This window comes from Paramisgurnus dabryanus, chromosome 2 (assembly GCF_030506205.2).
Source record: "Paramisgurnus dabryanus chromosome 2, PD_genome_1.1, whole genome shotgun sequence".
Classification (NCBI taxonomy): Eukaryota; Metazoa; Chordata; class Actinopteri; order Cypriniformes; family Cobitidae; genus Paramisgurnus; species Paramisgurnus dabryanus.
In genome coordinates, this window is record NC_133338.1 from 2,280,260 (window position 1) to 2,402,524 (window position 122,265).

The 122,265-nt window shown below is 38.9% G+C and overlaps 2 protein-coding genes, 2 long non-coding RNA genes and 1 pseudogene across 11 annotated transcripts; 2 read left to right on the forward strand and 3 right to left on the reverse strand.

Annotated features, from left to right (window-relative positions):
• Window positions 1–28,327: 28,327 nt before the first annotated feature.
• On the reverse strand, window positions 28,328–90,348 carry LOC135783441 (sodium/potassium/calcium exchanger 2). 7 transcript variants are annotated; one of them, XR_010545630.1, is made up of 13 exons: window positions 90,136–90,348; window positions 87,953–88,957; window positions 72,138–72,176; window positions 71,306–71,414; window positions 67,789–67,803; window positions 63,679–63,729; window positions 39,973–40,053; window positions 39,111–39,193; window positions 34,749–34,883; window positions 34,583–34,672; window positions 34,219–34,385; window positions 30,510–33,009; window positions 28,328–30,248 (listed from the first exon to the last, which is right to left on the reverse strand). XR_010545630.1 is itself a non-coding variant. In XM_065294169.1 (12 exons), exons 2-12 carry the CDS (start codon window positions 88,814–88,816, stop codon window positions 32,760–32,762), a joined length of 1,884 nt encoding a protein of 627 aa, XP_065150241.1. In that variant the 5' UTR covers window positions 88,817–88,957; window positions 90,136–90,348; the 3' UTR covers window positions 28,328–32,759. The 7 variants fall into 7 exon arrangements, 1 of the variants encoding a protein (XP_065150241.1); XR_010545631.1 differs by lacking the exon at window positions 72,138–72,176; XR_010545632.1 differs by lacking the exon at window positions 63,679–63,729.
• On the forward strand, window positions 43,618–43,734 carry LOC135784722 (5S ribosomal RNA; annotated as a pseudogene).
• On the reverse strand, window positions 47,890–53,486 carry LOC135783443 (uncharacterized). Its single transcript, XR_010545638.1, has 3 exons — window positions 53,358–53,486; window positions 53,017–53,052; window positions 47,890–48,020 (listed from the first exon to the last, which is right to left on the reverse strand). It is a non-coding gene; the product is annotated as an uncharacterized lncRNA (long non-coding RNA).
• Window positions 48,434–55,228, forward strand: LOC135783442 (uncharacterized). 2 transcript variants are annotated; one of them, XR_010545636.2, is made up of 6 exons: window positions 48,434–48,685; window positions 49,193–49,263; window positions 49,420–49,479; window positions 51,237–51,275; window positions 53,288–53,480; window positions 55,073–55,228. It is a non-coding gene; the product is annotated as an uncharacterized lncRNA (long non-coding RNA). The 2 variants fall into 2 exon arrangements; XR_010545637.2 differs by lacking the exon at window positions 48,434–48,685 and adding an exon at window positions 48,919–48,933.
• Window positions 90,349–91,986: 1,638 nt separating the features above from the next.
• Window positions 91,987–109,285, reverse strand: dok7a (docking protein 7a). The gene is made up of 13 exons (XM_065294070.1): window positions 109,232–109,285; window positions 109,086–109,131; window positions 107,581–107,799; window positions 106,144–106,344; window positions 105,267–105,386; window positions 103,066–103,158; window positions 97,829–98,607; window positions 97,548–97,590; window positions 96,800–97,252; window positions 94,946–95,016; window positions 94,493–94,544; window positions 93,747–93,890; window positions 91,987–93,182 (listed from the first exon to the last, which is right to left on the reverse strand). Exons 1-13 carry the CDS (start codon window positions 109,283–109,285, stop codon window positions 93,055–93,057), a joined length of 2,403 nt encoding a protein of 800 aa, XP_065150142.1. The 3' UTR covers window positions 91,987–93,054.
• Between the last annotated feature and the right edge of the window lie 12,980 nt (window positions 109,286–122,265).

Below are 122,265 nucleotides of genomic sequence, written 5' to 3' on the forward strand. Positions count from 1 at the left end.
TAGCCCAGACAAACTGCTTTATAGAGCGCGTTTCACTATGTTGTCCTTACTATAGCTTTACTATGTGTTTTGAAAAGAACAGACTGAGCCATTAGTTGCAATTCACAGTCTAACCGCTAGATGCCCCTAATACACCCTGAATGGACCTTTAAAACATGGACCTGTGAATAAAACAATAAGACAGTCTGAATCATAAATACACTTATTTTGTGTAATGTTTACTTTGAAAGTTTTTTTTAGTCATATTGTGTAAACATACTAACCATCATTAACCAGTTTTGTCTTCAGTCCGACCGGGAGTTTTGTCCAGGTCATTGTGAAAGCTGAGCGTCTTTTAGAAGTCAGAGCGGTCTTAATCTAAAATTAAAACAGTACTGTTAAAATGTATATACACTGTTTACTGAGTGTTAATAATGATCAGTTTCATCTTCAGTACTGCTGTTAAAGGGCACCTATTATGCCCATTTTTACAAGATGTAATATAAGTCTCAGGTGTGCCCAGAATGTTTCTGTGAAGTTTACCCCACAGATCATTTATTATAGCATGCTCAAAATGCATTTTTTAGGTGGAAGCAAAATGTGCTGTTTTAATGTCTGCACCTTTAAGGACTGTAGGAGGGTGGGGCTTTATCAATGTGACATCACAAAAGCATGCCTTAAATCATTTTGTGCTTGAAATGGCTGCAATTGTTGCTGATAAAAGGAGGCATTGCAGAGATCAGAGAGCGTATGGTACAAGAGAGAGGATTGTTTTAACATGTAACAGTTTATTTGGAATGCCGAAGGAAAATATTACTAAAAATATTGTTTGCCAAGCTATGTTATTTTTTATTTGCTGGAGGAAATATAAGCGAAGTCACTAGGAAAAGTCACACAATACCAGCCGTTTCAAAACTTCTTGTGAACCTTCATTCTCTCACTAGATTGCGTTGGTCTTTATGGAAATCAGCGTTTGCGCCTGTGTTAATTATTTTGCGCTGTTTTTAGTAAATAACCCACAGATATTACTGGCACATAATATGTTAAATAGCATAACACATAAAATGTGTAAAAAATGAACACATTTCTTTTTCGAGAGTAGGGTCTTTGCAAGGAACTAAGAGAGTGTTAAAAGCACTAAGTTAACTCATTGTTAAAAGTCTTTTAAAAGTCTCTTAAAATGTCTTTCTAACCTGGGTAAGAACTTTGTTGCTCTCTGCTGGATCTGACAGATTGAAAATGGAGGTAAATTTCATCCTTATAACTGCTTTATAAACTGGAAAACAAACAAACAAACAAACACATACAGTAGGTCAAACATACAAAATTAAAGGTGTATTGTAAAGTTTATAAATAAAAAAATGTTCCCAAGAGGGTTCAGTTGTCAAAATAAAGCAATGTTTGCCATACATACATTTATTTGACACAAAATCGAAATTGTGTTGTGGAAATGAAGGACTCAAATGCAGGAAATAGCAGATAAATGTTCTCAGTTTAATGAAGCTGGCCACAGGCAAAATAACGGCATCAACACAAACTCAGAAAAACAGAAAAATCTCCAGATGGCTGGCAAAGGGTCAACTTAAAGGTCCTCTGTGGCAGAGCAAAAACAGAAGTGGCAGCAAGGGTTCACAGGGCAGCCGGTCAAGGTGAAGGCGAGGAAGGAGGCAGACGAACACCCCTCACAGGTACCTCTTAAGCACCACACTCGCCAGAGTTCTGAAATAGCACACGATAAAGGATGCAGGGTAATTCCAGTGAAATAGCAGACAGTACTGATGACAAGATACTTAGACAGGACACGACACGACACGACAGGACAGAGAACGGTATCTTTGGCGTAACAGCTCAGCTTGTGCAACACGTACACACAGAATTAACAATCTGACAATAAGACAAAGGCAGAGCAGGGTAGATAAAGCCAAAGCTAATGAGAGGAGATGAGACACAGGTGGAGAGAGGAGAGAGTGGAAACAGCTGCGGCTGTGGGTAATGAGAGCGGCTAATGCGTGGGTGAATGTGTGTGTATGTGTAAAAGAATGTAGAGAAAGAGAGAGAAAGAAGCTAGGTCATAACAGTGCCCCCCCACTAAGGAGCGCCCCCTGGCGCTCCCAAGGAGGAAGCCCGGCGAGACCGGAGGAAATCATCAATGAGCGAAGGATCCAGGACGTCCCGGGGGGAAACCCAACTCCTCTCCTCAGGACCATATCCCTCCCAATCGACCAAGTACTGATGCCCACGCCCCCGACGACGCATGTCCAAAATCTTGCGGACTCTGTAAACGGGTGACCCCTCGATACGAATAGCGGAAAGCGCGGAGCGAGGGGACGAGCGGGTGGCAGGCTTAATACACGAGACATGAAAAACGGGATGTACCCGGCGAAGATTAGACGGGAGACGGAGCTTGACAGCGACAGGATTAATAATCTTAGTGATGGGAAAAGGTCCAATAAATCGAGGAGCCAACTTACGAGATTCAAACTGGAGAGGTAAATTAGCTGTGGATAACCACACTCTCTGACCCGGCAAATAACGGGGGCTTTTAATCCGACGTTTATTGGCTGTAATGCACATGCGTCTACGTGAGCGACAAAGAGCGGATCTTACCCTTCTCCAGGTTCGTTTACACCGAGAAATAAATGTCTGAACGCTCGGGCATCTAGAATCAACCTCTTGTGATGAGAATAAAGGAGGCTGGTACCCGAGACAGCACTGAAACGGAGACAGTCCCGTGGCAGAGGATGGGAGCGAGTTATGGGCATACTCTGCCCACGGGAGCTGCTCAGACCAAGATGATGGGTTACGGAATGCGAGACTGCGTAAGAGCCGGCCAATGATCTGGTTGGCTCGTTCAGCTTGGCCACAAGTTTGGGGGTGAAAGCCCGACGAGAGATTGGCAGTGGCACCAATGAGGCGACAAAACTCTCTCCAGAATAGGGAGGAAAATTGTGGTCCTCTGTCAGAAACTACTTCAGAGGGTAGACCATGTAATTTGAATACGTGATTAACAACTATCTGGGCGGTCTCCTTGGCAGAGGGGAGTTTAGTGAGCGGTATAAAGTGTGCAGACTTTGAAAACCGATCAACCACCGTCAAAATGACCGTGTTACCATCTGACGGGGGAAGACCGGTGATAAAGTCGAGCGCGATGTGAGACCATGGGCGAGTGGGTACGGGTAACGGACGAAGCAGACCTGCTGGCGGGGCATTACCAGCCTTAGTCTGAGCACAAACGGCACACGAAGCAATAAAACGGCGAGCATCGCGATCTAAGGTAGACCACCAAAAACGCTGGCGGATCGCCGCAAGTGTGCCCCGAACACCGGGATGAGCAGATAATTTAGAAGCGTGTCCCCATTGGAGGACAGCCAAGCGTGTGGGCACCGGAACAAAGAGTAAGCCATTAGGGCAATTTCGTGGCACAGCAACACGAGATAATGAGCGCTTAACCTGTCCCTCGATTCCCCACCCCGCGGCCCCCACCACGACACCCGGAGAAATAATTTCCTTCTGTGACGTGGAGGGAGTCGCGAAATCAAAGAGCCGAGACAATGCATCCGGTTTTACGTTCTTAGAACCGGGGCGGTAAGAGATTGAAAAATCAAAGCGCGTGAAAAATAATGCCCAACGAGCCTGACGCGCATTCAATCTCTTAGCGGAGCGGATATATTCTAAATTACGATGGTCAGTCCAGACAATAAAGGGAATTGAAGAGCCCTCCAACCAATGTCGCCACTCGCCGAGCGCTAAGCGTATGGCGAGCAGCTCCCGGTTGCCGACATCGTAATTACGTTCCGCAGGCGAAAGACGATGGGAATAATAGGCGCACGGGTGGATCTTTCCATCAGCGGCCGATCGCTGTGAAAGAACAGCACCCACCCCTACCTCAGACGCATCAACCTCGACGATGAACTGTCTAGTGACATCAGGCGTAATAAGAATAGGTGCGGTAGTGAAAAGAGACTTTAAATGATCAAAAGCCCTTTGAGCGGATTCCGACCATTCAAAGCGTGTCTTGACAGATGTTAGAGCGGTGAGAGGGGCGGCTACCTGACTAAAGTTTCGGATAAAGCGGCGATAAAAATTTGCAAAACCAATGAAGCGTTGTAACGAGACGCGAGAGTTGAGAGCCGGCCAATCTGCCACCGCTTGAACCTTAGAAGGATCCATACTAATCCCCTCTGCCGAGATTACTGAACCCAGAAACGTGACCGAAGGTGCGTGAAACGAACACTTTTCTGCTTTGACAAATAGTCGGTTCTCACGTAAACGTTGAAGCACACGGCGTACATGCTGGACATGAACCTGGAGAGACGGGGAGAAAATTAGTATGTCGTCAATATAGACAAACACAAAAATGTTAAGCATGTCACGGAGAACATCATTGACTAGAGCTTGAAACACGGAGGGGGCGTTGACTAGACCGAAAGGGAGGACCCGATATTCAAAATGACCGAGGGGCGTGTTAAAGGCGGTCTTCCACTCGTCTCCCTCCTTGATACGCACCAGATGGTATGCGTTGCGGAGGTCGAGCTTGGTAAAAATCTTAGCTCCCTGCAAGATCTCGAAGGCTGAAGACATCAATGGCAAAGGATAGCGATTCTTAATAGTGATGTCATTCAGCCCTCTATAATCTATGCAGGGACGGAGCGATCCGTCCTTCTTCTTAACGAAGAAGAACCCCGCACCAGCGGGAGAAGACGACGGAACAATGGTACCCGCACTAAGTGAATCAGAAAGATAATTCTCTAGCTCCTCCCGTTCAGGAGCCGACAGAGAATAGAGTCTACCCCTAGGGGGCGTGGTCCCCGGTAAGAGATCGATAGCGCAGTCATATGGACGATGAGGAGGAAGAGAGGTGGCCCGTGAACGACTGAAAACCTCCCGCAGATCGTGATATTCCTCCGGGACTCCAGACAAATCACCAGGCTCTTCCTGAAACACAGAAACAGAAGAGACAGGAGGAACAGCCGATACTAAACACTCAACATGACAAGACAATCCCCAAGACACAACTGAACCCTTAGACCAATCAATATGAGGACTATGGCGTTTAAGCCAAGGATGACCCAGGACAATGGGGGTAAAAGGAGAACGAAAAATCAAAAAAGAAATTGTCTCTCTATGGTTACCAGAAACGGTGAGAGTCAATGGAACAGTCTCTTTCTGAACCCTGGGCAGGGAACTGCCGTCTAAGGCAAATAAAGGAGTACTGTCACTTAAATGCATGAGGGGAATACCTTGTTGTAGAGACCAATCCTCATCAATAAAATTTCCCTCTGCCCCAGAGTCGATTAAGGCAGAACTGGCAACCGATGAGGCGGACCAATGTAGCATGACTGGGAGTGACGTGCAAGATCTGGAAGGGGTTCTCCGTGTGATGGCGCTCGCCAGTAACCCTCCGCCTACCGACGAGCGCTGGCTTTTACTGGGCACGTAGAAACAAAGTGATTAGCAGCGGCACAGTACATGCACAACCGGTTCGCGATCCTTCTCTCTCGCTCCTTAGGAGAGATGCGTAGACCTCCCAACTGCATGGGCTCGGGCTCAGCGCCAGCAGTTACAGGAACAGCCACGACAGAGGAAGTGGAGGGGAAAGACGTATCCAAGCGACGGGCTCTGCGTCGCAACTCAAATCGCTTCTCGACCCGAATAGCAAGGGCAATGAGGTCATCAAGCGAAGCGGGGACCTCCCTAATGAAAATCTCCTCCCTGATCTCCGGATTTAGACCCTCCAGGAAACGGGCGATGAGAGCTGGCTCATTCCAGCCACAGGTAGTAGAGAGAGTGCGAAACTCTATGGAGAAATCCGGAACCGAGCTCCTGCCCTGACGAAGGACGGATAACTGACGCGAAGCCTCGGCGCCGTGAGCAGAACGGTCAAAGACCCGGATCATCTCCTCCTTGAACTGTGCGAAGCTGAGGACGCAATCCGAATCCGCCTGCCAGTTGGCCGTACCCCATTCATGAGCGCGGCCAGCGAGGAGAGAGATGACATAAGCGACCCTCGCCTGTTCTCTGGCATAAGTCACCGGCTGAAGGGAGAAAACCACCTCACACTGGGTCAGGAAGGCACGGCACTGAGTGGGCTCACCCGAATAGACCGGAGGGTTGTTAATCCGCGGCTCCGGCGGAACATGAGCGTCTGGAGAAGAGACCCGCGGCTGGCGGATATGATGGACCTGCTGCGAGAGGTCAGACATCTGGGCAGCGAGCATCTCAACCGCATGTCTGGCAGCGGTGATGTCCTCCTCGTGTCGTCCTAGAAGGACGCCCTGCTGCTCGACGGCTGCCTGGAACGGACCGGCTGCTTGGAAAGGGCTGCTACCCGCTGAGTCCATAACTGGTTAGATTGTTCTGTTGTGGAAATGAAGGACTCAAATGCAGGAAATAGCAGATAAATGTTCTCAGTTTAATGAAGCTGGCCACAGGCAAAATAACGGCATCAACACAAACTCAGAAAAACAGAAAAATCTCCAGATGGCTGGCAAAGGGTCAACTTAAAGGTCCTCTGTGGCAGAGCAAAAACAGAAGTGGCAGCAAGGGTTCACAGGGCAGCCGGTCAAGGTGAAGGCGAGGAAGGAGGCAGACGAACACCCCTCACAGGTTCCCTCTTAAGCACCACACTCGCCAGAGTTCTGAAATAGCACACGATAAAGGATGCAGGGTAATTCCAGTGAAATAGCAGACAGTACTGATGACAAGATACTTAGACAGGACACGACACGACACGACAGGACAGAGAACGGTATCTTTGGCGTAACAGCTCAGCTTGTGCAACACGTACACACAGAATTAACAATCTGACAATAAGACAAAGGCAGAGCAGGGTAGATAAAGCCAAAGCTAATGAGAGGAGATGAGACACAGGTGGAGAGAGGAGAGAGTGGAAACAGCTGCGGCTGTGGGTAATGAGAGCGGCTAATGCGTGGGTGAATGTGTGTGTATGTGTAAAAGAATGTAGAGAAAGAGAGAGAAAGAAGCTAGGTCATAACAAATTGACTGCCACAAATAGATTTTTTTGTTACCAAATAACAGACACAATAATATAATAACAGAAATACAAATATCATATAGAGCGTATTTAATGATAAATGTTAAAATGTTGCATATTGTTGATTAAAAATTAAAGATAGTTAAAGCTGGCTAATCTTGCATAAGGACTGGAGTTTGAACTTGGGCTAGCATGACTGCCTTAAGACAACCCCGCCATTTACATCCCACCCACGGACTTGAACGACAAGGCTGCAAGTGTGTAAGTAAATGAGTACACATGTGGTACCTACACTCTAAGAAACTTCTTGTTATTTGTTTTACCCAACATCTGGGTTAAACACATTGGGTCATTCTGTTGGGTAATCCCTAGCGTGTATTTGGTTATTTATATAACAACCCAGCCAGTTGGGTTAAAATTGGTCTCACGTAGTCACGTCACAAGGCATTTTATATTTCAACGATCGACACCTGTGCCACTGCTGACAGAAGAGAGGTACGTTAATATTAAAATATTTATCTCTCTGTAATGTTTTTGTTACAAAGTGCTCTTACACATAGTAACAATTTCGTGTACAAAAATGCTGTTGTCTGTTACATCTGTTCTCTTGATTACCGATGCCGCAATAATAAAAAATAATAATAAGGTTAAAGCAGCATGACAAAAATAACCCAACTAATTGGTTATTTCATAATCCAACTGATTGGGTAGAACTTGCTTAAATAACCCAACAAAGGGTCGGTTCTATAGTAATCCACCATTGGGTTGTTGACTGTTTTAGGTATATATTGTTTAACTTTTAAGAAATACCATAGTAAATATTTGTAAGGGATGGTTGATGTGCATCTCCTTGTGCCAGTGGCGTCTGGTGACTGATCTTCTGAGGGGCGGAAATTCAAAATATGTGTTCGGAGTGTCATGTGTGTTGCTCATGTTTTTAAAATATGTGTTTGTTGCATCATGTGAACCATGTGCATCACGTGTTTTGTCAAAATAAGTGCCTGCTGCACACGCATTAAAACCGTTTATGATAAAAGAGACGCTCACGTTCACAAAATACACGCAAGACACTCCCTTAACAGTAAACTCTGATTAGGCATGAGATTATGCGTGTATCTGGCAAATGCAAGCGTCTCTTTTATCATAAACCCTTTAGACGCGTCTGCAGCAGACACTTATTTTGACAAAACAAGTGATGCACATAGGATCACTCAATGCGCAGAACACATATTTTGAAATTATGAACCACACACATGACGGACTACATACACATTGTGAGAGCTTCTAATAGTGCACCCTTGAAAAAGAAGTAACCGGCCGCCACTGCCTTGTGCAGTTTGGGTTGCAAATGGACCAGGTTTCATGTTTACCTTTAAAAGCCGACTATGCAAGTATTACCTTGACTATACACCTGCACATCACACACAGTGAGAATTTTCAATGTTCCAGGTACAATGAAGTTCACATATCGTCCCTTCATGTTATCACAGGACACAGATACGGACTGACCCAATCCCACACCATACAGCACAGCACATCTGAGAGAGAAAAACATTATCATTATTCACACTTTTATATCCATATGCATTTTAAGAAGGGTCTCCAACTATTTTGACCTTTCTCCCTATACTTTTCATGAAGTATCAAAAACACAACAGTTGGGTTGCACCAACACATATTAGACTTAAACTCAGATTAATACAATAATCATTTTTTACTTTCTCGAAAAAAACTATCAAGATTATACAACTTTAGCCCTAAACTCTGCTTGGCTTAATTTCCCCAAAAAATGTAAATTCAGTGCAAACATTCTCTGTACATGAACTATTGCATGTTCGTCCAATTGTCAGCATGTGAGATCACCAATAAACAATAGTTTATTGGGAAGGGGTTGGGCAATACTTTAATTATTTGTTCATTTATGACAATCAACTGAATTGGTGGACAAAAAATGTCTTAGTTTAATTTTTTTTAAGAAAAACTCAGAAGCAAAGGTTCCAGGTGCCAAAAAAATTACTTTATTCGCTCAAGCCAACAAAGTTCAGACAATTAAAAAATACAACAGCATACAGTATATTCAAAGATCATCCCCAGCCTTTCTGCCCCTTTCCGATCTGACTCCATTTTTTATACATTAACATCAGACACTTCTTATCCAAGATGATGTACAGTAATAATAATAATAATAATAATACATTTTATTTAAAGGCGCCTTTCAGAGCACTCAAGGACACCATACAGTAAAATGACAATCATAAAACAACTCAAGACAATACAACAGAACATCAACAGTAAAAAATACAATGTTTAAAACTGATCAGAAAAAGCTAATTTAAATAGGTACGTTTTAAGACGTGATTTAAAAGTAACCAGACAATCACTTTCTTGTAAAGATTTTAGGAGAGAGTTACAGAGATTGGGGGCTGCAAAGCTGAAAGCCCTGGACCCCATAGTGACTAAGCAAAACCGGTGGTACTACAAGGGAGAGAGAAGAGGAAGATCGAAGTGTACGCTTCGGGGTGTAGATGTGAAGCAGTTCAGAGAGATATAAGGGTGCTAGATTATAAAGAGCTTTGAAAGTGATAAACAGAATCTTATATTGTACCCGGTATTTAACTGGAAGCCAATGTAAGTGATAGAGAACGGGAGATAAATGCTCAATGGAAGAGGTTCTAGTAATTATACGGGCAGCTGAGTTCTGGACCAGTTGAAGTTTGTTAAAGGACAAGTTCGGTATTTTAGACTTAAAGCCCTGTTTTCAGATTGTTTATGGTGAAAAAGAATGGTTTTGACTGAAATTTCGACATTTTCGGCTGCCCTGAGAATTTTCGCGTGTTTGTGTTTCACCTCAGACCTCTACAATGGGTTTAATGGTGCACTGGAACAATCCTTCCTAAAATGCATTAAACTTTCGTTTACAAAGACGTGAAACTCACCGAGTGGTCAGGGGTGTTCACTGGTATGCTCACACAAAAATCGCTCCAAAAGACGCATTCCAACAGGTTTTATCGTAGTTTTTACCAACTCCATTGACTTGTATTAGATGTCCTGTGAGGTACGGTATTACTCCGCGCCGGGAACTTTGTTTCTATTCTTGCAATTGGCAAAGGCGGATTAGCGCCACCACCTGGGCTGGAGTGTTTATTATTCAAGCTCTAAGCGGAAGAATGTACGGGTGTGAGGCGTTTGGGAAAATAGGTCCACAAGTTAACAACGAATGCTAAAACAGCTGTTGGAAAGCATCTTTTGCAGCGATTTTTGTGTGAGCATATCAGTGAACACCCCTGACCACTCGGTGAGTTTCACGTCTTTGTAAACGAAAGTTTAATGCATTTTAGGAAGGATTGTTCCAGTGCACCATTAATCCCATTGTAGAGGTCTGAGCTGAAACACAAACACGCAAAAATTCTCAGGACAGCCGCAAATGTCGAAATTTCAGTCAAAACCATTCTATTTCACCATAAACAATCTGAAAACAGGGCTTTAAGTCTAAAATACCGAACTTGTCCTTTAAGGAGTTTGTGAGGTAAGCCAAATAGAAGAGAATTACAGTAATCAATGTGTGAAGTGACTAAAGCGTGAACAAGAATGGCTGCTGAATTGGGGCTGAGAAATGGACGAAGGCGGCTGATGTTCCGTAGGTGAAAGTATGCAGAGCAAGTAATGTTATTTACATGTTTTTCAAAAGACAAAGTGCTATCGAGGACAACACCCAGACTCTTAACCTAAGGGGATGGAGATATTGTAGAGTTATCAATGGAAATTGTGAAGCTATTAGATTTTGACAAATTGGATTTTGTGCCAACTAGAAGAACTTCTGTTTAATCAGTATTTAATTTGAGAAAATTGTGTGAAAACCAGGATTTAATCTCTTCTAGACAATCTGAGAAAGAGGTTGACAGAAGAGTAGAATTTAGTTTGGATGATAAGTAGAGCTGGGTGTCGTCCGCATAGCAATGAAAACTAATGCCATATTTCCTGAAGATGTTACCAAGGGGTAGTAAGTAAATGATAAATAAAAGAGGGCCCAGAACAGAACCTTGAGGGACACCAGCAGTGACAGATGACGAGTATGACCGGAAATTTTTGAGCTGAACAAATTGTGTGCGTCCAGAGAGATAGGATCTGAACCAGGTAAGAGGAATGCCAGTGACACCTATAGAAAGTAATCTATCTAAGAGAACATGATGGGAAATTGTATCAAAGGCTGCACTTAGATCGAGTAAGATGAGTATTGTTAAGAGTCCAGAATCAGCTGCTATCAGTAGATCATTAACGACTTTTACCATGGCGGTCTCTGTACTATGCAATGGTCGAAAACCAGACTGGAATTTTTCGAACAGACTATTCTTTGAGAGGTGGGCGTGGACCTGAGATGCAACAACCTTTTCCAAGACTTTTGAGAGGAAATGTAGATTGGAGATTGGGCGAAAATGTGAAAAATTATTAGGATCAGCACCCGGTTTCTTAAGTCTTGGAGTTATAACAGCGACTTTAAAAGATGAAGGAACAACCCCAGAAGTCAAAGAATAATGAATAATATCAGTTACTATACCAGATAGAGTGGATAAGCAGGCTTTAACTAAGTGAGTAGGGAGTGGGTCTAACTGACAAGTGGAAGACTTAGATTGTCAGATGAAACGTGATATTTCTTCAACAGTCGGGAGTTCAAAGCTACAAAATAAAGAGAGAGGTGAATCATGGTTTAGCAGAAACGGGAGATCGCATACCAGGCTATTTTGGGGAGCCAATTGTTGATGGATATTGTCAATTTTAGTTATAAAAAAAGTCATACATTTATTACATAAGTCATTAGAGTAAAGGTGGGAAGGAAGGCTATCAGGAGGCCGTAGAATATTATTTACTGTTGTAAACAGGGATCTAGTATTCCCTTCATCTGATCTAATTATAACAGAATAATAATCAGATTTAGCTGTCAGGAGAGCATTCTTGTAGGATAACATGTGATCTGCATACATCTTTTTTTGAACAGTAAGACCATTTTTAATGCAAAGACGTTCCAGGCGACGTCCTTTAGTTTTAAGTTGTCTCAGTTCAGGTGTAAACCAAGGTGCAGAATGACAGAAATATACAGTCCGAGTTTTTAGAGGTGCAAGCTTATCAAACACATTATGTAGTCCCTCGTTATAGTAGGAAACTAAGTCATCTGCAGTAAAAAAATACATCTCTCATGATAGAATTGTCAAGTTCATTAGAAAGCGCTGATAAATCGATGTTCTTGACGTTCCGAAAAGAGATGGAACGACCCATATTGTTTTTTTCTACCATTAAGTTAACATTGAATGATATTAACTTGTGATCTGATATGGGCAAGTCCAATGCAAGACAGTTAGAAGGGGTTACACCAGGACAGCAGATAAGGTCGAGAGTGTGTCCTTTACAGGGGTCGGAAAATCAACAAATTGTTGTATTCCAAAACTGTCAAGGCATGATATGAAATCTCTGGTAAGAGTGTCATTCACATTATCTGTGTGTATATTAAAATCGCCCAATATAATAACATTTTGAGATGCAGAACAAAGCAGTGTTAAAAATACAGAAAAATTGTTTAAAAAATTTGAGTTGCTCCTGGGCGGACGATAGACGTTAGCTATAATAGTGGGAATGGGTCCATTATTTTTTAAAACAGTGGATTCAAATGATTCATACAGAGGCAAAGTTATGGGAGAGACTTTCCACTTCTCATTATAAAGTATCGCGAGCCCTCCACCTCGGCCAGAGGTATGGGGTTGACAGGTGTAAACAAAACCCGGAGGAACCGTTTGATTTAACTGCAAGAAGTCATAAGGTTGCTGCCATGTTTCAGTCAAACAGAGGAAATCAAACTTGTTATCATTCAGGTCTGCTTATAGCTTCTCTTAGCCTTGGCCTACCACAATGAACTTATTGTTCAGTAAAGCAAAGCACAGCTGGACTCTTTGTTAGTAAAACGAAACCTAACCAAGAAATGAAACTTTAAGTGCTTTGTGAGACAGAATATATTTGTGTAAACAATAAGTGCATTATCATTAATAAAACCAATGAAACCCACCAAACAATACCTACAATAGAAGCTGCTTTACTCTAAGGTCCAATTTATACTTTTGGGTCGATAGTACGCGAACCCTACGGTGTAGCCTACAGCATAGACTGACGTTCACCTCTCCCAAATTGTAACAACATATCAGTTCTCTGCAGACTTTAAGCACTCTGATTGGTAGAACCCATCCCATCAGATTAAAAAATATGCATAGCATTTCCTCACAGACATATTTTTGCTTGCGACAGTAAAAACAAAGATGATCTGTCGCAGGTTGGAGCCATGCGTTGAGCGTAATACACATGGCTCGGTTCCGACTTCAGAGTCAAGCGGCTGACTAACTGGGTAACTGTCAGGCGGCATAGTCACATACGGCACCCAAATCACGGTCCTGTTTTAATATCAAACAGATTTTCTCCACTCAGCAATACACCGGCTGAGACGTCTGTTAAAAGTGTCCTGGTTATTGGAGATTCTCTTAACACTCTTCCAGACCTGTCTCAAATAAAACATGTAGCAGATAACTTTTAAAATTTGGATATTATAATAGAAAACCTGAACAATGTTTGCTCTAGCACGTTGTCTTGACACTGTAACATGCCCAGGAGATTGCAGACTAGAAATTTGCATTTGTAATTGCATGTCAGTGCGAACAATGACACAAAGTATAAATGAAAACTGCAGCGTAGCCTACGGTGTACAGGCTACAATATTATTGTCTATCGCAGTGTTAATTTTGGCAGCAAATTCTGATTTAGTCTTAGTCTTAGTCTTTTGAATAACACACCATTTAGTTTTAGTCTTATTTTAGTCTTCTGAAATCTTTTAGTCTTAGTCTAGTTTTAGTCGACGAAATATCATAAGAGTTTTAGTCTTAGTCCAGTCTTAAGTTTTTTAGTCTGTTATGGAATGGTATTAAGGTTTGAATATGCAATACAGAAACAGATTTAATGGTTGTTATAGAAAACACGCATTTTATTTTATTCTTAATGCCAAAAAAACTGACCGTGGCTTTTTCACAAAAGATAATATCACATAAAACAAGCACAAGGCCCGCTCTACCTAAAAAATATACATGGTCCCTGAAAAAGATATGCCTTCTCCCTAAATGACATGCACACACAGACACACGCGCGCGCAGACACACAGACAGAGACACACACACGCACTTACGCACGCACTTTTTCCAGTCATGTAAAACCACAACATCTACGACGTTACACATTTCATTCAATTTGAGGACACTGAATATTTATACTCAGTATTAATTCAGACAAACCAATACAATCAATACAGTTCAGAGGTGTATTCCTTTCGTTTCAATGTTTTCCAAATTTAACGAAAACACAGTGGTTTATCTGATAGCGTGTATGCTTACCTTCGCATGTATTTCTGGATGAGTCGTCTTTACAGGCTGTCGTCTTGTCATATTTGAAGTGTGACCAGATTAGACGCTAGCTCTGACATTTTTGTTGTTAATGAGACATGTCTTCGGACCAGGTGCACCGCAAAACATTAGCGTGTTGCTAACGAGCGAAGTCAACTAAAATCAGCCAAAGCTGGGCAACTAAGACTGTAGCTACAACTAAATATAATGTAAACAACCTGTTGTGAAAACGAACTTTGCCGCGGGTTTTTAAAATGGCTCTGCCGACTGCTGCCTGCGTAGATCAACCTACCCTCACAGATTCGCTCTGATTGGATTTCTTCCCAACTTGTCCCACAAAATGAGTAGCTTTGATTGGATCTCTTGTCCATTCGTCCCTCCCTAACATTTTCGTCTTATTTTTATTCGTTGACTTAAGTGTCAGTTATATTTCGTTACAGTCTTCGTCATCATATCTGACTTTTATTTAGTTTTTATTTAGTTTTCGTCCATGAAAAAAGGTTCGTTGACGAATATTTTTCGTCATCGTCTTCGTTAACGAAATTAACACTGGTCTATCGGAACATCTCTAGTGGCTACCGTAGCTTCTCTATGCGTTTCGAAAGAGAAGAGTGAGTGGTGGACTGAGCCGTTGGTTGCAATTCGCAACCTCACCGCTAGATGCTGCTAAAATCTACACACAGCACCTTTATGAACATCTAAGTGTATTTGCTATGTTGAGACACCATTTATTCACAATCCACTAAAATTCTATTTAAATATTACTGGTATTTAGTATACGTACAATATATTTAGTGTATTTAGTAAGTTAGGATATTTGTAGTGCATACCTTGTAGACACAAAAATAACATACTACAAATGTACTTGCTGGTATTAAAGTATATTTTTAGTACATTCAAGAACACTTTATTTTTTACATGAGAAACACTATGGGATCATTTTGAGGTGAATTAACTCTTTAATCCTTGTTGGTGCAACATAGCCTGTAAAATTAGTAGTAAAATTTATACCGATACACAATTACATAAATCACTTAACCTGGGATTGTCGTTGCCATTGTTCACCAAAGAGTTTCCAATGCGAATTTCTGCTCCATCGAGTCGATCCGCACAGCAATCTGGTCTGTTAGTGATGAGAATTGTAGTGATGATGTAAGAATCCAGAAGATCCACTCTCCACCAGGGGTTATCAGTTATGTTAGTATGGGTGCAGGTTAAATTTGAAGTGTCAATGGCCTTTCCTGCTACCCAATTATAAAATGTGGATGACTGTACAGCCGGTCCTTTTAAGGACAGATTCCCTAGAATGAGTTTTAGAAAAGAGAAAGTCAGTCTGAATTGATGAAAGCATACTGTACAGACGCTTCATATAATTCTTCCTTCTGCTTCACAATTCACAGAGTAAATCTGAACTAAACAGCAATGTTTTAAGCATGAAACATTTATGAGGAATCTTCACTGAAATGTAATGATTTGTCTCAGTAGTTAAGGAGGTTTGTATTTGTTACCTTCCTCCTGGGCAGTGCTGGCATGGGTTGTAGTGAGAAGTGCACCTAAAAAAGCAAAAGGCAAATAATAAACTGGCATGTAAACACTTAATCTAGGAGGGAAATAACTGTCACGTGGTGAAGTTGTCACAAAATGGTTGAAGTTATTTTGTGGTTCTGAGTCATAAATGTTGCTGTTCTCTAGCGTTGGGGTTTTTAAACTGTGGGTCAGGACTATAGACTGTAAAAAAATATGAAAGTAGTGTCTGTGATGTCACCCATAGGTTTGTGAAGACCATTTTTGAAGCCAATAGTTGGCGGAACCTGCCGTCCTCATCTTGGCCGCGCTTCACTGCGCATCACTTGCGGATAATCAAACAAGGATAAAGAGACCCATCACTCAAGTGGCCACACCCTTAATTATTCAGAACTTTAAGGCTAAATATAATTGAAATGGATGAGTTACAAAAAATTCACCCCTCTCACAGTTGTCAAAATTAGCTATATAGACCAAAATCACTTTTTGTAACATATTTATTTAGTTCTACTGTAAAGTTGGGCAGAATAACATGGGGGATCTATAGAATTGACTCCCTTTTGGAGCCAGTGTCTAGTGGCCAGTCGATTAATGTAGACATTTATCTTTTGTATGACAAGTAATCGTTTAGTTACAGTTAATTTTTCTGACGTGTTTCTGAAAGGAGGAGGAGAGAACAGAACGCGCGCATGTTTGTTTTTTTAATTTTGGGAAAAGCACAACATTCAGTTTTTATTTGAAGTGAACACAAAGAAACTAGACACTTTAAGGTTTTAAATGATGCATAAATTCTGTATTTCCAAAATCCGTTTTTTTTTTTTTTGACAAATGTGCTGCGCTGCCGCATGTCGAAAAATAAACACGGCAGTTAACAGAAAGTGAAAGTAGCGCATAAATTTGGGGTGGCACCCGGGGTGGCCAGTTACATGTCAGGGGTGTCCAGTGCCACCCTGGACACCCCTCTGGCTCCGTCACTGTGTATGCCGCCTACAAATCAACCTCGGGAGGCTTCAGCTTCAGTTGAGAAGCGTGAGTGTAGTCTGAAAGCACGAAAGGCGGAGCTTGAATTTCAGGAATGTCCCAAGAATTAACTAAAAAAACTACACAGTGTAGCTTTAAAATATGTTTGCAGTGACATATTAACAGGCCATAGTCATGTATATTTACTAAAAACAAGTGTAACACAAAAATCTATCTTGTTCTGTTGTGTTACTTTTGACCCACTTGTGTGTTACTTTTATCCCAATGCACTACTTATGTTCAAAGTGAAATTATACTTTAGTTGTTTTACATTTGTTCAAAATCCACCTGGTATTGTTAGACCACACCTTTGAGTTATTGAATATATCTCTGTCTAAAACATTATCTTTTAAAATAACGTGTTTCTAAAAAAAGGTACTTTCACTCCTGCTCTCCCCCAATACAGACAAAAGTATGTGCGAAGTATGACTTGTGAAGTATAATTGAGCAATGTATCCGGTGTCAAATAACATTATAACATCTTATACCATGGGTCTGTTGAATGCTGTATTCTGGCTGAGAAATGTTTCATGGATGTTGATTATTTTTCTGTAAACCGCACACCTAACCAATTAAATGTCATAAAATAGGCACCAGAGCGATGTTTGTGGTAACGTGGTATAAGAGGAATAATTGACGGTCCTTTGAACTATTTGAAAATAATGCACTCCGGCGGTGCGTCGTGCCACATTACCACCTTGGGTGTGCATTATTTTCAAATAATTCAACTTCGAATTATTTCATAAATGATTCCTTACATAACGTGATTAAGATCATATCATCTTAACATGTAAATAAGTCAAATGGAAATTGGGATTTTTTAAAGCGTAACTAAACCCCTGGTCAGAGCCTTACTCCACCCACTGCAATATTTGAAAAATGCAAGAAAAGTGGGCAGATCCCAACGGAGATAGAGGGGACGAACTAAGTGTGTGGTGAGATCGTAACAAGGGTGTGGTGAGCTTGAACCTGCTTACGTCACGAGTCATTTCTTGGACCCAACATCCAATAGGAAAATTCAACTGCAGTAGCCAACCTCAAGAGGGCAGCACTCAGACGTTTTTACACCATATATTGTAGTATTGAAACACTTTATATCCAAATGTCAAAAAACTTACTAAAATCAATGAACAGCACTAATAAAGCATCATTCTTACAGATCATTAACTAAAAAAAGTTGGTTTGGGGTTTAGTTACTCTTTAAACAAAATAAATCAGCATAACTTACCAAACAGTACATATAGACAACTCAACATCCACATCTTACTGTTCAGATCACGATCTCACACAGATGCTTTCTTCTTACATGTAAGACACATATGAGTTAAACATAATATATATTACATCATCGGTATTAAAACATAAATGATCAAATACTTGGCATTATTATTATTGAAGTGGGTTAAGAAAAATATATACAATTCAGGTTGGAGTCTTTACTTTGATTTCTTTATTTTACAGGAATAAAGAGGAAAACGGATGAACAGTTTATTAACAGTTTTGTATCCATTCCTTTACCCACAAGTATGCACCCCCCCCCCAAAAAAAACCACTTACCTTTGTTTTTGTTGTTCCCCTCTTCCCTATGCCCTATACTCTTCTCTGTGTCTTTTTCTCAGCTACTGTCCGTGACCAAATGGAAATGTCCATGTTGTCTTGATGGATCATTTCAAGTTTATGCAAAGAAGCAGTCGTTCCAGTTCATTTGTAAGGCAAATTACTTATAGGAATCAATGAAGGCAGACCTTCCTTCATTGAAACATTATTGCAGTGATAGATTTAAACAATCAATGAAGAATTTACATGTCTGTGAAGAACCCTTTACAGGGCTCTTTGTATTCAAATAAATGCTTTAGAAATAACCTTTCAGAGATTCCAAAATGGGATCGCAAATGTGTGTAAATATGTGAGACAAATCTGTATAGACCTATGTTACATCTGAAGATGTCCTCGTTAATACATGGACATGTCCGAATCTAATTTAACAACAAATAAAAATGGTTGACACAAAGGCAGGGCACAAACTAACAAAGCTACTTTACATATTAATACAGGGCTGAACAATCTGTGCTTTTGGCCTTTTTCTCTTACTGTCAGAAGATCTCCTCTGAATTTGTAAAAGTTTTGACGTGTTTTGGTAAAGATATCGAACAAAGAGTGTTTTGGAGGCATGGAAGTCTTCATCTTCATCGATTTCTGAGTTAGGTGTGTAAGTCACCAAATCCAACCTTATATTATTTTAATCACTGTCTTGTGACCTAAAAAATAACAGCATTTTGAAACATGTCAGCAACTCCTTGTAACTGATAGCTTGGATTAAAAACATTTTTACACAGTGGGGTTAGTTGTCACACAATTAAAGGCGTTCTAAGCGAATCTGCGAGACGTTAGTTTTTGTTGACGTTTGAATTGTTTTCAAACAGACGGAGCGTAGCTAACTCCTCCTCCCCCCCCCTTCCGTGCTTTCATGAACGCGCCCAACCCCCACCCCCAAATCCTTCTTGTCGTTTATTGGCTGGAACACTTTGTTATGGTTTCTGTTTGTAGGTTTGGCCACTGTGTTGTTATTGCCGTTTGTGAAGCCTATTACAGTCTCATCTCCCATTCCCTTTAAAAGCCGGTTGTGCTCAAACTATGGTGGATTTGATATTTCCTGATACATGCAATGACTATCCATTATGTCATGTAGGAATTTTTTTCTTTATGTACCCAATACTAATCTTTTACATTGTAATCATGTAATAAGTAGAGTTTGGCTGAAACAAGAAACACTTGTGTCGCGCCTGGCATTGGCTTGCGCTGAGTGTAAGATAAGGGCCAGAAAAGATAAAAAGCAAATTTTTGTGTTGATTGTGCTGGCATATACACTGCAAAAATGACTTTCTTACTTATTTTTGTCTTGTTTTCAGTAGAAATATCTAAGTAAGCAATAAGGTACGGGAGGCTGTGCTGTGCCACCCCTTCAGCCATTATTCATCAGTGTTGGGAACGTTACTTTAAAAAAGTAATTAGTTATAGTTACTAATTACTTCTCAAAAATAGTAACTGAGTTAGTAACTGCGTTACATTATTATAAAAGTAATTAATTACCAGGAAAAGTAATTATTGCGTTACTTAAAAAAATCTAATATTTCAAATAACTTGAATACCCCTTACAAATTAAATATGTTAAATGACTAAAATGAATACTAAAGAGAAATCACTAATTTTTTGGCAGCATGTGACGATTTGAGGTGCTTTATTAGATCAGAATTACTTGCCACAGACGTGGAGAGACTTTTTCTTCATGGGCATAAGTTGCACATTACACAAACATTCTTGCGTTTCACATCAAAAATGGAAAAGTAGTGCTTTATACTTCGTGTTTGCGATCGCTACCTTTGAGCTTGTTGTACTTGCCATCACCCTGTCGCCTGTGTTTTCCGAGTGATTGATGCGCGATGACCGGGCTGCATGTCAGTGCTTTGAGATGGGGCACAGCAGCAGCACGCACCGCTGCTCGTTGAGAAGAGAAAACGACGCGTATTTTCATGTCAGTCTACAAATGTCTCCAACCACGTCAGAAAAGATCGCTAGATTAGTCCTATAAAGTCGCTAAAGTGATAGAAAGTTGCTAAATCTAGCGACAAAGTGACTCAGTTGCTCAGACTTTTTTACACTGCTCGCTCGCTCAGACTCGGAGTCGGACTGTGCGAGTGGGCGTGCCTGTTTGTGAACTCTGCCTCTGGTTGGCTAACGTTGGAAACTAAGAACAACAGTGTTTGGCTGAGAGAGTGAGCATACGCTGCTCAAAATCACTTTAGTGAGATCAATTTTAGTAACGCGCAGCATTTTAATGTCAGTAACGATAACGGCGTTATAACGGGGGAAACAGTAATTTATTTGATTACTCGTTACTGAAAAAAATAACGCAGTTACTAACGCCAATTACTTATAACGCCGTTATTCCCATCACTGTTATTCATTCACAATACAGCACTTGCCTCAAGTACCTTATTGCTTTTATAAAACAGTTACCACATAATATTAAAGTAAAAAAAAATATTAGTGCAACTTTCGGCCAAAAATGATATTAAACCCATGATTTACTCACCCCGAAGCTGTCCGAGATGTATATGTCCATCATTTTTTAGACAAACATATTTTCAGTTATTTTAGAAAATGTTTTAGATCTTTCAGTTAATTAAATGTGAAGTTACGTGGTCCACATCCTTCAAGTCCAAAAAATTTATTTATATCTATCCTTCACAAAATAAATCCAAAGGACTGTCAGGACTCTGCCACGAGATTCTTGTTTTATATTTGTTTTATAGTGATGGCAGGGTTCTGACAGTCTCTTGTTTCATGTGGAGGCTCATGGCCTTGTATATTGGGTCATGTGCCTCTGGTGTCTCGTTCCTAGTCCCCGCCCCCTTGTTCTCCCTGTTAATTATTCATTATCAGTTTATCCCATTCACCTGTGTTGCCCTTGTTATCTTGTTTAGTTTTTCCCCTATTTAATCTCCTCTTGTCTTTTGTCTTGTGCTGGGTCATTGTGTACTGATGTGCATTTATTATGTTTGTTTATTCCAGTTTAAATGTTACATCAGAGTCTAGTTGATTTAGTGTTTTGTCAGTGTCTTTGAAAATCATGTTTAATGTTGTGTTGCCCCCACGTGGGCTTTTGTTTTCAGTGTTTTGTTAAATAAATGTTCAGTGTTCACTTCCCCAACATCGTTTGCATTTGGGTTTCCTTGTTCTTCGTCCGATCCTCACAGAATGACCCAGCCAGAACTGAACCCAGCAGCGATGTCACTGAAGTCAGCGCGTTTTGCGCAGTCGGAGCTGCCGAAGCCAGCGCGTTCAGCACGGTCGGAGTCCTCGAAGCCAGCGTGTCCAGCGCTACCGGAGCTGCCGAGGCCAGCGTGTTCAGCACCGCCGGAGCTGCTGAAGTCAGCGCGTTCAGCGCCGCCAGAGCCGCCGATGCCAGCGCGTTCAGCGCCGCCGGAGCCGCCGATGCCAGTGCGTCTAGAGCCACCGAGGCCAGCGCGTTCAGCGCGGCCGGAGCCGCCGAGGCCAGCGTGTCCAGCGCGGCCGGAGCCGCCCAAGTCAGCACGTTGTGCGCAGCCAGAGCCGCTCATGCCAGCGCGTCCAGCGTAGCCGGAGCCGCCCAGCCAACGCAGTACAGCGCGGCTAGAGCCGCCCAGTCAGTGCGTTCAGCACGACCAGAGCCGCCGAAGCCAGCGCGTCCTACGCAGCCGGAGCCGCCAAAGCTTGCGCGTTCTGCGCGGCCAGAGCCGCCGAAGCTAGCACAGTTGTGCCGTCCTGCACAGCTCTCGCGGTCGACCCGTCCCGCATAGCTGTGCCAACAGACTTTTTTCATGGACTTTGTTTTGTGTTTCATCCATGGACTCATGTCTGTTTTGGTTTTGTCTTGTGTGTTCCCTTGAGGAGCGTCTGGTAGTCGCTCCTTAGGGGGAGGCTACTGTCAGGACTCTGCCACGAGATTCTTGTTTTATATTTGTTTTATAGTGATGGCAGGGTTCTGACAGTCTCTTGTTTCATGTGGAGGCTCATGGCCTTGTATATTGGGTCATGTGCCTCTGGTGTCTCGTTCCTAGTCCCCGCCCCCTTGTTCTCCCTGTTAATTATTCATTATCAGTTTATCCCATTCACCTGTGTTGCCCTTGTTATCTTGTTTAGTTTTTCCCCTATTTAATCTCCTCTTGTCTTTTGTCTTGTGCTGGGTCATTGTGTACTGATGTGCATTTATTATGTTTGTTTATTCCAGTTTAAATGTTACATCAGAGTCTAGTTGATTTAGTGTTTTGTCAGTGTCTTTGAAAATCATGTTTAATGTTGTGTTGCCCCCACGTGGGCTTTTGTTTTCAGTGTTTTGTTAAATAAATGTTCAGTGTTCACTTCCCCAACATCGTTTGCATTTGGGTTTCCTTGTTCTTCGTCCGATCCTCACAAGGACTCCAGGATGATAAACAAAGGTCTTCTGAGGGTAATCCGCGTGGTGTTGTTGTAGAAATATCCATATTAAAAACTTTATAAACGAAAATAACTACCTTCCGGTAATGCCGCCATCTTAGTCGCGTTCACATTCAAGATGAGAGCTTACGCAGCCTACGGAGGCGACTCTGCTGCTGCACTGTGCCCCCCCCCTCCGAATTTCTCATACGTCACTAAGAAAAGTGCGTACACTACGCTAATTACTCTCTCCTGAATACAGAGGAGTCTAAGATGCCGGTGTTATTGGAAGCTAGTTATTTTAGTTTATAAAGTTTTAAATATGGATATTTCTACAACAATACCGCGTGGATTACCCTCAAAAGACCTTTGTTTATCATCCTGGAGCTGTTTGGACTTGTTGCATTTTTTAAACTTGAAGGAGTGGACCCTGTAACTTTACATTTGATTAACTGAAAGATCTAAAACACTTTCTAAAATAACTAAAAATGTTTTTGTCTGAAAAATGATGGACATATGCATCTCGGACGGCTTTGGGGTGAGTAAATCATGGGTTTAATATCATTTTTGGCTGAACTATCCCTTTAAGTTAAATCAATAAAAGCATTACTTCCGCTGGAAAAAAAATTTCCCTGACCGTGCACAACAACATTCCAATGTGTAATATGCATGAAAGCACAAATAAAAACAACAAACCGATATGTGTGGTTGCTAAGGGTGTTGCTAAGGGCAAAGTGATAAATAGAACCATTGGGTGAAGCGGTCATAGCCGTGTTTTATCGGGAATAAAGCACAGCTATTGACCAATCAGAATCAAGGATTGGAACTAACCGTTTTATAAAAATTCTTAAATTAAGATGTATTTTCTTGATGAGCAAAATGACCTAGGAAAATAAGTCTAGTTTATAGACAAAAAAATATAAACTTTAAGTAAATTAGCGCTTAAAACAAGCAAAAATCTGCCAATGGAATGCGGAGGCGCACTACTTGAGTATTTTAGTTACATTTTCCAAGCATCTGTGCTTTATCAGAGTGTTTGTCTTGGGAAAAAAATTACTTTACTTTACTAAAAAATGTTCAGTAAATTATAAAGCATAGAATCATTCTGTTTATTCCTTTTATATTGCATATTAAAATTGATTTAATGCCTAATTACATAAAAATTGTGTACTTTTACTTTTCTTGAGTAAAAGTACGAAAGTACTTTTTACTTAAGTAAAATTAAAAAATGTACTAGATGTTTAATGTACCTAAATATTAAATATAAACCAAAAACTTGAAATTATGAAATGTAGTGGAGTAAAAATTATAATAATATGCTTTGGAATGTATTTTTTTCCAAAAAAAAAAACACTGATAAAATACTTGAAAATGTACTTTTATGTAGAAAGTTAAAATACTTAAGTAGTGTCCACCTATTGGAATAAGAAAAATCTAAACACTTAATTCAAGAAAAATTATCTTATTCCATTGGAATAATGCAGATTTTTTTTGCTTGTTTTAAGCATGGCTGACACCGCCGTCGGTGTATGAGTGAGTGAAAATACAAACTATTTATGTTTGTGTATGACCTGAACAAAGTCTATGTATTTGAAAAATATCAGGATTGGAATTTTTTGTTCATCCCAACTATAGCTAACATTAGCTATCCACAGCAGGCTAAAGTTGGTTCACCATGAAAGCTATCACTACTGTAAGCAAATTCATAAACACAACATTGTATGTGTGTTCAACAAGCTGGACGCAGCAGTGTCCTTGAAAGAAAGTGAATGTACTCTATTACATTCAGTAAGGCTCAAGCATGGATGCCATTTTGGAATTTGCAGTATGTCTGCATGTCTTGAATTGCCGCAGATTTTTTACATTATAATGACTTTGATTCATTAATAATGTTTTTATCTGTGATGTTGATATTTTAATAATCACTGTTCTCTGTTGTGTTGGCTGTTAAAGTGCTAAATATTTGAGTTGGTGAAATGTACTGAACAAACATGTAACATTCTCTCTGACATCGGACCTTCGAAAGCCTGTATAAAGATGCTTGTTTTCTTCAGCCATGGTGACATTGTGATCTTAATGTTATTCGCTACTCAGACTGAATTCCAGTCAGTGGGTTTAAGTATACAATGATATGAAAGTAGGTGTGGTAGTGACGCAGCTAGTGAAATTGCCCATGCCATCAATATTGACGTTGAACTATTTTTGGAACAATTGCATAAATGCATTTTTTTCTTTTAATGAGAAAATGTTTTGAGCTATAAAACTGACAGGATGTATTTATGATGCAAACACCTCTTGTATGTCATCATGACAACTTTAACAAAATTATAGGCTAATGCTGCTATTTTGCATCTCCTTTTTTTGCTAAAATGCAAAACACGAATTTCTTTACAGTAACACCCGATCAATCCAACAGCTGATGCAGATTTGAATGATTTCATATAAGCAAATTTGTACCTACTTGATAAACAGGATTTAAACAGCAGGTTAGGGTTCCCTCTTGATTCAGCCATTTGATGTCAGTCTTACAAAAGGTATAACACGTCCATCTCTTGTCATATCAAAGTAAGATTTGCTGCAGGGAATAGATTTTGTCAAACAAATGCCAATTGCCATTAGATAAGACAACTGACAGACACCTCATACAAGAAGTGAAGCCTAGTTTATATGACTTTTGTTGTTGTTGTGCAGAACATCTGACCTTTTAATTTTCACAATATATTACCATTTCATTTGAGCTGTAATGCCTTTCATTAAGCATCTTAAATGTATTTCAAACAAATATTTTAGAAGATTGTATTTCGTACTGACAATAAAAAATGACAAGAGACAATCATTTGGTTTTCATCAACCATTTTCACCATGCTTGTAATATCTACAATAACTGTAGACATGGGTAAGAGTTATTGGTAATTGTGGTGTAATTGAGTTAGCATTTAAAATGGCACCTATTATGACAAATTTACGTTTACAAGGTGTATGGACATAAATGTGTGTTGGCAGTGAACACAACAAAAATCCACCTACTGTTTCTTTTTTTAACCCCCAATAAACTAATGGAGTCTCATTGCTGTTTTGAGTTTTTTGTTAATGTGACATCACACTTATAAAGCCCCGCCCACAGCTACTGACTGACAGTCCGGCATTACCATAATAAGCACCATCAGCGAGTTGTATGCTGTCCATAATATTTCAATAGTGAGATAATTTTGTCTCTATAGACTGTATTCACAGGAATCAGATCTATGTTTAAGGGAGTGAGGAGCTAATTTGCATTTAAAGGTACAGACACAAAACCAGCGAGTTTTTGCACCTACCCAATAGGGGGATTTTGGACATGCAATGACAAATGATCTGTACTGTGTTATTAAAACTGAAACTTTAAAGACATCTTGTAAAAATGGGCATAATTGGTTATTTAAAATAAATGGTTACAAATAAATGGCATAAATGGTTACATTATCTTGGTAGGTGCTAATTTCATGAAAAACTTCATTAACCACAAACACGTGTTCTTATATGTGCCTTTATTTCATTGCATTTACATAAAGAAATTCTCTATACTCTGATTGTACAATTGTATTAGTGCCTGTATATCTGTACATTTGAAATGATTCACATGAACACAAGGGAAATGAAACATTCAACATGCTGTGAATTAGTAGAAAAGTGCTGTTATATAATCTTAAAGAAAGACAACAGTGGAGCCAGGAAGAGAACTGAATCAAACAGTAGAGCGAGTCCCTATACAAACTGACTGTCTGTTACAGTACTGCATGAAAACTCTGCACACTTTGGATTTCATGATTTCAAAAATTCAGGGCGAGCTTTAAAATTAAACATCATTCAGAACAAACACAAACCACAAATACCTCATGAGCAAGAAAAAGCAAACACATCGAAATGCAAAATGCAAATCAATGGGATTTAAACAAACAAAAGAGCAACCAAAAATAATCATTACACTGCAAAACATGACTTTATTACTTAGTATTTTTGTCTTATTTTTTAGTACAAATATCTAAACATTCTTAAATCAAAATGTATTTTCTTGATAAGCAAAATGACCCGAGAAAAGAAGTCTACTTTTTAGACAAAAATATATACAATTTAAGTGAATTTTTGATTAAAACATTTTTGATTTTTTCTTGGGTTGAGAAAAAAGTAATTTGTGTTCAAGAAAAACGTTTACAGATTTTTCTTACACCATTTGGTAGATTTATCAGCTTGTTTTAAGCACAAATTTACTTAAATGTTATATTTTTTGTCTAAAAACTATTATCATGCTCATCAAGAAAAAAAATTCTTACTTTAAGAACTTTTAGATATTTGTACTGAAAACAATGCATAAATACTCAGCCCAGGGTAGCAGCACTAAGTACACTGCAAAAAAATGATTTTTAAGAAAAAAAACCTTGGTATTTTATTCGGTAATAATATCTAAAATTAAATTAAATTAAAATTCTTAAATTAAGATGCTTTTTCTTGATGAGCAAAACAACCCAAAAAAATAAGTCTAATTTTTAGAGCAAAAATATCAAATTTAAGTGATTTTGTGCATAAAACAAGCAAAAAATCTGCCAATAGTAGTGGGGTAGTGTAAGAAAGTCATTTTTTGCAGTGTATCCCACCTGAACATGGTAAAACAGGGTAAAGCACTTGAATATTGTGTAGTTTTAAAGCCCTCTTATAAAAAATATAAGTTAAAAATCAAATACAAAATAATATAAAAAACAGCTGCTGTTGAGGAAAATTAATACTGATGGTGTTCGAGAGGTCGGGATAGTAAAGCATTACAATTTAAATGTCTAGAAACAGCTACATTGCTTATATCACTTACATTCCCTTTAATATTATCCGTTAAACCCATCAATATTTAAGCACTTTCACAGACCACACATCATGATCCAAACACTTTGCTCTGTTGCACCTCACCATTAATAAAATCTCATGACTGCAGATCTGATTTATGCACAGATGAGTGAATCCAGCCTTTAAATGCAATTCTACAAACTGTATGCATATAAAATAATAAAACACTATTTGAAGAAGCCACCAGAGGGCAGTATGGTACAGTATGGTGATCAGACATCAAATTATTTGTTAATAAATATAAAGAAAGCAATGGTTTTTACCAAGGAGGATTAGGGCCAAGGTAAAGTCAAAATAAGTCAAATAAAGTAATAATATTTTTAAGTCAATATATCGAGAATAAAATCATAATATTTCAAGAATGAAATTGTGAGGTTTTGGGAATAAAGTAATTATTATATTTTAGAATAATGTCATATTTTTACATGAAGTGAAACTTTGCTCCTTGCATTTACATTCTGAGCACATCTCCTGTATTGTTATATTAACAAGGCAGGTTTTTAATTTGGTATTAATGTAATTATTAACAAATTAATTAAAAAATATGACATTATTAAAATATAACTTTATTCTCATTGTGCTGACTTTATTACAACTTTATTGTTGTTATATTAACTTTTTTCTCAAAATATTACAACTTTTATATAGGAATATTATTTATTTAGAACATTTTCTTAAACACTACTAGTTAAATCTCGAAATTATAATGACTTTAATCTCGAGATGGTTTTACTTTTAAATTTTAGCTAGGCCCTAATCCTCCTTTGTAGGTTTTAATATAGGCCTGGCCCTTTAAAAAAAAAAACTCTCCACAACAAAATAACTACATGGATCACAGAAATGTGATGCTACTGTACTATTGAGTTTATTAGTGGGTGTAATGTCTAAAATATAAGTTCATGTGTGTCTGTACAGATTATAAAGATAAAATCCTAAAGCACCTTTATTCATAAATGCACGTGATTTTACATATCTAGTATAACTTTAGACTGTGCTAATACATTAACACTCTTTTGTAACCAAAAGATCTTTAGGTAAATGTCTTGTGTTTAAAGCAATGAGCACAGGTTATCTTAAATTAAGCTACACATTTCCATGCATGTATTTGTGTCTACTTTAGAATAAAGAATTTCTGTCCGGGCTGAGTTTCAGTCCAAATACACAGAGAAGGTCGAGTATTAAGAGAAATCACTGCATACTGTTTAAGCAGCTCAGAGTGCCTATAATATGTCTAAATGTTTTTTTAACACTTCACTATAGTCTATAAGCACCTACACGTGTCCCTTGCCCCATTTATAATATTATTTATAACACATGATTTTTTTAAATAAACAAGTAAATAATAAGGTTGTTTTTATACTTTGGGAAGCAACATGCATGCTATTTTGTTCACTTGTGTAATCTTGTCGTGCGTTACTAAGAAAGTTAGTGGTGTACGACCACAGTCAATACTGCAGCTTCATCTACAAACTAAACAGTTTGAATCAAACTAACAAATAAACTCTTAAAACTGAAGAAAGTTGAGCATCATTGTGTACAGTTGAAGGTATCATACACCAGGTTGAGCAAATCGTGCATTATCATATCTGTTTCTTGGCATCTTGACACACAAGCAAAAATTATAAAGAAAAAATACATTTTCCAAAATAAATAAAAATAAAAAATTTTAGTATGCTGATCTAGGTCCATTTAAACCCTCAAATGTTATTTGCCACTGTGGTTTTCGCCTTTTCCGATAAAGACAAGCTGCAAATCAATTTAACAGGCTTTAGATGGATCAAACCACAGAGCCGTGTTACCTCACCAGTGCCCTTATAAGCCAACAGATGAGAGCTCGTGAAACATAAGATGACAGAATAAAACACTGAGATGTCACTAATATTAATGTGTAACAAAAACATTCATCAGCTCATGATCACATGCATCTCAAACACACCAGTAAATAAACATTCACTGTTTTCTTTGGAGCTAGGGATGTAACGGTTCACTAAACTACTCGATCAGTAATAATGTGTAAATAAAATATGAAATAATTAAAGGTGCAGTGTGTGGATTTTAGCGGCATCTAGTGGTGAGGTTGCAAATTACGACATATGGTGCGTTCACAACAGACGCAGAAGAGGTGGGAACGCCAGTGATTTACATGTTAAGTCAATGCAAAGACGCGAATGGGCATCCTGCGGCACGGGAAGCACGAATGGCGCAGTGCAGATGGCACGGAATACGCGGAAAGTTGAAAAATCGGAACATTGGCTGATTCTCGCCGTGCATTAACCAATCAGGAGCTTGACGTAATTACAGGAAGCGAGCGGAGGCAGAAAAACAAAACAACAATGGAGGACAATCATCATCACTACACGAGACATCTTCATACTTTTACAGGAATAAAAAGGATCTTGTTTGGAAGAAAGTGAGTGAGGAGGTCGAACAATATGGTAAATTTACACGATTTGAGCTATATAAGCCCCGCCCATGCACTGTAAAAAGTACTTTTCTGCCTTAAAATTTTTTGTTGAATCAACTCAGATTTACAAGTCATTTCAACTTACTATTATTTATCTTGACTAGAGATGAGTTGTTATAACTACAGGTGGGTTGTTTAAACTTATAAATTTAAGTTGACTTTTCTCAACTATATTTTATAAGTTGTGACAACTAATCTCTGTTGACAAGACTTGTAAATCTGAGTTGATTTAACAAAAAATGTTAAGGCAGCAAAGTTTTTTTTACAGTGTGACGCGAATTTACGAGCGAATGTCTCAAATTAGTAGAATTTCACACGCGACTTTGCACACGCAAACTATGCACGATTAGCATGTTTTTGCCGCCTCTTCCGCGTCTGAATTAGTCCATCGCTCACCCCTCCCTTTCGAAATGCATAGAGCAGCTACGGTAGCCACTAGTGATACACGGGTCATCTCATAACCCTGCAGGTAAAGAAATTGTCACTTTATTTGCAGGGTTGGGTTGGGGCGGATCATTAAAAACAAAATTAAAAACCATGTATGTTGGGTGCAATTCCCTATAGCTTATAATAAATATTTGGAAATATATATATTCATATTTTATATCAAGCTGCTAAATCTAATGTAGATGTATTTATAGTTCTTGTATACAGATGAATACAAACGCTGCTTTGTAAATGTTTCAAATGTGGTTCTTTATCCTATCTTGTTATTAATATGAACATGCTGGTTTCTGTGGTTCATAACCGTATGTTCTTGCCAGTTTACAATGCTATGTAATCAAATGGCTTCAAAGTACTTTTAGTCTGAAATAAAGCCTGTTTTTCACTTACATTACTTTTATTTAAAGGTGACATAAAATGATTGAACGGGGTATTTATCCTTGTGCTGTGATGTGACGTAGACAAATTTTTTTGTTTGGGTCTGTAATGCCTTAGAAGCTTCCTAAAAACCTCTCTCAGATAGCTCTATTAGGGTGGGGGATTTTAAACAAGTGGTTTTGCACCTATTTGGCTCCCCCTACTGGCTTAACTTGCAATCTCATTACTGATTGGCTGACTTTACTGCCACTCAAAAAATTTAGCCAATTATTTTAAAGTGGAGGGGCAGTGAGGTCCCTGTGATGTCATAAGCATCAGTTTTTCAGATTGGGCTGTTTTCTGGCTGACATTTCTAAAAGAGGAATTTCTATGAGACTGAGATGTTTAGCATGTCTACAACTTTTTGTAGGTTTGTGAATGCGGGTAGACTACCATTATTCAACAAAGACAAGCTAAAAATGGTTTTTCATTCTCTGTCCCCTTTAATGGTCCCAGGTTGTAAAAATAGATAAAGTGGTGCAGGAGCGGGACAAACACGTCATTGTCTGAGAAAATCTAGTTACAAATCCACGCTCTGTAGAGCAGTTTGACTGTAGAAACACGACGGCAACTTCCTTGTAAGGAGACCCGCAGTGTATGTAGATATAAACGGCTCATTTTAAGCTAATAAACACATAACAGTATATTATGCAAGGTTTTTATACACCACTAATAATATAGTATATATTTTATTGCATTTCTGCCAAAAGATCCTTTTAAAAGTTACATAGTGCACCTTTATATCAATAAATACGTAAACATTCAAGTATATGGGATTTGTTAAAGTTGCATAATATACAAAAAAATAATACAAGAATTTTCTTTATATTACATTTACTTGAACGTGAAAGACAAATTAAAGCTAAAACTGTTTCTGTATATGGAGTGAAGTCTATTAATCGATAGTTGCCGCATGTTCATAACATGAGAAATGACCAAACGTCTGTGTGATTATAAACCCTTAATGTACCCTGCAGAGAGACTAAAACATAGAAACACAACATTTGAGACATTGTGTAATATAAATATCTGCATGTTGCTTGATTTGCTTAAACACTATCAAGAAGTTATTACAGTAGAAATGATGATCCATGTGAAATGAGTTTGTATATTTTAGCAGCTCTGACTTTCAGTTTAGTGTACCGTTACAGCTCCAATTCTGCAATGAATGACACTTTACAGAGGCTCAAACCCCCTTAAAGGCACAATATGTACATTTTCACCGCTACAGGTCGCATTTTCATAAGGATGATGAAGGTGAAGCTTGACGACGCTATGAAGGAGAGTGGAACAATGGGAGATGTCATTTTCACCATCCAGAGACATATGGAATGGTGGAAACCAAGGATAATGCGGATATAACATCATTGACAAATTAACAAATCTTTGGGAACTTTTGGAATAATGTAAGTACACAACTTTGAGGTGCAAGCATTTTTGGACATTATAAAAATCTTACATATTGTGCCTTTAACACAGGACACCAAATGGTATAACAGTGAATTGATCCAGATTTGTGCCGATTCACCAAAACATGATACACCTGTGCTTCAACGGAGCTGGATGGAGGTCATGTTGGGCAAACAGAGGTGAGGTAAAGTCTCCGAGTACATACTTGTATGAAGCGTCTTTATCTTCATGAAGTCGCATGCGCACACGTGTGCTAGATAGAGACGGGGCAGACGATCACCTTGTCCTCCAACAGGACGCTGACCACCAGGAAGACAAGATAGAGCAGGAACATGATGGAGCCAAGCAGCTTGCTCATTTTCCACTTACAGGCGGCGATGGAGATGATGACGAAGATGAGCATGATGAAGAGTAGAACGATGGCACAGAACAGACCGTTACTGCTCACCCTCACTGGATTCAAATTGTTTATAAAAGAGTACAGCAGCCATGGAAGTGGTAACCTGGGAAACAAAGACTTCTGAAGATTAGAAAAGAAAATACCAAAGCTTTGTGCCAAAACATCCTTACAATAACTACTGCCTACACATATTACCCTGGTGAAAGAGCAGAGTCTTAGAAACTGCCCACCAGGTACAGCCTAACTAACAAGACCTTGATTGAGGTCTTGTTAGTTAGGCTGTACTTTGATTCATATCTTGGATATGCTGGCCCACTGGCTAGACCAGCACTGAACCAGCAAAAACCAGCCTAATCTCAGATGGAACCTCCTAAGTCAAGTAAAATTTATTTAAATGATTTGTGTTGCATTCCTAAGCAGCTTTACTGAAACTGATTAAAAAAACAGGCTTGATGCAATGCATTCTGGGATTGTCTTGTATGTAAAGGATGGTCCACCTTTTGAAACATATTGGCATGTCTATTGGCACTTTTCCACTGCATGATACAGCTCGGTATGGCTCACTTTTAGTGGGTTTTTCACTGTACAGTACCTCGTACCCACCTAGGTAGAAGCTCAAAGTGAGCCATACCAATACCAACTGTACTGGTAGTCTCCTTCAATATGGTGGTTAGCAGGCGTTCCTAATTCTGGTTATCCTAGTAACAAATTCGTAACCGTGCTCTCAGTACAAGACAAAGACAGATGAGGTAAACTCCTCTGATTCACTCTCATTGATTCTTGCTCCCGAAAGTAGCTCATAATTTGCATAAAGTTGAACTGTTCTCAACTTTTTTACGTAGCTGGACACACCCACTTTCTATCGCCAATGGTGACTGTCATTCCTGAAATCGGCAATCTTCCATTGAAATGAATGAGATAGCGTCACTGCCTTTGCTTTACATGGGGTATGTAAACACTAAAGCTCACCAATTGGTCAGAGAGATTTGTCATTGTTAAATGCATGATTAGTTTACCGTTGTGATGTCGTTGGGTGCGCTTTGCTATACGAGTTCCCAAACATCGACATGCTGAGAATCAAGAACACCATTCCATAGATGTGCTCCATTGCTCCCATGTTCTGTGCATTATGTTTGTGTCACATTTACAATGATGTCATGGCAGTAGAGGGCGATGCATCTATAACAATAAGTCTATAATCCCACCACTTTGAAGTGGTACTAAACTGCAGTGGAAAAGCGAACTGAGCCAAACCAAGTCATACCCAGTGCCACATTATGCATGTGTAGGTGAGCATGTCTGGAAGTCTTACCCCACAGTAATGTCAAATATGTTGGAGCCAACAGAGCTGGAGACGGCCATATCCCCCAGACCCTTGCGTGCCACTATGACACTGGTGATGAGATCAGGGATTGAGGTCCCAGCCGCTAGAATGGTCAGTCCCATGATCTCCTCTGTGATGCCTATAGTTTCTCCAACCTTCAGTGCAAGAACACACAACACATGGACTGATGATGACTGTTGTGCCTGTATTTCTCACATAAGTATTGCATTGTTGCCTCAGTAGTAGCTTGCGATGTACAGTACATACAAGCAGTTTGTGGAAAAATAACTCTTCAGTGACTTTCAACTTTGAATATTTTTTTGTCTCAACACATCTCATCTACGTTTCTTACCTGGTGAGCCCACCAGACCATCAGGTACGAGAAGCCTGCGATCCAGCAAATAGACCCCAGGAACGTGATTGGAAAAAACTTCTTGGCACTCTGAGAGTAAAGCACATGAAGCTGTCACAGTCGCATCAGTGTCATGTTAACTCAGCAACAGTCTTTTAGTACTCACCGGCTTCCTCACATCTGGCAGAGTTATCCAGAGAGGAATGATGATGGGTAGGAGGAAGAGATACGTGAAACGCTTACGGCAGTTCTCGGGCCATGACAGGCTAAGAGGCTGATCTTCCTCATCCTCTTCTTCACCCTGTTTGGAGTTAAAATAGCTGTTTATGTAGGAAAAGTAAACTCTGTCACATTTCAAAGCACTACACAGACAGTCACAGTCAAAATGTAGATGGATAGATCACAGTCCCATCACATCTACTTGTAACATAACTCTCATGTCTTCAGAGCAATGATAGAGCAAAAAACTCTGAGCCATGCAATGATCCTCTGGGTGCACACACACACCCACAATACTCAACACATTCGATTGCTTCCCTGTATCTCCAATTAAAGGTCTTAGAAATCCTGTGGGACACCAGCGATCTTGTCAGAACATGCCATATGTACAGGCGGCTGTAAACCCAAAGCCCCGTTCCCCATCATCGCCCGGCTGAGGGTGTAAGTGAGAGCTTTTGTGCACCTGCAGCGTTACAGCGATCGCAGTCGAGATCCTCTGAGACGAGCTGTCAGCTGCATCATGGCAGCGGTGGAAGTCGCTGAGACGCAACCAAAACAAAAGCCAAGCTCTTTTTGTCTCCACTGTTATCAATTTCACTCCAAACTGGTCAGAAACCAGGTCAAGTGTCAGAAACGGCTGCACTACGTAGTGTAGTTGACAATTAGTGTAATTATAAAGTGCGTGCTTTCCCCTTTAAGAGATGTGAAGTGGTTACTATGGTGATGGGCATTGAGTTTAAGAGGTTCCAGCTTGATTTGTAGAGGCTGGGAATTTGGGCTGAGATGGATGAGTGACATGCGAGTGAATAAAATCATTAACAGTTTCAAGTCCATACAATCAGTCATATGATGCGATGCCTTAACACAAACCTTTAGCCCTAAAATCTGATTGGCTGTTAGGAATGTTGTTTCAGGATCAACAATGATATTCATTCAGAAACACAATTTACGTCGAGTCATGGTCTACATTACTCTAGTGTGACTGTATTATCTGTTAGCTCAAAGATGATGAAAAATCACATAAATCAACAGTTCAGGCGATATCATTCTTGTGATATTTCAACGTGATCTCATGAGAATACTTGGGCATTTTTTACATAAAGATTGGTTGTACCACACATACATTTACTATAATATCATAAACTTATAATATCAACGTGTTGACAGGACAAATACATTAATTAAATGTACGTATTTTTGTACGTATTTCTATTAATAAATAATTAATTAATAAATTCATAAATAATTAAATTGTGAGCATTGGCATTTCTTACTCATACTATTGACATGTTTTCAGTCATATTTATTTATTTAAGATAGTTTACTCTTAATGAAATGTTCATGATTTTCAGAGAATCATACAATATTAAACAAGACATTAAATAACATTTCTGTAATCATTTAAACATTTTGTAATATTTAGTTTGTTGGCCATAACACACAAAAGGATTTTTCTCCTATGCAATAATAATTACACCAAAACACAAATAAATTCACAAAAGATGTTAATTTTATTCATTCGCTTTAATCCACATCTTTAAAATTCATACGACTGTGAGAAACAGATCCAAATTCAGCCCTTTATCCAGCGATCTTGATCCCAGTTCTCATCAGCGACTGTAAACATCAAATCTTGCTTTCATTATGAAATTGAATTCAAATATTGCACCTCAAGAAGTTTTACGACACATTGCATTATGGCAGTGATATCAAAGCTCATTGGCTCTTGAGGGCTACGTCACAGATTTGCGACATTGTCGTCTTTCAGTCGATGTACTTTTGACATTTGAAGTGTGCACATTGACAGAGACTTTCTTGCGGATTAATAACTTTAATATTTCTCTGTACTTCATAAACTCCAAAGAGGACCTCGACTGCAGCACATCTTCATGTTGAATACTTTTGGTACTGCTTTTGAAATTTCGCAATAAATAAATTATTGTGATTACACTTCTATCTGTTATGCTTTTTATTTCTAACAGTACATGATTGTAATGAACTGTTTTTAAATATCTTTTAAATGCTATATTGTTACAAAAACTTTCACACATTAGTGTCCGTTACGTTGCATAAAATAAAAAGAAAGTATTACATATTTTTTTACATTTTTGGGTTTAGGGTTATTGATATAATGGTTAAAGTGTAATTATACAGCAATCTTTAAGATTTGAAAGATTTGTAAATCTTTTACGTTTTTGTAGCTTAGCCTGTACAGTACAAAGCATTCACATAACTCGTCTGGGTAATATACTAATGCCGCAATAGCTAGCCTGTCTGCAACCGAGCATAATTAAAACACAACACTGTGTGACACTTGCATTACATGCAAACGGCCCCTACACTTATAGGATTTTGTTTCTCTCTCGAGGACATTGAGACAAACAGACCCAGTTCCAGCTACCGTGAAGGTCAACACAGCTCTGATCTACTGGCCGTCCTTCGACGTGATGCCCAGTCGATGCCAGACCAGCGACCACCGACGGAACCCGTTTAGTCTCCTTATCCGTTTATATCTCCCAAGGGTTTTTTTCCTCCTAGGACTTTTTTCCTTCCTGGCTAAAATAATGTCAGGAGGTTTTTCTCCTAGGGTTTTTTTCAACCCCGGGGGGTCAGCCAACATTGGCTTAGCACCCTCTTGTATATGTTACATTATTAATACGCTCGCTTGTAAAGTTTTTTTCATAGACACTGTATTTTGCTATTTATATTGTCTGTCGAATTTTCTGTGTTTTCCCCTGGTGCTATTAATGTAAAACTGCTTTGAAACAATTACCAATTGTGAAAATGTTGAATGTTAAATGTGCAAATACGTCTACATTGTAAGGTTCAGGATCTATGTAAACATACCAAAAGTTTTATGTTTTTGAAAGTTACATATTATGACTACGTAATAACAGTGAGAACAGGACGGATATTTCAACATCTCAGCTCAACTTTAGTCATTCTCGAGTAAAAATAGCTGCTTGTTGAGTTCAGATGATTTGAGAATTGTTTTGAATGTCACCCTTAGCTATTGTGTGTGTGTGGTGATGGCGTCCTGCAGGAACAGAATCATTATCAGGACGACACACTCGTGAACATTCCTGTGGGTGTGAACACAGCACCACGGCCTCCCTACAGACACACGCAGGGAAACTCAAAATAGTTTCAATAGAAACGTGGCAAAAAATGACACGGAGGACTTCACAAGAGCCAAAGTTTAAACGCAACACGGCAAATTGAGAAACAAGAGGTAGTGAGAAAAAAAATTTCACAACACATATGAACAGCAAAACGTTTATTACACGCAACAATGGTGTGACGCTTCTCAGCAGCTGCTAAAAATACAGAAGATCTGTTTTCTTTTTTTAGTAACTTCCTGATGAATCCTAAAAGAAGAAAACCTTGCTTCTCTTCATCAATAATGTAGCGTTCAATTCTCCACATGCAAGCAGAGAGGATTTACAGAAGACGACTGCTATCTCTTGTTTGAATATACACACATTTATTACACATACAATAAGAATATACTACAATAGAAATTTTAACTATGGAAATAAAACCTATATTATAGCGTTGATCTAGAATTGACCGAAATGTACTTTTGATTCGATCAAGAAGTTTCTATGATTTTTAAACTGATTAGATTAATGACGTCTACATCCATTCTGCTATCTTATTGAGAGCTTTTACTTCATTCAGTAAAACAATAAAATGTTGATGCAATTTGATACGTGTCTAATAAAAAATGCTGTACGTTCTGCCTATATTAACATGCAAATTATTAAACTGTACAGCTTATTTAACCACCGACGGTCAGTTATCACAATGGTTACAGATGTTGCCCTTGAACTTCAAATACAATGAACATCCCTCAGTCTATTCAGTACATCAGTCCATCAAGAAAACTAAAGCAGTCTTATGTTTGGCTGATCTATGGTATCTGCGTGTGCACCTGGTTTATGAGTGATGGATCTCTCGTGACCCGGTTGTCACGGTGACATTGAGAGGGCCGCATACACGCTGCGCCGTCTGTTTCGCTGGCATGTTGCCGTGCCAACAGGGGGCATCGGATGAGAGCGCTTTATTTTCTGAACGGTGATGTGAATGCTGACTCTATAGCACAGGACAGTATGTTTCTGTGCGTGTGTGTGATACAATGTGAGGAGACACATTACAGCAGGAGCGAGACAGCCAAATGTGTTCACTCCAGACGTCGAGTCCTTCACGTTTGTTTTCAAAGTCACAGCCATGATTCACTTTCTGAATATGGCTGAGAGCATAGAGGAAAATGTGTGTATGTGTTTTATTAACAGTATCAGCAACTCACCGTATCTCCATCTGGTCCAGCCGTGCCGTTCATGGGCGGGGTCACGTCCTCTTCCACATTGGAGCTGTTTGGCAGATTTTTATCTACAACACACAAAGAGACATATACCGTGAAACGTGTTAAAATGTTTTACGTACTGAAAAACCTTTAGATCTCTGCCCCGTGAGCTTTAATTTGTCTAAAGAAATAATATTTAATATATAAACTAGGGTGACCATACGTGCCATTGTCCCAGGACGCGTCCTGGATTTCAGGTGCGTCTTCCGGATACCTCCTTAATGTTCTGACATTTAAGTTAAAACATTTGTAGTTTCATTCTTACCTTGAAATGTAACGGTTGCTTTTCTGAAATAAAACCTGAAATAATAAACCTCAATGACGTATGCGGTTCACAAATACGACTTCCGCAAGACGCACCCGAAATCCTGGCCAGGACACGTCGTGGGAAAATGGCACATATGGTCACCTTACATAAACATTAATAACAACACCATGCTGTTTTTTTTGTGAGAAATATTGGTCATCCCAAAGAAATGAAAACAGATGGAAAAAATGCATTCGATAGAAACATTAAAAAGATGTTTTGAATACAGTTTGTGTATTGAGTCTGTGGACAGAGATCGGATCAAAGAAAGCAGCTCTCAACGGCCCTGCTTTTCATGCTAATATGCTAATGTGAAACTGTTAGCATAATTTCCCACTTGAGATGAAAGTGTGCGCATGTCTTCAACACACCGCAAAAAGAGACTCAAATGAGATTATGAGATGTTAAAATTGTATTGCAACCACTGATATCTTTTTTTACGTACACTTACAGTATAAAAAGCAGGAAATGCAGCAAATTTTACGCTACAACACTTACCAGCAACTCCATTTGAGTCTTCCACCTGACATTTCTTTTTGGCAATTTTGTGAAGGATGGACGCTTTCTCCCGAAACTTTCCTGAAAAACAAACAGAGTGATTTGGATTACGACATATCTTACACTATCTGTGTATATACACTGTTTTGAGCGTTTGTAGAAGATGTCTGGTGGTTATGATTAATGGATGACTGAGGGCCGTTCACATTTTGCTTTTTGTGCAAACAAGTTTGTTATGTTGTTATGTAGTCGCACAGCAAGTGTGCTCAAATAGGGAGCGTCACACAGTTGAAAATATTAAAACTTTTCAGAATGTCGCGTCCGCACAGCTTTACCCTTTAGGTTTCAATATTGTATCATGAAAACATTGTATCATTCTGTATCAACTCAAGATGGAGAAACAGCTGATCATAGCTGTACCCAGAGCTGTACAATCTGTCAATCGGCTTTTATTTTGACACAAATAGATGGAACAATGCAAAATGCATTACTGAATGGAAAAGGCCAGAGTCGTATAATAACAGAGTTACGAAACGCTTTGATCTCGCCGCCGCGCGGTCACGTGATTCATGTAACGTTCTACAGTTCCAAACCAAGCAGGGCTGTCAATCTGTTTGCATAGGTTTTCAGCTATTTTAGGTAAATATTAGCTTGTAATGGGAATTGATCACTATACTTACTGTGTTTATAACGTTTTTTTACTAGGGAGTGATGGAAATACAGTAAATCAGTTAATAAAGATAAACAGTTAATTGTGACCCAAATATAACTGTGGTTATCTATACCAACTACAGCAACACAGTTTATCTTTTATTTTTGTAGCAAAATATGGCTATATAAATGGCTATCAATCTGCTAGAAACATAATTCCTACACTTTTAATATATTAAAATCACAAAAAAGATCGCAAACGCGGTTATTTGTAACAGTGAAGCATAACAGAAACACACTAAATTCATATTTTAAATTCACATTAAATGTTAATATAATCATACATGATTTTCGAGGATACATCACTCGTATTACTTACCAAACACAATGAAACACATAGCAGCATTGTGAAGCAGTGTGACTTTCTTATAAGGCATTTAGCTTGTCGCTGTTGCCCCCTAGTGTTACTCATAATATATAAAAAAGATAAGTATAAAGTAGATGGCCACCAGTAATAAAATATTAAACCATTAAATCTATATTATTCACACATTATACACAACTCATTAAAATATAAAAATTTTACTAGTTATTATTAACGATAATCATCACCTACAGCAGAGTTCATAAAATATCACTGTTGACTATATTAATGAAATGTCCGAAAATGTAAAGAGAAACGGTAATTTCATCGATTTACCAGCAGGTGCCATTGAAATGAATGGGCTTCAGTGCTGCGTTTGGAACTATGCGTCACTACCGGTCACTACATGAAACGCTGTTACTTCCGCATTCCATTCTTACAACGGACGTCTATGTGAGTGTCGTAACTCTATTATTATACGACTCTGGAAAAGGCGTCTCATGGTTGCTTAGCAACAGCAGACGCTATGGGAATGCAAGTGCTTAAAGCTTGGGAAAAGAGGAGAAAAACAGCTTGGGGGAGTGTCCCATGCGGTTTAAGATGCGAAATGTGAACGGCCCCTAAAAGTGTCATAACCATAAAAAAAGTACAGGATGATTAAAAAAATTAATAAATGCATAATTATGTTGCTGGATTCTTTAGCAATGATAAAATAAACAATAAAGTAACTTCTAGGATTAAACTTAAACTTCTGGTCTATATACATGTCTTTATCGTGTAGCAGAAAAAATTAAATCTGTGTCTTTCATTTTTTTATCACATAGCAACCATTTTATTAAAGCATTTAAGGCCATAATATTAGAAATACATTTTAGTTGAGCAACAATAAACTTTCACCAAATATTCGGATGCTGTCCACATCGTTTTTTTGTGTTATTTAACTATAGGACAGTCTGAGTAAAGAAATTAAAAGTTTGTGTGAAAGTGGGTGGAGAAACACGTCCCACCCACCAATGATGTCACTGATGGCGTTGTATGAAGTCTGAACTGGTGAGCTGTTTTAACCCAGCTAGTTTTGCGTTTAAAAGACCTAGTACAGACATCTAGGCTAAAACAAGTGAAATTTGAGCTGTCAGTGAAAATTTAATAGATGTCTAACCATAGCCTGAAAATAAATTAAATAATATAAATAAACAAATAAATAAGAGCTCACATGGTGGAATATAAGATATCTTATCAGACAAGTTGTTTACGGCAAACGACATACGCAAATTCAAGTTCATTTTGTCTAGAAGTGGGTTACTCATAGCTGGACTATAAAGGGGCTGTAGTTAAACCAGACGGTTAAATGATGACTACTGCTTGCTTGAAAACTACGAAAGCCTTCATTTACTATATAACTCAACAGTAACAGACCAGCGTAACAAAGGTCAATACAGTTGCACAACTCTCAGGATCCATCAATGCGGCAATAAAACTCAAGCGTATGTGGACAGACAGAAAGAGCAGGGAAATTATTGACTTCTCACTATATTTAGATTAAGTGTGTCTGTGTGTGTGTGTTATTGTTTAGTAATGAACATAATGTGTGTAAGGCAAACATCCAGATCATTAAATCTCTTTGACCTTTCAGTAGAATCGCTCATTCTGATTCTGTTGTCTGTTTCATATAACACATATATGTTACACGCTATATACATCATATAACACAGACTATTAACTGTTATCTGGTAAATACTTTCCATTGTTCATTAAACTCATCATTTTCACCTAAGCTATATTTTGTGCTGTTGTTCCTGAAAACACTTGGGAAATGTGTTTGGTAAAACTATACCGAAAACAGTTGGGTTTTTATTAAACAGGGGTGATATATTTTGGGATTATAGGCATGGGAGTGTTTGCTTCATCAGTAAGTGTATTGTTGTGTCTTATAATAGATGCAGGCTATTGTTGGTTCCCATAGTGCTGGGTATTTCAGTATAAATGCAGACTGATCTAAACAGAGTATTTTGGGGTTTCTCAAAATAAAGACAAGCTATTAATGGGTTGACCTAGATAGGATAACAAAAAACAACACATATGTTTAATAGGGGTGTAAAAATACATGGATATAGATCGATACATTGATTACATTTCTAACGATGCGATGCATCGATGCCACACATAAAATATATTGATATGAGGTACCGTTATTCTGACACTCTCCACGTCCTCATTCCTTGACATAATTTTGTTAGTTTGTTCCAATTGGGAAAGAGATTGTGCCATTTTCAAATTGCACAAATTGAGTTGAATTTAATGTTCCTGTTATATATTTCAGTTGCTTTGTAAGTTATTAAAAATGTAACTGTTTAACTAGGCACATAATATTGATAAATAAATCGAACTGCATCGAATTGTAATGGCATTAAAGCAGTAAACTTATTTGCAAAAACACAGGAGATCTTAAATGTGATTTTGTTTCATTTTCTCATAAGATTTCCTAACTTCCCCAGTCACTGCACACGATCCCCCATTGGTTACATTCCGGTGCAACCTGCACACGCTCTCTACCTCCCACTTATCCTCTGTGGTCTCTTTCATGCTCCTCCCAACCAACTCTCTCTGTTAGATACTGTTAGATGCTTAAGGCCAGCAGCCATATCACCCTGTAGCCCAAGACAGCTTGCCCACTGAAGCTAAGCAGGGCTGAGCCTGGTTAGTACTTGGATGGGAGACCACCTGGGAAAACCAGGTTGCTGCTGGTAGAGGTGTTAGTGAGACCAGCAGGGGGTGCTCACCCTGTGCTCTTTGTGGGTCCTAATGCCCCAGTATACTGATGGGGACACTATACTGTCAAAAAAAGCACCGTCCTTCGGATGAGACGTTAAACCGAGGTCCTGACTCTCTGTGGTCATTAAAAATCCCAGGATGTCCTTCGAAAAAGAGTAGGGGTGTGCCCCGGCATCCTGGCCAAACTTGCCCATTGGCCTACTAATCATCCCTCATACTAATTGGCTATATCACTCGGTCTCCTCTCCACTAATAAGCTGGTGTGTGGTGGGCGTTCTGCCGCAATATGGCTGCCGTCGCATCATCCAGGTGGATGCTGCACATTGGTGGTGGTTGAGGAGATTCCCCCATTCATATGTAAAGCGCTTTGAGCACTGGAAAAGCGCTATATAAATGTAACTAATTATTATTATTATTATTATTATTAAGGCCGGGGTTTACTTTTTTCCAGCTTTCCGAGTATTGTCCCCGCGGCTACACGCGGATGGCCGCGTTCGACACCATACGCAATAAAAATGATTTCTTATTCAAATTATTAGTCTAACAGGCCGTCAGGGCAGCACTGATTTGGCGACATTTACAGTACATTAAAACATTAGGATAGGTGAAGAAAAGTAACTGATCCACCATTGCAAACACAGTTTAGAACAAACAACAAGACAACAAAGAACAGGAATCAAACAAACATGCTCCACAGCTTTCTGTTCTTGGAAGAAGTAAAAGTTAAAGAAGAAAAACGATAGTGTGTGTGCAAATGCTGTCTATTTCCTTTGTATAATTGTTTATAGTGGAGTGTCCTGTCTAAATATTTTCACGCGCATGCGCTGTCGTACGCGGACTGTACGCGCACTGTCCGCGCGATCTCAAATTTTGGGCTGCACGCGGACGGTCCACGCGGCCGGCCGTGGACCCTCCTGATGATGAAAATGACGTCATGCGGACAGCGTGCATACGCGGACGTCCCTAATATACTTTCGGCTTTAGACAGTTTATGCCCTCTGACATCTGGAATGGCTCAGGCCACAACATCTGCCCCTTGGCTATCTGAGAGGCTATTTCAGGGCTGCAGAGAGGAGGTGGCGCAGATTGAAAGATCCTGCTGACCTCTGTCTCTATCAGTCTCTTCTTGTCTCCTTCTCCACGGATCTCTCCTCTGGTAAGACGCAATACTACTACCCAAAAATCAACAGCTCATCTGACTCTCACACTGTCTTTAAGACCTTCTACACTTCTTTGTTTGCCTGCCCCCCACCTTCATCTGACTTAACGGCTGATGATTTTGCCTCCTTCTTTGTGAAGAAAACAAATACTATCAGCAGTCAGTTCTCAGAGCCGCCAATTCTTGCGCATGCACAAACCTCTGAGGTATGCACGATTCCCGCCTTATTTCTCCTTTCTGAAGCAGAATTTCCAAGGTCTTTACTTCTAACCATCCAAATAGATCCCTTACCCACCAGTCTTCTTCAGGCCATTTCTGCATCGGTTATCCCTGCTCTCACCCACATTATCAATTCATCTCTTTCCACTGGTACCTTCCCCACAGCAATTAAAAATTCCCGGATAACCCCACTGCTAAAGAAACCCACACTCAATCCTGCTATGCTAGAGAACTACAGACCCGTTTCTCTTCTTACCCTCATTGCCTAGACTCTTGAACGTGTGATGTTTGACCAGCTCTCCTCTTTCTTAACACAAAAATAATCTCCTGGATAGCAATCAGTCCGGTTTCAAAAGCGGTCACTCCACTGAGACTGCGCTGCTCAAAGTCATTGAAGCCCTAAGGCAGGCAAAGGCAGCCTCCAAATCATCTGCGCTGATCTTACTGGATCTATCTGCAGCTTTTGACACGGTCAATCACCGCATCCTCCTGTCGACCATCATGGCTATGGGAGTCTCTGTAGAGCTTCTATGGTTCAAGTTGTACCTTTCAGGTAGGTCATTTAGGTTATCCTGGAGAAGTTACGTCTCAGAACCCCAACATCTCGATACCAGGGTGCCTCAAGGCTCCGTGCTTGGACCACTGCTTTTTCGATGTACATAACATCCCTGTGTTCTGTCATTCGAAAACATGGCTTTTCCCACCACTGCTATGCGGATGGCACTCAACTCCACTTAGCGTTTCACCCTGATGATCCCATGGTTTCTACCCACATCTCAGCATGCCTAAGGGGAAATCTCACTCTGGATGAAGGACAACCATCTCCAGCTTAACCTTGCGAAGACAGAACTGCTTGTCATATCATCTGAACCAAAGATTCATCACAACCTTTCCATTCAGCTAGGTTCCTCGACCATCACGCATGCCAGGACAGCCAGAAACCTGGGAGTTGTCATTGATGATCAGCTTAGCTTCACAGAGCATGTTGCCAGCACTGCTCGCTCTTGTAAATTCATTCTTACAATATTAGGAAAATTATACCTTTCTTAAATGAGCACGCCACGCAGGTTCTAGACCAAGCTCTTGTCCTGTCCAGACTGGACTACTGCAATGCACTAGTGGTTGGTCTTCCAGCCTGCACAACCAAACCCCTACAGATGATTCAGCAAGAGTGGTCTTCGGATGGCACGATCTGCTGACTCTGTAGCTGTCTTTAAGAATTGGCTAAAAACCCATCTATTCCGCCATTACCTCACTTCGTAATATAGAACTTACTATCTTTCTCTCAGCTAAAATATTTACTCATGTTCATGTTCCACTCCAGCCCATATTGAGTGTTAATATTACAACATCAAAGATGGAAGAGGAACTAAAATTAGAATTCAGTCAATAGGTGACACACAGAGACACATTGTGATTTGTCACTTTGTTGCCTTGGATGTTGTGCATCCTCAAAGAGACTTTGGTAATTCAGCCATAACCAGATTCAGTCTAAGGACTGACATTATTGCATTAGTTAGAAACGAGAGAGAGAGAGAGAGAGAGAGAGAGAGAGAGAGAGAGAGAGAGAGAATTTTGAATTTTAAAATGCCTTTTATTTACAGTGGCTCACATAACTTTTACTTTACCACATGACAAAAGTGCACTAGTGCAAAAGGTAACAATTCCTACACATCAACAAAACAAATTAATTAACCCTTATTTGTAAAAAACAACTCCTCTTCAACCACAGAACACAAAACATTATTATAGCACCAAATCATCTCAAAACTTAAAAGATCATTTGTAGACTTATAAAAACAGAAATCAATCAAAACACGTGACTTAACCAGATTAAAAAACATGAACACCACATCATCCCCCGACATTCTTTCAACTCTGTTTTTTCTGCTTAAATAAATAGCTAGTTTTGCCTGACCCAAGACAAAATTTAAAAGTTGACAGGTGTACTTTCTGCTTCTGGCAAACTTAAAACCAAAAATAAAAAGTGACATAGAAAAACATTCATTACAAGAACGGAAAACATTTTCCAGCAGAATAAATAAGGGTCGCAGTCTGTAACAGTTCATAAAAGCATGAAAAATGGTCTCTCTTTGCAGACAAAAAGGACATGTCTCAGTAACATCAGGATTAAGCACACCCTTACAGAAAAAGCACATGCATTTCACATGTTTTTCACATGTTGTTCACATGTGGTCACATGTGACCACATGTTATCACATGTTATCACATGTGGACAACATGTGCTCACACGTGGACAATTTATGCTCACATGTGGTAAATATGTGCTCACATCTGGACAATATGTGCTCACATGTGGACAATATGTGCTCACATGTGGACAATTTATGCTCACATGTGGAAAATATGTGCTCACATGTGGACAATATTACCACGTGTGAACAACATCTCACCACATGCTGCAACATAATCGCGAACATGTGGAACATGTTATAACATAAAGCACATGTGAGAAATGTCTTATATAATGCAATAGTTTCAACATGTGGATCACATGTTACCAAACCACAAGTAGGCTAATGTTTGCGTAAACATCAACTTTCGGCTTTACTGTGCATCAACAAGTGTGATAATGTGTACTTTGGTTCCAATGATAAATTATATAAATACATTTGAAATCTGCATAAAGGCAATATACACACAAATGTGGTGGCAGATTTTTTTATCTTTATTTTGACAAAATGATCTATTTACAAAAATTGACAACATATTTTTAAACAGATATTTGGTTGCTGGCAGGTGGCAATGTTGTAATAGAATAAGACTTAATATTTGGAGAAGGGTTTGCAGACATTATTGTCAGTCCTAGTTGCAATAAAGGCAATGGAAGCTCCTTTGTGTCATCACCTTGTCATCATCAACCTGGAAAAAAGCCACCCTGTTAGTTACAGTGCATTATCATGAAAAAAATATGCATTAATTGCAATCTTGCATATCCAAGGAACACAGAATTATTTGATGGCTCTGCTGTGCAAATAAGGGGTATATTGATCCGCATTTAACCAATCCCAGTGAGCATACGCAAGCACACACGCACGCAGGCACACACGCGCACACACTCCTCTTTTTTTCTAGGCGGTTCCAATCTGTTCTGTGTATTCATCTTTTTTTTACAGTCTGTCGTATATTCATTCATCCAGATCATCCAGTCAAAAGGCTTTTTCGACTTCATACGGCGCCAAAAGAACTGACAGGCTGACGATGACGTCAAAGCATCGCGAAAGCGATTCGAGGAGTCTGCTTTCAAATCGCTCTCGCGGAACTTTGACGTCTGTCAGTTGATCTGGTTTAATGTGATTCGCGCTCTTTATCCGTTGCAACTTGCTGTCTGAGGTAAATAAGACGAGAAAGTTGAACCTTGCTCATTAAATGGATAAAAGAAAACCATGTAAGAGTTGGTTTGGATAAATATGCGAAGGACAATAAATGTTAAGTGACCCAAAGACGGTTGGTCTTGTGGACAACGAGGAACAAACCGCCTAAAGGCGGTTGGACAGCGTTTCCAGCACAAATACTCAACGTGAACGGTAAGTGAATTTCATTTAATTCGTTTATTTAACTTTTATAGGTTTTAAGTCGCCTCATGGTAAACATGTTTATTTGATAAGTCATGTTTAACATGCTACGCAGACTGCTATTTTTAAATGTTGAGCTAACATAAATGGGAAATATAACAAAACGCGCCTCGTGCCTTAAACTGAACTCAGACCAGCGCTTGCACAGCAGTCTGATAGGACCGATCTCCGAATTGATACACGTGATAAAACCACAACCTGTGAGTAAAGTTGTAAAAAAACAATGTCGTTTGATAGCAAAAATATCTACAACAATGTATTTTTGAGGTGATTCCTTACTGACAGGAAAGTTCATCTGACAGAAATAGGTTTAAGTTAATCAGCTAACTTATTTTTAACAAATAAATGTCCTTTATTAAAAAGGAAAGTCTATAAATATTTTGATGCTTTCATTTATGTTATTATTTTATACTCTGCAAGATACTGTTGTATAATCACTTTTGCTTTACTTCAATACAGAGAGCCTTGGGTAAAAAAAGGCAGAGTACCAGTGGTTAAAGACACACAAAATGTGGACATCAAAACAAATGGTATGTTATGCTATAATTGAGAGATATTGTCCTTCAAATCAAATATTTAATACATTTCCTTTGTCATGCTCTCATTTTGTCTCTTTTCTTATATCTTTTCATATATTACTCTCATGTGTCCTCTGTCCTTTTAAATGTGCTTTGGTGTTTTGTAAGGCTACATTTGCTCGTGAGGAAGATGATAACGAAGAGGATGAGACTCCTTCAAACCATAAGGTGAATATGCAACCCGGTATCACCCCAAATTAGGTACGTTTACATGCAACCAAATAATCCGTTTGTAATCATATATGGCTCAATCGTATTGAAAAGTCGTCATGTAAACACCTTAATCAATATGATTGAGGACGATCGGATGCAAATTGGATCGTATTGAAGTGGTGTACTCCGATCTGTGATCCGATCAGCAGGAGAAAAGTATGCATGTAAACGCGTGAATCATAGTATTTTCTAAATCGGATGCAAAAATACATTGTGCACATGCGCTGAACATTTGTGCTCCAAGTTCACGTATTATATTTACCTCTTATATCACATGATTCTCGTCACAGAAACATGCAACAACAAGGTAATGCATCACGTAACGTTAATAGGGTCACACGCTGTGCACCCAATGTACTAAATTCTGCAGCGTTTATGTGTACTTTTAAAACATTAGGCTACTTAAAGTAATTAATATAGCGTTGTGCCTTTTAAAATGTGTGTTTTCATTACCTATATCTGAAAACTTCTTAAGAACAACTTTCTAACTCAGTTTTAACTTTTATCCAGAGATAAAGCGTGAACTCGACGAGAGATGCTGTCCGCAGCGTAGCGTGGCCAAGTCCTCTGCTTTTTTTCGAGTTTAGATTTGGGCTACTGTTTAAACTGTTTCCAGCAGTTGTTTTTTCAGCGGGTTAAAGATTAAATTATTTCGTTGCTTAGTTCTTGGTATTTGGGCTGTGAATAGTCAGTGGGCTTTTGGGCTAGTTTTGAACATCCATTCGGATGGTTTTGATATGCGAGTCTGGCAACGCTGGCGGTGTGCTTGTGCAGACTGTCGGTTCGGATTCTTAATAATGTACATGTAAACGAACATTTAAATCAGATTGCAGTGTTTAGGGTGCATGTAAACTGTATCGTCGTAACTTTCAATCGTATTAAATTCAGTCGGATTGACAAAATTTTGTGCATGTAAACAGAGCCATTGTGTAATAGACAGTTTGGTCCACTAGAGCACGTTTTTTTCAAACTGGGGTCCCTCAGGTTGTGGTCTAATGTACGTTAACACTGCTGCCGACTTGAGCTTCCAAAAAAGCTCAGGCCGCCTGGTCAAGGACATTTGTCAATAAGTACGCGGAAGCTTGTTGAAGCTTTGGCCGCTCTGAAGTCTTTGTCACCATGAAATGTTTCTTCGGAATCAGAAAGCGAAGAATGTCTAGGCTATATTCCGATTGGTTGCTGGTGTTTTGCTGCTGCTTGCCGCTGAACCCCGTCATACCTCATTACCATAAAGTTGAGCTTCTTTCAACTTTTTGATTGATGCTCTGGTCGCTCAAAATGCGACGCCGATGGATTTGACGCTCCTTGCAGCTGATAGAAGTCAGCTTTCATTGTAAATGAATGACTTCCGGTAACTTTGGAAGCTCAAGTCGGCGGCGGTGTGAACGTACAGTAAGAGATTCCCCAGCAAATTTCAAGGGAAAAGACAAATCAAAAATGGTAAACGTATACACAGTAGTAGCAAAGTATTTGAGTTTGTAAAAAAATAGCTGAAAACATAATTACAATGTTTCTTTACAAAATATGGATAAAAACTTTAGGAAACGGGTCTCTCGCTAAAACTTTATCATATGGGGTACTAGCTATCATACCGTTAAAAAACTCCTGCACTAGCAATACCTGGGTTTGTAAACAGCTGATAGATGTGCAATTTTTCATAATCATTATTTAAAATACTGCTGACCTCAACACTCCATACACTTCTTTTTCAGATAGTGGATGATTCACACTCAACTGCAAAGCAATGAAAGGTAAGCCAAATAAAACAGAACCTGTTTTGTTTACATTCACTTGCTTAAAGGGATAGTTCACCCAAAAATAAAATTAGGGAAATTGACCCACTCTCCTGTTGTTACAAACTTGCATCATTTATTTGTGCTGATGAACACAAAGGAAGATATTTTGAGTAATGTTTGTAACCAAACTGATCAGAGGCCCCATTGACTTCTAGTATTCTTTTTCCTATTATGGAAGTCAATGGGGCCTCTGATCAGTTTGGTTACAAACATTACTCAAAATATCTTCCTTTGTGTTCATCAGAACAAAGAAATGTATCCAGGTTTGTAACAACATTAAAGTGAGTAAATTATGACCATTTTGGGGGGAACTATCCCTTTAATTTAGAGGTGCCCAAACTAGGGCCAATGACCTTTAATTTGGCATGTCATGCCACGTGAGATAAGGAAACATCATTGACGCAGATGTTCATATTTATAATTAAACAGTTTTTAAAATGTAATTTTTTTTGTTTTATTTGTACATTACAAAAATGTAAATTGAAATTAAATGCAAGGAATTAAAATGAATACATTTATTTTTAATGTACATGGATACTTGAAGGTGTGCATCACGAAACTCAACGAACTCAGGTACCCTGCACTATAGGCTAATAATGGGGAGGTCGAGGGAGTGGCACACAGACAAAGGAAAATGTAAATGTAAAAATGATTGGCAAAATTATTTTCTCAATGATTGGCAAAATTATTTTCTCAGTTACCTTTGAAAATAAAACTGTATTAGTTATGCATAAACAGTAGTGCTGTGTTCAAAATATTGATACGAAGATACATCGTCATGAACGCCTGACGATGCGCGCATATATACCTCACCTTCCGTATCGATTCGGATGCACTTTTGAAGGTAGCATGACGAATCGCTGTTGATCGAAAATATGCATATGACTTGTGGAATATGTAGAGTTAAAGTTAAAGGGCACACGGGTCTGCACAACTTGCAAACTTCTATTAAATACAGTAGTATTAGGTTTGACTGCATGTGTATACATATATTCATAGATATAGAATAATTAAATGAGAGACAAATATAATGCTTAGAGTAAGGCACTATATTTGTAAATCTGCTTTAAAAAAAACTTTATTTAAGTATTACTTAAAGTATTTCTACGAATTACCCCAAAAGCTAATAAATGAATGTCAAACACACAACAGTTACAACACTGCTTATTCAATGTATAATAAACAGATAATAATAATAATAATGTAACTAAATTCTGAACAAAATGTAATTCAAAATATTATAGTATTGTGATGTGCATCGTATCGTGGCCTTGTATCTGGATATGTACCGTATCGGGAAATTGTTGGCAACAAAGTAATGTTTGCTTATTTATTTTTTAAATATTAGAAATGTATAAATTAGGAGAATCAGGGCAACTTTAATTTTAATATATAACACAGCAACATTTACTTTAAACTCTCGGCTCTTAGTCAGGTTGGATTTTTGGCCCTTGGTAGAAAAAAGTTTGGGCACCCCTGCTTTAATGTGCAAAAAAGTATATTTTAGACAGGCAGTAAAAGTTAAGAGAAAACAAAACACAATTCTTTGTTTGTCTCTTAGTTGTACTGAGCAAAATTAAAGAAGCATAGGTTTTGTTCTTATTGCTTTCAGGGCAACAAAAGATTCTACAAAGTTCTCCAGGCCTTTAAGGGCAAAGTCCACCCTTACAAGAAAATTATGTTGTCATTTACTCACCCTTATGTCGTTTCAATTCCATACACTTATGTTACTCTGTTGAACACAAAGAAAGGTATTTCTATAATACCTAGTAATATAAACAGATTGAAAGATGAACAGAATGTAAGGTTTTACTCACAATATTGAAGATTGACATAATGGTAAATTGGTAAATAATGTTTATTTTGGGGTCATCTGTCCCTTTAGTTGTTACACTATTGTATTTAAAATATTTTTCCAAGGTGGGCTGGCCTGTTAATATAGGATTATGTTTTTTTTATCTTTACAGAACACATCTGTCACTAAATTGAACCCAGTCACCTTGGATTATGCCCAAAAGTGTATTACAAGAAACTCACCAGAACTGTGATGGACTCCATTTCCACCTTAGAAAAAATGACAACATGCTCCGTCACAGGGAAAAAAGGGACCACTGGTGAACAAAGACAGAGTCCTGACAGAGAAAGTGAAGCTAGTAATAGGTAAGGATGTTACAATATTGTGAGTTTTGGGCAAATTATAGTTTACCAACTTGTTTACACAAATATTATTCTTTTTAACTATTACATTCCTATTCTAATGTTGCTTTTCCATTGCATAGTAGGGCTGTCACTTTTGAGAAAAATCAAATTCGAACGGTTTCGAATATCATGCAATGTATCCGAATATATTAGAATATCTAGCAACCCATGGCATTTTAAGAACCGGATGGTTTATTTATAGTTCGAATACGGATATTTCACGTCATGTTCGAATGCATATTCGAATATCGAATAAAAAGTGACAGCCCTATTGCATAGTACCCCACGGTTTGGTTTAGTTTGGGTCGGGTCTGCTTACTTTTTGGAGCTTTTCCATTGGGTGCAGTACATAGTACCCGATACTTTTTTTCGTACCACCTCGGTTGGGGTTCAAAGCGACCCGAGCTGATACCAAACGTGATGCGAAAACACTGTAGATCACTGATTGGTCTGAGAAAATCGCGTCATCCTATAATGTAGATTAGCTTTACCTGTGCTAACTTGTGCTGTCTCGAGCAAACATGTTGTCATCTGTGCTCTGCTATAAGTTCCCAAACTCCCTTTTAGCGATGAAAAACATCCACAAGTTGAGAATCAGGAACACCATAAAAGTTTTTTCCAAACTTGCAGTTTTTGGCAGAACATTCACATCGAGCACTTCAGCATTATATGCTTAAATGCAACTTCATTGAGGCTCAGCGGAGCACCGTCGACTGACGCCGCGGTGTTTGAACAGAAACTGTCATGTGAGACAGAGGTAACGTTAGTTATAAACACGATGTGCAAACATCTATTTGTGGTGGCCAATTTTAATTTTGTGGCGGACTGAGAAAATAATAAATGTATGGAAATGTACAATGATGCTCTCACTTGTATGATGTCACAGTCTGCAGCGCAAATATAACGACACCCCTATAATCCCTCGCACTAGGAAGTGATACTAAACTCGATGGAAAAGCTAACCACGCCAAAGTGAGGTGAGCTGACCCAACCCAAACTAAACTAAACCGTGGGGTACTATGCAATGGAAAAGCGCCATAAGTGCAGAGTAAGATCATACACCAATACAAATAACAATACTTACTAGGGTTGGGTATGAAGAATCAGTTTCATTTTAGAACCGATTAAAACTTTAAAGAACCGGGGATTCGTTACGATGCACGCATTTTGATTCTTTTGATCGATTCCTGACTTTTCTCATGCATTCTCGCATGGTGAAACAGTAGTGAGCATTTTATTGTTGTATCTACCTGTATATGCCAGGACCTGCGACAAGAACAGGTGTTTCATTATGCACATGCATAGTTCATCATAATTAATATTTAAAAGTTGTAATGCTAACCAAATGCTGCCATAACCACAAAAAATAAATAAACCCACACGATCATGGTTTCATAATCGATCGTCGATGCCACATTCGAGTGGCCATTCCTACAAAGACCATACAACTAAAAACAGCTAATCCTGAAATTCAAAAAGAAAAAGTAAATGCTATCGAGAGAGACTGATGCTTGTACTGCTCTAATCTTCTTTTTTTTTTTATCCTAAAACAGGGAGCCTGCTGGAAGAGAATCTGAGGACTGATGCACATATAACAATGGACATGCATAAAGACACATCTCTAACAATGGACATGCATAAAGACACATCTCTCTCTCTCTCTCTCTCTCTCTCTCTCTCTCTCTCTCTCTCTCATACACACACACTCAGATATACAGTTGTTGTTGTATGGACAGCATTTTATTGATACTTGTTTTTTTATGAATATGTTTGGATACTTCTTATAATTTTCTGTATGTTTGCAAATAAATTCTCCATTTGAATCAGTTTTTCCTTACAGTAAAATGTGTCTTATGTCAAAGTCACGTTGGTGCCTTTATTTTATATCACCGACATCTTAGCAAGATTATAGCTTACCCTTGGGGTCAAAGGGTGAGTTTGAGTCCTGGGTTATGATAAGCAATTGTATGGCCTACTTTATATACTTTAACTCTCAAGTTCACATGTAAATAAATACGTGATCACATGAGAAACCCATGTGATCACATGTGCATAATGTGATGACAATTTTTTGTGCTTCACATGGAAATTCACATGTGATTCACACAAAAGTGTTCCAAAAGCACACATTTCCCTGTGCAAAACACATGTTCTGCATGTGATTCTAACATGTTTTCATGTGTCACATGTGATTTTAACATGTTTTCACACAATAAATTTCACATGTGAAATATGTGCTTTTGGAACATTTTTGTGTGAATCCCATGTGAAACACATGTGATCACATGTGCATAATGTGGTGACCATTTTTTTTTACATGTGCCACATGTGATCCACTAATTTCACATGTGTTTCACATGGGATTCACACAAAAATGTTCCAAAAGCACACATTTCACATGTGAAATTGAAAGGGAATTTGCATGTGTTTCACATGTGAATTTGCATGTGCTTCACATGTGAGCCCATGTGTTTTACATGTGAGCCCATGTGTTTTACATGTGAGCCCATGTGTTTCACATGTGAATTTGCATGTGTTTCACATGTGAATTTGCATGTGTTTCACATGTGAATTTGCATGAATTTCACATGAGAATTTGCATGTGTTTCACATGTGAATCTGCATGTGTTTCACATGTGAATCTGCATGTGTTTCACATGGGATTTTGCATGTGTTTCACATGGGAATTCACATGTGATTCACACAAAAGTGTTCCAAAAGCACACATTTCCCATGTGCAAAACACATGTTCTACATGTGATTTTAACATGTTTTCATGTGTCACATGTGATTTTAACATGTGTTCACACATTAAATTTCACATGTGCAAAATCACACACATGTGATCACATGTGGCCACATGTGTATTGCACATGTGGCCACATGTGTATTGCACATGTGAGCATGTGTATTGCACATGTGAGCATGTGTATTGCACATGTGAGCATGTGTATTGCACATGTGCCCACATGTGTATTGCACATGTGAGCAGATGTGTTTTGCACATGTGAGCACATGTGTTTTGCACATGTGAAATACATGTGCTTTTTCTGTAAGGGCAGAGATAAAAGCATTAACAGCAATTGCACAATGAATCAACTTCCATTGCAAATCTCCTGCTTTTTTAGACAACGGTGGCTTGTATAATGATCTCCATTCAGGTTTTACCTCGTCTACAATACCCAAAACCTTACGCCATGGTGTATCAACCCTGTTACCCAAAACTTTTTTATTAAAAGCTTTTACACATTTTTTATAAAAATCTTTACCAGTGGCTGTACATAAAACCAAAACCAATGACTTTCCATCATTGAGAAAAGGGCCACTATATCCATCCAGCTTTGGTGATATAGTAAGGCTGGGAAAATCGTCCATTACATAGTCACCACTGACATATCCAGCATTGTTTGACAATAACAACATTTCTTCAGTGTTCATCATAGATTTCCATTTCATAAGCATTTGCTCAACAGTTCGTAGTGATTTTATTCTCAAACAGGAGGCTACTTCTTGCGATTTTTCAAAATCTATTCCAGCTTTTTGAATAAGATGTCCAAATGTTATCATATGTGACTTCCGCAAAGTCTCCCCAAGTCCAAGAAAAGAAGAACAGTCAATTGTTAAATCGAAACGTGCTCCGTTGATTAGAGGCTCCTCCAAGAGCCAATACAGAGATGATGACATTTCAGCTCTCTGTAAGTCGAAGAGACTCAAAACCTTAAAAAGGTTGCGGTAAAAAATAGGTAGTCCATTCAGTATTAATTTGCTGGGATCCATGAAAAACAAACCTTTATCCAATCTCAGTCTTTCAACTTCATTTAAAATAGAACATGCAACAGCCCACCATCCTTTAGCTGCAGAACCATATAAAAAACGTTGCACAAATTGTAATCGAAAAGCAGCAATCCTGCTCTTCAAATGTATCAGTCCATGACCACCTTCTTCTTTTGGTAAAAACAGAACACTTTGAGGGACCCAATGTAGTTTGTACCAAAAAAAATTAACTAAAATCTCTTGAATTTTATCCACCGTTTTAACTGGGGGGTCTAAGACTGCCAACCTGTGCCAGAGACAAGATGCCACTAAATTATTCACAATTAGCGTCTTCCCTTTAAATGATAACTTTGGCGTTAACCATCTCCATTTATCAAGTTTATTTTTTATTTTTTCCTCAATCCCTTCCCAATTTTTCTGGCTGTATATTTCATCTCCTAAAAACACTCCTAAATATTTAAAACCTTCTTTCCCCCACCTTAAACCATCAGGAAGGTTTGGTATGTTTTTTACCCAATCTCCAATTAAAATGGCTTCACTCTTACTCCAGTTCACTTTCGCAGAAGATAAAACTTTAAAATCATCTAAAATTTTCATTAAAACATTTACATCATTTTGCCCTTTAACTAACACCACAACATCGTCAGCATAGGCAGATACTGAAATATTGGCATTACAAGCATTTAAATTCAATCCACAGATATTATCCCTCAATTTTTGCAACAGGGGTTCTATGGCTAGGGTATACAACATACCAGACAGGGAACAACCCTGTCTGACACCCCTGCGAACCTTGAAAGGAGAACACAAGCCACCGTTTATCTTAAGTACACTCTCAACGTCACCATATAAAACCTTCACTTTTTTAATAAAATCTTGGGATATCCCAAAAGCCTCCAAGGTTTTCCACAAATAAGAATGTTCAACTCGGTCAAACGCTTTCTCTTGATCCAATGAAATGAGACCAATATTCAAGTTCAGTAACTTAGAGACTTCAAAAATGTCTCTAATAAGTGTGATGTTGTCAAAGATGGATCTCTTTGGAACACAATATGTCTGGTCAGAATGCACTACCTGATCTATAACTTTAGCCAACCTATTTGCTAACGCTTTTGATAGCAGCTTATAGTCGGAGCACAAAAGTGAAACCGGGCGCCAATTTTTAACCTCCAACAGGTCTCCTTTTTTGGGGAGAAGAGTAATAATCGCCCTACGGCTACTAACAGGTAGACAGCCTGAGCTTAAACTATCATTAATTACCTCCAAGAGATCATCTCCTATATCAGACCAAAAAAACTTAAAGAATTCTATGGGAAGGCCGTCAATGCCCGGCACTCTTCCAACATTCATACCTTGAAGGGCAGTGTGTAATTCCTCCAACTTCAATTTACCTGAGAGCTCTGTATTGGCGCTCTCTGGCATTTGCGGGAGATTTTTAAAAAACACACTTTCAGAGTCACATTCGGAGTCTAATTCAGTCTTATACAAGTCTGTATAAAAATCACAGGCCCTAGCTCGTATATCTTTATGACAAGATAAAATCGCACCTTTCTCGGAGCGTAAAGCGTGTAAAAAACGTTTTTGTCCATTTTTCTTTTCCAAGTTGAAAAAGTATTTGGATGGTGTATCCATGTACTCCATGTTTAAAAACCGAGAACGAACCAGAGCTCCTTTTGTTTTTAAATTTAAAAATTCTTCAAGTTGTGCTTTTTTATTTAAAATCAATTCTGTGCAATTTCGCATATTTGTGGTGTTTGCTATATTCTGTAAATTTAAAATTTCAGCCTCCAACAATTCCATTGATTTATTTAGTTCACTGGTGACGTTTTGAGTGTACTGCTGACACAATTGTTTTATCTGGATCTTGCCAAAATCCCACCATTGCTGTATGTTTTGAAACGAAGCTTTACAATTTTTAAAATCTTTCCAAAAAAAACTAAAAACATCTTTAAAATCCTTATTACACAACAAATTTGTATTAAAATGCCAGTAAACACTTTGTGGTTTTATCTGATTCAAAAAGAAAGAAACTAAAACCATATGGTGATCAGAAAAACACACAGGTATTATAGTACAACTTTTATAAATACTCATTTGGTGCTTAAAACCATAAAAGCGATCTAATCTAGCAAGGGACAGAGCATTGTCACGACTGTGAGCCCATGTATATTGCCTTTGTCCATCATGAAAATATCTCCAGATGTCACACAAATCATTGGCCTTTATCATCTTAGTGAGCCGCACTCGTGAAGGCATGTGAGGCTCAATATGATTTCTGTCAATAATATTCTCTGTACAGTTAAAATCTCCTCCTAAAAATAAGTATTCATCTGTGCAACATTTTTGTAATGTGGAATTCAATGTTTCTAGAAAAACAATTCTTTCAATAACTGAAGTAGGAGCATAAATACAAATGAAAATGAAAACATAATCCTCAAAAACTGCTCTTAATTTTAAAAGTCTGCCTTTCACAATTTCATCAACCTGATACGAGATTGGACAGAAACTTTTGGAAAACAAAATACCCACACCCCCACTAAGTGAAGTATTATGACTAAGAACAGAAAGGCCTTCCCACTCTTGCATCCAATCAGAAGCATTTCTCAAGTCACTATGTGTTTCTTGAACAAAAAGGGCATCTAATCTTTTCTGCCTTACTATTTCAAATATTTCTGCCCTTTTCTTAGCATCTCTCGCTCCATTCACATTCAGGGTAGCGAAACATACTTCAGTCATTAAAAAAAATAAAAATAAAAATAAAAACGGAGTACAACCCATCATCATAAAAATTAAGATTTTTCAATACTCTCATTTAAATCTAGATCAAGTTTCCGGACTATTTTCTTTAATCTGTACACTTCTTTATTAGAGAAACAGCCTTCAGCCATGAAAGTCTTACTTTTGTCTACAAACTGCTCAATGTCTGGGAAATAATCATCCACCACGACTCCTCTTTTGTTCTTTGTGATTTTTAGAAACAATTTAATGTCCTCTATATCATAGTCACGCCTAGTAACTTCACTTTGTGACAAAACTACACTTGTGTCAGAGAGTTCACTATCACTTTCAGAATAAATCTGATCTGCTGTGTCTTCAAACTCAAATTTCTTAGTCTGTCTGTTTCCATCACCTTTATCAGACGTTTTCCTTTTCAATGGTACTTTAAAAGTATTCTGTTCTGAACCACTTTCATTAGGCCCAAAAGCCATCTCTTGATTTGCCTCTTCATTTACATTTACATCATTTTTACCGCTTGACTCACCTTTGTCATCCTCGTTTTCACCTTTGTTAATAATCTCGATTTCCTCCTCCACTAAAAGAACATCCTCTGCAGGTTCGGCGCTTTGAACTTCACCGTGTATATTATCCTGGACCGCTGTTTGGTCCTCTCCGATTGAGGCTTCACCGGCCTCATCACTGTGTAACACAGCCAGCTCCGTGCCGTCAGCTGCACCGTCCGCGTCAGCTGGACGGTTTTCCGCCCCCAGATTGCTGGGGCATGCCCGGACCAAATGTCCAACATTTCCGCAGCCAAAGCACTTAATTTTGTCCGTGGTGACAAATACCACGTAGTTATAATCATCAACACGGAAGTTCAGCGCCAAGTCTAAATCAGCGTCGTTGTTTGTAATCATAAAGACTGAACGTCTAAATGAAACAATATGTTTTAGTAGAGGGGAAACACGGCCAATTGGGATTTTCTTAATCGAGGAGACTAATTTCCCGTGGCGAGACAGCGCTTCGGTTAAAACCGCATCGCTAATAAATGGTGGTACATTAGAGAGAGTGACTCGTTTGGACGGTAATGAAAGTGGTAAGACTGCGGTAAACAAACCCTCAATAACAATTCCTTTTTGAACGATCTCATTTGCCTTTTCAATTGAGCTCAAAAAAATAACAATAGCCCTATTCATTCTTGAGGCCGACAAAATATTATCGTACCCCACAACTTCTCCTACAGCCAAACAACAACTTTCTATGTTAACTGCAGAAGCCACTTTGACTCCATGGCGACGCGTGAGCAAGCTCAAAGCATGAGCTGCTGGAGTCGCCATGCCCCACGCTCACGCGGAAAAAAACACCCCCCCTAAAAATAAAACAACAAACAAAAAACCCCTCAAAAAAAAAAAAAAAATATATATATATATATATAAATCAAACAATAAAGAAAAAATAAAAAACAACAACAGAAAAGAAAAAACAAGTAAATCAACACGAGCCACACGCTCACGCCACACTCCGCTCCACTCGCTCCCAGCATGCACTCACAGAGAGAGAGAGAGAGAGAGAGAGAGAGAGAGAGAGAGAGAGAGAGAGAGAGAGAGAGAGAGAGAGAGAGAGAGAGAGAGAGAGAGAGAGAGAGAGAGAGAGAGAGAGAGAGAGAGAGAGAGAGAGAGAGAGGGATGGAGGGATGGAGGGAGGGACTGTTATTATTGAATTATCTCTGTGCTGGTGGTATTGCATAACTTTAGTTACAGAATGACTCACACTTATAGTCTCACTGGCATGACGTACATTTCTTACAATCTATTTATGTATCTATGCAACATGATCTCATGATAATACGTGTGTATTTTTACATAAAGTCCCACACTTATGTTTACTTACATTTTCATACACACTGAAACGTATAATATTGACGTTTTGACAAGTGTTTAAAAGTGTAAATTTGTTATTTTTATTGTCAAAAATGACAATCGTTTTGCTAGATAAGACCCTTATGCCTCGTTTGGGATCGTTTAGAGTCCTTTGAAACTCCGTTGAAAAAAACTGTTACGTGTTGATTTAAGTGTTAATAGTTGGGCTCTACTAAAGTCTATTAAAATGAGAAAAATCCTGCAATGTTTTCCTCAAAAAACATAATTTCTTCTTGACTGAACAAAGAAAGACATCAACATTTTGGATGACATGGTGGTGAGTAAATTATCTGGATTTTTCTTTTAAGAAAATTGAATATTCCTTTAAGTATTTATACCACTATTATAACACAGGTCTGTTGAATGCTGTATTCTGATTGGCTGAGAAATGTTCCGTGGGTATGCATTAATTTCTGATAACTGCACACCTAACTTGTCAAATGTCTTAAAATTAGGCACCAGAGCAATGTTTGTGGTAACCGTGGTATAAGAGGAATAATTGACTTTATAATTGAAAATAATGCACACTCCGCTTTGCGTCGTGCCGCATTGCACCTTGGGTGTGCATTATTTTCTTATAATTCAATGGCCCGTTGTCAATTATTCCTTACTTAAAAGTATTAACAGTGAGACCAGGCTGGTATGGGTGTTTGAATTCATCAGGCGCATTATCTTACTCTTATGGATTGGCGAGCAGTCTCAGACAGTAATGACTAATGCTTTGGAAACAGAAGCAATCTTATGGGAAAACACCATTACATTTGTGTACATCTGCCAAAGTATTCCGATAATTGCATTTTAAAATGTACGACTCCAAGTGTTTGGCTTTAAATGTATAGCATTTTAAACTACAAACCTCACCTGTCCCCTTAAATTAAGGTCAAAAGCTACCTGTTCCAGGTTGTTGAAAATATGTCACTTCTGTATAAAGAATTCCCTCTATACAGTACATCTAAATTTGGTTGAAAATGAAAGGTGAACAGCTACTACTGAATCAATGTAAAATAAGTCGATGCATCAGTGTTAAGTGCATTAAATTAATATCACTTTTGCACCTGCAATAAATGTAAAAAAAAGTATGAAATTTCATCAAAAAATTGGTAATGACATTGTATCAATGTTATAATGTGATGTTGCCTTATTGTTATGTATGCTCTCAGTCAGTGCAACACAACAACAACCACACCGCCTGAAATCACCTGCAAATAATAGAAGATTAACACAATAAATCTGTCAAGATCTCATCAGAGGAGAATTATACAACTCCACAAACACCATTTACGTCTTCACTTATTACAAACCAGTTTATCATTTATTTCTGTCATACAAAAGCTCTTATTGAAAATAACACAGGTTTAGCTGTACTTCATTTTTTTACTAAGATGTTTTGTGTGGTGAGTAGTGTTCATATGGTGATCAGTTTTTTCTTAGTGAAAGGTCATTTTTGTGCTTTCCCACCCCCAAAAAAGACATTGAAAAACGTCTAAACAACATTAAGATTTGTCTTTAAAACTCACTTTAAACAAAAAACTCAAATAAAATGAAAGAAGTTAGAAATGATATTAAATTAAAAATGGAAACCACGATTTGCACTTATGTTAGTGAAATCTTGCCAAGAGAGGTCAGCAAATTAAAAATGCAAAAGAAAACCTTCTCCTCCCCACAGGCAAAAACAGATGGCATCATGGGTAGATGGGAAGAGGTGAGATGAAGGGCAGAAAGATGAGGGTTGACAGAAAGATTCTTACCTTCTTCGGTCATTGAGTGATAATATTTTAGCTTGCCATAAGTCCCCAGTTCTACAATATCACATACAGAGACAGGGGTAAGGACACCAAACGGCAGCACATTTACTATACAGTAATACCCTGCTGAAAAATACATTGCATGCTACTGTACTGCCCTACAGTACAAAGCCAAAGCGCAGTGACTACGCATTTGGTCAAAATTGAGTTAAGTATTGAATTGGGCTTTATGAGATCTGTTGTGTTTTGTGACAAGGTCTCCTGGTTCAATTTTGTCCCGTTTCAGAGAAACGTGTGTGCCAAAATTGTAGTAACATGTTTGAATGGCTGATGTTCTCAGTTTCAGTGTTTGCGTAGTTAGTGCACTTAGCCTTTGTAGGGCAGTGTAGTTCACACTGGTTTGGTACTAGTGATAATGGTGAAGTTCAGCACCACAGCATACTTAAATCCCATCGAAAACACAACATATGCTGGCAAGCAGCAAAGCTGAGCTTTTCAGCAGGGTACGCACACACACACATATATCAATGTCAATGAGAATGATGAGACTGTGCCACAAAAACAATCCCTCGCTACGCCGATCTCACACGCATAAGTGCACACAAAAGGAAACCGAAAACAAAACTAGAAATTAGACCTTATATTGAGATATGTGAGTTCATACGCAGAAAGAAAAGCAAATGGGAATGTTGCGTACAAAAATTTGGATCTCAAAAAGTCTTAATTTAAATCTCTATTCTTGGACTGTAACGAACACAAGGATTTTACTTTCTCGGTCTGTTGACGTGGACATGATGGTCATTATCATAACTCCGCCCACTTCTGACTCAAGGAGTGTCACATTTCTGGCTTACGACAGAGGTATTCTAGCCAATCACAACGTGCTGGTTAGCTGGCCAATCGGAGCACACTGTGCCTTTCGGCCCGATGAGCTTTGTACAAAATCAACGCGTTTCAGGGAGGCAGGGCATAGAGGAAAATAATGTGTTTTTTAACTATAAACCACGCAAACACATTGCATAACACCAAATACACAAAATTACATTGTTTTTTAGCAATAAAATAGGGGCTCTTTAATAAATGAAATCTTCCCACACTTAATTAAAGGGTATTTAATTACACTTGCATTACTATTTATGCATTATATATTAAACATAACTTAACTTAAAGTGGGCTTAAATATTTTATTAAGGAAAAATAATTTTCATATGAAATATTCCAACCTGAATTTGTATATAACTAGGCGATTCGCATTAATTTGTACAAAAATGTAAGATTAATACAATTTAAAACCCCGCCCCTAAAGCTAACATCACAGGGGTTGGCAATTCATAAAAAAAATACATAAACGAATGTGGTCTTACGAATTTATACAAATTAGCCACTCATAAAATACATACAAATTGATTGTGTTAAATATTATACATAATCATAAATTGTTCAGACATGTCTCACGTCCTTGTCGAGGCAATGAGACGAGTGACCTTGCGGAATGACGGACCGGATCCTCATCCCAGAGGCGCAAAGCTTTTAGCATTGATTCAGCTGGGAAAGGGTGTGCGTTTGTGTGTGCTCGTGTTACACAATAAAGGTCACACATCGTAATCTATCAGACAGTTATTGGCATGTGTGAACATTCGTACCCAATCGACTGGGAGTTACTTTATGATACGGGATGGCGTCTTTCTGTGTGTATGTGTCTGTTTGCTCGAGTGGACAGTTTGTTGTTCCTAAAATAGAGAAATTGTTTGTCTGGCATGAAGGTCGAAGACAATAATCAATAATAACTGCAGTGAAAGAGGTCAGTCACACTTTAAACACACACACACACACACACACACACAATGTTTATGAGATGGGATAAAAGCTGCTGAGATTTGTCTGTGTTTTCATCTCTTCAACATCACTTAATGAAGTTATGTAATAAATCATTTCAGTGTATCAGTCGCTGTCTGTTTCTCAACTCACACAAAACAGACGCCACATCCTACATCCAGCACAACATTTAAGGTTAAACTGTCTCTTAATTTAAGTACACACTTACTTCATGATATTCAGAAGCTTTGTTTTAAAACAAGAACTTTCACTACTCATGTTTTATGGTGTCTGCAAAATCTATTTTATTATAAAGGTGGGATTGTCTTTCCTACTGCAGTAATATTGGGCATTCTGGTTTCTCCAAACTGTTTTAATATAATTGTCTCATCTCAGCTATATGTCTCTGCAAACACAGACTAGTCTGACCAAACTACATTTACAGGGTACATTTACACAATAACGACGTACGGATGCTTGCTTACAGACCACACTATTGTCAAAACAATCCCAAAAATGACTAAAGACTGAATTACGCATGCCAGGCCAGTAGTTGGCGATGTTACATCTTGCCTTTTTTCCGTCATTTACAGGAATTTAATTAATAAGAAAGTTATACAGTTTTTCCGAGCGGCTATTAGAGTTTCTGATAATGACAGTGGATATATTACGTTACGTGATGCCTGAACACATTATACGGATGTGCATGATGTCAACATTTTTACAATTGTACATTTTTGGTTTACATTTTTGGTTTATAGGCCTAGTCCACACGGACATGGGTATTTTTTATAACCGGCGTTTTTCCTCCAAAAAAATCTCGTTCACACATGCTCAGTTTAAAAGAAATATCCGTCCTCATGAAAAAAAAATGCTATCAAGAGCATGCCACACCAGCAGGCGGCAATGTTACCTGAATCGTAAAGCCACTATGGCCAATCAGAAGCCTAATAAAAGTGACGACGCATGGCAAAAACACCGGTTTTACCGTCTACACGAAAACACTGCAACCGGCGTTTCTTAAAATCCTCACCCCAGTAGGGGTATACAAAATGTTTGGTTTCAGTGCCCTGAAACTGCGTTTTCGTGTGGATGAACGGCCGAAGCACATAAATAAAGTCATGGTTATAAAAATACATGGACTAGGCCTTAGTTTCAAAAACTTTTTTTGCTTTTTCAGGCCCTTCAACATTTTGATAAAACCCAAAACACTTTTAGGGCCCTATCTTATACCTGCCACAATAAGTTTTTTGCTAGTTTGAGCCTGATGCAGATATCATTTTCACATCAATCCATATGGCCCATATATATATATATATATATATATATATATATATATATATATATATATATATATATATATATATATATATATATATAAAAGATTTGAAAAGGTTCAAATTAAATATATATTCAACTTTAAAAATATACTTTATGAATTTATATTGTATTGTATATATTTAAAATATATATTTGGCCAAGAATACATTTCTTGCCATATGGGTTGTAAAAATAGAAATGTATTAGCTTGCCCTTAAAATTCATTTTGAAATATATTTAGTTTTAACCTTCCTAGCAACATATATTTTCAAATTCAAAAATATATTTAGCATATTTTTAAAACATATTTTTGGCCAGATACGTTTTTTTTTTTTTTTTTTTTTGCCGTATGGGTAGCACAACGTTGTGTAAATAGCAAATGCACTTGCGCCCATCATGAATAATGTTCATGTAAATAGTGAAACTGGCTTTTAAAGGAAACAGGAGATGAGAATCTGATTGGTTTATTGCACTTTACGCCCAAAACACACCCAAGCGTCATTAAGAGAATAAGTACAATCCTTTTGGACCCTCCGGCGGTCGTTGTTAAACTAGCAAAAGTGGATTTGGCCACACCCTAAGTGCACCCTCGCCCTTCGCTTCAGACCATTCGCTTAGATCATTAAAATAGGGCCCAAAAGGTTTTCTCTGTTTAGATAAAAATTGTGTTGTGTAAGCGTCCCATAAGACCAACTTTAAGATGCTTCTTCAGCAGGGATGTCAAACAAATCCACAGAGGATCTCAAAACTGCTGCAGCAAATCAAACACACAATGAAAAGCGACAGAGCACAAATGGAAACAAACTTTATCAAGTATTCATTCCAGAATACTGAGAGGAATTCCATTGTTTACAAAATGTGTAAACAAAGCACCACAGAGACATCGACACACGGCTCTGGTGTGAACATTTGGGGTGGGGTGACATGGAGGGGATCAACTGTGACTGTGATGACAACGACATTTAGAGAAAAACTCACCAGAGTCAGCAAATTCTGTGGCAGACACACAGAGAGAGAAAGAGAGAGAAAGAGAGAGAGAAAGAGAGATGAACATAACATAAGCAGAAACAATACGATTTAGCTCCAGAGCAAAGCCATGTAGTGACTAGAAAGATGAGATGTGCTTCTGTGACTAAAACCCATTTAAATCATACTGCTGAATGAATTATGTGACTTTATGAACTTGCATACGAATGCGTGTCTTATGTTTCACACACTGAAAAATATTTTTCATTCAATTTGCTAAATTTAAAAGGTAAGTGGATGCATGCAATTAAATGATCTAAATTAAATTGATCTGTGTAAAAATGAGTTAAATTCAGCAATACTACTATTATCTAATCATGTTAGTTCTGCTCAAATTTCAAAATATAAAGTTATTATACTACAGAAACAGAATACATACAGTAAGCAAGCTAGCCATAACCAACAATCAATTGAAACAAATGCTGATTATGACATAAACATTTACAATGTAAATGCTTTCAAATCAATGCATTTGAATGCTTTCTGATCAAAACAACACTAAATAACTGAAACATGTCAATAAGAATGTTCTTATCCCAAGCAAATGCTCGACTCGTCTGCACAATGTAATCATTTAAAAACCAAACAACAAAACATAAAAGTATTTTGAATACTATTATAACAACATAATAAACATTTTCTTATCTCAATTAAAAATGCACAAAATAACCCTTTATTTTGATATTAAATCTCATTATTCAGTCTCATGCAAAGCATTGGAACTGGAAATCCTTGCACATTTTAGCAATATACAACACAAATTATTAATGTAGTCCCACACTGTGAAAAATACTTTGCTGCCTCAACATTGATTTACAAGTAATGTCAACAGAAATGAGTTGTCACAACTTATAAAATTTAGTTGAGAAAAGTCAATTTAATTTTATAAGTTAATAAGTTATAACACCTCACCTGTAGTTATAACAACTAATCTCTAGTCAAGATAAATAATAGTAAGTTGAAATGACTTGTAAATCAGAGTTCAAAAAAATTTAAGGCAGCAAAGGATTTTTTACAGTGCAACTTTTATGAGTCAAGTTCAAATAGGTTGATGTAAAACACATGTGATATGCATAAATTATTAGCAAATTTTAATTATGTAAAATTTAATTAGGGTCAGTGCATCTAAAGTTTGATGTGAAGTTGTTTTTAGAGTTGACATCTTTTCAATCAGTTCTGAACTTTAGGAATGAAGGAAATTTATTGGGGTGGTTTCCCAGACAGAGATTAGACTCGTCCTAGACTAAAATAAATGTAAGAGCTGTCCAAACTCGAAACAACTTGCACTGACATATCTTAAAAAAAGTGCCCTTTGTTTTGCCTGAAAATGCACAGAAGTGATGTTTTTAGTAAGGCATGTTTGTTAAAACTAGTTATATTTCCTAATTAAACTAAAGTCTTGTCCTGGTTTAAGATAATCCCTGTCTGGGAAACCACCCCATTATCCATTTAATACTGATACCTCTATTAAAGTTTGAAAACATTATATTTAAAAATAGCGTTGTCACAAAAGCCGATACTTAAACAAGCAATATTTAGTTCAAAAACTAATACGAATACTATGAATATATAAAGTTAAGTTCTAGCATTTAAACAGTACAGTACAATACAGACAAGCAACAGAAAACATGTAAAACACCAACAGAGACACAATTAAGGTAAACATTCACATTCAGAAAATAAGTACTGTAATATTAAATGAGCTAAAATACTAATATGTTTTTCCAGCCAAAGCCAGTGAGTGTGTTTTGTTAATTTTTATTATTAATGTTTGATTAATAAAAAAAATGATAGGCATTGTCTTTTAGACTGAATATACACAACCACAGCAAACGCAAAGATCTAATAATACAACATACTGCAGAAATGAAGATATTACTCAATCTTAAAAGACATTTAATAGTTGTCCAGACACAGCCCAGACGTCTAGGCTAAAACAAGGCAAAATTTGTGCTGTCTGTGAAAATGTAATAAAGGTGTAACCATGGCCCAAAAATAAATGAAAAAAATATAAATTAATAAATAAAAGTGCAAACAGATTGTAATGACTGTTGACTTTGCTTACATGATGCAATATCAGATGTTTTGGCAAAAACCACATGTAACCGAATTCAAGTTTATTTTGGCTAGAGGTATTATAGTTGTGATATAATTCAGCTGTGAGTAACCCACTTCTAGTCAAAGCTAAACCAATGCCACAAGTTTAATACAGAAACATTTCTATTACTGATTCTTTGCTATTAAATATTTATAAGTAATATTTTATTCTTCATACAAGAAACACACATCATAGTAATAATATAATGGTTCCAATCTTTTCTATCAAATTCTGTTAAACTCATCGTTTTGTCAAGTGCTGGGAAAAGCTACTGATTTTACAGTTATTAACAAATCACAAGCTATATAAGACTGTACTTTACTGGTAACATATCTCTGAAAAACAATCTCTCAGAGTGGATACACTTCTTTAGTTCTTCATACTGACAACCGGAGAATACTGCACTAATATTTATTACATAAGGAGATTTTAGAGATACAGGGTTTGTTCATTTTAAAACCATTAAATATTTCATTCATTTTGAAAATCATTATAGATTCACCAGTGGCACTGACAGTCACAATGTTACTATAAAAATGTTTAAAGTCGGCATGAAATTGAAAACTTTTTTTTTAATATTGTGGAATATTGTTTTTTTTACAAATTACTTTTTTATTCATGTGCCCTTATATTCTTTAATCAAAAACGCAAATCTCCTTCCCGAAACAATATCACTTTACTTCCAGAGGACGGGACCTGGAAAAAGGTTGCAGCCATTAGCCATATGACCCATGAACTTCCAATGATCCAATCAATTTCAATTCCCACCATACCTTTTTTTCTCATTTCAGAAGCTGTTTCATTCAGATATACGTCAAGGCGGGGAAAATAAGACCATTGCTACTTCTGTTTCATGGCGACTTTAACTTGAATACTAACTCTACTAAAATAAGTTCAGACTTTATGATAAATCACTCATGCATGTAGAAGAAAATAAAAGTGTAAATCGTTGATTTATTCTCAGCTAAATGTTTGGTACTTTCTTCTAGAGACCGGATTATATTCTGTGTCCTTCTGACACCAAACCTAAACACCACTTATGTTTTAGGATTTACCCCGATTATTTTAAATCAAGGTTTAATGGTTGGTTCCACAGAATTAGTAACTAAACCTTGATTTAATCTAGGTTTATTCTTATTGGTGCACCTCACCCCCGGTCAAAGCACATACAATCAACGGATTAAATGAAGTAGAATGAATGAAAGGGAACTAGTGTGAAATGCAAAACTATTGCAAAGAAATAATAAATGTTTCACGAAGAACAGTTTGGTTCATATTTTACCATAAATCTTTAGGACTGTATTTAGTCATTGTTTGTGTTTGTATTTAGTGTCAATCATGTGTGATGGTATGTGTCTGTGTGTGTTTTACCTTCACTCAGAGGGTCGAGCGTGTGGATCATTAGCTGAAAGATGCTGTTTCTCATCAGACTGTTGTGTAATGAGGCGGAGCTTCCTCCTCTCTGTAGCCGGGGTTTGGCCTGTCACAAGACAACACAAACGTCAATCAAAACCCACTAGCCATTAACAGCGCAGTTTTCATATGGCGAGAATGAGAGCTCATGATCTGGAAGAGAGCCCGGCTGATCGATTCCGAGCAAGGTCGGACACGTTGACCTTTCAAGGGTCAGGGATCAGGGTGTAGGGATTATTGGTTGATTAAAGGTCAGGGCTTTAGTGCTGGGTAATGCTGTCTACAGCAGCTGATGGTATGGCAATTCAATCAAGAGAATCAGTGCTGATTCATACGATCCAGCAGGTGTCAGGACTTTGTGCGTGTTTGTGTGTGTGTGTGTGTGTGTGTGTGTGTGTGTGTGTGTGTGTGTGTGTGCTGCATGCGTATGTGTGTGATGTGCTGAGACAAACTGAGAGAATCTGGGAACAGTGTTCATTTTCAGTTTCTCTTTGATCCAGAGATGGAGTTATTTCTGCAGATTGTAACATTATGATGATCTTGTCTTTTTTATTTATTCATGTGTTTATATTGCATTAAACTAGAATGTGTGTCTTGTGATATTTAATTAAATGTAATAAATTCCTAATGTTTCAAAGAAGAATGTTATTCTTTTATTGTGGTCATGGGTTTAAAAATGTATCTAGGCATCATTCATAACAAAGCACAATTACACAAACAATAGACCTAAATAGACAATAACTCGAAAATATATACTCATACATACACTATACACACAGACAACACTTACCGACAGTTTGCTGTCATCTTCCAGTCCGTTAGGGCTCAGCTTCACAGTCACAAGATGAACAGCAAACAAAGAAAGAGAAGAAATAACAGTACAGTGATATGAGACAAGACCAGTACGACTGCAGACATTACAATAACATTAGACTCATAGACAAGACATATATACACACACACATACTGTGACATTCACCTACTGTACAACACACACACACATACTCACAAAGTGTGTTTTCTTACCACTGAGTATTTGTACTAGCCTAAAAGAGTGTGCGCTGACCTCACAGAGTGTCTACTGACCTCACAGAGTGTCTATTGACCTCACAGAGTGTGCGCTGACTTCACAGAGTGTGTGCTGACTTAACAGAGTGTCCTCTTACCTCACAGGGTGTGAGCTGACATCACAGAGTGTCCTCTTACCTCACAGGTTGTCCGCTGACATCACAGAGTGTGCGCTGACCTCACAGAGTGTGTCCACTGACCTCACAGAGTGTGTCCACTGTCCTCACAGAGTGTCATCTGATCTCACAGGGTGTGCACTGACATCACAGAGTGTGCCCTGACCTCACAGAGTGTCCTCTAACCTCACAGAGTGTCCACTGATATCACAGAGTGTGCCCTGACCTCACAGAGTGTCCACTGATCTTACAGTGTCCACTGACCTCACAGGGTGTGCACTGACCTCACAGAGTGTCCACTGACTTCACAGAGTGTACCCTGACCTCACAGAGTGTCCACTGTCCTCACAGAGTGTCATCTGACCTCACAGGGTGTCCACTGACATCACAGAGTGTGCCCTGACCTCACAGAGTGTCTACTGACCTCACAGAGTGTCCACTGACCTCACAGAGTGCACTGACCTAAGAGAGTGTGCATTGACCTCAGTGTGCACTGACCTCACAAAGTGTCTATTGACCTCACAAAGTGTCTATTGACCTCACAGAGTGTTCGCTGACCTCACAGAGTGTTCGCTGACCTAACAGAGTGTCCGCTGACCTCACAGAGTGTGCGCTGACTTCACAGAGTGCCCTGACCTCACAGAGTGTCCTCTAACCTCACAGGGTGTCCACTGACCTCACAGGGTGTCCACTGACCTTACAGTGTCCACTGACCTCACAGGGTGTCCACTGACCTCATAGTATCCACTGACCTCACAGAGTGTGCCCTGACCTCAAAGAGTGTCCACTGACCTCACAGAGTGTCCACTGACCTCACCGGGTGTGCACTGACCTCACAAGGTGTCATCTGACTTTACAGAGTGTCCACTGACTTCACAGAGTGTGCATTGACATCACAGAGTGTGCCCTGACCTCACAGAGTGTCTACTGACCTCACAGAGTGTCCACTGACCTCACAGAGTGCACTGACCTAAGAGAGTGTGCATTGACCTCAGTGTGCACTGACCTCACAAAGTGTCTATTGACCTCACAGAGTGTTCGCTGACCTCACAGAGTGTTCGCTGACCTAACAGAGTGTCCGCTGACCTCACAGAGTGTGCGCTGACTTCACAGAGTGCCCTGACCTCACAGAGTGTCCTCTAACCTCACAGGGTGTCCACTGACCTCACAGGGTGTCCACTGACCTTACAGTGTCCACTGACCTCACAGGGTGTCCACTGACCTCATAGTATCCACTGACCTCACAGAGTGTGCCCTGACCTCAAAGAGTGTCCACTGACCTCACAGAGTGTCCACTGACCTCACCGGGTGTGCACTGACCTCACAAGGTGTCATCTGACTTTACAGAGTGTCCACTGACTTCACAGAGTGTGCATTGACATCACAGAGTGTGCCCTGACCTCACAGGGTGTCCACTGACCTCACAGTGTCCACTGACCTCACAGGGTGTGCACTGACCTCAAAGAGTGTCCACTGACTTCACAGAGTGTGCACTGACATCACAGAGTGTGCCCTGACCTCACAGGGTGTCCACTGACCTCACAGTGTCCACTGACCTCACAGGGTGTCCACTGACCTCATAGTGTCCACTGACCTCACAGAGTTTCCACTGACTTCACAGAGTGTCCACTGACCTCACTGAGTGTGCCCCGACCTCACAGAGTGTCCGCTGACCTCACAGTGTCCACTGACCTCACATGGTGTCCACTGACTTCACAGAGTGTCCACTGACCTCACTGAGTGTGCCCCGACCTCACAGAGTGTCTGCTGACCTCACAGTGTCCACTGACCTCACAGAGTGTCCACTGACCTCACTGAGTGCCCCGACCTCACAGAGTGTCCGCTGACCTCACAGTGTCCACTGACCTCACAGGTTGTCCACTGTCTTCACAGAGTGTCCACTGACCTCACTGAGTGTCCCCGACCTCACAGAGTGTCCGCTGACCTCACAGTGTCCGCTGACCTCACAGTGTCTACTGACCTCACAGGGTGTCCACTGACTTCAAAGGGTGTCCACTGACCTCACAGTGTCCACTGACCTCACGGAGTGTCCACTGATCTCACAGAGTGTGCCTTGACCTCACGGAGTGTCCACTGACCTCACGGAGTAGCCACTGACCTCACGGAGTAGCCACTGACCTCACGGAGTGTCCACTGACCTCACGGAGTGTCCACTGACCTCACGGAGTAGCCACTGACCTCACGGAGTAGCCACTGACCTCACGGAGTAGCCACTGACCTCACGGAGTGTCCACTGACCTCACGGAGTGTCCTCTGACCTCAAAGAGTGTGCCATGACCTCACAGAGTGTCCACTGACCTCACATCACAGTTTGTTAGTGACACACAAATTACTGACCCGGTTTACTTTACTTTTCAAATGTCACACGTAAAACAAAAAACTATGATGGTCATTTTTCTGTCAGTTAAATGCAAGTGGACAGTAATGTATCCCTTTGCATGAGTAGAGCTATGTTACACATAAATGTCTGCAGATGTCCAGACACGTCTGCCATGCAGTCCATGTCTGCAGATGTCAATAACTGGCAAGCGGATTGTTTAGAGGTTCTCATAGTAAAGAATCAGTGGAGCTTCAATCATGGAGCTGACGTGGGGCAATATAAAATTAGCTGCAGATAGAGCTCCTGGAAGACCATTTAAGAAGTACAAAATCAATCTGTACAGCATGTCTGAGTACACACAGTTTACTCAGCGGCAGCTGGTTAGATTTAATGCAGGACCAACATGCACTGTGAGTTCATTAAAAACCAACATCCATTTCCATTTTTCCATTTGGTTGTGAAACTAAATCTATTTGTTTCCACAGAATCTAAATCTTTAATAGCTGCTTTTAAGCATTTTTCTCCTTAGTAATAATGTCCCATGATAAATATTGCACAGTACGAGCACAGACCAGAGACAGAACTGTGGTTGTATGTGTGTGTCTAGGTCACATTGAAGATGATATGAGGAGCACTGCTGTATGAGTGTTTATAGAGTAACATTCAGTCATTATAATAATGAGCCTTTCACAGACCTCATCAAACAAACTGATTGCAATCAGACATCTCCATAAATCTGATCAGACAAACACTATGAACACTGTACATTAGAGCTGAAATACAGTAGTCGTGAGAATCCAAGGGACTGTACCATATAGCTGAATTAGTTTGCTAGTCAGGCAAGTTTAGGATTAGTTTGTGCCAATCCTGAAGCTCAGCTTTAAGTGCTGTTTGTCACCATCCCTTATGAAAATTAACCATGGTTTTATTGTGGTAAAAGTGTAGTAACCATGGTTTTTTGGTGTATTGATTACTATCAGCAAAACCATGGTTTTACTACACTAACTATGGTTTAACTATGGTTTTTGAAAACCATGATTGTCAAAACCATGGTTATTTTGTAGTTACTATGGTTTTACTACAGTAACCATGGTTTTTTGGTTTTAACTGTAGTAAAACCATGGTTAATTTTATTAAGGGATAGTAACCTACGCTACACAGCTAACCTGCTCTGGGCAGGTTCACTTCTGGATCCTAGATCACACACCGGAATTCATCCAATCAGCTTTGAGCAAAGTGACACGTGAGTGATGCGACTACTGTGTACTACATTTACACACAAAATCTTAGGAAAAAAACTGGTAACTTTGTTACATAATTCTTTTTTATAAGAGAACTGTTTGTGGAGATGGAACAAAAATAAATTTTTATATTTAATATTTCTGCATACCAACAAAGCATTATTGCTTTGTTTTGGTTTTGTCAACTCGAAACTAATCCTGTAACCCTGAGTTTGTTTAACCATCTATATGGTACAGGCCTCGGATCTTTTGTTTATGTTTGTTACAACACATATATTCTGTATTACTGTCATGTCATCTGGCTTATTTTTTTTATCACAAATAATGTTAAAACTCATCAAAGTCTACATTTAAAAATGTGTCAAAATTTCCTCACCAGCACGTAACTAAAGATTACAACTTAATACGTTTTGTGTTTTACTATTTGAAGTCATGGAAGTATAAAAATAAAACTGAAGTAGCGATTGAAACGGATTCTTATGAACAAGGAAGGGCTGGACTTAAATGCGTCCATCAAGAATTGATTGGAAGTTAGGTCATGTTGCTATTTGCTAATCGCTACGACCTATCATACCATATGACCGGAAGTAAAGAGAAATCGCTTCGAGAAGGGGGTGCACTTTTTTGAACAATGAAGCACATACAGTATAAGTCATTTGCAAAAAATACCATAATATTCCAAATAAATACGTTATTAATTTCATTGTGACTGGACAAACTGTATTTAGGAATTTAAATGTAAAAATTTAAGATTATATTACTAAAACTCAACGTGTGGCTCTTCTACACAAACTATTAACAAATGCAGCATAAAGTTAAAACATCTTGATTTTGCAAGTCAATTAAACCTAATATTTTAAGTTTTGACCTGTGATACGTTTGCATAACATATAAAAACAAGTTAAAATTGTTTACAATTAGTAACAATTGTTTTTTGTAACATAAAAACTAGGGCTGTCAAAATAAACGCGTTAATAACGCGTTAACGCAAATTCATTTTAACGGCACTAATTTTATTAACGCGCGATTAACGCAACACGCAATTTCTGTTTGACCCACAGCTGGATGAACTGAGACGCAGCAAGTGACCCGCGCTGTCTAGATGAGACAGAGCTTTTCATAAAAATAAGAACATTAAGCTCTCGTCTAGCGAATCCAATGCTCTAAATGGTCATTAAACATCTAAAAGGATCTTTATCTGTACGTTTTCTGTGAGGTGTACCGTCACGACTCCCAAATCCATATAAAGCAAAGATGCGTCTTCTTTCACTTTTTAGTTTCGTTTTTAAAGCATTCAGAAATTATAGAAAATAGACTGCAGGATTTTCTTGATGTTAGAATAATTATTAAGAGAGATAAAGTTCGGGACCTGATTGATGTTAAAAGAGTTATTAAGACTGACAAGGCTCAAAAGCGATGTCTGACGCAGACGTCTGAAGCGCATGCACACAAACACGCGAGTGCGCGACCCCGATATATATTAACATCTAACACAAAATTACATTTTTAAAAATATCTGTTTTGACAAGAATTCACGCAGGTATGACCTATAATCTGTTATATCTGAAGTGAATGTTTGGTTAACTGTTAAGGAAAAGTATCTGTTGTGTAACATTATATTAAACCCTTGCATTAGTATACAGTATCTTAAAGCAGTCTGTCTCAATGTCAAAATTAAACAATAAAAGAAAAACATATATGTAACATATATTGATATTGTTTTTGCTCTGCGTAAACAGGTATAGTTCTGTCATGCTTTGTCATATTCCATATTGTTCCAATTGTTTTGAAGTTTTTTAATAGAGAATGTTAAAATATAAATGAAACATTTTTGAAAATTTGCTCATCCCAACTCAATTTGCCAGCACAGGTCACAAATGATGCAGCAGCAAACAGAAATGGAGAAAGAACAAGGTCTTCTAAAGGGAAAATCATATATAAAACGATGGCTGATGGTTCTGTTGAAAATGTAAACAGGCTGTTGTAGACATACATTTGCATATAGCATATATATTATCCAAATTCATGCTGATTAGAGCATTAAAAACTTGAAAAGTGTTACATTTAGGTAAATTTAGAACAGATAAAAATGTGCAATTAATTTGCGATTAATCACGAGTTAACTCATGAAATCATGCAATTAATTGCGATTAAATATTTTAATCTATTGACAGCCCTAATAAAAACATATGTTGATTTGAAAGGTTGCAATTTATTTTACAGTACATGTACTTACCTTGTACATAATATATGTACAAGGTATATGGTAAGGTGTTGTACTTACATACAAATGTGTAGTACTTACTTTTGAGTATCTACATGGTAATTAAACGGTATCATTACTGTACTTACCAGTGATACATACTTGGTTGTTATTATGTAACTCTAGATAAGTACTGGGTAATACCAGATACATATTTATAATGTATGTATACTGTAACTAATGAGAAACACTACTGTACTTACAAATGAATGTACAATTTAAGTATTTAGTACTTACAGGCAAGTGTGGGTAAATGGCAGGTACTTATAGTGTACACATACTGTAACTAATGAGAAACACTACTGTACTTACAAATGAATGTACAATTTAAGTATTTAGTACTTACAGGCAAGTGTGGGTAAATGACAGGTACTTATAGTGTACACACACTGTAACTAATGAGAAACACTACTGTACTTACAAATGAATGTACAATTTAAGTATTTAGTACTTACAGGCAAGTGTGGGTAAATGACAGGTACTTATAGTGTACACACACTGTAACTAATGAGAAACACTACTGTACTTACAAATGAATGTACAATTTAAGTATTTAGTACTTACAGGCAAGTGTGGGTAAATGACAGGTACTTATAGTGTACACACACTGTAACTAATGAGAAACACTACTGTACTTACAAATGAATGTACAATTTAAGTATTTAGTACTTACAGGCAAGTGTGGGTAAATGACAGGTACTTATAGTGTACACACACTGTAACTAATGAGAAACACTACTGTACTTACAAATGAATGTACAATTTAAGTATTTAGTACTTACAGGCAAGTGTGGGTAAATGACAGGTAATTATAGTGTACACACACTGTAACTAATGAGAAACACTACTGTACTTACAAATGAATGTACAATTTAAGTATTTAGTACTTACAGGCGAGTGTGGGTAAATGACAGGTACTTATAGTGTACGCATACTGTAACTAATGAGAAACACTACTGTACTTACAAATGAATGTACAATTTAAGTATTTAGTACTTACAGGCAAGTGTGGGTAAATGACAGGTACTTATAGTGTACACACACTGTAACTAATGAGAAACACTACTGTACTTACAAATGAATGTACAATTTAAGTATTTAGTACTTACAGGCAAGTGTGGGTAAATGACAGGTACTTATAGTGTACACACACTGTAACTAATGAGAAACACTACTGTACTTACAAATGAATGTACAATTTAAGTATTTAGTACTTACAGGCAAGTGTGGGTAAATGACAGGTACTTATAGTGTACGCATACTGTAACTAATGAGAAACACTACTGTACTTACAAATGAATGTACAATTTAAGTATTTAGTACTTACAGGCAAGTGTGGGTAAATGACAGGTACTTATAGTGTACACATACTGTAACTAATGAGAAACACTACTGTACTTACAAATGAATGTACAATTTAAGTATTTAGTACTTACAGGCAAGTGTGGGTAAATGACAGGTACTTATAGTGTACACACACTGTAACTAATGAGAAACACTACTGTACTTACAAATGAATGTACAATTTAAGTATTTAGTACTTACAGGCAAGTGTGGGTAAATGACAGGTACTTATAATGTACGCATACTGTAACTAATGAGAAACACTACTGTACTTACAAATGAATGTACAATTTAAGTATTTAGTACTTACAGGCAAGTGTGGGTAAATGACAGGTACTTATAGTGTACACATACTGTAACTAATGAGAAACACTACTGTACTTACAAATGAATGTACAATTTAAGTATTTAGTACTTACAGGCAAGTGTGGGTAAATGACAGGTACTTATAGTGTACACATACTGTAACTAATGAGAAACACTACTGTACTTACAAATGAATGTACAATTTAAGTATTTAGTACTTACAGGCAAGTGTGGGTAAATGACAGGTACTTATAGTGTACACACACTGTAACCAATGAGAAACACTACTGTACTTACAAATGAATGTACAATTTAAGTATTTAGTACTTACAGGCAAGTGTGGGTAAATGACAGGTAATTATAGTGTACACATACTGTAACTAATGAGAAACACTACTGTACTTACAAATTCTATATACCTTGTCTGTGTTTAATATGTGTTGAGGTCATTAATGAAGAATAATGAAGTTAATGACAGGTACTTATAGCGTACGTGCATGATAACAAACATTACTGATGTGCCATTTTTCTACTCTGTATGTTTGTCCTAATAATGGCATATCAGTAATGTTTGTTATTAGTTATTATATATATACACACTATAAGTGCCTATCATTAACCCACACTTGCCTGTAAGTACTAAATACTTAAACTGTACATTAATTTGTAAGGACAGCAGTGTTTCTTTGTAAGTTACAATATACCTACACTATAAGTATGCATCTGGTATTACCCAGAACTTATCTAGAGTTACATAATAACTACCAAGTACTGTATGTACCACAGGCACAGTAAGTAATGATACCATTTAATTACCATGTAGATACCATGTCTGTAAGTACAACATATGTACACGTACTGTAAAATAAAGTGCTACCTAATAATTATTAGACTGGAATATTAAACATTGACATTTCTGGAAATCCTCCTGATGCTGTGTTTACTAAAAACTTAATGTTTTAAAATCCCTTACAGCAGTTGAATTTCAGGTGAATTTGTAATTAGGAAGTCATTCTGAATGGCACTCAATCTATTTACAGATTGGTCCTCACCATTTCAATGCCTACATTAGCTAATTCCCTAATCTTTTTAGATAGCCAAGATCGATTGAGCTTCAGATTTCTCTCCGTGTCTCGCAGCTCCTCACCTTCAGCTCTTGTCATGAGCGACCTTGATACAGAATATCAAATACAGAGAAGCAAGATCTCTTTACATAGCTACATAAAATCATGCCCAGTGAATGCCAGCGGGTCAGGTGTTTCATTTACCTTCTTGGTTTGTTTTTGCTCATTTTGTATCATGACTTTCAGGCACAATTTCTGTTACATAAGATTTTATTCTGCAGAATATGACGACACTGCTGTGCCAGTTTACGGGTACTGGCGAGTGCCATGAGAATATAAAATCATTTTTTATTTGTGGTACAAACATGTCTTCTTTATGTGTACATTATGGTTATTATATAAACTGAGTCTTGTAGATGTACATGATCTCTTTAGTGAATCAGGTGCATCCAAATAAACAGCTGTATGACTGATCTCATCACTGAATTTCCTCTCTTTCATACAGTGTGTATTGCAGTAATCTATGTTTATTTAAGAGAGATATTAATATGTAACACACATTTACATTTACGATTCAGACACGCTTCTGATGCAGATGAGCACTGATCAGCACACACACACACAACACAGACGCACAACAGTGAATTGAGTCTGTGTGTTGTGTTGTAGAAGGGTTAAGCGTTCTTCTCTGACATGGACAGAAGTTATTTCTGGGGCCGATATCATCTTATCATCAGACTTATGGACACAACTGTAAGTCTGAAATGATCGTCTGAAATGTTTGCATGATAAAAAATAAATAAGATCTTGCTTTGTGCCAATCAGGTTTAAACACTGCCTCTGAAACTTTCGTCCGTCATAAAAACATCAGATTTCATTTTTTACATTTTTTTGCATTCATAGGAAGCATTTTGAGAGTTTTTGTTTTTTAATTCAGAGCCACCGTACAAGCGAAGACCAAATCGGGGTCTGACAATTTGATTCAGTTCTTTTCGACAAACAAAGTGCGGAATACAAAGAGACGGAATATAAAGAGAGATTGTGGCAGATGATTGCGAAACAGTACGTTAATAATAATAATAATAATAATAATAATAATTTGTTACATTTATATAGCGCTTTTCTCAGTACTCAAAACGCTTTACATATGAATGGGGGAATCTCCTCGACCACCACCAATTTGCAGCATCCACCTGGATGATGCGACGGCAGCCATATTGCGCCAGAACGCCCAACACACACCAGCTTATTAGTGGAGAGGAGACTGAGTGATATAGCCAATTTGTATGAAGGATGATTAGTAGGATTAGTAGTCGGACTTTGGTGTGCAAGAACCTTTAGTTGAAGGAAATCCTTTAACAATATTGAAACACAATGCACCCAACCCTTAAATGTTAATCATGGGCCTAAACAGGAGATTTTGTAAGTCTAAAAAAAAAAATACTCTAAGAAATAATAAATTTCTCCTTACAATTATTGTCTGCCAGTGAGTAGGGAAACCATCAGTCCTGCTCCAAACTCACGCTACTACAGTAAATGAGCTGCTGATACTAAAATTAAGCAAATTTTAATAGCTTTTAACAGCTTTAAGGCTTCAATACACCTAATCCGACTTAGTCCTGGGTCCTCATTTATAAAACTGTGCGTAGGATCCTTACTAAAAGTATATGTTTGCAAAAATTCCAAAAATGGCACACGCCAAAAATATTAAAACAAAGCAATGTTCCCTTAATAAATCACAGATCACCTGCAAGTGTGCGTACATGAATCATTCTCAGATCCCACCCTGCAAGCCCATTCTCCCATTAACTTTGTTTTTAATAAATCACAACCTTTGCGTGGGAACACGTTTCCAGCCCCGTTTTGTGGGTACGCACGCTTTATAAATGAGAACCCCTGACCTGGAACTTGTATCAAAACATTTGCAAAGATTTGTCCCCGTGGGAAGGTTACACTTTTACTGCGCATTTTGATCGAAAAGGCAGTAAAGGTGTTAACAGTAAAGGTAACCATCACATCAAAAACAACCCTATTTAAGGCATTAGACTTAGTTCAAAATTACATTACATCCATTCAAGGTTGCTAAATCTTTGTTTTTTCCACAAAATACTTTTGAACTGTTCCTGTGGGTTCTGTCGGTTCAAAGATAAAAGGATTTTGTCCATGAGATGCCCATTCTAAGGCATAAAGATTTTATTTTATGAAAACATATTGTGTATATCTGTACAGAGATCTATACAGAGATCTTCAAGAAGAAACTGTGTGTAATGCATAACAGTGACAGTAAAATATGTGTTATGGTGGCATATTCGGTTTTGTCACTGGCCTAGTTTGGACTGGCCATTGGGGTGGTGTTATTAAGGCAGACCTGGCAACCCTGCACTCATTCACTATACAGCCACAGCGCTAGTCAATCCCAAGTACAGAGCTGCCCTCAAATATGCACTTGTCCTATTGATTTCTATTTAAAACTGAATCTAAAGATATCATAAACAAGAACAGAAACCATTATCATGACTTGCTAGAATTTTACAGCTGGTGTTGTAGATCTTGTTTTTACATTTGGATCTAGTGTGTAGATATAAATTCACCTGAAAAGAATGTATCCTCTGGATCATATGAGTGTTGATACATATGCAACATACTTGCGTAGTGATTTTGCTATGTCAAGCTGTAAATAATGCACAAAAATGAGTCCTGTAAGAGGCAGCAGACGCAAACATCTCACATAGTAGAGATAAGCTGCTAGAGTATAAACATGTGGGCATAAACGATCAGAAATAATCGTCCCTCACCTCCGTGTCACTACAATACCTGCCCTATGTTGTCAAGATAAATCCTAATTTGGTTCAAGCTTTAACATACGGCTTTTAGAGCTCATACCTCTGAAACTCATTTCCATCTCTTGTCACTGGGTAAAACTAAATCCTTAGGGATCATTCAAGCTTCGGTAACAAATCTTGCAGAGAAAAAAACCCAGAATATATATAATCGCACATCATCGCAAAACATAAATACTAGTCATTCCTTTCACTTTTGTTCACCATAAAAAGGTGTTTCTCAGATAATACATCACAAGTGAAAGTTGGATTAATTTAAAAGGTACACCGCCTATAGACTTGAAAGCTTAAAGGTGCAAAAGAGGATGTTTGTTTTATACATTTTGGCAATATTACTTGAAACTGTCTTTACTAAATGATAAAAGACTATTTATTAGGTGCACTGAAAGTAATAATATTAATATACATCATCTGTGCACAAGATAGGGTCTAAAAAACATCAGCCAATTGCTCATGTGGTCATCGCATCAGCGATTGGCCCTCTGCCTTGTCAATCACTGCCATTACGATCCTTGTGAGAGACGTGCGCGCTCCAGTAACTAAACACAGGCGACGCATGCGCATAGCGCATGAAACTCCGTCTTAAGTTTCGTTTTTTTTTTTTCATTGTCGATCCTGCTTTCCTCCTCGAATTTGCACCACGGTAGAGAAGAAACGCGAAGGAGGACGCAAAAGAAAGACTTTTTAAGCCACTGGGAATAGGAGAAAATTTCAGAAGAACGTAATGTAAACATTGGAGAAACATTTCAACGCTGGAGAGCAATGAAGGAACAGAGAGGTGTCTCTGAATAATTATTGTTGTTCTGTTATTCGAGTATATTGACGTTGTTCTTGTACTGTAGTTGTAAGGCAGTGACCAGTCTGCTACATGCTAGTTGAAATGGGAGTAGCGTCGACTGATCTAACGTTTTAACGTCTTATGTGTTTATTATCATATCACTTCACGTAATGAATCCACTGACGCGACACAGCTTATGCCGGTGGCAAACAAACACTCGTGTTCAAATACTCGTGCACGAGTTTAGGAAGGCATTCCCTAGAAATGAGCTGTGAAGGAGGGAGGCTGTTCTTACGCATGCGCTCATTTAAAAAACTCAGTAACCGTTTTTGGATTCTCAGTCGACGAAATACATCCTCTTTTGCGCCTTTAATAGATTTACACTGAGCATGGTTATGAGATAAAGAAAGAGTACTATTAGATGTTTTAGAATTTTTTACTAGAAGGCCTCAAACTACTTGACATCAAATGGTTACAATCCAAACCAGTTTTCTTAACGCTACAGCAAGGTAATCGTGTTTTCTGTCAGATACGAATATGCTAATAAAATAAGCTGTCAAATAGAAATAAACGATAATACTACACAGGTGACGGTATGTGTTCATTATATTTGTTTTACAAGATGGTTCAGCCTTTTCAATTTGAACTGGAAACAGTAGATGGCTGTATGTCCTTAGATCACCAACAGAAGAACTAAAACTGGAGCTAACATAACCGTTGAGGACAATACAGAAAATACTGAACATCACGCTGAAATTTAACAATATAGAGTTTTTATTAAATATACTGATAAATAAGTGACACATTTGTATGTTTTTGTACGATCTGCTTTCACCACTGTGTGGCGCCGGGTTTAGTGATGAGGTATCATTAATGTTTTTTCCTAATATTTGGACACTTTTGTGCAATTCGCTTTGTAAAAATTCACAAATTAGCCTTCTCGAAAACCATGTAAAACCCAGTTACTTAGTTTTGGTAAACCGTTCTCTTTAAGCATGTAAAAAATAAGTAATTGAAATTTGGTTCCCCTTGTGACGTCAGAAGTTAAAATTTAGTAGAAAAAATTATTGACGGCACAATTGAGTTTCAATTTCAACAAACAAACAAACATTATGGTGATCAGTGTTTGCATTTCACCAGCTCATTTGCATTTAAAAGGACACATTCAAAAATGGCACATTTTTACTCGCACATATAAAGTGGCAATTTAAAATGCTATAATAAATTATCTGTGGAGTATTTTGAGCTAAAACTTCATATACGTTCTCTGGGAACATCAAATGTTTCTTTTATATCTGCAAAAAGTCTTGTGAAATGTCTCTTCAATACTTTCTTGAAATAAGCAAGTTAGTAATAGAAATCTCAATGAGGAACAGCATTCACTACTGACCCTGTCGCATGTGCGTTCATTCTCCAAACCTGTATAGTAGTTTGTGAAACACAAGCATGTTGTTTCCTTGACAATACGCTTCACCTCACTTCATATCGCCATAGAGACCTGTCTGATGTCAAAGTAATTAGAGTTAAAAAAAAGACTGTGGCAGCCATCTTTGACATGTCAGTCCAAACAAACAAGACACTGTGAGACATGTCTGTTCTACAACACTTTAATATTACAACGATTCCCTTCCACCTCAAATCAATCTTTCTGACCCTGTATGACTCCGTACCATTGAAGTTAATCCATCATTAAGCATCATCTCAATCACATTACAAAATTCAGGCAAAGGTTGTTAATATGCTCAGAGAAACAGGATACAATTTGTTCATAGTCACCTGTAGGGCTTTGGTTGGTTTCTTGGAAATAGAAAGACGTAATACACGTGACCACACAATTCCTCGTTGCTGTGATACAGTCCACTGTGCTCAATCAATTCGATTTCCTTACAACAATGGCAGCATAGGAGTTTACACCAATTTTATATTGGCTAAAACTCTTTAAAACTCTTAAACACCCCTGAACTTTATTGTAAAGTTGCATTAATACCAAATAAATACTTGCAGATAGTCTGCACCACAAGACCTCACACTAGGAGCAGAGGCCTACAGGGCACATACTGTACTTGATGTGGAGCATCCCGTGCCTTGGGCTCACTGGTGCCCATCAAAGTGAGCTCACAATAATTGCATCATTGATCCAAAATACAGCTTGCTGAATTTGTGGATTTTCCAAGACGCAGGTGGCAAAATTTGTGCATAGTGTTCAGATGTTCAAATTAGTTATGTCCGTGAATGCTGAGCAATCAAATCATCTTACTGGTGATCTTTATTTTGCTGACAACAATCATTGGAACTGAACTGTACTGTAAGTTTCCTATTAGCTTTACATGCATGATACTTACTGCACTTGTTGCAGAAAACTCGCATGTAATTGGTATATTTTACCTAATGATGTTACTTTGTGATTGTTGCATCAAGAAAAAAACATTTAGTGAGGAATGTCCTGTGAAAATGCAATGATGGATCTGATCGAGCTGTGCTTGAAGATGTTCTGAACACTTTTCAGGGATTAGGCATAAGGTATTAGATCATGATTACTGTTACTGAAGGCCTTGTTGCAGTAGCGGACACAAATGGATTACAAGACATAAAGCTTGCAGGATTACTGCAGCTGCATGCAAGACTGCATGTGCATGAACAGCCAAAACATTTTGCAGTAGAATAAACTACATTCACTGTGTGTCCTATAAAGAAAACAACTACCTGTTGCCTGGCAACGTTGGAGGGCACACTTGGGTCAAGTATTATGCATTTTGAATATATATGACTGCTCATCATCCTCAAGAATCTACTGTCTTATCCTGAACCGGTTTGGACCAAATCCTAGACTGACCCTTCTCGACAATCCGACAGTCTATATCAGGGGTCTCCAACCCTGCTCCTGGTGAGCTACCGTCCTGCAGATTTTAGCTCCAACCCCAATTAAACACAGCTGAAGCAGCTAATCAAGTTGTTCAGGGTTGCTTGATAATTACAGACAGGTGTGTTGGAGCTGGGTTGGAACAGAAGTCTGCAGGACCGTAGCTCACCAGAAGCAGGGTTGGAGGTACCTGGTGTATAAAGAAGTCATAGTGTTGACTGTGGGGAGGACTGCATTTATATCAGTACGATGGTACACAACAACTTTTTGATATCCTCTTTGTTACTGTGGTAAAACTGTCCACAAAGAAACAGCTTAAATAAAACCGACTTAGCTTATAAAAGGTTAGACATTCTGAGAACAGAAGGGGTGTTGTCAACTCACCTTCGGTTGGGTCTCCACCTCCACAACCTGGTTTCTGTTCAGACAGCCCTTGACGAAAGTCTCTACCGTTCCATTGAACTTCATAAAGAGCACATAGGTGGCGTAGGCCATTAGAAGGCTGATGCTTTCCCAGTATGTGATGTAGTTATCCAAGAAGAAGATGATGAGCATGATGAGGCCGATGATGTAGAAGGAGACGTCCCTGAACAGAGGCCACCACGTCAGGTTCAGAATCTCTTTGGAGAACACGGCGCACATTCCGATGACAAACAGGATGTTGAACACCGCCGAGCCGACAATGGTGCCGATGCCCACGTTACTGTGGGAAATGAAGACTCCGATGACAGAGGTGAAGAGTTCGGGAGCCGAGCCCCCGGCCGCCATGAAGGTGGCGCCCGCGACATCGTCCGAAATCTTGAGTTTCTCCGTGATGACGGTCAGCGCAGGAACAAAGAACTCGTCGCACACGATGGCCAGGGCGATAAACATGTAGATCATGCCGAACATGTGCAGTATCACGGCACCTCGCCTGCGGTCATCCAAGCTGAACAGGTCGGTCGGATATTCCCCCTGACTATTGTTCGACCCCGGGGATGAGTGCTTGGCCCCATGCGTGTCCTCTGAGAGGTTACCGTGGTAACCAAGGTGTGTGGACAGCAAAGTCCTGTGTGGGGTGTGGCTCCGTAGCCCCCCCTCCCGCTGAGAAGATGAGGGCCACGAGAAGGCCACCATACTTATTGCTACGAGTGCGGCGAGGAGGCCGAGAATCCGCGCTGGCCGACGTGTCTTCCATGAGTGCCGGAAGCGCCGGTGGCAGCAGACTCCCTCGTGATACTGCGGTAGTGCATCTGAATTAAAGGCCATGGCCGATGTCCCGGCTTCGACACTAACGTGCTCTCTCACTACGCTAGGGATGGACTTAGCGCATGCCGAGCGTGCTACTTGTCCAGAAAATCGGGAGAATCCAGATGTACTTCACCACGCCAGAGGGTTCCTTATATTAGCCTGAGAGAAATAATCACAGAGAGAAAGAGAGTGTGAGCAGAGATGGGGAGAGGGTTTATCATACACAGCACAGAACCACCTAGATCTACGCTCTCAGTATCCACACGCACACTGAGGTATAAACAGTGCGTGCTAGTGCACGTTTGAATCCGAGAGCGTTCGCTGACTAGCTCTTCCTCTCAGCTGCGTATGCATTTTCAAGGTCACAGTGAAACTGCACAATGTCAAAAGCACGTCTCATTCCCGACGCAGCCGTTTCACAACACAAGCCTTACGTAACTAAAATTCATGTATCACTGACAAATACTACCTCATAACACACACATCTAAAGCATTTCTTTAAAGAGCTAGACTGAAAATCACACCAGTATCAGACATCAACCAAAACAGTTATAAAAGTCCTCACATGACAATATACTGTACTACTACTTCATCATACATGAAAACCAGTAATGACTAAAGTCAGACATTCTCAAACATTCTGCATTCATTTGTATATGTGTTTATATTATATGTTCATGTATTGAGCAGATATTTAGGGTTAGAGCTGTTCAATAGGGCCTATAAACAATAAAGAAGCATTCAGTAAGATCTCCAGTATAGAAACTGGAAGTTTTCAGCTTAGTAATCATAAAAAGCTCAAATTATATTAATCTACTAATCTAAAAACTACATTCAATTATTTTATTATACAAGTTATCTTATTTATTAGTTTGTTTTCAGTTATTTTGGGAATGCAGCTATTTTGAAAGCAATAATAGTTTTATATAATACGTTTTTTTTTTATAAATAAATAAATCTGTATTTCCCTAAAGCCTTTAGTCATGCTGTATTTCTCTCAGAGATTTATTTCATATTCTGGGCATAAAGCTGTAAATATCTCCATGCATGGCAATGTCACATCCAATAATGCTGTCATTTATCACAGACTGTTATTAAAGAGTAAAGAGCTGTCATAACTCATGAAACATCTGACACACAACACACCTGTCATTCTCATGACCTCTGCGCTCTGCCATGAAATATACATCTCCAAATATGAAATGATGAAGTCATGTGAGAGTTGATCTAACGTACCATACTAATAATGCATCATGTGGGCGCAATTCTGCACTCTTTAATCATGATACATTCACACAATACATATATAAACTTTAATATAATAAAGGAAGACTTACGCTCAGAGGTGATGCATGAACGCGACGGCGCGGCGAGGCGCATGCAGCAAGTTGACAATCCGCGTGCGTCCTCTCTCGTGCCCTCCGGTTATTTCTTTCCGTCTGTGATGATGGTGATGGTGATGCTGGTGCTGATGTTATTTAGGGGCGGAGCTCCGAGAGCGCACCTCTATCATGCGCTTATTTCCAGACATCACCTATGGCGAGAACCAATGATCGCTCTCTCTCTCTCTCTCTCTCTCTCTCTCTCTCTCTCTCTCTCTCGGTCGCTCTTTCACTCACTCACTGTGTGTGCGTGTGCACAGGTGTCGGCCAGCGCGGTCCACGCGTATCTGTGACGTCACAATGACCTGGGTGAAAGCGTTGCCCTGGTTACGGCAGCGTGGTTCTCGCACATCATGAGTTTAAAATTATATCACAGGCTAAATATGTTTCCACATGTGCACATATACTATACTCTCTCTGTTTTTAGATTTCATTGTACTTTATAGTTTATATGGAGTAGCACACAATTATCAAAAATCAATACAAACAATAATAGGGGACTGTGATGGTAATACGTATGATTACTAATGTCAATAATAACATGTTTTCACTGATACATGTAGTTTATTTCTCCTCAAAAGCATCAACAGAATGTTTGATTTATAGATTTTTGCATTGCAACATGAATTTCATGCTAATACAGTACATTTACAACCTCATTAATCTCCGAAAAATACTGCACCTATTGCCAATTATACTTGTAATGTATTTATCATTGTATCAGAAACATGTATGCACTTTAATTGACAGATTTTTTTGTATTTTCTTAAATGTTTTAATGCATTGTTCTTGAGAATTACGCACACACATAGACACTTAATGTGGTAATAAAAGTAATAATGTCTCAGTGTCAGTCATGGTCAGATCTGTCTATACAGCAGATCTTGCATTTATTTTCTTTTAGAAAGGTGCAGTATGAGGTGTGAAAGATTTAATTTTTTTTTAGCATTGAACTCTCTGTCTTTCAGGAAAACTCCTCTTGACTTGTTCGTACATTATAAGTGAGTCTCTCTTCATCTGTCCACTAAATCAGTCAATTTATCAAGATACTCATGAGCTTCATTGGTGCGATCTGTCCGAAATCAATGTATTGATGCATCTGTAATGAGTGTCTCTGACAAATGGAGACTCAACATTTTTGCTCTGCTAAAATCATGGTGGTGTTTATAGTCAGCCTCGGGAGAGAGGAGTGTGAAAGTACAGGAGGTGTGAGAGTATTGTATGCGTGTGCGCTGTGTGCACGCGCGCGCGCAGGCATTCTTGCTGTGTCAGTATCCCAGAAGAATCATGATTTACAGTAATGCCAGTGCAGGTGCCATTCATTTGCCTCTGGTATTGTGCCTCACTAATGGTAATTGGCATTAAAAGGGAAAAATATTTGTTTGGATTAAACAATAAGCAAAATAATAATAATAATAATTAACAAAAATAATAAACAAAATACATACCACACATATCGCTTCTTAAGGCTGAAATTCAATACACACTGACACTTTCTTATAGCCAGTATTTAAATTATAATAGGGGTAGCATAATATCCAACATAATAATAACAACTAATATTCTTTCATAATAAAAACTGCCCAACAGTGCCCCCGTGTGGCAAAAGTGTGTCAGAATAAGAGTTTGTAATAAGCACTTGTTTCCATTATAAAAAATCTGTTATTATTTATTCAATATCTTTCTATTCTGTACCTGTTTCATTGCTTTTTTATCTTTAAGAGATTATTTTGATGAATGTCTGAGCAAGCATCTAAAAAGGAGACTGGAAAACACTTGAAGTTTATTTTCTTAATGATAGTGTATTTGAAATAATGCAGAAAGTATATCAAACAGTATAAAAAGAGATAATACAAAAATGCAAAACATACACAGGAGTAAAATACACAATGAAATTAAATATATATATTATGGGCTCCTGTATAGTTTAGTGGTAGAGCAATGCATTAGCAGCTCAAAAGGTCATGAGTTTCTCTGAAACATTTCTTTGATTGATTTAATGGTGGCTTGTTCTCTCTGCTTGCAGATATGATAAATGTATTGAGGTTTTTGTGGTTCTCTTCATAATTGGTTGTGGTCTCTTCTTCTGTATCCTTTCATATTTTTTGTGCAGTTAACCGCACACTGGACATGTACAATACATTCTGACTAAATCATCAGCAGGAAACATCCATGTTTTACAAGAGATGTAAACACTGAGAATGTTATATACTTATTAATATCCTAAGAAGCTCTTAGACACCAGACCATATCTGATTTAGGATGAACTTTTAAAATGTTATTATTAATGAAACTACTCTTTCTCTCAATTAATGTGACAGTATGGATGTGCCCTAAATGGATGAGACTGTCTACTCATCTAGACCCAGTTAGACATTCTATGTATTTTGGCGCCACCTAGTGTAACATGAATACACTATCACATCATCTTGAATGAAATCCCCAAATGATGTCCTCCAGCTCTCTACCCCTAAATAAACATACTAAATGATATTTTATTGATAAAGAAAATAGCATGAGCTCAGTATAAAAAGCATAAAGTCCTCATGATGATAACACATCTAAACACACATTATAACACACACTGTCTGCTATACAAAGAATGATCAGGTCTGGCTTAGCAATACTTTTTTAGCAATACCATAAACGATTCATTATAATCTGTGTAAAATGCATTTGTTAAGAAAAACCAAAGACTATGACTAACCATACTGTATGTACAGTAGAGTGAAGTTAAATCAAAATATTTTTGTAGTATAACAAAGCTAAACAGTGTTTGGTCAGTTTCTCTAGAGATCTTCAGAATAAGATGATCCAGATAAAAGTCTTTCAGTTTGTTACTGAATGGAGGAGGTGTGACAGCATCTGATGACATCACTGCGGTGCTCCTCCTCTTCTCCTCTGTAGTCCCTCCTCTCGCCCCAGTGCATGCTGGGTACCAGCTCTGTGCGCTGCCTCGGTCGCTGTTATGTCAATCTGAGCGTATTTACTGGAGCTTCTTCCTGTACACAACACAAACAGGATCAATGATGAAATAATATAAGAGTATAAAAGTGTCGTTAAAGTGTTAATCCTGTCATGAAGAACCTTCTGAAGAAAATAAATATTATTTTGTTGTACTGGATGTATTTTCGATAAATCTTCCGTACTGGCACTTAAATGTATTATTTTTAACTCAATAGTTTCCAGAAAGAAAAGAAAACTAACAGGATATCTCTTACGATGGAAATAAGAGAGGTTTATTGACTGAAGTTATCTTACATTAGGGTGACAACATGGTTAACTTTAATATATCTTTATAGCTCTTTATAATATCTGTGTATTTTGATTTTCCATGACTTCCTGCACTTTTTAAATTTTAACAAACAGGACAGAATTTTGTAATGTGAGACAAACTAATAATTAGTACAAAAGATAAGAGGATGATGATGATAAGAGAACTGGATTTTGGTAGATTATGAAAGACTGGCAGGATATAAAGAAAAAAATACTCAATATTGTTAAAAATATCTGGTTTTCCTATTTGTCTTTAAAAAAAATTATATAAGATTATTTGTGTCTCAGACCTCTGATAGCTGTACCAGGCTCCTGATGCTGCTCCACCTCCATGTAATTCAGCTGTTTTTTGGATAGAGGACTGATGGGAATATTCACATATGTTACTGAGTCTCCTCTCACCAAACCATCCAAAGGTAACGCAGACAATCCACCTGAAACACACACATGACACAAAATAATACCCTATTAAACACAGAAGTACAACGCATCTCTATGATATACGCATAAGCAGAGTTTCAGGTTTGTTCTTGGTGGGCACCTACTGGCAAACAAGAGTACTGCAATACTTTAATATATAAAATATTTAAGCCTTAAGTTACTCAGTCTACCGAATTAAAATATTAAGATTGGACAAAAAATATACATTCTCATATTTCAATTTTATTAATAGCTTATAGTATAATTATTAATATATTATATTTGTCTCTGGTCAACTCTGTCTATGGATATGTGACCTTTAAAAAATTAAAATATTATCCAGATGTGATTTTGTTACTTAAACATTTTAAAATTATATTTTTTTATGACTGGCTTTGTAAACACAATGATATTGATTATGCAATAGCCTACACCAGGGGTTTCTAACCTTTAAGCTAATCTTAGATTGTTTGTGTTGATATTAACACACACACATAATACCACAATTCTTTGTCTGTAAGGGGGCTAGTATAATTTTATTCACCTAAACTGTAAATAATTAATTTAAAAAAACTTATTTTCAAAGACTTTTTGGAGTCAAAGAGACTGCACTGACCTTCAGTTAGATGATGAGAGTTGAGCTGTGATCCACCACAACCTCCAATTGACTGTGTTTTTATGAGAGAGAGAAAAAAGCAAGAAAGAGGGAAAACAGTGTAATTCTCATTCAAAAGTAACATGTACAAACCAGTTTAATTTGTATCTTGTCTGTACAGGTTCAAACCCAGTATGTAATTATAGAGAGAAAAAGTTACATTTCTGCAGTACAGACACAGTTTTGTCTTACTGCATAGTTTCAAGAAATGTGACCCAGTCTCTAAAAACCCAGCTAAAGTCACTTTTTTGCAATTTACATAACATCATCCTACATAATATAAAGTACATTCTGTGAAAATATAACCTTGACATCTTTAATACTGACACATGTCAAAGATTAAAATCAATCTGAAATCCAACTTTGATGCTCTTTATCTCACCATTAGATTATAAAACAGACATTCATCTTTACCTCTGAGCTTCTCTGCGTCATTTGACTTTGCATAGCTTCAGAATCGGCTGTTCCTTTCTCTGTCCTCTTATCTGGATGAAAATAACCACAGGTCAAAATGATGATGACTGTTCCCATGAGGCGATTCTGATCCATACTTTTCAACATACTCATATTTTTTTAAATTACACTTTCAAAAGTAATCTCCAATATGCTTATATTATGTCTAAAACTTTTTTTATTGAGTGGTTCTTTTCTCTTAAGAGAAGGAGAGGAGAAGGAGAGAAGAGCAGGATAAGGAGAGGAGAGGAGGAAAGAAAAAGAGAATGAGAAGAGAGGAGATGAGGATAAGTGAAGGAGAAGAGATTATGGGAGTGGAAAAGAGAAGGACAGAAGACTAAGAGAGAAGAGGAGAATGAGAGAGAGAAGGAGAAAAGATGAGGAAAACAGGAAAAGGAGAAGTACAGGAGAAGGAGAGGAGGAGAAGAGAGGAGTGGAAACAGAGAAGGAGAGAAGATCAGGAGACGTAATGAGGAGAAAAAAAGGAGATGATGGGATGGGAGAAGGAGAAGAAAAAGAGAGGAGAGAATGATAAGGAAGGAGAAGAGTGGAAAGAAGGAGAAGAGATAATGGGAGGGGAGAAGAGAAGGAGAAGAAAAGAAGAGAAGACGAGGAGAAGGTGAGAAGAGGAGAATGAGAAGAGATATGGGGAGGGGAGGGGAGATGAGACGGAAAAGAGAAGGAGAGGAGGAGAAGAGCAGGAGAATATGGGAGAGAAGGAGAAGAGATTATGGGAGGGGAGAAGACAAGGAGAAGACGAGGAGAAGGAGCGGGAGAAGAAGAAGAGAAAGTGAAAAGATGAGGGAACAGGAGAAGGAAGGAGAAGGAAAGGAGGGGAGGAGAGACGGATAGAAGATCAGGAGAAGTGATGGGGAGAAGAGAAGGAGATAACGGGATGGGAGAAGGAAAAGAAAAAGAGAGGAGAGGAGGAGAAGAGAAGAGAAGGAGAAAAGTGGAAAGAAGGAGAAGAGATAATGGGAGGGGAGAGGGGAAGGAGAAGAAAAAAAGAGAAGACGAGGAGAAGGTGAGAAGAGGAGAAGGAGAAGAGATGAGGGAACAGGATAAGGAGAAAAGAAGAAGAGGAGGAGAAGAGATATGGGGTGGGAGATGAGACGTAGAGGAGAAGGAGAGAAAAGGAGGAGATGAGAGAAGAAGAAGAAAGGAGAAGAGATGAGGGGAGGGGAAAAGAGAAGGAGAAGAGAAGGAGGGAAGACGAGGAGAAGGAAAGAAGAGGAAGAGAAGAGAAGGAGAAGAGATGAGTCAAGAGAACGAGAAGAGATAAGGGGAGGGGGGAAGAGAAGGAGAAGAGATGAGGGGACGGGAGAAGGAGAAGATAAGAGATGAATGAAGAGAAGGAGAAGATGAGGGGAGAAGAGAACGAGAGAAGAGGGGGGGGGACATGAGGGGATGAGAGGAGGAGAGAAGGAGAAGAGAGAAGTAAAGAGAAGGAGAGAAGAGAAAGAGATGAGGGGACGGGACGGGAGAAGAGAAGGAGAGGAGGAGAAGAGATGAGTGGAGAGAAGGAGAAGAAATGAGGGGAGGAGAGAAGAGATAGATAAGGAGAGAAAATGAGGATAAGTAGAAGAGGAGAAGAGAAAGAGATGAGGGGACGGAAGAAGTTGAGGACAAGAGAAGGCTAAGAGAATTAGAGGAGGAAAAGAGATTAGATGGTTTACACACAGGAAAAAGTAACTTTTCTTATTAACGATACAGACATGCAGAGACTTGCTGGAGTGAGGAGAACATCAAGTGTTTCAAGGAGTATTGAGAAGGAGGTGCGGTTTGATGTTTTTGGGTTAGATACGAGATACAAACCTTCTTCATTGGTTTGTTGCAGAGAGACACTGAGCTCCTCATCTGAGAGACAGAGAGACTCTGAGATGTTTGACTGGTTTCTCTTCGGTTCTTTAGTGTCCTGATCTTTTGATGGAGGTGTTATTTTGGGAAGATGGCATCGGTTCTCTCCTCTCCTGCAGTGAAGACAGTTCTCATAGAGAAGAGCGTGTGTGCTGTGAGCAGGACGCCTCGACTCCAACCCTACCACAGATGATGACATCGACTCATAAACGCTTCTGTGTTGCTCAGCAGAACTGTAGTGTGTCAGGAGATCACACAGACCGGAAACATAACCATTGGTCTGTGAACGCTCAGATGTCAGCTTCCATTGGTTGTGAAAAGTCGATGATACGCAAGGTTTTCTGAGAGCCTCAGACTTCTGATAGGTGGGGTGTGTGATGACATCACTGGTGGGCGGGGCTGATTGTTTGCCTGCTGAGGAGTGTGTTTGTTACACGATATATCTCACAATATTTTAATGTTTAAGTAATGGCATTAAAAATATGGTGTCAAGTAAATGAACATTCATTTTAACATAGGATATATGCTCTGCTCAACCCTACTGAGCTGTCTGCCTAGACTACATTTCAAGACTTACTGCCCATGTCAGGTGTTTCTGATAATAAATCACTTTATAGGTGTTTCAGCAGGTAGCTGTCTAGAAATAAAACATTGAAACAGTGGAGCAGGTTTTGTAGCAGACCTGTATACGGTTTAAACTTCTTACCTGACACTGCGGGCAGTGGAGTCCTTTCAGGCAGATGTGTCATCTGTTCAACAAATAAGAAAGAAAAGTTGCGCCACTAGACGGCCATTTTTGCAACGCTATTCTACTTCAATAGGGAAAGACCACCAATTAAACTGTAACATAACTTTTGTTTACTAAAGGTATAGTTCACCCAAAAATAAAAATTCTGACATCATTTTCTCCTCTAAACACACAAGAAGATACTTTGATAATCCCACACACACACTCACAAAATTACACATGCAGTATTCTGTGTTTACCTTAAGTCCTCCACAGACAGAGCAGGTGATAAAGAGTGATTTAGGACTGGCAGCAGGACAGTCTGCAGTCTCACCAAAGTTCATACCCTGAGGCCCCTCCCCTTTCTTTAGACCCTCCCATGTGTGTATCAGGGCTGAGTCTGAATCTGATTGGCTGAAAAATTCAGAACAAACTTGAGGCTGTGTCTTGACTGATAGCTCAGTCTTTTCACTCTCCGGAGATCCAGTATCATCTGTAGATCTGCTCTTGTCTCTGGAGCACTCAGCGGTCCTGGTGATCTCCAGCAGCTTGCGGGGCGTGTCATACAGGTATCGCAGAGATGAGGGCACCTGGTACTCATGAGCAGGACAGGGTGGGCAGGTGCACAAGTGTTGCTCTGGGTTAGCGGGTGGTGGTAGATTGAGCAGTGTGCTATAATCATTCCCAGCAACACATGCATCCAAACTGCCACTGTAGGAAGAGAAACTTCCCGTTGCTATGCCGCTATCGGATGAGTTCTGTCTTCCGGTCTCTTTCAGCTTTCGAGAGCGGACCAGATCTTCTGGGACCCGGAACCCATCACTCAAGCTGTCAAACGGTGCCTTCTCCCCCTGAGATGCTGTTCTTGGTGTGATTGGGTGAGATGTTTCAGATGAGTTGAGCGGGACCGGCTCAACAGGCCACAGTGCGGGTCGACTGCTGACGCTGCACTCTGAATGTCCGGTGTCTGAAGTATCGGATGACCCAGATATGCTACAAGTGTCTTCTGTCACCAAAGATCCAACACTGGAACTGGAAGCTTTTAGGACAAAAACAATTACAATTTTGTTTAGATTTCACAGAACAGAACAACAAACAGAGAAGAGACCACTCTACTCTACTGATGCTAATCTGCACACTCAACATGTTTTTCAAACACATATTGTGAAGCCTGTTTAGTACTTCAGAGGTTTCCATAAAGCTTAAGATATCTTTCACTGTTTTTGCCAACTGTAGTTTATTAAGGAATTGGGTGGTATTGCTTTCATTCAAACATCAGTCATTTAATAAAATACATTCTGAGGGGCCGATCACATCAAACGCGTTTATGGCAGTTACAGGCACCATTTTTGAATGATATTCTATGGGCAGTGAGGGTATGCACGCTGTTTTATGCACGTCAAACGCCTTGCTGTTTTTTCGTCATTCACGTCTTTCCATTGTCCAATTGAATGAGGGGAGAGGCGGGACCTTAAGTTGTGGTGAGGGAAGTTTACATTTGGCTAGCTCTCTCCTGCATGTTTGTGCACCTCTCATCCTCGATCAAGGTCAGAGCAAGCGTCCTCTTTTTAAAGTTTCTGCTAATATGAAAATATGAAAACAACAAAAGAGCTCTTATTCTACGTACACACCAAACGCGGGGCATCGTGTTACTCGCTCTAGATTACTCGCGGGATAACTTCGTGTCATGGGAATTTTTTGCTTGAGTTTCAACTTGGCCAAAAACGCGGTCGAGGTGAATAGCACGTGTTTTCGAGGCAAACACGCCGCTTATATAGCAACATCCGCATCGCCTGCGCGAGGACGAGTCTGATGGCGTCTTTGCATTGACTTTGTATGTAATCTTCTCGCCCAAAGCGTTGAACTCGCATCTGGTGTGAACCCACAGTTACCCTTCAATATTTGATTGACAGGACAGCTAACTTGGTGGTTGCCTAGCAATATAAAAAGCCATGCTGCACTGCTCTTTTTTAAAGTGACCAAAAAAAGGCAGTGCAACACCCTTGCGTTTCCATGCGTTTAAAACGCATTTGGTGTGATTCCCCTTAAAGGGAAACTTCACCAATTTGCATTAAGCTTTGTACCGTTAGAACCCCAGTCATGTTTTTGAATGGTCGTGCACCATTCCCTCAGTTTCCCCTGAGAGGGGAGAAATACTGATTTCAGTGAGGCACTTCCTTCTTTCAATGATGTAAAAATCGTCATTTTGCGTCATTGAAAGAAGGAAATCCTGTATCTCTATTGAGTGTGAAAGACTACAGACACTCATTCCTCATTTTTCCAAGGTGAGGGCTATGGGTGGGACCCACTCACGCTTCAGACCAATTACAGATAAGTGGGTGGGACTTACGAAAATATACGAACACAGACCGAAAAAAAAACGATCAGCCGCCATCTTTATGCTAAGCTAAGCTAAACAGAAGTTGTGGATCGAGCCAGAATTCATGTTACAATAACAGTGGAAGTTAATAAATATTACATGGAAGAGGGTGATTTTGCAAGCGTGATGCTCTAATCCGCTGTACATTGCACCTTTATGAGCCACAATACTGCAAAGAGCTGAGGCAGATGTAGGAACAGAAGCCCGAGGAGTAGGCCGGAGCCTGGGCGTCGGCTGGGTAGAGGAGCCCGGTGAAGACGCAGCAACCATCGGCCTCTGCTGCGTAGAGAAGCTTGGACAGACTACTGCCTGTATTCTCGCTGTGTGCTTGCTTTATTACATTTCTGCATCAGATAAGGATATGGACGTTTGTTTGGTGAAGGTTTCTAGGCAAGAGAGGAACTTTGCGCGCGTTTGGAACGTTTATTTCACGGACATGTTTCGGTTTACGAGCAGACGCGCTGCAGAGTATTTAAGCTTGGACGGACTCGTGCCGTTTGCTTTCGGTTTAACATTTCTGGATCAGATAAGGATATGAACATTTGTTTTGTTAATGTTTCTGGGCGCGTGCTTATTTCAAAGACGTGTTTCGGTTTACGAGCACAAGCTCCAAGAGCTGAGGCAGCGCGTCTGTGGAGATATTATGCAGGGGACGCGTTTGTGTGGAGGATGCAGGGATAAACGGACGTCTGACTAAAGTGAGTGTTTATATTTTCTTTGTTATACTAACGTGGCATTTATGTACACAATAGCATATCTGAGCGGTGTTTTATATGTCTATATAGTGAGAGCAGTGAGGCCAATAATAACACAAATGTAATTACAGTAAACAAGAGACAAAAAGAAAATTGGTAAAACTAAATAAACATTTAAAATGCATACCCTTTTTTAAGTACTTGGAAAGACATTTGTACTGCGGATCTGAAACTGCACGTTACTGTTTGAATAAGACTTTGCTACACACCAGGCCAAAGTGTTTTGTGTGTAACACAATGTAACATCACGTTTAAAAGTAAATCATGATTGGTGTCAGTCAGACACAGTGGTGGTGGCTATTTTCTTTGTTTTACTAACGTGGCATTTATGTACATAATAGCATGTCTGAGCCGTGTTCCGATTAATGGGAGTGGCTTGCAGAGCTGTGCATTGTGGTGCATAGTGGCAGTTGTAGCTTTTCATACAAATGTGCTCTAAAGTCACATTTTGTCTTTTCTCAGTCAAATAGGCACAAAATTCTACATTTATGTTACATTTTGACTACAAATATGACTCACTTTCCATAAAGATTAATGTTCCTATCGGTGAAATGGCCCTTTAAATCATATATTCTGAGTGATCTAAACAAGTTATTGTTGATATCTTGACACATGTATGAACTTAATAAATGACTTCTGTTCTATAGCATAACAAATGTTGCCTCACCTGTATATGTACCATTAGGTTGAATTGTATGTTAGAGAATGCAATGTTCAGTATTATTTCACACAATTTTTGGGGGGTAAAAATGGTTGGGTTTGAGTTAAGGGTAATTTGGTGTTTCTCTTATTAAAACGTTGATCCAGGGGCCTCATTTATAAAGACTGCATACGCACAGATTGTTGATCGTAAAGTGTGCGTATGCAAAAATCCACGGCAAAGTCGTGGAAACGTGCTTAGCGCCACGTCGGTGTCTGAGCAGACGTATGCACTTTTGCTTGTCCGATTGCTGCAGGTTTTTGGATAAAAGCCATTCTTGCTGCTCGAAAAGGATTTGAACTTTGACCGGTGCTCTTTTACATGTCGATTACATTAATTAAACATTGTTAAAAGGTGGATATCTGAAACTACTAAATTTGAAGCTGCGCACAAGTTCAAGATCATTTGCGATTTATAGATTTCACATCTGAAAAAAAGGGGTTTGTTTTATGAATCACTCGTAAGCATTTTTGAGAAATGATCGTGAGATCAAATTAAAGCAACACCAAAGAGTTTTTGCTCTTTGCTCCCCCTACAGGTTAGAAGCGTAATTGTCCATTACCCACTGTCATAAATACTGAGGCATAGCTGGCTCTGATTGGATTGTAGGTCTGCCGTAAAGCAAGTTTTTGTAGTATTCACTCGGACTACAGGACCGCTACCCGACGGTTGGAAACTTCTTTAGTGCGGATTTGGCCGATAGAGGGCTGCAAAGCGAATGTGAAAGTGCTGTTCACCCTGTTTAGAGTGGATGAACGACTGAAACTGTTTTGGAAGCGTTATTTTAAGGCAAAAAAAACTCTTTGGTGTTGCTTTAAGGATGTTTCTACGCAGCATTTATTAACTCTTTCACCGCCAGCGTTTTTAAAAAAAGTTGCCAGCCAGCGCCAGGGTTTTTCATGATTTTCACCAAAGTTTAATGCCTTCCAGAAAATGTTCTTCTTTAAATAAATAAACATACAATATACCAAATGAAAGAACAGACCCTCTGCTTTCAAACAAAAAAAAACGTTTCATCCTACCTTTAGTGGTTCTTTTGCAATCAGCTTTTGAATATGGGTAGGTTTTTGCAAAAACACCATATTTTGAGCAAAAAGCAAAAAGAATTCCATATTTGTGACGGACTTTTCATAGAGATCCTATTCAGAGCGATCTTTAAAACAGACACGGACATGCAGCAGCTTGCCATAGGGCAATACTTCCGGGTTTAAAAAGTTGCGGAAGGACAGAAAATCTCGTCATTGGCGGGGAAGCGTTTTCTCTTAATTGACGAGATATCTCGTCAATGGCGGGGAAAGAGTTAAATGAGTCCCCAGGACCAAAAAAATAAATGATGATCCAGGATCACATCTTACTTTGTAAAATCACGGCGACAATGATGGGGGGCTTGGCCTGGGGGGTGGGGCCAGCTAGGGTACCCCCATAATCTTTGCCATAATTTGAAACATTGGGTGTAAGTAAGGTCTCTGTGGAGTGAAACATGTCTCTGTGATGTGAGACAGGTATTTGTGAGGTAAAAGATGTATTTGTGGTGTAAGTCAGGTATCTATGGAGTGAGAAGTGTTTATGGAGTGAGATGCATATGTAAAGTGACAGAGGAACATGTGGAGTGAAACAGGTGCCCATGGATGGAGAGAGATATCTGTGGAGTAAGACAGGTACCTGAGGAATAAGACAGAAGACTGATCCTCCTCTCCAGCTCCTCTGCTTCATGGTTCAATCTGTCCTGTAATGAAACTGCACTGATACCACACTCTGACAGAGAGAGAGAGAGATAGAAAATTTAATGAGACAATGAAAGACGAGAAAGTGTAACATATATACAGTATATATTGAAATACTTGTGCAAGAAACTGAACAAGAAAAAGGAGTTAAGTTATCAAAGGAGGACATTCACTAAGTTTTCTCTCTTCACATTTTTCAAATAAACAGTTTATTTACATCTCTACTATATAAAACATCCTAAAACCATAGAAAATGACTGTAAGCATGTGCGTCACCGTATACTGACATTCTTCATCCGTTCCTCTCTGTCTCATTGTTAAATGCATGAGGGGGGTGACAGTCGAACACCCCAGTGTTTTTCTAGCACCTAAAGAGCTATTTATACATCAGACATGTGAATGAGATGGTAGGAAGCCAATGAAGGAGGAGGGGGTACGGTCCATTGCCGACCACCAAGTAAACATCAAACAAAAACCAAATCAGCATTCCAAAGAAACCCAAAACATTTGCATACAACATTTTAAACTGAATGTTATCTTTATATGACACATCAGCTGGCCTGGATATACGATGACACCTGCTACTGGACAAGAAAGGCTTTACTTACAGTACAGTACTCAGGGCGAGGATGAGGTTACATGAAGATCAAAAGCTCAGTGACTGTGACTTTAACCCTTAAATCTCCCTACTCGAGGATCGAAGGACACGGTATGAAATTTTCTGATTGGCTGGGCGATACACATGAAACAAAATAAAGTCAATGCAGCCTTTTGTTAAAATGTCCGAGTGGAAGTCAGATCACAACAGACTGAGATTTTAGTGGACATTTAATTGTTTTTTGGTATCTGTTAGAAGATAAACAGCACTCAACACTACCATATTCTTAAACCAGCTGAACCAGGGGCATCGCTAGACCCCTTTTACGGGGACACTTGCCCAGTGTAAATATTTTGTGTCCTGGTGTAAATCTCAAGTTTAAATTTACGCAGTTAACTAGTATATTCATTTACAAAGATAATCGCAGCAAAAACGGATCTCTATGCAACATAGTTACCCATAGGTAAAAATATGACTTCACCTATAGGTTTGTGAAGAGCTTTTTTGAAGCCAATAGTTGCCGTAGCCTGCCGTCGCCATCTTGGGTGTGTCATTTTATGATGCCTACATGAAATGCGTATAGTCGGTTTCAGCAGTAACAACATAAACAAGCGGCTGTCGTGGTCCGCACGTAACTTCCGGTAAACTTCGCTAAGAATAAATAACAACAAAGTTCTTTAAACGTAGTTTATTTATATAACAAACAAAATAAACAACACATAGATTACGTAGGAAAGCAAAACATTTGTTATTGTCAACGAGACATTGGTTCAAGAGATCAGTTTAGCAACTAGTCAGACCATAAGCTGTAAAAAAAGATGGACGACGCCTGTTCGCTCTCTTCCATTGGTGAAAAGTGAAGCCGCTAGTGTCCCAATATGGCGTTGACATCTTGGGTCTTGAGTCTGCGCAGTAGCGTTTTCAGGGGCCAGTCCTGCGGAGTAGTGAGCAGGAAGTGAAGCCGCGAAATCAAGACCCCGCCCTCGCTCTCGCAGAATGCGCATATCACACGATATCACAGCTGTCAATCATGACCTGACACCACCGTTTTTGTATCATTAAATAACTAACTAAACACAAACCTATTTTAAAAACAAACATTTGAATTTACAGCGTGATAAAAACTACAGTAAATGACAGAAACCAGCTTCGGAAAAAAGATAATTGAAGTGAAATTAAATTTTTTAGTTGTTCTCAAGTCCCATTGAATAACATGGGGAGGCGGGGTTTATGACCTATACTGGGACCAGTCACTGGGGGGGCGATCGAGACGTTTTGGTTTCACTTTTCAGGGCTTGTGCGGCACGCTTGAGTCAGACCATTAAAAAAAAGAAACCGGAAGTAAAGTTCGGATCCAGATGTGTATCACGTGCGTCCGATGTAACCGTCTATATGAAGATGACACCTAAATATTATAAGAGTGTTGCCCACTTCTTGTAGACAGCAGGCTTTCAAAAAAAACAGAAAAAATTGGGGGTCTGCTTTATGTCTAGCAACGCCTCGTAGCTGAACACACATTATTCAGCACACATGCAACTGACCTGGGAGCAGTGGCTTCAGTCCGAACGGACCTCTGGATGGAGAAATCCCACGAACAATGCAATCACACAGAAAACTGATCTGCTCGCCATCAGAAGACGACAGGAAGAAGACGCCAGCCCCTGCACACAGAGACATGAGGAAGAAAAATGAGGAATAGTTTACATACTGTACGCAACTGACTCAGAAGACACGTGTGCGTCAGATCAGGCCTGTTTTAGCACGTAAACATCCTTTAACCTGATTTGCATCATTGACAGTATTGACTTCACTTTAAAAAACCTTATCAACGAAGCATGATTATGCTATTCATCGCGTTGAATAAAATATCTGATGCATAAAATATGATAATTATTAAGGCTGTCAATAATAAAGCTGACTCAAGAGAATCACTCATAATTGTTTGCATTTAGTGACAGTTCAGACAGTACATGTAATGAATGTTTATTGTTGCAGGTGGATGTTACGCTGTCAAATGCTCTTGAGTTTCATGAGGTGGAGGTCACTGAGCCGACACATCAATCACTCCGGAAACAAGACCACCAGGAATGTTCAGCTGTGACCACACACACGCATGCACACATTCTGGGTTTTAACCTGCACGATAATCAGTAGCTTGAGTACTTTATTGTGTTAGCACCACAAGGTCATACTGATAAAAATATATACCTTGAATATACTGTAAGCCACTTAAGAAGAAAGCATAAATGAAAATTAAGCAAAATGGATTATGTGAATTGGTAAGGACCAGGGACCAAAATTAATGATTCATTATTGAGGTACACCCATGCTCCAAATTAAACCATAACATTGTGGTTTACCATTTTCAGGTTGATTCTTGACATAATTATTAGCTGTATTGCTGCAACTGATACTCACAGACGCCACAGCGCGTTCCTCCCTCAAACACAAAGCCGTTGCTCACCGGGCCGTATCGCCGCAGATCCAGTAGATTCCAGTGACCGGTGATCACCGCCGGCAGATCTTTAGCGATCACCAGCAGATTGTTGCATAAATGAAGAGTCGCAGGGCCGCTTTCCAGTTTAGTGCCGGGCAGCACAAAGACATTGAAACTGTGGACTGACACGAGACACAAGGTTTGGTCATGTTTGATTCATGCAGTCAGAAATGTGTCTAAATCAATACTACACACTTAAAAACATGTTTCATGAGGATTGACAAATGCATAAACAAATTCAGATTTACTTTATATAAGGCAGTATAGTCACAAGTCCATGCACCATGTGTATACACTTCAGATTCAAATGAATCCATATTAAATGTAGGCGACATATCGCTTAGTGTTTATTCTCATCATAATGTTTCATTATGCACAAAGTTTACGTTTTACTGCATCCACAGACCTTTTATAGCTTTTTTTCATAACTGAATTTATGAGAATATATTTATGAGAACCTATATGCTACAGATCCTAACAAACTATGTTCACTTTTCACTTCAAGTCAAGCTGAGCATGGTGTTTGCAGTTGCAACAGAAGTGTTCTGGGTTCGCTTCCCAGGAATCACACAAACTGATCAAATGAATTGCATTGTAAGGCTGGATTTACATTGCAAATCTTGATGCCCAATTCTGATTTGTTGCCTGTATCCCGCTTACATAATCCTTTAAAAGCGACTTAAACCACAGAGGAAGTAAAATGATGCCATATGCAATGGACACGATCAAGATTATAACGCTTTAACAAGACATAAAAACTTCAACATTACTCCACTAAGGGGAGCCGTTGTCCTCCATTGTGCTGTTAATGAAAATAGTGATCGCAGGTGGTGTCCACCTGAGTTGAAGTCATGCCAGCGGAGATGGGAATATCTAATCTGTCCGCTTACATTGTGGATGCAAATGCATGTATCTGATTCATATCCGATTTATTTACACATATGAATGAGGCCTGAAACTGAATGGAGAATAACACATTTTATGCACTTTTTTCCTGCTTACATGTCTATGGGTCAAATCTAACTGTCCCACATTAGGGGAAAAAAAATCAGAATTTAGTCACTTCAAACAGGCAGTGTAAATGCGGCCTTAAAGGCGGGGTGCATGATCTCTGAAAGCCAATGTTGGCATTTGAAATCACCTAAACAAACACGCCCCTACCCCAATAGAATCTGGACCTTTTTTTGATAGACCCGCCCCACACATACACAACCTAGGCAACAATGTCCGTTAGTAGATGTGTTTTGGTACTCAGCCCCACTCTCTTTTCCAAAATATTTTCCAAAAATCATGCATCCCGCCTTTAAGTCATATAGGATAAAAGCATTAGCCAAATGCATATAAAGTTATTTTCACACCTTCCCCGAGGCAATAGCGCAGTCGCAGATCCCAGCTCTGTAGCGCCTCCCTGTTGTCAAAACCAAGCACTGTGGTATGAGTGAGACAGAGGATTGAGAGGATGAAGGTAACGGCATCATCATCGCAGACGCGCGCCTCCAGACCACAGATCTGCTCCAACGTCACGCTGCTCCGCTCCTTCACTCCACGCTCCTTATACACGTACAGCACCAAACAATCTGAAACAAACACACGCATGTTTTCTAACAGAAATTTTTAAAGGGGCCATGACATGAAAATCTGACTTTTTCCATGTTTAAGTGCTATGATTGGGTCCCTAGTGATGCTATCAACCTAGAAAATTTGAAAAAGATCAACCCAGTAACTTAGTTTTGGTAAACCATTCTCTACAAGCACATGAAAAAATAGGTTGTTGAAATTTGGCTCTCCTTATGATGTCATAAGGAGCTCTTATTATAATAATCCAACCCCTTAATCCAACCACAGCACTGCCATTTAGTGCAGAGAGAAAATAATTCACAGAACAATTGAGTTTCAATTTCAACAAACCACCATCATTGTGATCAGTGTTTGCACTTGATCTGCACATGTGAATTTTAGAGGACACACCCATAACGGCACATTTTTGCACACACCTACAAAGTGGCAATTTTAACATGCTATAATAAATTATTTATATGGTATTTTGAGCTAAAACTTCACACATGTGCTCTGGGGATACCAAAGATGTATTTGACATCTTAAAAAAGTCCTGTGACATGGGCCCTTTAAGTCAGCACAAAATCAAAACTGGCCCTATTTACTTCCATAATAAATCTCCCTGGTCCTTTTGTGTATGCATTTTATGCATGTTATCTATAGTAATGCAATGTCAAAAACATGCACACTGTTAGAAACGAAGGGGAGTTCTAACTTAACATCAATCACTTTCGGTATAGATAGATGCAGTTATATGAAGTGATAGGACACGACTCTGGTTACCATGAAAGCAAACTGGCAATCCAAACAAGCCTCGGCCACACGCACGAGTGTGGACAGCTGTGATAACACGACCTGTGATCTGCATGCATTTCTGTGAATCCTGAAGCCATTACAGCTGAAACACTACACCAAAACATACTGCAAAATCACACAAACAAGAGTAGCAGCACTTCTGAATCGAGTCGACACTTTTCAAATTAGTCAACTGAAACTGTATAACACACAACAGGTTCATGAAGTACTGGTGTATCCATAACCTAGGGTCGGTGTGCACTTCAAGCTTTGATGTTTTAGGAGAGAGCAGTGCTGTTTATCCTTACAGGAAACAGACATTATTAGTGTAAGCATGCACTGAAACACGCACTGATACGCACGCACACAGTTACATAATGCAAAATTCAATATGTAAATATGTTTGTCGTAAATAAAACTGAATATTCTCATATTTTAATACTATTACATTACAAGCTATGCATTTGCTGTAGTTTATTGTTTATGTCGTAAATGATAATAATGAACAGACCTGCTACCGGTGAGGGTTTGCGAAGCACCAGCCAGCGGCTTTTCCACTGCAGACAGACAGACAGACAGAGAGAAATCAATCAATCGATCCATTATTGTTATTATCATCAATCACTATCCGCGCACACGCATATACAGTTTTCGTACTTTTTTGCCGTCTCTGATTTTACCGGCTCCCCCCGCGATCACGGTGTCGCACATCTTCCCGTCATGACAGCTGTGCGCGCGCACGCGTCCACCTCTTTCCAAATAACTTTTGCAGGCTCGCCCTTGCGTCTTCAGTCACGCGTCCCCACACCCCACGTATGTCAGAGCATAGATATGTATAAAGGCTAGATGGCTCGTCCGCGCTGCTGGCCAATTGAGTGGAACGTCCGCATTTTGGCGGCCATCTTAGGACAGGGCGCTCGCTCACTCGTAGCATTGAGTTTTAATGATGCAGGTACTTTTAAATGACCATAACTTCCTTAATTTTTTACAGATTTTCAAACGGATTGGTTTGTTATAAACGTCAAAGATGTACCTATGACACTGAATACCTATACTAAAAATAAATAAAAAATTCCTGAAACATGTTAAAGCATTCAGAATTATAGCCACGTTAATAACGTTTGTAAAAAACCAAACCGTTTGAAAATCGGATGAAAATAGAGCAAGTTATGGTCATTTAAAAGTACCTGCACCATTAAACTCAATGCTACAAGTAAGCGAGCTCCCTGTTGTAAGATGGCCGCCAGGTGATGCCGTTAGGGACTCGGCGGTAAGCCATCTAGCCTTTATACATATCTATGTGTCAGAGGGCAGTGAATGTTCAGGGGGCGTTTGTTTATTATCACTCAGACACACCCATACGGCATAATATATATATTTTACAATTAATTTTAAATCTATTTCTAAATATACAAAAAATTATCTAGAAATATATGTATTTTTCATCATTTTTGTATATTTTGATATATATTTTAAAAATAAATATGTTTTAAGGCATTTACATTCACGTTGCATTGGAAGAAAAATTTTGTGTTACAAACCTGTTAACATAAAGATTAATATTTAATATATTTTCAACTGCAGAAATAGACTTATAATTGACACTGGACTAATTTTGCTGGGGCACGAGTTTTCTTTATAAATCACTGTCAGCTTTAAAGTAGTTTACAGTGGGCTACATACACCTAAAATTAGGCCCCCATATATATTGAACCATTTGCGTCATCGCATTTAACCTACTTAAAACACAGATAAAGCGATACCGAAAATATCCTGCGCATCCTCTACCCTCATAAATTCCTAAATGCTTTTGTTATTTTTTTATGCTGTTCTGTTTCAGACATAATTGCATTGTTTTAAACATAATGGAAATTGTATGTATTAACTCAATGGTTTTCAAACTAGGGGCTGCGAGATGGTGCCAGGGGGGCCCCAGTTTTATGACATTTTATGAAATACTTTAATTTATCATGAATTCTGTGTAATTAAACCTAAAAAAATAAAGCTACTAACCAAAGCACTACTTTTTTTGTATAATTTAATGTTTTTTTTTTTTATTAAAATGTTGAGTTTTAGAATGTTTTTTTTTGTCACAAATTTTCTTTGGGGGCCGCGAAGGAATGCACCGTACACAAGGGGGGCCACACGCTGATAAAGTTTGGGAACCACTGTATTAACTTGATGTTTTGGTTTTAAAGAACATGATTCAGTCAATCGTATTAAACATTCAAAATAATAAATTTTGCTCTATTTTAAACATGTTAATTCAACATGATTTTTCACATTTAGGCAGGAGATTTTCAGTTCCCAGCAGCCTGCTTTGCATGGGAGTGAATAATGAGAGCAAATGTAAAATGTAAGTACTTTTTTATGCTTTTTAATCAAGATGAAATAAAGAAAAAACATAATAATGTTAACTGTTGTATTGTGTTTGTATTTAAAGGGGACATTTCACAACTTTTTTTAAGATGTCAGATAAATCTTTGGTGTCCCTGGAGATATGTGAAGTTTGAGCTCAAAATACAACATACAGTTGATAATTTATACTTTAGCATGTTAAAATTGACATTTGTAGGTGTGAGCAAAAATGTGCCGTCTTTTTAAATGCAAATGAGCTGATCTCTGCACTAAATGTCAGTGCTGTGGTTGGATAGTGCAGATTAAGGGGCGGTATTATTATAATAAGATCCCCTTCTGACATCACAGGGGGAGCCAAATTTCAATGATTTATTTTTTCACATGCTTGCAGAGAATGATTTACCAAAACTAAGTTACTGGGTTGACCTTTTTCACATTTTCTAGGTTGATAGAAGCACTGGGGACCCAATTATAGCACTTAAACATGGAAAAATTCATGATATGTCCCCTTTAAAAGACTTATGTTGGGTTTTTTAAGGAGGATACCATTGTGCTAAAGAGAAAAGCATTTAGGCTGACTGATGTTATTTTGAGTGTTGCTTAATTTGAAGGCATTGTATTGATTAATGCCATGAACATCTTTTGATTCTGATCTTCATGTCAGTGTGCATTGTTTGAAAATGTTAGATACAATTTATAAAAGAGTGTATATCTACAGTCAAAGTATCACTGTATGTGAAGTCTGATGATACTTTGATGTCATACTGTATGAAGATCGGTCTGCGCAGAACCTATGTAGTTGATCTTTTGTCAAGTCAGGATTATTCAAGACATTGTGATAAAAGTTAATCAAATTTTTAGCTGTTTTGTGTATTGGTGAGCCACTATAGTAGACATCACCCTAGTATTATATATGTTAGCTTGTTTAGTTAAATGAGAACATCCCTTATTACAAATCTAATTTACTCAGCACATATTTGATAAACAATGTTTGTGTGTTGTCCTGTTTTTTTTGGGGGAGCTGCAGGCCTTTATGGAGAGCAGGGCTGAAGTTTCCCTCTAGGTGGAGACGGTGTTTCCTCACAGAGTGCTGTGACTTGCTGTGTGCGCTGGGGTTTTTGGACTGGTGTGAGTGTGTAGTGTGATTAGGAGTAAAGGCCTGTAAGGCCGGTCATTTAGCCCAGGCTGCAGCTAGTCTCTGTTATCTTCCCTGACCTATCTGTGCATTTGTGGTCCCACTTTTTTAGCTTTGCAGCCCTCCAATAAAATGTCAGTCTCAGAAATGACCCCAAGCCAGTTTGAGTTTAAGACCCTGTCTTAACTGATGGAGGTGTTGATGGTAAACATTAACAACACTTTTAGATTTGACATCATCAGGTTGTTATTGTTGTAATGATGATGAATTCAGACACACACACAGTAAAGATGATAGCAGATGAATTGTGTGCAACACTATAAAAAATACAACTTATATAATAAAGTAACTTCAACAAAGAGGAGTCAATGTATAATTTTGTGTTTACTGAATATATTTTACCTGAACATGTAACAACATGTTAATTATTAATAAATACACATCTCATGTACGTCATCTTTATCATCTCATTTGATTATTTGCTGTATTTTACTATCACTGTTGACACATTAATAAGATCATTACAGTCATAACAGACCACAGGTGGAAAATATACAAATAGGAGAAGAACATAAAATATAAAAATAAGACCTTAATAAAAAACAGAAATGATGGGAGGTGTTAAAGGGCAGATATAATATAATGACATCTAAACACACAGACAGAGAAACAACAGATTCAGAAGGGAAACACACAACATCAAAAGTAAGAACAAATTAAACTTTTATTTATATTATAATGATATTGTCTATATGACACTGATTTATAAAGATTGTGATTTATGTTATGATAGAGAGTAAAGTTTGATTTAAAATCTAATACTTATATATAAACTGTGTTCATTTGTGTCACTGAGCTATAATATTTGATTCAGATAAACGATTTCAGTTCAGACAAACTTTACACAATATGAATGTTGTTTGTAGAAACTCACATTATTATCTCACAACCTGCATCTTCTGCTGATTTGTGTTTTTCTGTGCAAACTTTGTGAAATACAGGGAAAATAGATTATATATATTTATATATTACAGATATTAGGGATGTGACGAGACACTTACTTAATGAGACAAAACTTTTGATATTGCGATAATTCAAGAAGATATACTGTACACAGGTGCTAGACCATTTAAAGCTTCACTGTTAAAAATGTCTGTAGAAATGACAGTATTACTGTCAGCTGTTTGCCAGTAACTTACTGTAAATTTAAATTTTTATTATTTACCAGCACGCCCGCCGACAGGGGGGGACAAACGGGTCTGTTGTCCCGGGCCCCGGGTGAGGGGGGCCCAGAACTGGAACCTATGGAATAATTGATAAAAAATAAAGAAAATATTTGATTCATTTGATTTGAAGTTCAGTACGCTCAAAATGTCCTGTCAGACTCAGCACAAGTCCGGTGCTCAGAAAAGAAAAGAAAAGAAGAAAATATAGGCCTAATAGAGGAAAATAGAATTCCTAATTCTCCCCATTAGGAATCTGTGACCGCAGATATAATCACTGCATCGCGTGTGTTTAGAAGTTTGTGCTGTTTGCTGTGAGGTTTTTATGAGAGAAAGCACAAACTATTTAATATTTAATATGAAAAACTTGAATTTGAAATAAAACTTACCGCGGAGAAGATAATGAATTCGCTATCGTCTCTATTGCTAAGTGACGCGACAATTATTTATTATTTCAAATCCGTTTACAAGATAAATATACATGGTGTTGTTAAACAGATGAAATTATCTTGAGATATAGGCTACATTCATTATGAGAAGCTTTTTCATTTTACTGTTACACTGTAGACAGTAATATATGTAATTTATATAAAACTCTATGGTCGTGACAGCACATTATCCATTATCTGTTGGTTCATGTTGGTCCAGTTTAATTCAGGGTAATCCTTTAATAAAATGTAATTATAAAATATTTTATTGTTTTGTAATATTCACAGCGCACATTCTCTCAGATCGTTTTAAAACATTTTTAATTATTCTGCAAAATTCCGCATAGATTTTGCAAAAGAAATCCGCAGAAATAGCAAAAAATAACTCCTTACACAGATTCCTTACACAGCTGTACTACTCTTGCAGCAATTAAAGCAGTTCAGATTTGTTTTAAATGGCAAAATAGTTATATTTCTTTTTTTATTTACATTTTAGAGTATTTTGTTTGTTAAAGTTTTTTTTTATTATAACCAACAAGCGGTTATAGCAGCCGACAGTAAGTTTGATGAATTTAACTCTCAAATCAACACTTCACTTGTCTATAAGGCTACAAGAACAACTATATAAAATATATATTTTCAGCATATCACAGTGTTAGTTTAAACGTTTATTATCAACAAACACTATTTTTAAAAAGCGGAGGCAGATTGCTCTGCTGCTCGCAGCTGCAACGGGTGCAGAAATAAAAAAATGAAAAGGGCTATAGCTACAAAACGAAACGAAATAAACATGAAACCGAATAAACATGCAACCTGCCTTATCTTACAACTTCGCTATGCATATTATAGATTATGTCTTGGATGCTGTTTGCATAGATTATGCGCAGTATCCAAGGTTTTAATCTAGTCCTCCATTAATATTTTTTCCGGTGCGCTGAAGGTCCTGCTGTTAAATACGCAACAGCTCCATTGTAAATGTGTGGCTGGCTGTGCTTATAGCGCACTCGTGCTATAGGTTAAAAGTCTTACTACGTTTGTTTTGCAATCATCGTCTGTCAAAAGGTTATTTTAATTAAATTGAAAAATATAAAAAGATGGAGAAGCCCATAAGCCCGAGGTCCGCCCGCGTATCAGCTGTGACGTTAAAATTGACCGAAACCCGACCTGAGGGGTGTAAAAAGGTCGGGTCGGGCTTGGGCTGAAATGCAGGGCTCTACCCTCAGTCGCATTCATTGAGAAAAATGTAATGAATGCTCATCATGAAAGCTCTTTACAAAATAATATCCCTCTGGGCTTTTGGTTCAAAGGCGTGCATGTTTGGAGAAATATTGATTGAGTTATATGTTTACTTCAAATTTCTAAAGAGAGGAGTAATATTTATTCAATTTTTAGTCCAAACACGGCATAATATTAGCTGAAGTTGTTTTACTGATATTTCCAATAGTCTGTTCATAATTCATACGTGATTATGATATTTTGTGTCAGTATACAGCGTCAGTACAATGAAAAAAATGATTCATTGAATTTAATCAGTTTTTTTTAAGGTAAGTGGTTGCAATCAATTTATTTAAGCTACATTTAAACAAAAGTTTTATATTTTATTTTACTTTACTAATCTTTTTGTTTAAATGTAGCTTAAATAAATAGATTGCAACCACTTACCTTAAAAAATTTATTAAATTCAATAAATCATTTTTTTCAGTGTACTACATTTAAAGGTGCAGTGTGTAAATTTTAGAAGCATCTAGTGGTGAAGTTGCAAATTGCAACCAACTGCCTAATCCACTGCTCACCCCTCGCTTTTGAAACGCATAGAGAAGCTACAGTAAAACATGTCATCGTCAGAGACAACTTAGTAAAAAAAGTTTGTCCGTTAAAGGTTTCTAGAAACATGGTGGCACAAAATGGCGACCTCCACATAAGGGGACCCTCTGTGTATGTAGATAAAAACGTCTCATTCAAATGTAATAAAAACATAACGGTTCATTATAAAAAGGTCTTTATACACCCCTGATAATATAGTTTTGTATATTATTTTGCATTTCTGTCAAGAGATCCTTCTAACAATTACAAACTGCACCTTTAACTAAATGTTTTATACAATGTATAATATGCAATATTTGTGGGTCCTGAATCTGATAATGCCAAATGTCTTGTTACCAGTAAAAAGTAAGGGGTGGGGGGCCCTCTAAGATTATCTTGTCCCGGGCCCAGGCAAGACTGTCAGCTGGCCTGTTTACCAGCAACAGTTAAATGAACATTAAACATTAACAGAATAAAAACTAAAATAAATAACATCATGCAAAGCATTCTGGGAACCAAAATCTGAAGGAAAAAACTGAAAAAGGTTGATGAGGATTTCTGGTTCCCAGAATGCTTTGCATGAGGCTGTTATTTTATAGTTATATTCTGTAAAGATAAATACTTGTTAATGTTTAATTTAACTTTGAACAACTGTTGCCAGTAAATAACATCAATTTGATATTTACAGGGTTTTTTTCAATTGTTAACAAACAATATACTGAAGCCACATTTTCAAAACTCTTTACACATCCAGTAAAGTCTTTGCAGACCAAACTGTGAATAATTTTTCATTGCTTTCAGACAGAATGCATTCAGTGACGATCTCTTTTCTCATTTATACTCCACAAGCCTGTAACCCAACTTTTAGCACATTTTTCAAATGCTAACACACTGCATTCAAAATGGTTCACTAGTTCGCTAGCGCTGTCAGCCTTAATGATTGATGGTAAACAAACTTGGCTTGCTGTCCTCAAAGGGAGCTTTGAACCTTCAGAGAGAGAGTGAACCTGAGGCCAAACCCCCAAAAGAATCTTTGAGGGACAGCAAGCTGGGTAGGTGCCTGCGAGTAACTACAGTATGTTGGTCTGAGTGAGTTTTGTAGTTGAGCGTTCCAAGATAGCTCCTGCAAAGAGTGCAGTGACAGTGCTTGTGAAGGACGATCTCTACATAACAGTGCTGAATTGGTCCGCTGGTCCGTCCAGTGGCCATCTGCACCCTAATCCTGCGCCCTGATCCATTAGCCAATGGAAACAAGTGGCCCGTGTTCTACGGTGTTCTCGCTCTCTTTTGGTCCTCCTCCGGAGTCTATGTCCGCTGTAACATCGGACAGGGGGTTGTCAGCCTCAGACGATGTGGATCTGTTCCCTCCTTTGGGTAGGGTTGTGGAGCCCCTTTTGGACTCTGAGATGGCAGCTATGCTCTCTCGGGTTGTGGCGGCGGTTGGCTTGGAATGGACTCAACCTCCTCCACCCGAACCATCCCACCTCAACGACTGGTACTTCCCCTGTGCCTTTCTTCCCAGAGGTGCTCGAGGAGTTGACTCGGTCATGGAAAACGTTTTCCGCCCGGAACCGCCCGTTTCAGCCCTCACCTCTCTCAACGGTGGAGCTGCCAGGGGGTATGTCAGTATCCCATCAGTGGAGTGCCCATTTGCGATGCAGCTGTGTCCAGCCACTGTCACTTCCTCCTGGCGGGACAGGCCGACCCTCCTCTCACTGGCTTGCGGTGGCTGCCTGCTGGGCTTGTGGGGAAGCAGCTTCAGCCCTACATGCCATGGCATTGCTGCAGGTTCAGCACACCAAGTCTCTGAGCGACATGAACGAGGGAGGTCACAACCCTTCTGCCTTCACTGAGCTGCATGCAGCCACCATAAGACCCGGCTCCTGAATGCTCCGATTTCCCAGGCCAGCCTGTTCGGCGAGACGTCAAAGAGTTTGCACAGCAGTTCTCTGTGGCCCAGAAGCAGACTGAGGTCATCGCCCACATCATGCCGCATTGCAAGAAGCCAACACCAGCCGAAACCGCACGCACCTGCAACCACCTTTGCTCAGCTCGCCACTGATACAGAGGTTGTGCATTTAATTCTTCTCACATGATATCTGGGAGCGTGTAAACAGCTTCAAAGCCCATTAACTCTTTCACCGCCAGCATTTTAAAAAAAAGTTGCCAGCCAGCGCCAGCGTTTTTCATGATTTTCACCAAAGTTTAATGCCTTCCAGAAAATGTTCTTCTTTAAATATATAAACATACAATATACCAAATGAAAGAACAGACCCTCTGCTTTCAAACAAAAAAAACCGTTTCATCCTACCTTTAGTGGTTCTTTTGTAATCAGCTTTTGAATATGGGTAGGTTTTCGCAAAAACAGCATATTTTGAGCAAAAAGCAGAGATAATTCCATTTTTATGACGGACTTTTCATAGAGATCATATTCAGAGCGATCTTTAAAACAGACACGGACATGCAGCAGCTTGCCATAGGGCAATACTTCCGGTTTTAAAAAGTTGCGGAAGGGCGCCACCTGGTGGATAATAGCGGTATTGCGGAAAGACGGAAAATCTCGTCATTGGCGGGGAAGCGTTTTCTCTTAATTGACGAGATATCTCGTCAATGGCGGGGAAAGAGTTAAATTGGCTTTTATGCATGATTCGTCTCGGTTATGCGATTAAATTCATCCAGCCCCCCCCCCAATTCTCTGGTGTTTCCTTCTGCAGTGGGAGCTGCCGATGCGCACTTACTTCCTACGGAGATTGCTGTCCTACTGATGAAGGACGCGATCGAGCCAGTCCCTCCAGCCGAGATAAGGTCTTGGTTTTACAGCCCTTACTTCATTGTACTCAAGAAATGTGGCGGGTTGTGACCGATCCTGGATCTGTGTTCGCTGAATCGAGCTCTTTACAAGTTGTCGTTAAAAATCTGACGCCCAAGATCATGTTGCCCAAAAGCATATTTCAATGCATTCGTCCACATGATTGGTTCGCAGCCATTGACCTGAAGGACACATACTTTCATGTTTGATTCTCCCTTGACACAGGTGGTTTCTCTGCTTTGCATTTGAGGGTCGGGCATATCAGTACAAAGTCCTACTATTCGGGCTTTCTCTCTCTCCCTGTGTATTCACAAAAGTAGCGGAGGGGGCTTTAAAACCCTAAGAGAGAAGGGTGTGCGCATTCTCGCGTATCTAGATAATTGGTTCATAATAGCTCACGTCAGACACTTTGCGATCACAGAGATTTAGTTCTCCAACACCTAGCTCATTTGGGTCTTCAGGTCAACTGGAAAAAGAGCAAACTTTCCCCCATCCAGAAGATCTCTTTTCTCTGGGTGGACTGGACTCGGTTGATCTAACAGCACGTCTAACAGAAGCGCGTGTTCAGTCCATCCTGACTTGCCTGAATACATTCGAGAGCGCAGTCCCTCTGAAAAAATTTAAGAAACTCCTGGGGCAAATAATTGCAGCAGCGGCCGTGACACCACTCGGGCTGCCCCATATGAGACTGCTTCACCGTTGGCTTTCCAACTGAGTCCAGAGGAAAGCGTGGCTCAGCAGGCTGCACCGGGTACCTATTACATAGTTGTAAAACCCATTGTTTCTCAGAGTCGGTGTGCCTCTGAGACAGGTCTCCAGGCATGCTGTTGTATGCAGAAATGCCTCCACCACAGGTTGGGGAGTCACGTACGACAACACGCAGCTTCGGGGGTCTGGACGACACTCCAGCTGCATTGGCACATAAACTGCCTAGAACCATACGCTGTACATCTTGCTCTTGTCCCTTTCAGCAAGAGCTCCGAGACAAAGATGTGTGAGTTCGTACCGACAATACCGTGACTGTTGCGTATATTAATCGGCAAGGTGGGTTGCACTCTTGTCACCTGTCACAGCTCACTCGTTATCTCGTCTTATGGAGGTCCCTTCATGCCATTCACATCCTTGGTTGCTCAATACAGCTGCAGATGCGCTCTCCCGAGCAGTGTGCCCCGGCGAGGGGTGACTCCAGCCCCCGGTCGGTTCCCCGAAAACGTTTCGGCAGAGCATAGATAGATCTGTTTACTTCTCCAGAGACAGCCCATTGTCGCTTGTTTTATTCACTAGCCAGTGATTTACTCGGTGTGGATGCACTGGCTCACAGCTGGCCACGGGGTCTGCGCAAATATGCAAAAATTAAAGTGAATTTTTCATACTTTATGAGCGTGTGCTGTGTGTAATTATTATGTATATATAAATACACACATAAATAAAAATGTATATATAAATAAAACATTTCTGTGTGTGTTTACATAATAAATATACATAATAATTACTCACAAAACACACTCAAATAAACTCAGCAAAAAAAGAAACGTCCCTTTTTCAGGAATGTGTATTTCAACAATAATGTTGTAAAAATCCAAATAACTTTACAGATCTTCATTGTAAAGGGTTTTAACATTGTTTTCCATACATGTTCAATTAATTAACATGCGCCTGTGGAATGATCGTTAAGACCTTAACAGCTTACAGAGAGTAGGCATTTAAGGTCACAGTTCTAAAAACGCAGGACACTAAAGAGAAGATGCCCAGGGTCCCTGCTCATCTGCGTGAACGTGCATTAGGCATGCTGCAGGGAGGCATGAGGACTGCTGATGTGGCTAGGGCAATAAATTCCCATGTCCGCACTGTGAGACGCCTAAGACAGCACTACAGGGAGACAGGAAGGACAGCTGATCATCCTCGCAGTAGAAGACCACGTGTAACAGCACCTGCTCAGGATCGGTACATCCGAATATCACACCTGCGTGACAGGTACAGTGTGCCACAACAGCTGCCCGAGTCACACCAGGAACACACAATCCCTCCATCAGTGCTCAGACTGAGAGAGGCTGGACTGAGGGCTTGTAGGCCTGTTGGAAGGCAGGTCCTTACCAGACATCACCAGCAACGCCACACACAGACCTTCGCTGGACCAGGCAGGAGTGGCAAAAAGTGCTCTTTGCTGATGATTCACAGTTTTGTCTCACCAGGGGTGATGGACAGATTCGTGTTTATCGTAGAAGGAATGAGTGTTACACCGAGGCCTGTACCCTGGAGCGGGATCGATTTGGAGGTGGGGGGTCTGTCATGGTCTGGGGCAGTATATCACATCTAAATACTAGAGAGGGAGACGCGCACATCCAAACACTAGTAGGTGCCGGAATCCAAAAATACAACTAAATAAGACAAATAAAGGAATCCGCACAGTGAACTCACCAAAAAAATATATTGATTTATTTAATCACCAAAGTAACGTTTCGGGCCAGTTTTTTTTTATATAAATGATAACATGACTTAAAGTGAAATAATACAACTAAATTATTTTATTTTGTATTAAATTACACTATGTTTAACTTTTTGGTATGTTAAAGTAGCTTTCTTTCTGACCCACTTTAAAGGGGGCGGCGCCCCAGCGCTCCCTATTGACCAGCTGCAACTGATGGTAATACTTATTTTTTTCTGATCCCATTTTTTAAACATTAGTTAGTCTGTAATGTTGCTGTAAGAGCATAAATACTACCTGCAAAATTATAAAGCTTAAAGTTCAATGCCAAAGGATATATTTTCTTTAACAGAAAGCCTACCTTTCCTTTGAAAGCATACAGCGAACGGTCGGTTTGGACTATAGCCCTCTACTTCCTGGTTGAATTAAATCAGAATAAGAGTTTCTTACTAACCTCCTCCCACAGGAAAATGCCAATCGGCACTGGCTAAGCTAAGCTGCTGTCGAATCACAACACACTAAACAAACTACACAATCAGAACTCGTTACGTATTTGTTAAGGAGGGGCTTAGAACAAGGACGACATCCAGGGCCGGCTCTTAAACTTTTCCCTATTTAAATATGCATATTAATCCGTGAATTGCATGCGAGCCGGACCAACTGCGATTCGTCACAGCACGGATGAAAAGACTAACCTCTTTACTGGGCTTTCTTCTTAACTTTTTCCTTTCTCCATTTTCGTACCTGTGTGCTAGAGGGTTTATTCTAGATAAATGCGCCAGCAGTTGAGCACTTGCCTAACGTAATGCAACTCGCCTCCCACCCACAACACCAGAGGGCGCCCGCGCCCCAACACATCTGTCGCCCTGGCCAACCGACTAGTTTCGCCTATAGCAATCGCTGGCCCTGAAGACATCAGCCTGTTTTTAGGACAGTGAAAACAGCGTTATAGAGATAAGTAAATTGTCTGAAAAAATGATGCATTTTTTACACACAAAACATGAGCACAAGTTATATTTCACACTGTATTTTCAAAAACATGTGAAAAACGGGACCTTTAAATGTAATCTATTGCGATACAATATATTCATATTCTATCAGTGCTCTCCCACAAGAAATACACAGTTTTACACAATCTTACTGTTACTGTTTCTTTAGTAATTTCAGCATCACTACAGCTTGAACCACTGCAGTGAAACATATGGACTGTAATAAAGCTTTGAGTTTCATCTGCTACAACGGTGAGTTCAGCTTTTTCATTGTATAGTACCCCACAGGTCAGGTTGGGTCAGCTCACCTTCCTTTGCTTCAGTTAGTTTTTATTGAGATTAGTATCACTTCAGAGAGGGAGGGATTATAGGTGTGTCATTATATTTGCACTGCCTACTGATGTGATATTGTCACAGGTCGGGGCGGACTAATAGACGTAACCAGCCACGCCCCTTTCCAGTTTCCACCTCGAGGAGGTCCCAAAGCCACCCCAATGACCAGACACACAAAGTAGGAGAGT

Coding starts and splice junctions, on each gene's coding strand:
- LOC135783441 (XM_065294169.1), bottom strand. CDS start 88,816: ATGGCCTTTAATTCAGATGCACTACCGCAGTATCACGAGGGAGTCTGC. Junction 72,177..87,952: donor AGGTGGAGACCCAACCGAAG/GTGAGTTGACAA, acceptor GTGACTGTGAAG/CTGAGCCCTAACGGACTGGA. Junction 39,194..39,972: donor AGACTCAAATGGAGTTGCTG/GTAAGTGTTGTA, acceptor TGTGTGTTGTAG/ATAAAAATCTGCCAAACAGC.
- dok7a (XM_065294070.1), bottom strand. CDS start 109,285: ATGTGCGACACCGTGATCGCGGGGGGAGCCGGTAAAATCAGAGACGGC. Junction 109,132..109,231: donor AAATCAGAGACGGCAAAAAA/GTACGAAAACTG, acceptor GTCTGTCTGCAG/TGGAAAAGCCGCTGGCTGGT. Junction 95,017..96,799: donor GCAACAAACCAATGAAGAAG/GTTTGTATCTCG, acceptor ATTTTCATCCAG/ATAAGAGGACAGAGAAAGGA.